The sequence below is a fragment of the Rattus rattus genome, chromosome 2 (assembly GCF_011064425.1).
Source record: "Rattus rattus isolate New Zealand chromosome 2, Rrattus_CSIRO_v1, whole genome shotgun sequence".
NCBI lineage: Eukaryota > Metazoa > Chordata > Mammalia > Rodentia > Muridae > Rattus > Rattus rattus.
The window spans coordinates 199,039,879-199,171,903 of NC_046155.1; the positions used below are offsets into that span (position 1 = coordinate 199,039,879).

General features: G+C 45.7%; 2 protein-coding genes across 3 annotated transcripts; one reads left to right on the forward strand and one right to left on the reverse strand.

Moving 5' to 3' along the window:
* Positions 1 to 5,842: 5,842 nt before the first annotated feature.
* Akap12 (A-kinase anchoring protein 12) lies at positions 5,843 to 95,129 on the forward strand. Its single transcript, XM_032894797.1, is given in 6 exon segments — positions 5,843 to 6,090; positions 6,092 to 6,136; positions 6,139 to 6,159; positions 50,317 to 50,431; positions 87,690 to 92,490; positions 94,129 to 95,129. Coding segments are annotated over 5 exon segments (5,055 nt in total). The 5' UTR covers positions 5,843 to 6,009; the 3' UTR covers positions 92,483 to 92,490; positions 94,129 to 95,129.
* A 7,159-nt stretch (positions 95,130 to 102,288) lies between these two features.
* On the reverse strand, positions 102,289 to 121,291 carry Zbtb2 (zinc finger and BTB domain containing 2). 2 transcript variants are annotated; one of them, XM_032894798.1, is made up of 3 exons: positions 121,221 to 121,291; positions 109,378 to 109,563; positions 102,289 to 105,166 (listed from the first exon to the last, which is right to left on the reverse strand). In XM_032894798.1, exons 2-3 carry the CDS (start codon positions 109,548 to 109,550, stop codon positions 103,795 to 103,797), a joined length of 1,545 nt encoding a protein of 514 aa, XP_032750689.1. In that variant the 5' UTR covers positions 109,551 to 109,563; positions 121,221 to 121,291; the 3' UTR covers positions 102,289 to 103,794. The 2 variants fall into 2 exon arrangements, with proteins under 2 accessions (XP_032750689.1, XP_032750690.1); XM_032894799.1 differs by lacking the exon at positions 121,221 to 121,291 and adding an exon at positions 120,717 to 120,814.
* Positions 121,292 to 132,025: the final 10,734 nt, after the last annotated feature.

The following is a 132,025-nucleotide window of genomic DNA, read 5'->3' on the forward strand; positions in this document are numbered from 1 at the left end:
GAATGCATCTTTATCAGGACACAGATTGGGTGGGAAAGCAAACAGGTAGGACAAAAGGGTCACATGATCTGTTGTTATCCAATGAAAATAATTCTTCATTACTATGGCTGTCAACCTGGCTTGTTTTTCGTTTAATTCATTTTAGTTTGTATCACCTACTATTTGCTGTGTGTGTACCCACCTGTCCACATACATGCCTACATGTGTGTTACAGACAGCTGAGAGTCATGGCTTGGATTCTGGGAACTCAACCCAGTTCTCTGCAAGATCAAGAAGCGCTCTTAACCAGCTGAGCCATCTCTCCGGTTTCTTGTTTCTTTCTTGAGACAGTCTCTCATACTTTCACTCAGGTTAACCTTGCCGCGCTGGTTATATCTGCCTTAGCATTCTAAGTGCTGAGGTTCCAAGCAGAAGTTCCTGCACTCAGTTTACTTAATTCACTTTAGTTTAAACTCTCCTTGGACAAAATAGTTGCAGTTAGACTGAATTAGTTCTCTGTAAATAATTGATCCTATGAAAGATTGGAAACCATCTTGGGTTGGAAAACGTAAGTGTGAAAAATATTGTTTTCAGATATATTTATATATATATATATTCATAATTACACCCCATTTTTATATATTTGTGAAATAGAATGTGATATGTTGATTTATGAATACCTATTCAAGTAACCAACTTGGGATAATCGGCATACACCTCACCTTAAAGTTTTGTCAGTCTGAGCTGAGGAATGCTTTCTACAGTATAGAAACCTCTGGGCTCGATCCCCGCCCCCCCCGTACTGCATAAAACCAGGTATGATAAACCCACCCCCATCACCCACATTTGGGAGGAAGAAGCAGGAAGCTGAGTCATGGCCAGCCTTAGATATACACACAGCAATTTGAAGACCAATGTAGGGTATGTGAGGCACGCTCACTTCCCCCCCTGACTCCCCTCCCCTCCCCTCCCCTCCCCTCCTTCAGCAGTCCTGAGGAATTGAACTCACACTAGGCAATTGCTGTTCTACTGGGCTACAGCCCCGGTTGGGAGACCATATCTAAACACTAAAATGCAGTAAGCCTTATCGTTTCTTCTTGGTGAGTACCTTCACATTCTCTCTAACTATTTTGAGCTATATAATGTATTCTTGTTCACTGCGTTCAGCCTGGCATCCTATTGAATAATGCCACAGCACTGAGTGTTTTAAGTCTTTTCTGCCTATACCTCCTTTAAAATGGCAAGTGTGCACACAAGGTGTTCAGGCGGTATTCAACACTTTCTTTTAAATGTCATGTGACTAGAATTTCTGGAGAAGTAAATTTACACACAAGTTCAGCCTGCTCTACAGGCAATGTGTATTTGTTTTTGAGAAATCTCTAACTGTTTTTGATGGGAGAATTAACCCCCTCGGGGAAACATCTTAGTCTCTTACTGTCCCACGGGAGAGTGTGGGGAGGACACCTGTGCCCTGTGGTGTATCAGAAGATGCCAGGGCTTGCTAGACAGAATCTGTATAACTGACGCTTCTGAGGGAGGGGTGGAAACCAGGGCCAACTGCCTTTCTGTTCCACTACAGAGGACAAGAGAGCAAGTCCTCAGATATTTCCAAAACCCAACAATACAAGACAAGCCCGTAGACTTGCATCTGAGCATCGAGTGGTAAGCACATTAGTAACTGTGTTTCACACAGGATAGGCACTTGAGAAATGTGTGTCTGTCGGGTGATGGGGATGTTGCTCTGTTGTTAAAGTGAGCATGAATGAAGCCCTAAGCTACAAGAGTTTTCTACTTGCTGGGTGGTGGTGGCACATCACTTTTATCCTAGCACTTGGGAGGTAGAGGCAGGCTGATCTCTGTGAATTTGAGAGCAGCCTGGTCTACAGAGTTCCAGTACAGCCAGCACAACACAAAGAAACCCTGTCTCAAAGAACAAAACAAAACAAAAAGAGTATTCTTCTAGCACTGAATAAAAACAAACAAGCAAACAAAAAAAACAACAGCAACAACAAAACCTGAGCACAGTATCCATACATGGAATCCCAGCACTAAACAGGCAAGAGGACCAGAAGTTCTAGGTCATGCCCCATAAAGAGTACCAGGCTAGCCTGAGCTACAGAGGCTGTGGATCAAACAGCAGAATTAAGAGGGAAAAGAAACAAAACAAAGGGTAAAAGCTAACTCTCTAGAGTAGTGGTGCTGTGCACCTTTAATCCCTGCACTCTGCAGGCAGAGGCAAACAGATCTCTAAATAAAAGGTCAGCCTGGTCTACAGAGTTCCAGGGCTACACCGAGAAACCCTACCTTGAAAAAGAAACAACCCACTAACGCTACGGTTTTGTTATGTAGGCCAAGCTAACCCCCTAATTTACTATGTGGCCAGGCTAACCTTGGACTCCTCCTGCATCAGGCTGCCTGGTGCTGTGATTATAGGTATGTGCCACCAAGCCTGGCTGAGCCTCCTGGCTACCAGTATGAAGGGAGAGAGAGGAGAGGGGGTAAGAGAGAGAGAAAGAAAAGCATAAACCTGCTTGGAGTGGGGGAAGCAGCAAGGAGGGGTGAGAGGGGATCTGTGGGAGCAAAATGTTTGGTAATATAGGGAAGAGCCTCTGGGGGAAGGGCAGCACAGCCCCTGGTCTGGGAAGTTCAGGGTTGGGTGCTAGATATACCTGGTAGGGACAGAGGGATGCTGGGAGAGCCTGGAGGCCAGGTCTGCTTTGATATGTAAAATATGCACCTCCATCCCTTGTCCTGGGGTCAGAAACCAAACACCTAGTCCCTTAAAATACAATTTTACTTTTAATTTTTCTGTTTTGTTTTGATGGTTTTTTGTTTTCTTTTTTTTGTTTTTTTTGTTTTTTGTTTTTTGTTTTTTAAAGCCAGGGATTCACTGTGTAGTTTATGCTGGCCTTGAAGTCACAATCTGTCTCAGTCTCACAAATGCTTTGATTACAGGGATGTGCCACCTCACCTAACTGTTTTGTGTTTTCCTTATTTTGTTGAGTGGGGTGTGTGTGTGTGTGTTCCAGGGTGAGTGTGCATGCACACATGGGGTCACTCGGGGCCATGTAGAGCCAGAGGTCTCAGCAGGTACCTTCCTCATTTGCTCTCCAGGTGTTTTGGATGGTTGGTTTGGTTTTGTTTCATTGATTTTTGGGTTTTGGGTGTTTTTGTTTGTTTTGAGACAGAGTCTCACTGTGCAGCTCTGACTGGCCTGGAATAGACTCCCAAAGATCAGCCTGTCTCTGCCTCCCAAGAAGGAGAATCAATAATCCAAACTACAAAAGCTCAGGTTTTTGTTTTTGTTTCAAACATGGTCTCTCCCTGATTTGTCCAGGCTGACCAAGGTTCTCCAGGGATCCTCCAGTTTCTCCTCCATGCTGGGACTACAGGTCACAAGCTCCCCTCACCAGATGTTATATATGTGGGGATCTGAACTCAGGTCCCCGGGATGCTTCCACAGCCTGACTGGCCCATCTCCTCATCCCCTCCATTTTATTTTCAAAAATAAGAAAACAGTTTTTTTTTTTTTTTTTTAACAGCATGGAAAAGAGGCATAAAGGAAGCAGCTTGTGTTCTAAGTAGGCATGTGCAAGGTCTTCCTCAGCACCAGGTTGTATACTGCTAGCTGGAAATCTTTGACCTTGCCATCTTTCTGAACATTTCAAGGCTAGTGGATGTGAAAAGCTTTGTCAAGAATTTCCCAGGAACTTGAATAATACAATCTCACAAAATGGGGGAATGCTGATAATATTTGTATCAAATCCGTAGGACAAACAGTATCTCCTCCTCCATTTTCAAATGTGCTGACTTTATTGTTCTCAAGTTAAGTCCCCTCCCGGCTTTGGCTGAGGGGCTAGAACCCAGAGCGCGTGATCCCGGACTCTGCATCAAAGCCACACCCAGGTTGTTTCAGCAGCATTTTCAAGTTCCTACCATCCCGAGATCAAAATGATTCGCTTTCGCCTACATGCTTGAGAGAAAGGGAGCCCACAAGGAGGAGAGTGCAGTTTGGTGGTTGTGTGTCGACCTTAAAATCACGTGCTCATTGGATGCCTTGCTCACATTCAAGTATGAATCCTTGGGTACATAAACTTTGACCTCTTTGGTTAAATCCTCTTCCTTCCTCTATTGGTAATCTCAAGACGATGATGTGATGCACGTCGTTGGGTAGTTCTAAGCATTACATGCGATGATCTACGTAATTTTTTTTTAATAGTACCTGAGACAAAATGACAAGGCTCACATTTGGGCCAGAGCTACAGTTCAAAGCTAGAGTGTACGCCTCACATGCACAAGGCTCCACGATGTTCCAACCCCCACCCCTCAGCACTCTAAGGGGTGGAGGAGGGGAGATGCTAATGTTCTGCAAACAGTCCAAATTTAAATTGAAGCAGGGCGTGGTCTCACAAGTCTGTACTGCCTTCCCTCCAGGGACTGAGGCTAGAGAGCTTATGGCTAGCCTGGACTAGATTGTGAGAAATTCTGTCTGAACAAACAAAACAAACCGAGGTAGGTAACATACTTACAAATAACCAAAAGCAACTTGAAAGTCTGTTACCAAATGAATAAATCCCAAAGAAATTGTCCTTCGGAAATAAACTGAGAAAACAAATTTTATCTCGAAAAACGAGTGGTTCCCAATATGCATTTATATGACAGCTAATAAGGACTAAATGGTATTAGTTAAATTAATGTCTCCATTGACACTCAAGTAATCTGTAATCAAATCTGGCGACGAAATATTATCTGGCATCTAGGTTCAATGCTCTTACTGGGTTTAAGTCATTAATTCCTTCATTCATCCACAGAGTCTTGCATTGTGGCTCTGATTCATCCAAGCCATGCTGGCCTCAGGCTCAAGCTGGACCCTCCTACCTCGGCCTCTGAAGCACATCAGGCTCACCTGACATCAGTTCATCTTTTCTTCCTAGCCTTTTCATGCTTAGTGACGGGTAATCTAACAAAATTTCAATTTAAGTCAAAGACTTGTTGGCGGCTGTGTTAATACAATGAGTACTTAATCGAGCGGAGGAAGAAAACAGACAGGCTCCTTCTTTGAATACTTTCAAAATCTTCAATGTTTTGATAGTGGCAATGGCGACTAAGCAGACCTAAGCCAACGTGGTGTTTAAGCGTCGGGAGAGACGGGTGGCCTGGATGTATAACCTTCAGCATCAGACTCTCAAAGGACAGGCACATTTCCAGTAACAGCTTCATTTCCCCGCATTCCCCGGGGAAAGAGGGCGGCGAGTTCTGTTGATGGCATCAGCTGACATCACTGGCTGGGATCATGGGGACGCTGGGCCCACCTCAGCGGTGGCCTGACTGCATCAACCTCTGGGTTTCCCAGCTCCTGCCACGTGAGCCGCCCTAATATGGCCAGGCTCAGGAGCAGCCTAGGAGCGCTTCCTTTCTCCCGGCTGAAGGAGAGAAAGCTAGAACAAATGCTTAAAGTCAAACACAACCTGAAGAAAAGCAAATGGGGATTTAGATTCGCACCTGGTCAAATGCAAATCCATGGGCTGCAGAATATCCAACCTTGGGTTATCAATCATTAAATTAAAAAAACAAAGCTTTTGCCTCCGCCCTTTCTTTTGCTGCTCGAGAACCTTCGGCAGCCCCAGGACAGACCCCAAAGCTCTTGTCCCCTTTAGTGACCTGAGAAGCCCTGGGGGCGGGGTGGGTTGCTGGGGGCCTGGTGGCGGAGTCTCTGGTCCTAGCTGCCTAGGGGGAGATGCTGCAAGGCGTGTCTGGGCTGTGCTCATGTGATGAAGGGAGGGAAAAACAAGGAGGGGGGGAGGAGGCTACGAGGGTGGCTTTTTTTTTTTTTTTTTTTTTTCTTTTTAAGGAGTTTGCCACGAGCGCGTCCCCTTCATTCTCAGTCCGGGTACGTTCTCAGCAGGATCGCAGAGAGCCGGAGCTCCTCACCCTTAGTCCCTGTGGTCCTGGGCGCACATCCTTGCCCTTCTGCGTCTCCGCGGTCCTAGGAAGGCAGCTAACCGGCGGGAGTAGAAGAGCCACTGAGCCATGGGCGCAGGCAGTTCCACCGAGCAGCGGAGCCCCGAGCAGCCGGCGGGGAGCGACACGCCGAGCGAGCTGGAGCTCAGTGGCCATGGGCCCGCAGCTGAAGCCTCGGGAGCAGCTGGAGACCCCGCCGACGCGGACCCCGCCACCAAGGTAAGCTACGGCCACCTGCCCGGGTGGGGCGGGATGGAGATGGGGCGTCCTGGCGGTTTCCGCCTGCCACAACTTCCCGGCGGTGCAGCCCATCTGCAAACTCGAGCGCAGCCCTTTGCAGTCTCTGGGGTCTTTTGCACCGGGGCGGGGCTGGCATCTTTGTGGAGGGTTTCTAAGGGCGGCGACCTAGCCAGCCCTTCTGCAGCCATCAAATCTGCCCCTGCCCGCCGTTCTCCAGTCTTTCTTCTCTCTTCCGGTGGGCTTGCAGCCTGCGGGGGTGGGGAGGGATGACCCGTGGGGCATCCATAAGAATTGACCGTGGCCCGGCATCTTAAGTCACTTTATACACCCCCTAGATCCCAGAGAGGGAAAGTCGGGACCTGCTTTGAAGCCGGGCAAACCTAGGTCCTAGGGTCCCCGCCCAGTGTTGGCCTTGATACCAGCCTCCACCCGGGCCACCAGGTTTGGTACCCAGAGTCCTGCGGCAGCGCCTGGGACACCGCCTAGCTGATGCAGAGAGCAGGCGTGTAGCTCTGTTCCAGACTGAGAGAACCGGAGCAGAAGCACCAATGGAGAGATAGGCAAAGCTGGAGTCCTGTCTCCCTTTCTCACAGTTTGCTGTCTGTGGACTCAGTTGGATAAACAAACATAGGAGTTAGAAGTTCTGCACGGATGCAGGCAAAGGCTTAAGTGATCGTTCCTTGCACTCTTTCTGTAGAATTCACTGTAAAGCTCCAGAAATATGGCATTTTATAGGATGCTTGGTTTGAGCCTGGAATATTCGACCCTGCCCACCACCGCCTCCACGTTGTGTCTTGCTCTCGTTATTGTATTTTATTTCTGTCCCCTTTCTCTTGTTATTGTTCAGGGTTGTTAATTAATTTGCTTACTTGTTTTAAGACAGGGCTTCACTCCGTAACCCAGACTGGCTTGGAACTCACTAGCTAGCCCAACTAGTGGCAGTCCTCCTGCCTCAGCCTCTCAAATGACTTTGTAGCCACACCCAGCTGGCAACGTATTTTAGCTATTTCCCTGCACGTGCTTGTGAGCAAGACTTCGCTCGGGTGGATTTATGGTAATCGTACAGAAACATGTGAACAACCAAACAACTTAAACGAAAAAACCAACCAATTGCTGAATTTGGTGATCAAGAGCAGCGAGGACCTTTAGGAACGGGTCAGGAAGTGTAAACATCTTTGTGTGAGGACAAAACATTGAGGTCCAGGTAAATCTCACAGAGACGGGATCTGATAGCTTTGAGTTCTTTAGTTGCCTAAGTAGGCTGAGTGGCCTATCTTTAACTGTTTCTGCCTCCAGTTTTTAACTCATCACCACTTGTAAAATCCAAACAAGGTCCTCCCTGCCTCAGACGCTCAGGTTTTCGGAGAGGCTTCTGACATAGTCTCCATCTTTTGGATGGTTTGGTTACATTTTAATATTTGTCTAACACTCCTTTAAAAGAAAAAATTACTTTTTGAGGAGTACACTTGTGCATGGTTCGCGGGTGCTTGGGGAAGCGGGGGGGTGGGCGGGGGGGGGGGCGGCAATGTGTCATGGTGCGCATGTGCAGAGGTCAGCGCTTGTGCGGAGGTCAGAGGCCCGCTCTGTGGGGTTAGTTCTCTCCCTCCACCTTTATGTGGGTTGTGGGGTCGAACTCATGTTGCCAGCTTTGCACAGCAAGCACTCATTCTCGCTAAACCATGTCACTGCCCCTCACCATGTTTTGCCGACAATCACCTTCAATATAGCTCCAATTTGGAATGTAGTCATTTTAAGATATAATTGCTAAAAATCTGCAGTCCGGAGAATTTTTCTTTTTACTTTGGTTTTTATATGACTTCAGCCTTACCTGTTTTCAGTGAAATATGAACCTTTAACTCCTTCCATGCCCTTCCCGTAACCTACGTCCCCCTTCTCCATCAACCTCAACCACCATCTTGAAACACCCAAGCAGTCTCTTTTAAAAGATGGTTTTAGTGACATTATTAATTTGTTGGCCCGTTTCCCAGTTATCAATTTGGATGTGGATCAATACAGATGCACGTGCTTGTTGGAACATATATGTTATTTCATTTCCACCCACAGGTTACCAGGTTTGAAGACCTAAGACTTTGAATAGGATCTCAGAATTAAGAATGATTCAACACCCCTAACTCTTCCCTTACTCGTCTCCAACTTAAGCTCCAATCTCTGACCTCCAAGGCATAGAGCTTACATCACTCTTGTCTTCTTAGCCTCTTGCCCCCTTCCCAGCAGTTTCTACTTTTGTGGACTTAGGGGCTTTTTAACCAACATGCTTCACAAGGCAAAGCGCTTACCTGGTTTGCTGACAAACTGTCCCCTGTGTGAGGCAAGGTGCCTGACGTGAAGCATAGGGAACTTGGCAAGAGCTAAAGGTGGAAGGAAGGGATGATTTTGGCCTGTGGGTTCTCCTTGCTGAATACCAGCTGTCTTCTTCTCGGGTTTGACTTTTAACCTCATTATGATTAGTTTTATGTATCAGATAGTGACTGAGACCAGTCTGTAGTACTTAGTAGCTTGAGCAAATGATTTAGGAAGAAAATCAGATTCGAAGGCCAGTTTGCTCTTTAGAAAGAAAGAGGCTTGGCTGGGAGTGTGGGCTCACATTTGCAATCCCAGCTTTCTGGAGTCTGAAGCAGGAGGACCACTATGACTTTGAAGTCAGTTTAGTCTGGGCTACGTGAAACCTCTTTCTTTTTCTTTTTCTTTTTTCTTTTTTCTTTTTTTTTTTTTTTGGCTCAGATGAAACATACTGGATTACTTCTGGATTACTTCTGGATTACACATATATGTATATGTAATCTTGATGAATTTGTAGACATTTTGGGGATATAGTTTTTCCCTCTTTGGATAGAATGATCTTTTTTTTTCCTTTTTATAGAATTGATCATTAAAGATTATCAGGGTTTTTTATATATGTCAAATATTTATATCATATGCTACATATTTAATAAATCAGTTGACTTGGGGCTCTTGCTGTTTTCATTTTTTAATACAAAGAATCATTCTTCCTACAACTGGCATAGAACTCACTATGAAGCCGAGGCCCCGAGTTCAAACTTGAACTCTTGGTGATCTTCTGAAGACTGAAATTATAGTTAGGATCCATCATTCTGTTCAGTTTAATTTTATCTGAAAAAAAATATATATATATTTTTTTTTAGGTCAACATAACTTTGGGCAGAATGCTGGGCTACAGTCCCCTATATAGGCCATGGTCCCCTATATAGGCTATAGTCCTATCTCCTTGTTTTAGTGACTTTAGTTATTTCTAAGTGTGCTCAAAGGCATCTCCCTATTTGAACTCTGCCTGAGGTCAGATAAGAGGTAAACATTTTTTTATTAAAATTGTGTATATGTACACTCGAGCATTCACGCACTTGGGTGCCCGTGGAAGCCAAAAGTGGGCTGTATGGAGTAGGTGCTGGGATACCTCTGGTCCTCTGCCAGGAAGTGCTCTTAGCCACTGAGCCATCTCTCTAGCCCTTGGGAATTAAACATGATCATCTTTTTCTTCTTCTTCCTCGTCCTCTTCCTCTTGCCTTGGTTTGAACTCGGGGCCTTGCGGGAACTAAGCCTCAGCCCAAGAGAGTTACACTTTGATTACTCAAGGTTAACATTTAAATGCCCTGTGTCTCCAGTGTTTTATCTATGCTACACTTCAGGAAAATGCAAGAAGTCCTATAGTCAGTCTTCATATGCAAATTCTAACAGGAAATGGCTTGCTTAGTTATTTCCCTGGTTCCTAGTTTACAATGTTTTGGCTTCTCCTGGGGGACAGTAAGATTTGCTTCTCATTTTCTCAGTTGTGTGTCTATAAACTCTGGTCTTTGTGAGTTTATTTTCATTCAGTTGCTGACAATGACTAATAGACTTACATTGCTCTGGTAAATTGGTTTCTGGAGCCAACCTGCTGACCAGTTTGACAAACAGAATGCCTCTGATTTAACTTATTTATTTATTTATTTATTTATTTATTTATTTATTTATTATGTGTGCAGTGCTCTGCCTGCGTATATGCCCACACTCCAGAAGAGGGCATCAGATCTCATTACAGATGGTTGTGAGCCATTCTGTAGGGGCTGGGAATTGAACTCAGGACCTCTGGAAGACCAGCCAGTATTCTTAATTAACTGCTGAGCCACCTCTCCAGTCCCCTAATCTTTGTTTTTATTTTTTTTTCTTTTTTTTTCTTTTTTTCAGAGCTGGGGACCGAACCCAGGGCCTTGCGCTTCCTAGGCAAGCGCTCTACCACTGAGCTAAATCCCCAACCCCTAATCTTTGTTTTTAAATAAACGTTACATATTTGTGTGTGTTTGTGTACGTGTGCATGTGTATACATACGGAGGTCAGAGGACTAGCAATGGGAGTTGGTTGTCTCCTCTTACCTTGTGGGGCGTGAAGATTGAACTCATGTTCTCAGGCTTGGCCACAAATACCTTATATGCTATGTCTTTTTGGCAGCCCTGAATTAACCTTCCTGTATTTTCTCCTGATCAGTGAGTCCAAAGTTGAAAACAGAACAGGGCTCCTGCACCCTGTATGGGTGAGGCCAGTCTCCCCAGGAGGTGGGGAGCTGGAGACCCTTGTGAAGTCCTCAGGCCTTGGTCCCCTTGACTGCTGGATTTATGAGTCACCAACACATAATATGCAGAGCTGAAGAACCCATTGCTTTTCTTTAATTCTGATGTACATAAGAGCAAGTGGTTTGTCCGTATGTATGTCTGCACAGTCACACCTGGTGACCCCAGAGGTCAGAAGAGGGCATCAGATCCCTGGGCACCTGAGTTACAAATGACTGTGAGCCACCAGATGGGTGTTGGGAACTGAACCCAGGTCCTCTGCAAGAGTGACATGTGCCCTTAGTTGCTGAGCCATCTCTCCAGCCCCTTGACCGGTGTTTTAAAGAGTGTGTCTGTATCAAGACAGACATTGGGGGTGCTGTTATTCCATTCCATAATTGACTGCGCTGTGCTACTGTGACTGTCTGAGAAATGGAAGTAGAGTAGTAAAACTGATTTTTAAGAACCAACCCATCTGTCTTTACCCTGAATGGTCTAGAGTAAAAAATTAAAGTAACAGAAAGACTCATCTTTATTAACACATGGGTTTCCTCCACACCTTAGTATATGTGTCATGTACTTTTGGCTGGCCCCAGACTCACTATATAGAGGATACTGTCCTTGAACATGTCATCCTTCCTCTACTCTTGAGTAAATTGGTGGTTTTGCCTGTGTGATTATCTATACGCCAATAGATTGTCCCTATTATAGGAGATGCCGTTCTCTCACTACATCAGAGGCCAAGCCCAGCACCTCCCCTTAGGCTGCTAGGATAAGAGGCTACACCACTAGGTCCCCAGCACCCTCCAACCCCCAGGACTTCATTCCAGCAGTTATAAAATAGAAGGCTTATAAAATGTAAGGGCTCAGCCTTGAGGACTATAGGCTGTTGTACTCTATGTCCCAGGCTAACCCAGAACTCACTGTGTAACCCAGGTTGGTCTTGAACTTGTCCTCTTCTGGACTTGAGCAGATCCACTTTTGAAATATACAAATGAATAACATATCTATTTAGTTTAAGAGCTTAATCAGCCTTCCTGTATATGTGTGAAACACAGTTGTCGCTTTTGCCGGGACTGATCTCCTTCCCAGGGCTGGAGTGGCTCTCCTGTCTCAGCTCCCAGCAACTGGGGTTACAGGGATGCAGGGCTGTGCTCCACTTTCATGGGCCTCTGTCTGCTTCCAGAATCAGGGACCTCTTACAAAATGGAATAGTTGTCTAGATGAGAAGACTAAGGAAACCAGAGACAGTACCGAAAGTTACTCATCTTGTAAAGATTAATGCAGAGGAAACTTACTTACACGGCCAACACTTTTACTCATTTGTTTGTTTTTTTTTAGACAGGGTCTCTCAGTGTAACCCAGGCTCAAAACAGGCAGGCGTCTTACCTCAGCCTCTTGCGCATGTGGGGTGACTCCAGGCATGTACCCTCCTCAAACATAGCTGGTTTTGGCCATTACCTAACTTCATCTTCTGATATCTGAAAGGTCAGATAAACAATTTGGTTCCAGCTTGGTGGCCTGGAACTTTAGCAAGAGTCACCCCACTTTGTCCCAATCTTTGGGCCTGGGGGAGGAGCTCCCTTGTGACCCTGTTTCAACCCTGTGAATGTTAGGACAATCAACACAAAGGAAATAGTATGTTTTGTGTTGGGCTCGGGGTAGCTGAGGACGATAAGCCATTCTTAACAACATGTGGGAAGCCCTGGGTTTCATTCCCACCCACGCAGCATACACTCACAAAGGTGTTTTGTTTTCAACATTATGAACCTGCCTGTTTTCATTGTCTTCTGTGAGTTTTAAAATATATTCAGGGCTTGGGGAACAGAACACCTGTGCAAGGAACGGATTCCGGGAGCTCGTACACATCCATCCTTGACCCGTGCAGCTCTATGAAGGTCATCCTTTGGGATGTGAGAGATTGGAGTTTGTGGCATTTGAGAAAATAGTCAACAGTTGCATCTGTTGTCATCTTTTAACCTAATTCTTAGTTCTCCTAACCCAAACTTTTAAGAATACCACAGTAGAAAGGTAGACAAAGAGATAGGCAAAGGATAAATAATACATTGCGTGTTTGTGTTTGCACTTGTAAGTACAGTAGCATGGGGAGTCTATGAGGCCTAAGCCAGTTCTGTTTCCACCACGACCCGGAGAATGAACTCAGGTGATCAGGCTTAGTAGCAGGTCAATAGCCTATCTTGCTGCTCTACTACAACATTGGTTTTTAAAAATTAATTTTATTCCATATGTGTGTTTGCCTGAAAGTATGGGTACCAAAGGCGTGCCTGGTACCCATGGAGGCCAGAAAAGGGCATCAGTAAAGCTGGTATTGCAGAGGGTTGTGAGCCACTGTGAGGGTGTTGGAAACTGACTGTGGGTCCTGTGAAGAACAGCTCTTACCTGCTGAGCTAGTTTTCTTTCCTACCTTCCTTCCTTCCTTCCCTCTCTCTCTTTTCTAAGATAGGGTTTCCCTTTGTAGCTCTGGCGGTCCTGGAACTCACTCTATAAACCAGGCTGGCCTTGAACTCAGAGATCCACCTGCCTCTGCCTCCCGGGTGCTGGGATTGAAGGTGTGAGCCACCACTGTCCTGCCCCCCTTACTTCTTGAAAAATACATGACTATAAGTATTTGACTCATTGTTTGGATCTTGAGCCATTTTCCTGCTGATCAGAACCTTCTGGAGGATGCAAAGATGGGACTTTTTTGTTTTTTAGACATAGGCTTTTTCCTTAAAGACCAAGATTGTCCTTGAAATCACTGTGTATCCAAGTTTGCCCTTGGTCTCTTGAGCCTTCCTTCTCTAGCTCCTAAGTGCTGGAATAGTAGGCGTGCATAAGCAGGATGTGAGGGAGGTGTGTGTGTGTGTGTGTGTGTGTGTGTGTGTGTGTGTGTGTGTGTGTGTGTGTGTTTGCTTGAGAACGTTGTCTTCCAACACACCAGAAGAGGACATCAGATCTCATTACAGATGGTTGTGAGCCACCATGTGATTGATGGGATTTGAACTCAGGACCTCTGGAAGAACAGTCAGTGCTCTTAACCACTGAGCCATCTCTCAAGCCCATGTATAGCCCAGGCTGTCCTTAAACTGGTAATCCTCCTGCCTCTGCCTCCATCAGCAAATCCTACCGGTGTGCGACATCACAACACAACCAGTCCTCTGGATTCTTGAAAGGCCTCTGTGTATTCTAATATTTCAGTGTGGGCACTGTGGCCTCAGAGGAGGAGAGGCGCTGACACACAGACTCCTCCTCCCCCTGGTGTTTAAGGCTTAGGTGACAACTCAAGAGCTTGCGTGGGTGGAAGGGAAGGTGTAAGAAGATAAAGGCCTTTATTCCCTCTCACAGATCTGGAGAAGAAAATAAAGGAAAATCTACTTAGTATGCTGTAGGAGTGGAGGCTGCTCTGCCCGGAGCGGCTCAGGCAGGGACTGGTATACACGAGCCACATCAGGTGTTGGCGTGTACAAACTATGTCTGGTGGAGGTTCAGGGTCCAAGAAGTGTGCCTACACACACAAAGCCCCAGGGGTTGGTTTGTTTTGCTTTACTTTGAGACATGGCTTCTTTATGTAGCTGTTGCTTGCCTCGGCCTCCCGAGACCTAGGATTATAGGCATATAATTGGTTAAGCCCAGTGCCTCATGCTTCACATGGTAAAGGCAGGGCTCTGCCCCACCCCATTTAGATCCCCTGCACCCCAGATAGGAGTTCTGTATGTACTTCTGCCTACCCTGGAACTTGCTCTATTGACCAGGATCAGAGCTCCACTGGCCCCTGCCTGTTTCTGCCTCTGCCTCTTGAGTGCCGAGATTGAAGGTGTTCCTCCCACTCCCACCCCACCCCAATCCCATTTAGATCCTAATCCATAAGAAAGGCTTATTTTGATGCCTAAGAGGAAAAATCTGATTACTGTCCATATATATATATGTTTCCTATTACCCTAGTGCCATGGGTCACGTAGTCTCTTGTTGAACCTTTCTCTACATATGCATATGCCTGTTTCAATTTTTAAAAAAAATTAGACAACTTTCCTCTGTATTTGTACAATGAATTAAAAACATCTGGTCAATTATAGTACCAAACGCTATGGCCTAAAATATTTTTCATATTGCATATATTCTCTCCTTGCTTCTCAAGGCTGAGGTGATTGTTGAATGTGTGGTTATGTAAGTATAAAAAGGAAGCGGGGATTCCTTTCTAACCTCATGTGTTGTCTTCACATATGATATACATATATATATATATATAATATATGATATATATTATATATTAGAGGTAGCCAAATATGATGCAGAGCTGTCTTTAATGGCTACACAGCGCTTTAGGCTCAGTGCTAGGGAGGCTTTGGGAGACTGAAGCCAGCTTGAGCTAACATAGGGAGGCCTTGTTTCTAAGGGAAAAGGAAAGCGTGTTCATATTTTCTAAGCTTAGAGATAGAGAGCAGCAACAGTGTTTGTCTAGCTGTGCACAGGCCCTGGGTTGGACCTCCAGTATCACAAGTAGATCAAACAGGTAATTCTTAATTGTGGAGTGTTCAAAGGGCAGTGGTTTAGGTATGGTGAGGTTGCGATAGGAAAGCGCATAGCGTTGTTCATCAACCGGGGGCTGGGGAGGCCTCTTCAGACGCAGCATTCAGTGACAGGTTTAGGCAAGCGCAAGAGAGGGTCGGAGACCTGCCATCAGTTAGTCCAGATCCACGCAGAGACTTTTCTAGATAACTACTTTGAAAAGCAAAGAATATTTTGGAAAAGGATTTTAGTCCATTCGTGGGGAGGCCGGAAGAGATGAGACAGGTTAAGGAGATGAATGTTTTTAAGGGAATAACGAAAAAAGGATGGTAAAGTCTCAGTTCATCTAACGGCATTAGAGCCTCGCCCAAGGTGGAGGGCTTCAAAGGTGAACTGAAAGCTTCTCGTGCCAAACACCGCAGATGTAGAAGATCTCTGCCTTCCATCCATCCGCAGAGGGCCATCTAGAGGGACAGTGTGGGCTGGAGACAGGTGGGAAGTGAGGCTGCGAAGGGAGACTGCGAGCATTTTCAAAGGACACTGTTGGCTCAGATCTCTGCCAGGTCAGTGAAATTTGAGCGGGGCACTGGCTTGGCCCCGGGGCAGACAGGAACAACAAGGGGACCAGCAAGATGGCTCAGCAGGTAAAGGCACTTACAAGCCTGACGACTTAAGTTTGATCTACAGAACCCACAACGGAAGGAGAGAATTGTCTTCTAAAACTTGTTCTCTAACCTCCACATACTCGTGTGGTATCTGTGTGCCCAGATTTAACACGAAAACATCATATATCCCCTTCCCTATTAATAATAAAGACCTAAAAGCTAAGACAACAAGCAACCAGATCTCCAAAGTGGAAAATCCCGGTGAGAGTACATGCTTCAACCCCAGCACTGGAGAGGACCGACAACGGAGAATCATGATTTGCTAGTCAGATTAGGTCACGAACCGAGTTAGGTGAAACCCTCTCTCAAAACCAAAACGGGACCGCTGCCTTATCTTCTAGGCTGCTGCTCCAACTCCCAGGTCCAAGAGATGCCTCTGGCTCCGCCTCCCACACATCCGAGAACACATGGCTTCACCTGAAGGATCCTCAGAAGGGAGACTTTTGCTTATTTGTTTTTAAAGACCAGGTTTCTCTGTGTAGCTTTGGCTTCACAGAACTCCTTCTGTAGACCAGGCTGGCCTCAAACTTGCAAGAGACTGCCCCTGGCATTAAAGGTAAGCGCCACCACTGCCCTAGTGAAGGGAGGCATTTTTAACTGTTAACTTGATACAACGTAAAATCTGCTGGAAAGAGAATCAGTGCGGGATTATCTAGAGCAGGTTGGCTGATGGGCCTGTCTGGGAGATTGTCTTGATTGATGGGGAGGCATTCAGCCTAGAGGTGAATGGTACCATTCCCTGGATTGAAGCCCCAAACTCTAAGAATAGGACTAGCTGAGTTGTAATTATGTATGCAGTCATTTCTCCTTATTCTTGACTGTGGATGTGGCTACTTCAAGCTCCCACTGCCTTAACTCCCCGTCAGTGATGGACTGTAACCAGGAACGGAGATCAAATAATCCATTCTCCTCTCATCTCCTTTCTGTCGGGGTGTTTTATCCCAGCAAGAGATATGAAGCTAGGACATCACTCGTAAGCAATAATTTGGGACTCGAGGGTTTTCAGAAGGGTGCACCCTTGAGGATTTGGGTTTAAGGCCAGCTGAGGGTATGTGGCCAGCACCTGTCACAGATATAGAAATATGTAAGCAAAGGCTTCAGTAATGGCCGAGGCATCATACTTAGCTATACATCTCTAACAGTGCTTTTTTCCTGAGAGCACAGACTGGGCGGGGTGTGTCATGGAGGTCATCAGTACAAGGGGATAATGGTGTGGAACCTGAAGGGAGGGGAAGAGCACGGAAGCAGAAGAGAAAACTAAAGGCAGCAAGCTGGGCATCTGCCAGAACAGCACTTACCTCAGCCAGGCTTCTCCACTGGGAAACAAAGGTCCCTGCGGGTTGACCACACCCCTTCTGTTTGCAGCCAGGAGAAAGATGTCTTAGGGATGACTCTTTTGGGTAATGTTTCCGGTCTTTGCTATTTTGTGGGTTCTTTTCCCCACCTTTTATCTCCCCACCCCCCATCATTAGATAGGAGAGAAAGGATAGATGGGGTGTGGGGGGATAGAGGTCCTTGGATCTAATTTCTTCTTGTTTCTCCTTTGCTTGTACTAGTCTTTGCTATTTTGTGAGTTCTTTTTCCCATTTTTTTTTATCCCTCCTGGTTTTACCTCCTACACTAGATAGGAAAGAAAAGAAGGGTAGAAGGGAGAGAGAAATCCTTAAATCTATTTTCTTTTGTCTTGTTTCTTCTTTGAGCGTGGCTAATCACAAACCACAACCAACCCCCTTCAACGACCACCACCACCTATCAGGGCTCTAGCATTTATATATCCTTCAAAAAATTCTCAGAATTCCAAACGTCACACAATCGTAGAAACTATCGGCAGCCGGCAAATCAGAGTCAGCCATTGCGGACAGCCTGAAGTAGCCCGGTGCCCCCCACTCCTGGGATTAAAACAAAAAACTGTATTCTTATACTATTCCTGTGTTTTTTTTTTTTTTTTTTTTTTTGGTTCTTTTTTTCAGAGCTGGGGAGCGAACCCAGGGCCTTGCGCTTCCTAGGCAAGCGCTCTTCCACTGAGCTAAATCCCCAACCCCTATTCCTGTGTTTTTAAAGAAACCCAGACTCCAAAATTGTCACTCCAGTGCATGTAGTGTCCATGTTCGGTGTCTGCTTTTGGGCTGTGCTGAGGACCGGGTGGTTGGTGGTCTGCTCTCTTAGTCGTGTGTCTGAGTGTGTGGTTGCTTATTGGCGCTTGCAGGGCAGGCTCTGCATGCTGGTTGTCACTGCAGTCAATTTGTTATTCCTTTTTAAATGTCCCACTGAGCCAGGTGTGGTGGCAGCAAGCTCCTTTAATCCCCACTCAGGAGGCAGAGGCAGGTAGATCTCTGTGAGTTTAGGGCTAGCCTGGTCTGCAGAGTGAGTTCCAGAGAAAGTCAGGGTTATACAGAGAAACCCTGTCTTGGAAAACAAAAGCAAAGCAAAACAAAGAAGTACCAATTATTATTATTACTACTAATACTATTATTTTTGTGTGTGTGCATATGTGTGTATGTGTGTGTGTGCTATGGTTATGTGTACTCAGGACAACATAGAGTAGTTAGTTCTCTCCTTCCACCACACTTGAGGGTCTGTCTTATCTCTGTTGTGCTGACCACCAGGCCAGCTGGCCCTGAAGCTGTCAAGCAATTCTCCTGCCGCTGCCTCTGCCTCCCGTCTCACAGAGGGTGTTGGGTCACAGATGCAGTTAAGTGTTTTTAGTGTAGGTTACAGAGACCTTGCTCAGGCTTGCCTTACATTAGAGCCATTTTGCAACTCAGGTCACTTTTCCTTTTTCCTTTTTGATTTTAAGCACAGTTTCATTCCATAGTGCAAGTTGTCCTGGAACTTACTATGTAGCCCAGGCTGCCTTTAGCATACGGCAACCTTCCTGATTCAGCCTCTTAAGTATTAGGATTAGAGGTATGTGCCATCATACTGGCTAAATACTCCTTGATACTGGCGGTCTTCACAGCGTACTTTGACGCACACACAGTGGCACACACCTGCAAATGCTGGCGGGGCTGAAGCAGGACAGCAAGTTCAAGGTTAGCCTGGGCTACATAGTAAACCTGTCTCCTAAGTAGACGGATGAGGACAAAAGGAGGGTTGGGGAGATGACTTAGTAATGTGCCTCTCATGCAAGCATGATGGCCTGAGCCATGTTCCCAGCATCCAAGTGAAAAAGCCTGGTATGTACTCATAATCCCATCACTGGGATTACAGAAGTAAGAGGATTGGTTCTTGGGGCTTGCTGGCTAGCTGGTCCAGGCAAATTGGTAAGTTGCAGGTTTTATGAAAGACCATGGTTTGAAAACTCAAACTGGGGGCCAGGCATGGCAGCATGGGCCTCTAATCTGAACAGAAGCAGAGATCTATGTGAGTTTGGTCTATATAGCCAGTTCCAGGCCAGCTAGGGTACACAGTGAGTCATGTCTCAACAAACAAATAACAACAATAGATAGAAGTTCAGGACAGCAAGATTGCTTGATGTGTTACAGCGCGTGCAGCCAAGCCTGGCCTGACTTTGATTCCCAGAACCCACAGGGTAATAGGAGATAACTTACTCCTTCAAGTTGTCCTTTGACCTCGACATGTGCATCATGCCATGGGTGAATGGCATCTTGTACACACAATAAATACACGTAATACAATTTGGTTTTTTGGTTGTTTTTTTTTTTAAAGATTTTGTTTATTTCATATATATAAGTACACTGTAGCTGTCTTCAGACACACCTGAAAAGGGCATCAGATCTCATTACAGATGGTTGTGAGCCACCACGTGGTTGCTGGGATTTGAACTCAGGACCTCTGGAAGAGCAGCCAGTGTTCTTAATTAACTGCTGAGCCATCTCTCCAGCCCATGTAATACAATTTGTAAAAGATGAGCAATTGAGGAAGACCTGGCCTCTATTCAGGCATATGCACCTGTACCCATTCACACACATGCATGAGCACACACATACACACACACACACACACACACACACACACACACACACACACACACACACACACACACACAGTCTTACTATACAGTGCTAGATCTCCGAGAACTCACTATGTAGACCAGTCTGGCTTTGAACTCACAGAAATCTGTCTGCCTCTGTCTCCCAAGTGCTGGGATTAGAGGCATGGGCCACCATTCCTGTTTTAAATAATTTTTTTAGATAGATTTTTTTAAAAAAAGATTTATTTATGCTATATATGTGAGTACACTGTTTCCATCTTCAGACACACCAGAAGAGGGCATCAGATCCCAGTACAGATGGTTGTGAGCCACGATGTGGTTGCTGGGATTTGAACTCGGGACCTCTGGAAGAGCAGTCAGTGCTCTTAACCACTGAACCATCTCTCCAGCTCTTTAGATAGATAGATTCTTGATCTCCCTGCCTTAGCTTCTTCCAGGGTTTACAGGTATATGACCTAATCCTTTGCTTTAACAATTGTTAGATTTCATACATTTGGTTCTTAGCGATCGTTTAAACTAAGTCCTAACAGACTTTTGGGACAATGCCGTTTTTAGAAGCTTTTGTTTGGAATTATTCTTCCCTGGGGCGTGAGCACTAAGTTCTGTAGAAAGTTCAATGCTGTGCCCATCTCTACTCTGAATTTAAAACTGGTTCGAACTGCAGTGTAAATGCAAGTGAGAAGGAAGAAGACGGTCTCTCTCACTAAGAACTGCCACTTTTTTTTCAATTTTTGAACCAAATCTCATTGTATAGCCCAGGCGGGCCCTGAACACAAGGCACTTTCCTTGCCTCAGTCTCCCAAATGATGGGAATCCGTATGGGTACCATTACACTGACTATAATCATCCGCTTTCTGTGATCTGTTTTTGTTGCTTTGGTTTGGTTATTTTGTTCTTTTGTTTTTTTTTTTTTGTTTGTTTGTTTGTTTGTTTTGTTTTGAGACAGGGTTTCTCTGTGTAGCCCTGGCTGTCCTGGAACTTGCTTTGTAGACCAGGCTGGCCTCAGATTCACAGAGCTTCTCCTGCCTTTGCCTCCTGAGGGCTGGGACTAAAGGTGTGCACCACCACCAGCTGGGTTTTGAGAGTGTTTTAATTGCTTCAGAAATAGCATGTATAGCAAATCAGTATTTAATGTTGAGCTCCGACGCCTGTATTGTAACTGTGGACATTTAAATGGAAATTTGTAATCTCTCTGCCCTGTTTTGTATAAGTCACTCCACAGTAGGGAATGTTATAAATTTTGTCAAATCCTTTATTATCACAGTTTCTCCCAGTCTTGGCACAAGATGGTATATTAAAATGAAGCAAAAATTACTGAGCTGTAATGGAAATAAAAACCAGGTTCATTGAGTTTTATACACAAATACTCTTTATTGCAAAACCTCAAGGGCTAAAATTTACTTGAAAGAAATTCAGTAGTCTTAAATAAGTCTTTTGTTTATAATAAACTAAATTTGTTTGCTTTGATCAGTGTGATAACCAGTACTCTTTTAGCAGAAACTGGGGTCTTTAGAATGTTTAAAAGATTGTCTTTTAATTGCTGTTCTATGTGGAGATTTTGTGGTGATAGACTGAGACCCAACAGTGCTATCTGGACTCTTGTAAAAGTGACAGATTTCAAGTCAAGTCCCTTATGACATGGAGGAATGCAAAGAATGCTTCAGTATTCAGGGAAGTAGGTCATGGTTTAAAGTATTCCATTGGCCAGAGAAAGCTTCTCAGGCAGTCTCTCTGAGGCCTGGAACCCAGCTGATTCCTTTCCCAGAATGCTTCTGTCTTAAGCAAATTAAGTGGCAGCCTGAACTTCTGTCTCTGGAGAGCTGGATTCAAAGTTCCAGATTCATTGTTAAAGCTTGTGTGTCTCCAAGAAAACTCACATATTATGTATGTATATATATCTATATGTGTGTGTGTGTGTGTGTGTGTGTGTGTGTGTGTGTGTGTGTGTGTGTTGTGTGTAACTGCATAATCCTGAAATAGATTTTATTTTAAAGACTTATAGGCAGGAGCTTCCCACTTTTTCAAAGGACTTGAGTTCAATTCCCAGTACCCACATCAGGGGCTCAGAACTGCTCATAACATCAGCTCCAGGAGATCTGATGATCCCTTCTGGCCTTGTTGGGAACCCACACACAGGTGACACACACTCTCACAGGTGCATACACACATATTAAAATAAAGTAATGAGACTCATAGGCAACGAGAGGAGTCAGAGAGGAGAACAGAAGTACCCTTAGCAAGAAAAGAAAGGAGAGTCAGTGCTTTTTAAAGAATTGAGGATCTGGGGTGCTGGAATATAGTTCAGTTGATACAATACTTGCCCATTGCACATGGCCCTGGGTTTGATCTGTAGCAAACTCCTGTTGTCTCGGCACCTGGGACAAACAATGCTGTATAGAATAAGAAGCTATCCTGGGCTGCAGGAGATCCTGTTGAGAACATACACATAAATAAAACAAACTGGGGATCCTCTCTGGCGACACTTCAGGGGGACTCAACTTGAGACCCTGTAGAATTACAGTTGGCCTTGGCACCTGCTGTCTATGGAGGACTTATGCTCAGGGAAACTGTACCTTGCCCATCAGTGCTGCACTCTAAAGGCTCAAAGATGGTGGAACACAGACAGTGAGAGGGGCCATGCAGAGGACTAGAATAGGGTGACCTGCAGGAAAATGGACAGAGTGCTGCATTGAAAGAATGGTGATCGATCCATGCTTATCACCCTGTACAAAGTTTAAGTCCAAGTGGATCAAGGACCTCCACATCAAACCAGATACACTCAAACTAATAGAAGAAAAAGTGGGGAAGCATCTCAAACACATGGGCACTGGAGAAAATTTCCTGAACAAAACACCAGTGGCTTATGCTCTAAGATCAAGAATCGACAAATGGGATCTCATAAAACTGCAAAGCTTCTGTAAGGCAAAGGACACTGTGGTTAGGACAAAACAGCAACCAACAGATTGGGAAAAGATCTTTACCAATCCTACAACAGATAGAGGGCTTATATCCAAAATATACAAAGAACTCAAGAAGTTAGACCGCAGGGAGACAAATAACGCTATTAAAAATGGGGTTCAGAGCTAAACAAAGAATTCACAGCTGAGGAATGCCGAATGGCTGAGAAACACCTAAAGTAATGTTCAATATCTTTAGTCATAAGGAAATGCAAATCAAAACAACCCTGAGATTTCACCTCACACCAGTGAGAATGGCTAAGATCAAAAAATCAGGTGACAGCAAATGCTGGCGAGGATGCGGAGAAAGAGGAACACTCCTCCATTGTTGGTGGGGTTGCAGACTGGTACAACCATTCTGGAAATCAGTCTGGAGGTTTCTCAGAAAATTGGACATTGAACTGCCTGAGGACCCAGCTATACCTCTCTTGGGCATATACCCAAAAATGCCCCAACATATAAAAAGACACGTGCTCCACTATGTTCATAGCAGCCTTATTTATAATAGCCAGAAGCTGGAAAGAACCCAGATGCCCTTCAACAGAGGAATGGATACAGAAAATGTGGTACATCTACACAATGGACTATTACTCAGCTATCAAAAGCAATGACTTTATGAAATTCATAGGCAAATGGATGGAACTGGAAAATATCATCCTGAGTGAGGTAACCCAATCACAGAAAAATACACATGGTATGCACTCATTGATAAGTGGCTATTAGCCCAAATGCTTGAATTACCCTAGATGCACAGAACACATGAAACTCAAGAAGGATGACCAAAATTCGAATGCTTCACTCTGTCTTTAAAAGGGGAACAAGAATACCCTTGGGAGGGGATAGGGAGGCAAAGTTTAGAACAGAGGCAGAAGGAACACCCATTCAGAGCCTTCCCCACATGTGGCCCATACATATAAAGCCACCAAACTAGATAAGATGGATGAAACAAAGAAGTGCAGGCTGACAGGAACCGGATGTAGATCTCTCCTGAGAGACACAGCCAGAATACAGCAAATACAGAGGCGAATGCCAGGAGCAAACCACTGAACTGAGAATGGGACCCCTGTTGAAGGAATCAAAGAAAGGACTAAAAGAGCTTGAAGGGGCTTGAGACCCCCATATGAACAACAATGCCAAGCAACCAGAGCTTCCAGGGACTAAGCCACTATCCAAAGACTATACATGGACTGACCCTGGACTCTGACCTCATAGGTAGCAATGAATATCCTAGTAAGAGCACCAGTAGAAGGGGAAGCCCTGGGTCCTGCCAAGACTGAACCCCCAGTGAACGGGAGGGCAGTAATGGGGGGAGGATGGGGAGGGGAGCACCCTTATAGAAGGGGAGGGGAAAGGGCTAGGGGGATGTTGGCCCGGAAACCGGGAAAGGGAATAACAATCGAAATGTAAATAAGAAATACTCAAGTTAATAAAGATGGGGAAAAAAAAGAGAGCGAGAAAGAGAAAAAACAAAGCAAGCAAGGGGACCCGGAGACCAAGAGGCCCTGTGTCCAAAGTGGCAGAGATTATACAGTAAAAGAAGATGAGAGGAAAGAAAGCCCAGCACCTGGGAGGGAGAAGTTTAGGGTAAGGGGGAGGGTAAGGAAGTGCTAGGGGGAGCCACCAGCACCAAGAGATACTGGAAGAAGTGGGAGGAGTCTCAGCCACTGAGTGATGCTGGGAGATCTGGGAGAAGGTGCCGAGATCTGCTGTGATGTTAATAGAGACCTCAGCTCAGCAGTTCCTCCCATGTTTCTTTTGAGACCTAACTAATGAAGTCTGTTCTTTCCTTTTGAATTCATACCTCCAAGCAATTGCAAGCTCTTTAACTGCTCAGTCATCTTGCCCCTCCACCACAATTTTATCTAAGTAATGGATTGAGTTTATTTTTTGTGGAACTGGAGAATCAAATCTATACCCTATGCTGTTTTGAGACCGGCTCTCCCTGCTTCAGCCTCCCAAGTGCTGAGGTTACAAGACAGGAGCCAGCCTGCCCAGCCCTTTTTAAAAATCTTATTTAATTACAGCCAGATGTGGAGATAGTCAACATGCGAGGCTCATGGGAGATAAAGGAGAAAATCGAGGCAACCATAGGGGTGGTTTAGAAAATTGAGTATCCAGAACCCTTTGGGTTGATCTTATTGTTCAGAGAATCCAAATAACTTGCTTCAAATTTCATTCGACTTTCTGACTGCAGTAATAACTGTTTACAGGTTTAATTTCAAGCAAAGCAAATCGTCTGGGCTCAAGCTTCCCATTAAGTCCTCGCACTCCCCCTCATCTCGTTTTCTAGGGCTGGAGACAATTGGACTACTGTAGAGTTTAAAAGCTGGAAATTACTATGTTCCTCAAGCCCTTGCCTACTCCTGCAGGGTGAATGCTGGATTTGTGCCTGTGTGTGAACTTGGAGGAAGAGCAGGGGCAGGTCAGACAGCAAGCTTGAATGGGTTGCAGATTCCTCTGCTGGCAAACTCAAGTGCAGGGAAATGTCACCCGCTTGTTGCTTTTTATGGTCATGAAGAAGGAACCTCTCCAAGGCCTTCGATCCCTTTGCCGGGAGCTGACCAGCTGTTTTATTTCAGCTTCAGATAAAAAGTCAGAGCTTGAGAAGGGTCCTGACTTTACTTTTGCTTTGAGTCTGATCACTGAAAGCTTTATAGTTTAATTACTAAAAAAGAAAAATAACTGTACTTTGGGAATTATAACTTTTTGGTTTTTTGAGACAGGGTTTCTCAGTGTAACCTTAGCCGTCCTTGAACACGCTCTGTAGACCAGGCTGGCCTCAAATTCAAAGATCTACCTGTCTCTGCCTCCCGAGTGCTGCGTGCACCACCACCATCTAGCGTTCTTTCACAACTTGTATCCAGGTTTATTGAGAGGCGTAGCCTCATTAAGGAACGAGAGCAGCTGAGGAAAAGATCTACCGTCAACCTCTAGTGCATGGCATGTGTGACTCTGCAAACATAAACACATGGAAATGGAGAACACAACCGCTGAAATGGTCAGCGGGTTCAGCAAACCTTACGTCCTTTCCCCTCCCCCTGAAACCTACACAATGGAAGGAGAAAACCAATTCCAATGATGCTACAAGCTGTCCTCAGACCTCCACAGACACTACCCTCCCCCACACGGAAATTAAAACTTTAAGGTTTTTTTATAATCAGAATAGTTTTACATATTATATTGAGTTGGGAATTTGAACATTAAATCTGAGAAATCTTACTCAGTGGCATGCTGCCAAGGCAGAAGGACTTACAGGTTAATTTTCCTTTCCATCTGTTCTGGGCCGGGACCACCTGAACATGCGTCATTCATTTCTGTAAATGGATGAGTCCAGGTTGTGCATATTCCTCTCCCATGAGGGTTGCAGAAAGGCTGGTCTTAATTTTTTTTTTAACAACTTTGTGTAGATTAAATCAAGAGAGTTCCTCGTTGTCCTGAAAAATTATTTGTTATTATCTGCTCCTTTTGACTGGTTTCAATTGCTTAGCATTTGTGTGTGAGTCTGCTGGGGTAAGGAATCGTTAGAGCAAGAATAATTATTAATTGGTGACTCCATGTTGATGACATCTAAGTATTCGTTTGCCTGCACCTAATAGTTCTTTTTTTTTTTTCTGTTTTCTTTTTTTTTCTATTTTTCGGAGCTGGGGTAATAGTTCTTGATTAATAAATTGACCAGAGTGAAATTTTATATGTAAGCATGATTTTGCTAGCATTGAGCACAGAGAACCTGAGATATAATTTTCAATGCACAACAATAAATGTTACTTTTACAAATCTTTCCATGGTCTCTCTCTCTCTCTCTCTCTCTCTCTCTCTCTCTCTCTCTCTCTCTGTCTGTCTCACACACACACACACACACACACACACACACACACATTTTTTTTTTGAGTGATGGGGATGGAAAGCAGCTCTTGCTGCTTTTTCAGAGGACCTGGCTTACATTCTCAATACCCATATGTTGTGGCTCATAACTGCCTGTAATTCCAGCTTCCTTTGTTCTGATGTCTCTTTTGCCCTCTTTAGGGGCCGGCACACTCACACACATACAAATATAAAAGCAAAACAAAAGGTTTTTGGCTTTTAATGCCACCACTCAGGAGGCAGAGGCAGGAGATCTCTACGTTCAAGGCTAGCCTGGTCTATATGAGTGAATTCCAGGGCATCATTCCTAACATCAACCTCTAGCCTCTACAGGCACGTGCATGTAAGGACACCTACACATGCACACCACGGCACACATGGAAAAGGAAATCACGGGGACAGAGCTGCTGAAAAACTGAATTTTGAAAAACCAAAACTGGTGATACAGGACTCCACAGAGAAACTCTGTCTTAGAAGGAAAAAGAGGCAAACAAAGCCAAAGCTTGTTGAATGAAAGTTAGATGTAATACAAAATTACAGGAATTAGTTTTTGTGTGTGACAGAGGGCAGTGTTTGCATGTGTGCATGTGCAATGTTTTCATGGGCGCATGTGCATGGGCGCAGTTACCATTCATGTGTGTCTCTGTTGATAGTGAGTGTCCTTGATTGCTCTTTACCTTGGGTTTGGCTTCTTCTAATGTTTTTCATTTGTGTTTGTTTTTGTTTTACATTTATCTTTATTGTGTGTGTGTTTCCCAGTGTGTATGTAGAAGCCAGAAGAAAACTCCTGGGAGTTGATTCTCTCCACCGTGTGGAATTAGGTTGTAGTCTGACCGCAAGCCCCTTCACCTTGAGCCATGCCGTCGACCGCTCCATCTTATTTTTGAGAGCCTCTTCCTGAATCTGGAGCTCACAGCTCAGCTACACTGGCTACCCAGCAACGGGCAGGGATGCTCTTGCTTCCATCCCTCCCTCCTAGTGTTGGAATTGCAGATACACACCACTCAGCTTCTCTGTGATGCTCCCATCTTTGTAGTTAAAAATAAATCCTGGCGTGGGGTTACTACCCACCTCAGTGGTTACCACACACACACACACACACACACACACACACACGCGCACACACACACACACACACACACACACACACACACACACACACACACACACACACAGCCTTCATATTTTAATATGCCTTAAGCAGCTCAATAGCTGAGCAACAGCCTAACTACTGTGCTATTAGAGTTTCCCATCGATAACTGAGTTACTACTTACTAATTTCTTTTTTTTCTTTTCTTTTCTTTTTTTCGGAGCTGGGGACCGCACTTACTAATTTCTATGTTTCACCTTGGCTGCTCTTAACTCCAATTAGTCAGTCCTCTGGGGCCACATTCTCTTGGCCCAAAGCCCAGGGAGCTCTCCTTGCTTCTTTACCTCATGGTGGTTCTCTCTGTCCCCTGCACAGCTAAACCTCTCCCTGTCTCCTCTCCCCAGCTGTCGGCTGCTGGCATCTTAATTCACCAATCGGAATTAACTGAGGGCTGGGTCCCTCGGGGTCTCACTTACGGACTCTCCCCTGCAAACAGTCTTAGGGAACCCAGATTAGCATTAGAATACAAGCAGCATTAGGCCAAACCCACGACAGATTTTCATGATTACACAGCAAGCACATTACCCGTGGAGTCTTCTCTACAGCCTCTAAGGGAACTCTACAGCTCACAGTGCTGGTGCGAATTATCATTGTTGCTGTGTCTTGTGTTTGGACCCAGGGATAAGTTAAAAGTCTTACGATTCTTTCTCTAAGAATTAAGTCATTGTTGCTAACATTTGAGAGCAAGCTTACAGTTGTGTTTAGGGTTTTAGTGGACCGGAGAAAGCCAGCCCCACCCAGTGTAAGGGAGGCAGTTACTCTAGCCCTGGAGGGGTGCAATTCCTCTAGTTTTGGTGCAGGTGTCAGTGAATGCTGCATCCGTTTAAAGGTAGCTGGGGCCTGGGCCTGGGAGACAGCTCACCTAGAAAAGGCACCAAACCTGACACTGACCTGAGTTCAGACCCCAGACACCACAGGGTAGAAGAGGAGGACCAGCTTTTGGTAATTGTTCTCTGACCTTGCCATGACCCATGCGTGCGCACGCGCACACACGCACACACACACACACACACACACACACACAATTAAGATAGGTCCTTTACTACTGGCCTCCAGATACAACAGGGGAGATGTGGAGTTGATGTATGGGGCTGAAGGAAATGGTTGTCACTTACAAATGAGGTTAGGCTGGACTGCTTTAGTAAGCAACACGCATGTTTCTCATCCCGTGTGAAGCTGCAGGGCACTGCTGAGAATCCCAGCACTTAGCAAATGAAAGAAGGAGGCCCACCCCCACGTGGACTATATGAGCTTTTGTTTCAGAAAATTGACCTCTCTCTTCTCTCTCTCTCTCTCTCTCTCTCTCTCTCTCTCTCTCTCTCTCTCTCTCACGACGCACGTGTGCACACACACAAACACACCCCTTATTTAACCTTATTTTTATTTTTCCTGGCTGTATTTCTAATGGGACTTTGCATCCCTTTGGGTTTTTTGTTTGTTTGTTGTTTTGTTTTTGGTTTATTTGTCTTTATGTTTGTCTTAGAGTTACACTGCTATGAAGAGACACCATGACAAGGCAACTCGTATAAGAACAACGTTTTATTGGGATTTAGTTTTGTTGGGGTTTAGTCCATTATCATCAAGGTGAGAACATGGCAGCATCCAGGCAAGCATGAGAGTTCTCAGGAGCTGAGAGTTCTACATCTTCATCTGAAGGCTGCTAGCAGAATACTGGCTTCCAGGCAGCTAGGATGAGGGTCTTAAAGCCCACACCCAACAGGGCCACACCCTCTAATAGTGCCACTCCCTGAGCCAAGCATATACAAACCATCAGAGTGTGTATGAGTGTTTGTTTGTGTGTGGCTCTGTGCACTATATGCATGCATGGTACCCACAGGTCAAAAGAGGACCCAGGGGCTGGAGAGGTGGCTCAGTGGTTAAGAGCGCTGACTGCTCTTCCAGAGGTCCTGAGTTCAATTCCCAGCAACCACATGGTGGCTCACAACCATCTGTAATGGGGATCCAATGACCTCCTCTGGTGTATCTGAAGACAGTGACAGTGTACTCACATACATGAAATAGATAAATAAATCTTTAAAAAAAAATAAAGAGGATCCAGATATAGACAATAGTTACTCATGGTTGTAAACTGGGAACCAAATGCTGGTCCTCTGGAAGAGCAGCCAATGTAAACATTGGGCCATCTCCACCCCCTTTTTGTTTTTTTTTTTGAGACAAGGTCTTTATGTAGGTCAGGTTGCCCTCAAACTCAATCAGACTCTTTCCAGTTTTATGATAAAATTAACAGCATCCTGGCTTGTTGTAAGTGAGATAAAGTTTAATAGGGTAGCCCAGTCTTAATTGGAACCCAAGACCTTCCTACCTCAGCCTCTGAAGGCTGGAATTATAGGTGATAATAAACAAAATAAAGTTTGTAATTACACCATATTCATATTCTCCACGTGGGCATGTGTGTGGGTAGGTACATCCTGGAAGGAAAGACGTTATTTCTCTTTGGTAAAGGGGACAAAATAGAATTTATATTTATCTTCTCTTTGGTGTTTTAAAGTGTCAGAGAGGGAAATGTATCACAAAATTGATCTGAATTTTTTCGTGGCTTAGCTGAGTGGCTGCAGTACACACCTTTAATCCCAGCACTTGGGAGGCAGAGGCAGGTGGATCTCTGAGTTTGAGGCCAACCTGGTCTACAGAGTGAGTTCCAGGACAGCCAGGGCTACACAGAGATACTGTCTCAAAAAACCAAAATTAGGGCTGGAAAGATCGCTCAGTGGTTAAGAGCACTGACTGCTCTTCCAGAGGTCCTGAGTTCAAACCCCAGCAACCACATGGTGGCTCACAACCATCTGTAATGGGATCTGATGCCCTCTTCTGGTGTGTCTGAGGACAGTGACAGTGTACTTACATATATATAAATAAATCTTTAAAAATAAAAACAAACCAAAATTAAAGAAATGTTTCATGGATTTATTTTCATTCTGCTTTTGAGCTCCTTGCTTTTTCAACACGTTAAATACTGGATCAGCCTGCGTTTCTCACTCATTAGTGTATCTTGGACTTCCCTCTGGTTTGGAATGTGGTGTGTGTGTGTGTGTGTGTGTGTGTGTGTGTGTGTGTGTGTGTGTGTGTGTGTGTACACAAGCATCCAGCTCAAAACTTTAATGGCGCCTTGTTTAGTGACATAAATATCCTTTATTAATATATGTGCTGGTTGACATTTAGGGCAATGACCTTGTTTTGCTATTACAGATGTTAAAATGGGCACACAGTACAATAGGAAACCAACTTTTGTATCCAAAATGCAAGTACACCACTCCATAGTTTTTCATACAGTAAACCTCTGCTCAACTCCTTCAGCTTCCAGTATCTCTCAGCACAGACTCTATCTAGAAATGTGGAACACTTTGCAAATTTCAGTGTCATTCCTGCATAGGACCTGTGCTAATCTCAGCATTATTCTGTCTTTAGCAGTCCGATGCCAGAAAATAACGGTAACACCCATGCTTTCTTTATTAGATAATAACCAGCCCCCACCCATTTTGGCAGTCCATTGATAAGCATATGAGATCTCTCCTGGTTGTAATTAACTTGGAAGAGTCTCAATTTGCTTTCATCTCTGGAACACTCATTCCTTATATTTCTGCATAATTTAACAAACACGTTACAGCTAAGTCGTTTTTATTTGCCAGTGAACACACTGGCAGTGGTTTGCCATTCTGCAGGAAATGGCTTTGTCTCCGTTCCTTCCTCCTGAGGTTTCCTTCACCTAAGCTGCTGGGCCTTGCTGCTCAGTGGGAAGAGCCTGGGGAAATAAAGGTGAGGATTGAGTCCTCAGTGACCCACGTCCTAGGGTGTGGCTGGACTTGTGTGTGCCTCGCTGCAGGCTGGATGGTAAGTGCTTAGGGTTCATGAGTAGCAAGCATGCTGGGTTTTACCCTGGTGCATGACTAAGCATTTGATGTTTATTCCAACGGCACGTGTGTTTTGTTTGCCTTGACAGGTGAAGGGTAAGCCTAAGCATTGGCTTGCTTTCAGCATTTCCTTAGGTTATGGAACATATATAAATACAATCCCAGAGGTCGGCCAGTAATTTTAGGTTTGAGCCGTATTTATTGCCCCCTTGGTTCTTGCTACGTCATTATCTACTTCGAAACTGGGTTCAAGCTGCGTATGGCATGGCTGCATGATTGTTATCCCAGCACTTGGGAAGTAAAGGCAGGAGGATTATTTCCAGTTATTTCCAGTTATATAACCAGTTCAAGGCCAGCCTGAGGGGTATGGAGCCCTGTTCAAACCAACCAAGAAAACTCTCATGCTTTACATTTGTTTAATTTTAAAATTGGTTTTAACTGCCAGACAGTGGTGGCACGCACCTTTAATCCCAGCTCAGAAGGCAGAGATAGCATCATGAGTTCAAGGCCATCCTGATCTACAGCGAGTATCCAGGTCAGCCAGGGCTACATAGTGAAGCCTTTGTCTTGAAAACCAAAAGAAAAAAAACCTTTTGTGTGTATATGTATGTATGTGTGCATGTGTGTGTACATGTATGTACATATGTATGTGTATGTGTGCACATGTATGTATATGCACATAAATTCAGATGCGTTTGGGGGACAAAAGATCTCTGTGGAGCTAGAATTATATGAGATTTTGAGTCGCTTGACATGGGTGCTGGCGATAGAACTTAGGTCCTCTGAAAAAGCAATATGTGCAAACATTGAGTGTGTCTTTCTCTTCCCCTATTTGACTGATATCTTTATTCTGTTTGTTTATATGGGGCAGTTAGGGGAAGCGCCTGTGCACACAGCATATTATTGTATCCACATGGAGGTCAGAAGATGACTTGAGGGAGTGAGTTCTCTCCTACCATATGAGTCCTGAGGATTAAACACAGGTCCTCAGGCTTGGCAGCAAACACTTTTACCATCTTGCTGGCCATATGTGTAAATTAAAGAGCACTAATATCCTATACATATTAATTGATGACAGAAATGAATACGGTGGCAATTATTCCTTAACCAGCGAGTTCCCCCAGATAATCACACAGAGACCTTTCACTATTTCAAGGCTTAGGCCTTAGCTTGGCAGACTCAACTAGCTAAGTTAACCCGACTACCTAGCCCCATCCAGCCACATGGCTAGCTATACCTTCCAGGCTCTCAGACACATCCATCTCCTCCCATGTTTCCTGGCAAAAGGCCTTCCCTCTTCCTTCTTCCTGGAGTTCCTTTCTCCCTCCCAGGAAGTCCTGGTATCCATCCCAGCTAATAGATCATCAGATTTATTAAACCAATCAGAGAATGCCTTAGGTGAGGAGGTGAGGTACCACTTCAAGACAGCATATCCCACCATATTTGTACCCATTTGTAAGCAGGCCCTTTATATTGGTTACTTTTCTGTTGCTGGGATAAAATCCCATGACCCACATGACTTAGGGAAGAGAATTAGGGCCTACAGTTCCAGAGTAGAAGACAGTAAAGTCAGGGTAGGCATGATGGCAGGTTGCCAGGGCAGGGAGCTGAGAGATCACATCCTCAGCACAAGCACTTAATGAGAGAGAATGAACTGGGAGTAGGGAAAGAGTACAAGCTCTCAAAGACGGACTGAGTGGACATCTTCCAGCAAGGCTATACCTTCCCACAATCTCCCCAGACAGCACCACCCACTGGACACCAAATGTCCCAATGCATGACCCCACAGTGGGCATTTCTCATTTAAACCAGCACAACCTTGGCTAACAGGTTTGTTTGTCTCCAAAATTTGCTTTCAGTGTGTTGAGGAGCTGAAAACGTCTTCCCATGGACATTCTCGGTGTGTGAGGATTAGCTTCCTACACTAAGCCTTCAAATCCTAACTCAACCCACTGTTACCTTTATTAGTCATGGTTCTGGGGGAGGAATGCTGGGCACTCTACCCAGGATTTGTGTGACCCAACAAAATAATGTTATGGTGTGGGAGGGTGGTCACCACAACATTAGGACATGTATTATAGAGTCCCAGCATTAGGAAGGTTGAGAACCACTGCACCATCTGATACTGAAGGAGTGTAAGCCTTGCCTTGGGGGCCATCTTAAGACTCAGTGTGCTGGGTCCAGGGAGTGGCACTATTAGGGGGTGTGGACCTGTTGGAATAGGGGTGGTCTTGTTGGAGTAGGTGTGTCACTGTGGGTGTGGGCTATAAGACCCTCATCCTAGTGCCTGGAAGTCAGTCTTCCACTAGCAGCCTTCAGATGGAGATGTAGAACTCTCAGCTGCCCCTGCACCATGCATGCTTGGATGCTACCATGCTCCCACCTTGATGACACTGGACTGAACCTCTGAACCTGTAAGCCAGCCCCAATTAAATGTTGCCCTTTGTAAGAGTTGCCTTGGTCATGGTGTCTGTTCACAGCAGTAAAACCCTAACTAAGATACTCAGTTTCTCTCCTAGAACTCCTAAAACCTAATTACCTCCTAGGCTCTACTCCAAAGTTCAGTCTACTTTTAACATGGCTACACTGGGTACCAAGTTTCTAGAATGTGCTCAAGTCTTATCTGTACCATAACAAGAATGGTGCAGAAGAGATCATGGTCCAGGAATCGACAGATCTTATTGGGACCAAGTCAAGCTAGTGTCCACGCATACTTACCTGCTTTCTAATCACAAAACCACTTCCATTATTATGCAGATGGTACTGTGATAGCTTTAGTTGTCAGCTTCTCACAACCTAGAGTCACCTTGGAAGAGAGTCTCAAAAAGATTGTCTACCTTGGGTTGGGCTGTGGGCATGTCTATTGGGGATTATCTTAATAATGTAGGAAGACCCAGCCCACTGTGAATGGTAACACTTCCTAGGTAGGGTTCCTGTAAAAGAGTAACATTGAACACAAGCAATTGAAGTAATTGGGCATACGTACATTTCTCTCTCTTTCCCTCCCCCCCTCTCTCCCATTCCCTCTCTCTCTCCCCCTCTCTCCCTGCACAATACAGGGCTCACTATGTAGCCCAGAGTTCTACCTGCCTCTGCCTCCTGTGTGCTGGGATTAGCATGCCTAGCTCTTGCTCACAACTGGATGTGGTGTGACTCACTCTTTGAAGTTTCTGCCTTGACTTTCCCACAGTGGTGGACTGAGACCTAGCTTTAACTGAAATAAACCCTTTCTCCCCTAGGCTGCTTTTGCCCGGGGTCTTTTATCATGGACAACAGAAATGAAACACAAACAGGCAGTGATGATTTTCTGTCTCGACTGTGATTCCCATCGGAGGGTCTGTCATTTTGTCCTTGCCTGGGCGTACACACCGAGAACTGTTTGATCTCCTGTGTCTTTCTCAAAACACTACTTATCAAACTTAGAATTCTCAAGGGGAAAAGGAGAGTAACAGGCAAATTCAAGGTGAGAAAAATGCATCTTGCATTTGTTTTATTGCAGCTACTGCTCCAGTTGTCTCAGGAAAAATCATTCTTGCCGGGTGTGGTACTCAGAATCTTTCCGAGTTCAAGACCAGCCTGGTATACATGGCGAGACCATGTCGCAACAACAACAACAACAACAAAAGTCAAATGTTTTCAAACAATGAAAGAATGAGGGATTATGTAAAGAAAACAGGATTATTTCCCAAGTATCCTAGTCTATATTATATCATTTGGGTGAGCTGTCTAGAGAAAGACGAGTTGTGTGAACTGTGTGATGAGGAAAACCAAAACTTTCCTAGTTTTTAAAGATAACTTTTATTTCTGTGGGTTTTAAGCAATTTACTTTCTGTAATTCAGTATTTGTCTAGAAAGAGCAAAGGCTCCATGACTCCCATCTACAGTATAGCTATCTTCCGAAGGGGAGGTGTGTGTGTGTGTGTGTGTGTGTGTGTGTATGTGTGTGTGTGTGTGTGTGTGCGCGCGCGTGCGCTCACGCACACGCGCATGTGTGTTGTTTTATTTGGAGACAGGGTTCCTGTGTATCTGGCTGTCCTGAAACCCAGACCAGGCTGACCTTGAACTCATAGATATCCACCTACCTCTGCCTCCCAAGTGTTAGGATTAAAGGTGTAGACCACTACTGCCAGTCCTGGGAATATATTTTTTAAACAGAGCAACACTTTTTAAAATCTCTGTATATGTGTGCTTGTGTGTTTGTAAGATATATGAGCCCCAGTGCCTATTGAAGCCAGAAGAGGGCATAGGACGCCCTGGAGCTGGAGTTACAGGTGGTTGTGAGCCTCAGAGGGTGAATGCTGAGGACCAAACTTGGGTCCTCTGGAAGAGCAGCAAATACTCTTAACTGATGAGCCATCTCTCCAGACTCTATATACTTCTTTAATGGTGCCTCCGGCCAGGCATAGTGTAGCAGGTCTGTAATCTGAGCCCCCTGGCTTGTAGAGCAAAACCAAACAATGGCTGGCATGATGACTTAGTGGCTCCCAGTAGAAGGAGTGAACAGGTGAACAGACTCCTGAGGTTGACTTCCTGTGTCCCATTGCGTACCTCCACTTCCATTCTGTCTTTCCTGCCATCTCTCTCTCTCTCTCTCTCTCTCTCTCTCTCTCTCTCTCACACACACACACACACACACACACACACACACACACACAACACACAAAAAAAATTAACAAAACCACCAAAACCACCAAATCAAATGTTACTTTGTCCTCCTGTTCTGTGCAGTGCTGGTCCCCAACTTCTTAGATTTGTGTGGGTCTATTTTGTAACCTGCTGGCAATCCTTACCCCCCTCAACCCAGCCAGTAAGGCCGCTGCTTCTCCTCTTCTCAGTTACTCCCTATGGGCCCCTTCTGTAAACTTGTCACCTGCATTCTGTTTTGCCTGACCAAGAAAAGCTGTGAGTGATGCTAACAGAGAAGCCGAGAACAGTGTAGGATGATTTATAGAAGGAACCACTGTCAACATCTCTTGAGCGTCAGTTGGTTGACATATAAAAAAAGCCTTTTTTCTCTCCCCCACTGCCCAGTCTAGTAAACTTTGACTCTGCCTAAGGCTGCAAGGCTGGGTACTGGCCACTTTTATTTTGATTTGCAGCGGCCTGGATTAATGTGTCGGTGGATCCAATTCCAATCCATCATTTTAATTTTGCTAATAACCATTGAAGTGTATTCACCAAGATGGCATCCTTCTGGTCCATTATCAGACCTAAATATATAATGACTTCGTTAAAGAATCTATGTGATGGTGTGTAATACATTTCCTTCTTCTTTCCCCACAAAAGGGACCTTTTCTTGAAGTCCTTGGGAATGTTTTAACATGACTTTGTGGCCACCTGGCCACCTGTTCACTCTGTCCACAGCATTCTTTGCTGAGTGCCTTCTAACTTACCCACAGGGTCTCCTACTTAGTAGACTTTGGAAGGAATAAAAGTCAGAGATGCTTAATCAGTTGAGAAGCGGTCTAGGATCCAGCATAGATGCTTTTAGAAATCCTTGCACGGCACTTGGTGAATTAGCAATTTGCTGTTTTCTTTGTACTAGAACTGTTTCAGTGCATCAGATGATGGCACAGCACTTTGTGGGCTCCTGGGAAAATCACTTTCTCCTAGACAGGCGAATGTTTTTGCATTATATGCCATCTGTAGAAAACAAGACAAGCAATTTCGCTTGTTATTTCCTTTTCAACAGAAACATGGCACACGGAAGAGAATTGAAGCGCAAAGGGGTGGCCAGTACGTTCTGAGAGGGTTAAAAGGAAAACACAGCAATCCCCCTGTGAAGAAGTCCCCCTGTGAAGTGTCTCAAAGTCACTGGGTTTTCTTAGGGTGGGCAGGTGGCTTTTATTTTTCTTATATGTTCCCTGTATTGAGCTAATTTGGGAGCAAACTTCTGCTCCCCTTTCTGTATATTGCAACCACCTGCATGAAGAAGAACCTCCAAGAAATGGTGGTGCCTGCTGCCCTAGGCTGCTATGAACTACCGAGCAGCCTTTTGCAGATTCGGGAAGACTTTAATATGGGAGACCCCAGTGTGTTCCTCCCTGCCATCTCTGCCTTCTGTCCTAGATGTAAATGACGATCCTGCAAAGTTTGAACTCTGTGTTTTCCACATTCTCCGTCTCTCCATGGTGAAGTTTTTATCTTTTCAAAACTACAAACATTTTTAGTAGTTCTTTGAACATTCCATCTGTACATACAATGCTGTTTGATCATGTTCACATGGTGAAGTTATTGGTACATGTGTTAGGAATGCCTTACCTCTTCTAGACAGGATCTTATGTAATACCTCATCTGTTCTCAATCTGTGAGTCTCCACCCCTGCACGGAGTGTTGAATGGCCCTTGAACAGAAATGGCCTAAGACCATCGGAAATATCAGATATTTACATTGTGATTCATAATGGCAGGAAAATTATAGTTATGAAGTAGCAATGAAAGCAATGTTATGGTTAGGGGGTCACCACCACATGAGGAACTGTATTAAAGGTCACAGCATTAGGAAGGTTCAGAACCACTGCAATAAATGATGGCCTTCAACACTCCTCTAAGTGCTGGATGACAAGTATGTGGTGCCATCCTTGATTTGGGGACATGCTTTTGATGAGAAACTACATTGACATTTAAAGTTTCATACTTTGGTTGGTCATGGTGGGGACACACCTGTTTTTATTTGTTTGGTTTGGTTTGGTTTTCAAGACAGCATTTCTCTGTGTAGCCCTGGCTGTTCTGGAACTCACTCTGTAGATCAGCCTGGCCTTGAATTTATAGAGACTCCCCTCCCCCACATCTGCTCCCCCAGTACTGGAATTAAAGGCAGGGGCCACCATTGACTGGCTGGTACCCAACTTTGATCCCAGCATTTGAGAGGCAGGTAGATCTTTGTGAGTTCAAAGCCAGCCTGGGTTACATAGTGAGACCTTGTCTCAAAAACTTTTTGTTTTTTTCAAACTTTAAAATTTAAACTTCGGGGTTGGGGATTTAGTTCAGTGGTAGAGCACTTGCCTAGCAAGTGCAAGGCCCTGGGTTCGGTCCCCAGCTCCGGAAAAAAAAAAAAAAATTACACTTCACCATGGATGCCACTGGCTTTGGGTGTATGTGGGGTCTTTTTTGTATTTTTTTTTTCTACTTAAAACTTTTTGTCAACCTATGACTATAGGTCTTCCGTGGCACATGGTGAATTTCAAAACAAGTTTTATAATCAAATTTACTAGGCAGCAGCATAACGTAATTATTTTACTATGAAGTGACAGATTCCTTTGAGAAAAGCCACCAGTGCAATACTTGGATATGATGTGCACGTAGCAGTTAAGTGAGAATTTAGGTCTTTACTCTGACATCTGCTCCAGATAAATCCTGTTAACTCCTGGGTACAGGGCTCAGAAGAAACCTGGAATGCATGCTACCAGAACTGTGTGAAATGTCTCTGCATCCTAATGTGTGTCTTGGGACTATTTGATGCTTACAGCTTGCTTATTTTGTGTGTGTTTTCGGGGTGAGCACACATGCCACAGCATACATTGTTGAGATCAGAGGGCAACTTCTGGGCATTGACTTTCTCCTCCCACATTGTTGGTCTTGGCAACCGAACTTAAGTTATCAGGCTTGGTGTCAGCTAAACTGCCTTGCCACCCGATTTTATATAATTGGTAGAGTCTCATCATATATACCCATACTAGCCACAAATTCACCATACGGTTTGTTTGCTTTGATCTCAACAATCCACCTGCCTCACTGTCCTGGGTGCTCGGATTGTAGGTACATATCCCTGTATTAGCTCAGGGCCGCCATTTTCATTTTTCTGTCCTTTAGAGTAATACTTTGCTGCCATTTTGTTTAGGATGGCCTTGATTTGTCCTGGATAGCTTGTATGTATGTTCAGCAACTCTGAACTCACCTGTGGCACTCGCAGTAGAGGCCATGATAATAGTTCACAAAGCTCAAGCCATGTCTTACTTCCTATTCTGATGCTGTGAAGAGACACCATGGCCGTGGCCACTTACAATAGAAGGCATTTAATTGGGGGATTGATTATGGTTTTAGAGGGTGAGCCCATGACCAACACAATAGGGCAGCAGCCAGGCAGGCATGTCACTAGAGCAGTGTCTGAGAGCTCGCATGCTAATAACCCACAGACAGCAGGGGGACGGAGGGAGAGAGAGAGAGAGAGAGAGAGAGAGAGAGAGAGAGAGAGAGAGAGAGAGAGAGAGAGAGAGAGAGAGAGAGAGTGCTGGTGTAAGCTTTTGAAACCTTGAAGACCATCCCCAGTAACCCACCTCCTCCACAAGACCACACCCCCTAATCCTTTGACCAGCCAAGAACCAGACATTCAAATACATCAGCCTATGGAGGCCATTCTTATTCAAACCACCCCAAGATCTGTAGAATGTGCTCTCTGATTGGATGAAACCCCAGAATTCAAAGTCAATACCAATCCAAGGGGTTTCAGGGATATGGGACTCCTGGGCTCTCCTCTCTCTGGTCACCTCTGCTCCTTGTGGAGTGTTGGCATAACTTTGAAGTCTGTGAGAGTAAACAAAGAGACTGAATTTTCCCTGATCTTCACACAAGAATAAGAATCTTAAACCTTTGGACTGTTTAGTCTCCCCCACCCAACGCAGACACCTGCTTCAGCCCCAGTGCACTCAAATATCAGGCTTCAAGCAAGTCAGAACATATCCAGAGATTAGGAGTTAGGTCCCTGATAGGCAGTAAGACGGGACAGCAAATAGTCTTTAAGCTTCTTCCTCACCCTCCTCATGGGAGACAAATGCCTGGTAGCTCTTTTCTCCCTCCTGTAGGCAGAGGTCCTACCTGAAGAGTTCAACACTGGATTAGGACATATTTACACCAAAGTTGTGTGCCCATCACTGGGGCAGGGACCAAGGATTACAACTCATCTTTGCAGGTCTTGTGTAGTGTCTGATAAGATGAATGTGGTAGGGGTGCCTTTGGTGGGCCCCATGCCAAGATGTACCTCATGCAATTACGCCATGCAACAGATCTGGTACAAGAGGCTTATTGTCAGGGAAGAGGGAAGGGGGAATGGGGACCCAAGGGAGTAAAAGGCCATCGCATGAAGGGGAGACAGAGGCAGGCAGACAGAGAGAATGGGAGAGAGAGACATGAGAGAGAGACAGACAGGTGAAGGCAAAGAGATAGGGCACAGGAGAAGCCTGGGATTTATATCCTCAGCACACCCCTAGCCCCCTTGGAAGTGCAGATGATGATGTCAGCTGCTGCTAGGTCCCTGAGAGCAGGCCTTGTAGGATCGCCTGTATCCTAACCATGTCCACGCAGAGGAAGATGCTAGAAGCATCAGGAATGTGATTCTGGAATCACATTCCTTTCTATGGTTGTGTTCCCTGGGCGTCTGTGTAACACTGACTGAGGTGGTGGGTTTCCAGTCACTACAAGGGAGCTGCTGTAAGGACTGTCTTCTCAGCAGGTTGCTGTTGCTGGTAGATAATAGTTTTTATGTCCCTGGTCTCAAGCAGAGATCTTATGAATTCCTTTGCTTGAAGTCAGTATGGTTGATCTCCTACCTAACCAGATTTAGAACTCTGTGTTTTCTTTTACATACTTTCCCAGAGAACCCAGAAGTTTTAATATTTTTAAAAACATTTAAAAAGTGTGTGTGTGTATATGTGTGTGTGTGTGTGTGTGTGTGTGTGTGTGTGTGGTGGGGATACTTGACTGAACCATGTGGTAACACATATTTGAGTGTGTCTATGGTCTCTTAGTTATGGATGGTGTCACTCACAAGCTGTGACTCACAGGGGGTTCTTTGGACAAATATCTCAGAAAATGCTACAGTGATTTTTTTCTCTACAGAGGCTCAGAATGCACATTAAGGGCCCTTTTAAATTTAAGTAAACAAGCTCAATTCTTTGAAAGCTCGGTTCTCAAGCAGAGTGGAGCACAGAGCTTTTCAGGCGGGTGCCTCTGCGCCCGCTGTGCTGATGTTTTTAGATCCGGGTTTGGAAAAGGGCTGGTTTTTAAGAGGTCTAATTTGTAGACGACACTCCTAATTAAAGGAGTTCACCACGGGGTCTGTTTTCATAAGCAATATTATGTTAATTAGATTCTAAGACATTCAACAGTTGGAATATTTGAATCTTTGGCTGAAGAGAAAGTGTACTGTGCTTGCTAGGAGCAGACCAGTGTTTCAGTGACTGCCTTGCGACACTCATTCCCATAATAAAGACAAAGCCGAGGTCTTCCTCCTGAAATTATGTGAGAGATTTTCACGAATTTTATTGAAAATTACAAGAAAAAGAAGATCGAGCATCCACAGAAGAGTTGGCAAAGATGGTGGCTGTGTCAAGTGGCACTGGCTGACTGCAGCTCGGCTCTGGGCAGATGGCATCCCAGATCCTTCCTCAGATAACAAACATGACACTTGTCAAACGCCGTGGAGAGGTATCTCTCTACTACGAAAATCAGAATTTTCACTTTTTAGATTTATTTGTATTTTACAGTCTTTCGCATATTTTTTTTACTATTTATTTATTTACTGCATTTAAAGATTTGTTTTTTTTTTTTTTTTTTTTTTTAATTGTGTGGTGGTGGTATGTCTACACAGACTGGCGTTCAAAGTGGTTGTGATTTACCCAACTAGGGGCTGGGACTAGACCAGTCCTGAAAAAGCACAGGCAGTCTTAACTGCTGAGCCATCTCTGTAGCTCCCTGAAAATCAGGATTTCATACTGAGATTAAATTTACATCCGCCCAATCTGTTTTTCCTATGCCAATCAAGTGTTTAACCGGCTAAGGGTGATTTGCATATGCTTGTATTCTGGTGGTCGTTTGGGTGATGACACGGACAGCACCACTGGTTCTAAGTGAGATCCTAGGAATGGAGGCTCTGAAATAGGAGGTGTGCCCGGGGTGAGGACAGTGGGGCCCGGATGTTTGCGTTGCTGTACACACAAGGATGGGGCTTTAAGTATCCTATCTTCTGAATTCTTCAAATTAAAGCCAGTTAGTAAGAAGGCTTTCTGTTGCTTCCGGTTTTGGCCACTGTAAGGGAGGGGAAGAAAACAACCTGACTGTATAGAAAATTGGAAGAGTTTGTACTCCCGTGAGTGAGTGTGTGTGCTTGTGTGTGTGGGGAGGAGGGGGGTGTCGCCATGCTCAGGAATGACAGTTTTATCTCAGTGACCTGAGATAAGGACTTCCCAGATAGATGTCTCTGGAGGTCACTAGATTCTCCTGCCGGATTCTTCTCAGTGTCATGTGCTTGGAGACAGCTTTTGGCTCAGCAGCCCCATAATCCTCTGAAACCTAATAAGCAGTCTACCTATTGTCTTTGAAAGATTTTGCCAGTTAGGAGCGCCTTCTCTTTCTGATTGCCTGAAGGTTAGTTTTTCTTTAAATTCAAGGAAGAGAAATAGATGTCTCTTAAGAATTGCACCATAACCAATTTTAATTTTTTTTTTTTTTTTGTATTTTAAATTTTATTCTTGGCTTGCTTAGTGTCAAGTGCCATTGCCATGAGCCACACCACTGTGTGTGCGTGTGCCATTGTTCATTGAGCCACTGTGTGTGCATTTGTCTGTACATGCTCTTTTTGCTTTGTTTGAGGCAGGGTCTCTCTCTGTCTCTCTCGCTCTCTGTCTCCTTGGCATGGAGCTCGGCAGTCAGGTAAGGCTGGCTGCAGAAATCCACCTGCTCTGCCCCCCCAACACCACCAACTCAGCTACCTCCTTAGTTGTTGTTCTGCTCTCTCTCGCTCTCTCGCTCTCTCTCTCTCTCTCTCTCTCTCTCTCTCCTGTTATATCTGTCTTCAGACACACCAGAAGAGGGCATCAGATCTCATTACAGATGGTTGTGAGCCACCATGTGGTTGCTGGGATTTGAACTCAGGACCTCTGGAAGAGCAGTCAGTGCTCTTAACCACTGAGCCATCCCTCCAGCCCCTCTTCTGCTTAAAATAGAAAAAATTGAAAATTAACTGTATGTGTGCGTGTGTGTGTGTGTGTGTGTGTGTGTGTGTTTAATATTTGTGTGTGTGTGTGTGCCCCACACATGTATGAAGCCCATAGCAGCCAGAAGTCAGGTCCCGTAGAACTGGAGATATAGGGGGTGCCCAAAGTAGGTGGTGAGAACTGAATTTGGGTCTTCGGGAAGAATTCCTAACCTGATTCTTTCCAGTCCCCTATATCGACATTTTAGATTTATTTCATTTATTTGAATGTTTTGCTTGTGTGTATGTATGTATAAGTCATGTGCACGCCTGGTGACTGCAGGAGATGAAGGGAATGTCGAATCTTCTGGGACTGGAGTTGTGGATGGTTGTGATGTGAGCTGCTATGTGGGTGCTGGGAATCAAACTCGGTCCTCTGTCCTCTGCAAAAGCAACTTAACCACTAAGCTGTCTTCTCAGCCCCCAAGTTATTATCATTTTTAAAAGAAATTCTTGCTATCATAGCTCAGATGGGCCTCAAACTTTAATCCTCCTGCCTCTGTCTCCCTGGTGTGTCAGGCTTTATTTTGCTGATACTATTTTGTCAATACAAAAGGACAATTCAGAGAGGATGGCCTCAGTGTGCTATAAGCCAGAAAAGACTGACCTGGAACATATGTCTTCATTTGAACAAATGGACCAGGACATAAAGGGTCTCCAGTGTGTGCTTTTATGACTTAGAGAATGTCCCAGATACTATTTGTTAGAATTCCAGACAGTCTAAAAACAGAAAAGTGTATTAGGTCTTGATTTATAATTGGGAAAATGAGCTGAGGTGAGGTTTCACAGCCTAGGGGAATGGGAACTTGACCTCAGAACTTACTTGGAGCTGCTATGCCCCATACTGTCTGATTGAAAACCCCCTGTGGTGGTTTGAATGGGAAATGTCCCCCATTGGTTCAGGCATCTGAATGCTTGGTCTCCAGTTGTTAGCAGTTTGGGTAGGTTTAGGAGATGTGGCCTTGCAGGAAGAAGTGCATCACTAGAAGGAGGCTCTAGAGTAGACAGCCTTCCCCTATTTCCAGTGATCTTTCTCTTAATGCTTGAGGTAAAAGGTGGGAACCCTTAGCTTCTTGCCAGCCGCTTTGAAACCATGTGGAACCATATGGCAATATAAACTCTCTCATCTTCAAGTTGTCTTGGTTATGATATTTTATTAGAGCAACAGACAAGTCATATGTCCCCCTCCCAAAACAACAAAACAAAACAATGGAAACAAAACTTCAGGCCATTTTCCTCCTTAACATCACCCTCTGTAGCTCTCCCTTGCTTCTTTCTTTCCCAGATAAGCAAGAGCTTAGAAAGAGAGAGACTGGTTCCTCCTCATTTGCCAGATTACTCCTTGGGTCCAGAGCATGAACAAGTTCCTAGAGTGTTCACTTCACAGAACACACACTGGACAAGTAATTTTCAGGAGACCCCAGTTGTTGGCAACACTTGACATGAGGAAGATTTTACAGTTTTCTTATTAGGATCTTAACATGTGTCAGGTGGCGATCTAGGGGTGCGTGTGCTGCTGGTGATCAAACATGGCACTGTCCTATAGGTAAGTGGAGCTGTAACCCAGCCCTGGTTGGTATTTTGAATGAGGGCATTATTATGCAAAAGATGCTGACAGACTATCAGGATAGAGGCACTTCAGACTCAACTATAATGGTTAGGATAATTTTTTTTCTGAGTCAAAGTTTCTCTTATATAGCTGATCTGGAATTAACTCACTTTCTGTAGAGCAGGCTGGGTTCCAAATCAGAGATCCACCTGCCTCTGCCTTCTGAACACTGGGATTAAAGTTGCCACCAAGTCCATCCGATCGTATCTCTCCTCCCTCCCCCTCCCTCTGCCCCTGTCCTCCCCTCCCCCCCTATTCTGATTATCCGTACACATGATTTCTGGTATAGGTAGGGCTCGCTGCAGGAGTTGGAGTTGCCTCTTCTACATGTGACAGATGATGCTGGGTCATCCCCAGCTCTCTGGGCCGTTCAGGAAGAATGTAAGCTAGGAAGATGGCTCCTGCAGAGGAGCCTCTCCTCTGCCCTCAGCATCCTGAGAGCTGTCAGGACCTCATGGATTTTGTTCATTGTTTGAAGAAATCCATTAAAGAGCTTGCTACTCCGCACAGACAACTCAGGGCAAGCTCTAGCCGGTTTTGTAAGGAAGGAAGAGAAAAATGCCTGGTCCTTACCTTCGGACATCTTACAACTGTCTTGAATATCCCCGGATGTTCCTAGAGGTAGGCGAGGCTGGTGCTGGAAACATTTGAGAGGTTTGATTATTTTAGTGTTGCTCTGCTGTAATATGGTAATACTTTACTGGGATAAACTCTGGCTGACCCGCCCTGAGGATATGAGCTCGAAAACACTTAGGGTTTTGATTTGGTCAGAGGAGGCGTCGTCGCTTTTTGAATCACAAATCCAGTGGGAAGATTGGGTTTCTGGTACTCATTGTGCTTGTGGGGTGAGGGCCGTGTCTTTCTATTCCAATTTTTGTCTCAAAAGAAATAAGCGTATTCCTAATACTTAGGTCCAAGATGTGTGGATAAATCTGAGTGAGAAAGCTCCAGAGAGAAAAATAGCTGGATTGTCTGACTTCTTTCTCGATGGAAAACCTTGAATTTCAAAATCACCCTTCTTCCTGAACCGGACCCCACTGAACCTCATCTGGGTCCATTCATTCCTTCTCATCCTGCCCTGAGCTGAGTATAAATCCTGTCTTCAGTGGTCCTGGGAGTCTCAGGGAAAGGAGATACTGACTAAAGATGATTGATAGAAAGAATTAGCAAGAAACTCTTCTCCCGTATTCCAAACCGGTGCATATGCTCCAGTTTTGTGGTTGGAAAAATAAAAAGCAGTGCTGGTTCTGGAGCGGTGATTTAGTGGCTAAGAGAATGCACTGCTTTTGCAAAGGAGACAAGTTTGGTTCCAAGTGGCCATGCAGGGGGCTGCTCACAACCACCTGTAGCTCCAGCTTCAGGGGATCGGAAGGAACCCTGCACTCATACCCAGACATGCATACACATGATTTTGAGAAAAGGTTAAGGCACATGCTAATAAATAAATGTATGAGCTAGACATGGCGGTCTATGCCTTTAATCCTAGTACTTGAGCAGGTAGATGAACCTCTTGAGTTTGAGGCCAGCCTGGTCTACATAGAGGGTTTCAGGCCAGCCAGGGCTACATAATAAGACCTTTTTCAAAAACAAACCAACAAATTAAAAGAGGAGGCGGAAGAGTTGTTTGTTTACAGTTTACAATTATCCTACCGTTTACAGCATTAAAACTGGGTTTATTAAGCATGTGTGGGCAGCAGAGCTGGTGGTTTCCTCCTCCAGAGACAATTGGCTAGCTGAATAAGCTAAATGGGTCACCTCTGGGTTTCCTGCAAGGCCTTACCTCAGTAAGGAAACTTCAGAGTATTTGGGGAAGATATGCCTAGCAACTCCAGCCTCAGTGCACTGGTACACATGCATACACACACACACACACACACACACAGAGACAGAGAGAGAGAGAGAGAGAGAGAGAGAGAGAGAGAGAGAGAGAGTTGTATCAGTGCATCCTCCCTGGATCTCTGGGTTTTTTTTTAAAGGTTTATTTATTTTATGTATATGAGTACACCATCACTATCATCAGACACAGCAGAAGAGGGCATCAGATCCCATTACAGATGGTTGTGAGCCACCATGTGGTTGCTGAGAATTGAACTCAGGACCTCTGGAAGAGCAGTCAGTGCTCTTAACCTCTGAGCTATCCCTCCAGCCCCTCTGTTTAATTTCTTTTGGTGCTTGCAGGGTCTCAGGGAGCCCAGGCTGGTTTTGAACCCCTAATTTTCCTGCTTAATCTCCCACTCCCAAGCACCCTAGTTTGCAGGTTTGTATCACCATCCATAACGCATCAAGACAGAACCTAACATTCTTTCAGTTGTCATACACTCACCACAACGTGTGATTCCCCGTTCCCCTACCTGTTCCATACCGCTAATTTAATCCTTTCCAACCTGTGCTCAGTTCCTGTGCTGTCCAGTTTAAATGTGCTGGCATTTTTGCTGATGAGCCCTGTGGAGACGCCACCTCTCCCTTAACTCTATCTTTCATTTAAAATTCCCATCTTTCATATTTTGGTAAGTGAGCCCCTGAAGCGGAACTGTAATCTGATCATCTTGTCTAATAACTTGCCTCAGCATGGGCATTTTGAAGCTGACTGCTCCATCTGCAGTGTCAGTGTGTGGTGTGACTTCCGAGGAAATGCAAGGGGAGAAGGGCTTTGCTAGGAGTAGAGACGAGCACAGTGGAATCAGTGCGGTGCGCCTGAAGACTTCTGGATCTGGAGGCCACAGAACTTTCCAGAATGAGCAGTACCTCTTTGTCCCGTGAGCAGGAACAGCCTGGGGCTAGCTGGGTTTTGTGACTGGTCTTTCCTTCCCTCTTTTTTTTTTTTTTAGTGTGTGTGCATGTGCACATGTGCACAGCAGATATGTGGAGGTCAGGGGACAGCCCCTTGTTCCAGTTCTTAGTCACCCTTCTTCACCTTCTGTCTGAGACCAAGGCCTCTCGTTGTCCTTGGAATGTCACCAAGTGGCCTAGGTTAGCTGGCTCATGAGCTCCAAGGATCTCTATGTCTCCATTCCCCATCTTGCCATCTCTGGGATTACAGACACATGTCATCCCACCTGACTTTTCACATAGGGTTTGGGGATCCAAACAAATTTTGCTCTTTGATTAGAAGACAAGTTCTTTACAGATAGACCACCTCCTTCCCTGTGTTCTCTGTTGCCACACAGCCCTTTCCAGGAGAATTAGCCTTCAGCCTTACCTCCTCGCTAAAACCCTGGACACCCAGAGCACAGCCTGGGATCATCTATTGTTCCCACTTGGTTCTGCACAGTTGCTCCATGGCACTTTCTATAGCTTCCACTTGGTAATTATGTGTTTGATCATCAGTTTCAAAGGATGGAGAGATGTTAAGAGCACTCACTGGCTGTTCTAGCAGAGGACCCAGGTTTGATTCCCAGCACCCATCTCCAGTTCCAGGGGAGCTGATATCCTTTGCTGTTCCTTTTGGGCACTGCATGTGTGTGGTGCACAGACATATGCATATACATATACATAGATTCAGGCAAAATACTCATATGCATACAAATTTGAACATCTGCTTTAACTTGAGGACACCTTACTATTTATAAAGCTCAGTTATTTTTCCTCACCTGTATCTCATCACAAAGAAACATGGTTTTATTTATCTGTTTAGATTTAAATGTTTTTAAAAAGCTGAGTTGGCTCTTACAATTTTTAAAATGAATGTACTTAGTGTGTGAGTGCCTTGCCTGCGTGTATTTATGTGTACCATGTGTGCCTTGTACCCTCCTAGATGAAGAAAGGCATCAGACCCCTGGAACTAGAGTTTTGGATCACTATGAGTCCCCTGTGGTTGCTGGGAAGCAGACACGGGTCCTCTGTAAGAGCAGCCAGTGTTCTTAGCTCTAAGCCATGTCTCCAGCTCCATCACTCCTTCCTTTTAAATTTTAACATTCATTTGCGTGTGCTGGTACACATACATGTGCATGAGTGCTGTGGTGCACATGTGGAGGTCAAACGACAATTCGTGGGGATTGATTCTCCCTCTATCAGAGGTCAAACTCAGGCCATCGGACTTGGCAGCATGTGCTATGTGTTCCACGGAGCCAACTTTCCAGCCCAAGAGGTGGGCCTTACTAAAAGGCATTTTTAACAGACTTAGGAATCGCTGTAGTAGAAAGAGATGCTCAAGGGATATATCCAAGAGTGTGAGTGTGGGGTTTTAAAGAACAGTCACTGAGGTACTATTTTATAGCAACACACAAACACATATACACACACACTCACATTCTCATACACACACTCACATACACACTCACACATAGACACATACACACACACTCACTCTCATTCACACATGCACACACACACACTCTCATTCACAATACACACACACTCTCACACACTCACACTCTCATACACAGACTCACACTCATACACAGACTCACACACACACTCACTCTCATTCACATATACACACACACTCACACACACTCACTCTCATTCATAATACACACACACTCTCACGCACTCACACTCTCATACACACAGACTCACACTCTCATACACACAGACTCACACTCTCATACACACACACACACACACACACACACACACACACACACACTTAGGGCCAGAGATGATAGATTTCTTCCCTAGCATATCAAGGCCCTGGCTTCCCATCATCACAAGAAAATAAAAAGGAAGGGATAAGAAAAGTTTGGCTTCTGTGCTAGTGTGCAAGCTTAGTGTGCTGGGACTCACCCAAACTCTTCACTGTAGCTTCTGAAACAGATCTTAAATAACTAACAGACAAAGGAACGAATGCATGGACTTGTGTACACACTTCATATACAAGGGTCAATCTTTGGTGATAGAACATCATTTATTGCAAGAGGTCACAGAATCTTCTAGAACTCTCATCTTCTCCACCACAGAATCTCCATTTTCTGTATTTCTCCATCTCATAGTTCATACTCTGGAAGTCAAGGCATTGCTTTTGACTTGTACTGGGGGTGGGGGGGGCAGTATGGAACTGAGCTCATGTTCACATGGCTTTGTCTTTCCCCCCCAGCTCCCACAGAAGAATGGCCAGCTGTCTACTGTCAACGGCGTAGCTGAACAAGGAGATGTCCATGTCCAAGAGGAAAACCAGGAGGGGCAGGAGGAAAAAGTCGTTGATGAGGACGGTAAGCTGCCCTTGCAGGCCAGGCTGATTTTCGCAGGACATTGGAGACTGCACTTGCAGTGAACCGTGAACAGGGTTGTCACACACTGTCAACAGAAAACACTATTGTTCTGTAATGCCTCATGGTGCATGAAGCCAACGACACAGTCAGCTGGTCTCAAAAGGAGATGTTTAACACACACTTTGGGTAGCCCCTGAACTCAGGGGTTGACCTCACACTCTCTTTCTTCAACGTTCTTCCCTGGAATTAATGTTTTCTTAAAAAAAAATCCTTGTCCCTCATTCTTGTGTGATGATGTCAGGTGTGGTTTCTTAGTAGAAAGACTAAGATGCTTGCTTTATAAGAGTGAGGGTCCAATACCTGGCCAACCTAAAAATGAAAGTGACAGTTCAGCATCACTCCAGGGGAGCCCGTGTCACAGATTTCCTGCATGTGCATTCATCTCTTTCCCTGAGCTGTGATCAGGGAAATCATGATACTCAGTGGGTACAGGTGACTGCCACTAAGGCTTCTAGTCCGAGTTCAATTCCCAGGACCCGCATGATCAAAGGAGACAAATGGAAAGTTGCTCTCTGACTTACACGCACGCATGCTTGAAACATACATGCATTCATACACACATACGTGTAGTTTTTAAAAGGTATATTCAACGTAGTAATTTGGCTCCTCTATGCCATATTAACAAGACACAGATGAAAGTGCTGGGCATAGCCTCTCTGGATGAGATCCTTTGAACACATGGAACCCGTTTCTCCCCTCCTATGCCCCACAGTGCTGTGTCAAGCCGGGAGCGGCTTTGAAGTTGGTGGGAAGAGCTGATCTTTATATATCACCACAGGCACCATATAAAGTTAGAAATGCATACATAGTCTCACAGTTGAAGCATTTCTCTGACCTCGTGTGAGACTTTCAAATAATACCCACCAGACAGCTGGCGTGAACCCAAATCAAATTCCCAAGGCCAATCCTTTGTCCTCTCCACATTCATTTTTGAGTTGAACCAAACAGCGGCTGGTGCATCTGTGTGTGTAAGTTTGTGTGTATACAGGTACATGTGTGCACAGGTACATGTGTGTATGGGTGGAAGCCAGAGAACAAGCTTAGACATCATTGCTCAGAAGCCATCTACTTCATTTTTTTAAGACAGAATTTCTCAGTGACATGAAGCATTTCAAAGGCTTGGCTAGTTGAGCAGCAATGTACAGGGATCTGCCTCTTCAGCACTGAGAGGACATGGAGGACATGCTCACGCCACAGCAGCCGGGCTGTCAGTGGGTTCTGGGGATCAGACTCCAGAACTTTACTGCCTGAGCCATCTCTGCAGCTCTCCGATGAATTATCATTATTATTATTATTATTATTATTATTATTATTATTATTATTATTATTTACTCCACTGGGTCACTGTGGCTCAGGTACTTCAGGACCATTTATCTGGGTTTTCTACTTCTGATTCTTCTCTACAGGGGACAATAGAAGATTAATTTCAATAAAGCATAAGGCTAAGAAAAGGCTACTTGGTTATTACCTAAGACTTTTGCAAGAGATGGGTGCTGCTCAGAGTTTAGGTGGAGCAACTCCCTGAGGTCAAGGGTAGCACTAACACCTGGGGACAGAAGAGAAAATGAGAGTCAGATATGTCACCATGAGGGCTAGGGGCTGAAGTCCAGTGTTCATTGCACTTGTCCCTAGTGTGCAAGGCCCAGGTTTTATGCACAGCTCTGTAAGGAATGAGTTTTGTGGGGTTGTTGTTGTTGTTGTTGTTGTTGTTGTTGTTATTGGTTTGTTTGTTTTGTTTTGTTTTTGTAGAACCAAGAACATCCAGAGCCAACACTTGATGTTTCCACTTCCTTGTGGTGTTAGGGTTAGAACTCAGGGCTCTGTAGATTCTAGGCAAGTGCCACTGTCTACTATTGCCTTAGTTAGACTTTCCATTGCTGTGAAGAGACATCTTGGCCAAGGCAAAGCTTATAAATGAAAACATTTAAATGGGGCTGGCTTATAGTTTCGGAGGTCTAGTCCATTATAATCATGGCGGGAAGCATGGTGGTGGTATAGGTAGATATGGTGCTGGAGAAGAAACTGAGAGTTCTACATCTTGATTCAAAGGCAAGCAGAAGGAGACTTTGTCTTCCTCAGACAGCCAGGAAGAGGCTCTCTTCTTGCACTGTGTGGAGCTTGAGCATAGTACCTCAAAGCCCATCCCACAGTGATGCACTTCCTCTAACAAGGCCACACCTACTCCAACAAGGCCACACCTCCAGATAGTGCCACTTCCCATGGGCCAAGTGTATTCAAACCACCGCAGCTGCCCTACCTTCGTCCTCCTTGTCAGTAGGCTAGGCACTGTTCCTGGAACTCAAACCTAGGTTATTAGAGCCCTAAACTGACAATTAACCACTGTACTCTCCCGATGCACATATAGAAGCTGCCTGGGAGAGAGTGTAGTTCCAGAAGTTTCTGTGAGCCTCATCTGCTGTCACTTGGGTTGTATGTGGCCCAGGATAACTGAGAATGTGACTCAGCACAAGATCAAGCTTACTTAAAATATCTTAAGATTTTGTTTTTAACTTTTTTCTTTTCTTTCCTTCCTTCCTTCCTTTCTTTCTTTCTTTCTTTCTTTCTTTCTTTCTTTCTTTCTTTCTTTCTTCTTTCTTTCTTTCCTTCTTTTTTGATTTCTCAAATGTGAATTTGTTTAGATGACAACATTGGGTTGTGATGTCAAAGCTCTGGACAGATCTGAATGAAAACCCAGACAGAAAAAACTGGACCTAGATAAGAGGGACCCAAAATCATTGTGGTCTGGGGAGCATTTTATGGGTGTGTGTGGATGTGTACTCACACTCACTTATTTGTGAGTGTGCAGAGGTTTGAGCAGAGGACAACTTGCAGGAATTGGCTCTCTTTCTACCATGTTGGTTCTGGTTATCAGTTATCAGTTATCAGTTATCAGTTAGGTTATCAGTTTTGGTGAGAGGCACGAGGACTGAGCTGCCTTGCCCTGACCCTTCCTTTTAATTATTTAGTGTGTTGACCACACACCACAGTGAACATGTGGAAAGCAGAGTGCACTCACAAGTCAGTTTTCACCTTTTATTGTATGAAACCCAGAGATTGTCTTGAAGCCATCATTTGCAGCAGCAGGATCTTTTCTGTGTGAAGTACTGCAAGCTCAGGAGTGATTTTTATATGTGGCCGAGCTGATATGTAAGCTAGATATTTGGAATCGGGGCCAGGCACACATCCCACGAGATCCTGCGGAGCATGGTATCCCTTGTGGTCTGTGCCTTGTCTCCTGGAGACTTCTTTGCAGTCTTCTTTCCCTCAGATGTGGTTTCTCAGACATCTCAGCACATGGCTAAGCACCACCTTCTATGAAAAGCCATTCAGTGCCCACCTGGGACTGTATTGCGTGGCTTCCCTGAACAGATCAGGCAGTCGGTTAACCATGGCCATCTGGGAAGCCCAGGCACACACTGAATGCTCAGGGCTGGGAGAGTGGAGAGAAACAGACTCTGTCCTTCAGAAGACCCTGAGAAAAGCCCAACTTCTGGGAAGGGTCACCATTCTCTGAGAGGGCAGTAGAGGCCACCATGGGACTCTCTTCCAGGAGAGGCCCATCCTTAGGCAGAAGGGCTTGCTTGCTTTTATTTTTATCTTGTCTGCCTGGCCATCCTCATTCATCCTAATTCTTCAACATAACTTTCCTTTTGGTATTAGTGGTATGCGTGTGTGTGTGTGTGTGTGTGTGTGTGCGTGTGTGTGTGTGTGTGTGTGTGTGTGTGTGTGTGTCTGTGTGTGTGTGTGTGTGTGTCTGTGTGTGTAGAAGTCAGAAGACAACTTGTGGGAGTTGGTTTTACCTTAGGATTTCTAGCGACTAAACGTGGATCATCAGGCTTTATGACAGGGACCTTCTTTACCCCTGAGGTATCTCACTGGCCTGTTAGATGCGTTTAGGAAGCATTGTATGTATGTGCTCGTGCACATGCGTGCATACGGAGGTCAGGGGACGGCGTCTTGCCCCCTCTGCACACTTTGTTCTAAGTGACTGGATCCCTCACAACAGCAGAAGTCCATGGTTTTCACCAACCAGCTTCTCTCTGGAGACAGGAAAATACCAGTTTCCAACCCCCACCTCCAAAGCTGGGGTTGCATTACCTCACAGCTCAGCCTGGCTTTCACATGGGTCTGGGGGGATTCAAATTCACATCCTCTGCCTTCCACTGCAAGTGTTTTTGTTTACCCTCTGATTCCAGGAACATTCTTTCTGAATGGCTACTTTAAAAGGACAGGTGCTATTTACAAGGCTGTGGGTGGAGCTCGGCAATGAAAAGAGCGTCTGTCCAGCATGTTTGAGGCTCAGGGATTTACTCCCAGCACCACCAAAGAGCAGACGTGAAATGACATGTGGGTATGGTAATTTATACCTGTCTATAATCCCAGAATTTGGGAGGCTGAGGCAGAAGGATTGCATCAAAGGTCAAGGCCAGCCTGGGCTACACAGTGATTCCAAGGCCAGCCTGGGCCACAGAGTGAGCCCCAGGGCACTTCTGATATCCATGTTCTGGTTTCTCTCACTGTGGTGCTAACGTAGCTGACGAGAGCAGTCTCAACAGGGTTTCCTGTGGCTCACAGCTCAGAACACAGTCCCTCAGCAGCCAGGTCCTGTCATCAAGAGGTGAGGTGGCTGCTCAGAGCATCTGCGGTTAGGAAGCAGAGAGCAGTGAACACAGCGCTCATCTAGCTTTTCCCTTTCGTGCAGCGCAGAATCCAAGCCCAGAAAGTGGTTCCCACTGTTAGGGTTGGTCATAAGGATGCCTGGAGGAGTCTCCAAGGTAAGGCTAGCCCCTGCCAACCTGACCCTCACAACTCAAGACGTCACTGACATCATTTTTTGACAGACAACAGAAATGTTTCCAGTTATGACTTGCTTATCTTTTCTGAAATTAAGAAATAATGATATTTCAGGAATTTTAGAATCTTTTTTTCTTGGGTGCTTTCAGCCCTCACACCCTACCTCCTGGCTTTGAAACTTTCTTTAAGTGACAGAAGTAAACTGAAAAATCAGATATATACGTGGGGGAAACAGTAAAGGGTTGTGTAATCTCAGAGCAAAATGTTTAAAGTGTTTACTTTGTGTGTGTGTGTGTGCGCGTGTGTGCGCGTGTGTGCGCGCATATTCATAGAGATCAGAAGACAATTTTTTGTGCTAGTTCTTGCCTTCTCCCTTGTTTTGAGGCAGAGTCTTTTGCTTTTGCTGCTCCACTGCATCCTCTGAGCTATCCCCAACCATCTGGGCGCGTCTCCTGCCTCAGCCTCTCCTTACATCTGTAGGAATGCTGGGATTACAGAAGGCCATCACCACATCTGCCTTTCTTTCTCATGGCTTCCAGAGGTAGACCTTAGGTCCTCAAGCTTGCGTGGTGAACTCTTTTACCCACTGAGACACAGTGCCAGTCCCAGGGACAAATTTAAACCATACCTCTTTATGGATAAAGGCAAACATTTACGTATAATGAAAAAAAATCACTGCTATTTCTTTTCTGTTCCAGAGTTAGTCTCTGCACTTGCTTCTGGTGCTTAAGCACCCCAATTTATCTTTTTATTAAAATTGCTTGGCTTTCTCTCTCTGAGCATCTTTTATAACTGTTCCTCAAACAGATAAGGAAATCTTAACATCCTATTTCTGTAGATGCTACTATAACCCGTTGCTAAATGAAATGTCTAAAGAACCTCATACGAGTAATCCAGCCCTGTCTCAGTTCCGAATACATTTGGATGTTTCCTTCACAAGGCAGGGATTTCCAGGTGTTTCTGAGGTTTGCAGAGTCTGTGTAGCACAAATGACATTTCTATCATTCCGGTCACATTTGTGTGAGTAAAAGAACAGTGGTGCTCTGTCCTTGTTTTCATTTATGTTATTCACATAGGTATTACACCGTTGCACACCCAGAGCAGTTGACACCAGCAGCAGCGGCAGTAAGGTTCGTCCTTCCCTGCTTTGTGGTTGGTACTTGTTCCTGTGGTGGTCATCCGCTTTGAAATTATTACCTGGGTGAACCAGTGAGCGTCCTGTTCATCTGAGAACAGTGAAGAGGCTGAATGCAGGGAATGAGTCCCATTACACTGGCTGAGCATGACGCCCATCCCTGAGGGCATTGGTTAAAGCTGAGGTGTCTAGAGAGTCTGGTTCTCAGTTTCGCAGTGACCCACTTTGCTACACCTCGACGCTATCCCTCAGGTATAAGCATAAGTGGAGGACTCGTGACTCAATTATTTAATGGCTGAATTTGCTGCATTGTGGAGAGTACCCTTTGCTAATGGTGCTTCTATTGACACTTGTTTTATTGACTCTGAACCTTCCCATTCCTAATGCTGAGTACCTTTGGGATAGGGAAAGACCAATGATAACCTGGAGAATTACCTTCCTCCCCGTCGAGTCCGTTCCTTTACAGATAACCTACCCTAGAATCGAAAGTAATCCTTCTTCCTTGTTTGGGGTGCATAATAACTTGGTCTGGAGAGTAGGTATTCTAAGACCTGTCCTTGCTCCTAGGAAACAAAGACTCCCATTCCCCACCGCGCACACATACGTGTACGTGCACTCGCGTGCACACACACACACACACACACACACACACACAAACACACACACACTTGCTTTTTCCCTACTCGGCAGAAATATTTTATGATTTTGGCCTCCTTTTCTGTTTTAAGTGTGACCTAATCTTGTGTAGGAAGACCTGCCTGCCATCCCACCATTAGCCTCCATTAGCCTCTGTTCACCTTGGTACCAGTTGTTAACCTCTGGCATCTGATGTCTCTCTCTTACCTCCTCCTTGATAGAGAGTAGAGCCAGGGATGGGGGCCTGGTAAAGGAAGAGTTCATGGCAGCTCCATTCCTGTGGCTCAGTGTCAACCCGTTTTGCTTTAGTTCTGTTGGAGTCTGCCTATATAGCCCGGGATGGCCTCAAACTCATGGTAGTCTTCCTGCCTCTTCCTGGCAATGCTGGTCTTACAGGTGCACGCACCATGCACCAACTGCACGACTTTTATGGGTCTGGCCACGCTTCCTTTTGTTGCATGGGTGGTGACAAAGCTAGATCCCTTTCAGAGCATACAGCTGCCCTCAGGTCTTTACTGCTGGTTGGCATCTGGTATTGCCTGGTAACAAACAATACCATCCTGACCTATCCAGGAATGAACTAAGATTCCTAGAAATGTTCTGTAGACACAGGAGCACCTCCTCCCTACAGCACGCGAAAGCACATCCTCTCTATAGAACACGGAAGCACTTCCTCCTAACAGCACATGCTTTGTGTTTCAGATACAAACGTTGCATGGCATTTTCTCAAGCTCCATCCTGTCTTGTTGATGTTGTGGAAACTGTAGAGCACTAAAGTGAACTAAGCCTTGAACTCAGGGGAAAGTCCTTAGGTGTGCAATCTTTGGAACCCATTTAGATTCACTCCTGCTGGTATTGGAATAGCCCAGGTAATCCTCCTGCCTTCGCTTCCCAAGTGCTGAGATTACAGGTGCATGCCACTGACTCTGCTTCTTTCTCTTAATTACACACATGTACACACACACGCAAGCACATGACCTTCATTTGGATGCATACCCGTGTATCTGTGGAGTCAATTTCTATCTGTAAAACGAGCATCCTCTGAAGCCTGAATCATCGGTATTATAATTGGATAAAAGGTCTGTGAGGGGACATTTTATTCAATACCATCTTGCCTCAGAGTCATCTGGGTATGAAGAACAAGGTTAATAATGGCTTTATAAATGAATGTTGCCACAAAGTGTCATGTGGATCTCTGGTGTGTTAGTTCTGCTGAGTTCCTGGAAGACTGGGACCAAGAAAGAAGAGTGGATGGGAATGATGTGGACAGCAGGCTAATTCTAGAAGTGTCAGCTACGGAATGCTATGGTTTTATTATACGGTTCTGCTCACCACTCCGTTTAGAGCCATGCTCTGTGTGAGGGTGTTGTAGGGAACAGTACAGCAAGTGTCTGGGTGATTTTCTGCCACAGTGAAGGAACATCCAAGGAAGTTAACTGACCAAGAGAAAAAATAAAGCATTTTGGCTTCCTGCTTTATAGACTTCAGTCCAAGGCTGGGCATCCACTGCTTTGGGTCTCGGATAGGTAGGTTTGCCAAATAGTCAGGACCAGAATTCATGAAGGAATGAGATGCTCATCTCCTGGGAAATGAAAGGAACAGGGAGGGGGTTCTCTTAATCCATTCAGGGAGTATGTCCCCAATAGCTTAAGGTCCTCCCGGTACAGTCCTACTCCTAAAGGCCTGTGGCACCTCCCAATAACACCACCCTGGGGAGTGTTCAACATCCCAACCACAGCAGTTAGGCAAAGAAAATGTTTTCTTGTGGCTTAGAATTCAGCCTCTGGGCAGGCAAGATGGTTGAGCAGGTAAAGGCAATTGCCACACGAGCCTGGAAACCTGAGTTTGATTCCCCGGAGCAGACATAGACAGTGAGGGAGAGAACTGACTCTACAACATTGTCTTCCACATTGCAAAGCCACACATGAACATAGGAAACATGCAGACACATACAGTCAATACATGACAATTTAAAATTGTTTTTCAGTTGAGGCCAGCTTGGTGTATGTACACAGTGAGTTTCAAGTCACCCAGGTCTCAGAAACAGACAGACATTTCCCCCCTTTGTGCTTATACTTTTGAGTTTTCCCAGATCGCTATTGATCCTCTAATGTCTGTATAGGGTACATTGTTTGTTATTCATGTGACTGCTGGGATTAAAATTACACCTCTCTCTCTCTCTCTCTCTCTCTCTCTCTCTCTCTCTCTCTCTGTGTGTGTGTGTGTGTGTGTGTGTGTGTGTGTGTGTGTCTTTTGGCTGCTATCTTGCCTTCCAGCTTTAATGTATCTTAACATAGATGTGTGTCATGTTTAGAAAAGCGCCAAGCATGTGGTCATCACCTCACTGTACAAGTGAGTCTGCTGGGGCAGCTGGAACAAAACTCTAGCCCACGTGACATTTATCATTCTCATAGTCTGAGTGGTTTCAATGACTCCTGAGGCCTCTCCTTGGCTCGTAGATGATCGCTTTCTTGCTATCCCTACACTGCCCTTCCTACATTCCTGGATGTCTTTAATTGTCCAAATTTCTTCTCATGAGGATGCCAGATGGCTTGGGTTAGAGCCCACCTTAAGTGACCTCATGTTTCAACTCTTTGTTTAGCTCTTTTTATTTTATATTTTACTTTATTTTATTTTTAAAGACACCCAGAGATGCCCATGCTAACCTTGGACTTGTTCTCTAGCCCAGGACTCTCTAGGCAGGGCTACCATACTGGGCTCAATTGGCTATGTAAAGGCCTTTTCTCTTCAGAGCCTAGGTCTGTGACTCAGTTGTGGTGTTTACCTAGTGCATGGGCCCTCTCCCTAGATCTACATTAAATTGGGTGCAGTGGCACAGGAGATAAAGAAAACGGTGTCAGAAGATCAAGGTCACCCTCAACCACATTAGCCCATTCAGGGCCATCTTACAAGGTGAGAGAGACCTTGTCTCTAAAAACGAAGGGTGGGGAGGAAGGAGCAGCTCTGTCCCACGAGGTGCCAGGTGGCGGGAGGGCAGTTAGCCTAGCACACCATCCCTGTAGATGTTAGATTGGAAAGTCAAATTTGGGACCAAGAAAACTCAGTAGAAGAGAGTTACAGGGCTGGTGTGCTGGTCCCTGCCTGCTGTAGCTGCTGCTTCTGGGGAGTTTTTTTCCATAAAAGGAGGCCTGAAAAATCTGCCTGTCTCCAGGGCTGGCTTCCATGCTCTGCAGAGCAAACTCACCTCCCTTCCCGAGGGCAGTCCTCTAAGTATTTGCAAACATCAATCATCTCCCTCTTTCATCTTCCCTAATATCTCCTGAGAAAAAAAGCTGCCTCGCATTTAAAAAAAAACTGCCAGGACCTATGTATATTTCCAAGAGGAATGTGCTTTGTGGAAGCCTGCCAAAACTAACTGGATCTCACTATTACTGGTTCTCATTTCTAAGTTTATTTTTCACTCTCTTTTAAAATGTAAAAATAAAGCCAGGCATGGGGCTTTGTGTCTGCAACCCCTAGCGCTTCGAGGTAAATTGGGTCAAGGTCCTGATCTGCTATATACTGAGTTCAAGGCTAACCTGGGATACACAAGACCCTATTTGTGGTAGTTTGAATATGCTTGGCCCATGAAGTAGCACTATTAGGAGGGGTGGCCTTGTTGGAGTGGGCGTGGCCTTGTTGGAATGGGTGTGTCACTGTGGGTGTGGACTTTAATATTCTTGGCCGGCTGCCTGGAAGTCAGTCTTCTCCTACTGGCTTTCAGATGAAGATGTAGAACTCTCTACTCTGTCTGTACCATGCCAGCCTGGACTCTGCTGTGCTCCCACCTTGATGTTAATGAACTGAACCTTTGAACCTGAAGGCCAGCCCCAATTAAAGGTTATCTTAGAGTTGCCTAGGTCATGGTGTCTGTTCTCAGCAGAAAAAACCCTAACTAAGACACTATTCAAAAACTAAACAAACAAAAGGACTGGGGAGATAGCTCAGCTGGTAAGCATGCTTGTAAACTTCAGTAAGTAAGTCTCCCAGAACCTATATTTAAAGAGCCAAGTGTGGTATGGAACATGTTTATAATCCTGATGCTGGGGAGGCCAAGGTTATAGGGTCCCTGGGGCTTGTGGCCAGCCAGTCCACCCTTCTTGGTGTGTTCTAGGCCAGTGAGAGACCTTGCCTCTTAAATTTATATATATATATATATATATATATATATATATATATATATATGTATATTTAATTTCAGGTATATGGGTATTTTGCCCACATGTCTGTGTACCATGTGGGTGCTGGGAACTGAACCCAGGTCCTCTGCAAAAGCAGCCAGTGTTCTTAATTGCTGAGCCATCTCTCCAGCCCCAGATATGGCAATTAAAAAAAATGTTATTGTTATTATATTCAGTCTCTCTCTCTCTCTCTCTCTCTCTCTCTCTCTCTCTCTCTCTCTCTCTCTCTCTCTTGTGTGTGTGTGTGTGTTTGTGTGTGTGTGTGTGTTGTCAGAAGGCAATTTACAGCAGTCAGGTCTCTACCAAGTGGGTTAAACAAAATATTCCCCAAATCAGTCAAGAGTCTCCAGCCTCAGTGAAGGAAGGCCCTCACCAGGTCCTTACAATGATACAATGTTAACTCCAGACATCTGGCCTTCAGTGGAGAGAAATGAACCCTCATTGTCTGGGAGCTCTGTGCCAGGGTTCTGATGCTTTCTGTTGTTGCCCGAGCTGACCGAGATACTCAAGCGAGTGAACTTTTAAAGAAGTGTATCATTTCATCGTGATTGTCAAATCTTGGCTCCAAGTGTTCCCTCGCTGAGTTAATTTCCGCCCAGTGTGTTCAGACACACTGGGATTCCGTCAGGGTCAGCATGATGGATACACTGCTGTCCAACCTGTCGTTCTCCAGACCTAATCCCTCGTGTGCTTCCGGGAGACAGCAGCCTCCTGAAGCTCACAGAAAAGAATTTCCAGGATCCATTTCCACTTGATAAGCTGTCAGCTAGAAATCCAGGCAGCTCACCTGGGGGAAGTTCATTTTCCAGTTGTCTCAGTCACTGCTCTGTTGCTGTGCAGAGACAGTATGACCTCTGCAACTCTTATAAAAAAAGAAAGCATTTAACTGGGGGCTCGCTTACAGTGTCAGAGGGTTAGCCAGTTGTAGTCATGGGAGGGGCATGGAGGGGCCGTGGTGGCATTGTAGATCCTGCTGTCATGGAGAATGGGTGAGTGTCATGTATGGAATCACCGTTATTTCTTCTGAGTCTGTAGCTTCCAATTGTCCCTCCTCCCCACTCCTCTTGACTAAGACTTGAGGGAAATGGATAGGGGCTCTGTGAGTCAAGCGCTTGCTATGCATGCAAGCACGAGAAGCACAACTGGGGCCTCCAGCCCCGACATAAAAGCTGGGAACCGTGACTCTTGTCTACAATCCCAGCATGGGAAGGATAGAGGCAGACAGGTCCAGAGATTTTGCTAGCCAGACAGTCCGACTGAAGTGACAGGCTCCTAGGTCCTTGAGAGGCTCTGTCTTAGAGACAGTCAGACTGAAGTGACAGGCTCCTAGGTCCTTGAGAGGCTCTGTCTAAGAATTAAAGGCGAACAGTAAAGACAGCAGACATTCACCTCTGTTCTCCACGTGAACACACATAGATGTGCTCATGCACGGGTAGGTGCACGTACATACACAAACCCATACAGAACACACAATAGCACACCAAACAAATAATTTCTAAAGACACCCAGCATTTGGGTCTCCATCAAAAAATATACCATTTATTTTCCAGTTTTGCTCTGAATAAGTAGGTGTGGGGGTTGGTTTACACCTTTAAGTATTCAGGAGGCAGGGACAAGTGGATCTGTGTGAGCTACAGGTGTTTTGTTGGCTGTCTGATGTAGGAGCTGGCAACAAAGTTCAGGTCCTCTGAAGGAGCAGTAGGCACTCAACTGCTGGTCCATCCTCTAGCCCTCCTTCAAATTGGGCTTTGACTTTTCATTTTCCTCCATGCCTTTTAAGTGTTTTAAAATTTCATGCTCTCTAGATTGTTTATTTGGATTTTTAAAACTTAAATAACCATATCTGTGTTAACATATCCAATGCATCTGGACCATGAAATTCAATTAGCTAGTGTGCTCTTGCCACATAGGGCAGAGCCCTGAATGCACAGAGCCCAGTAGAACCAGCTATCCTGCTGATAACTCGCCGGTATTTTTCAGATATTCAGTATAGCCTTTAATCCTTGCACTCAAGATGCAGAGACAGGCTAATCCCTGAGTTCTAGGTCAGCCTGGTCTACAGAGCAAGTTCCAGGACAGCCAGGGCTACACAGAGAGACCCAGTCTAATATTAGGTATACATAGTGCATCTTCTGGAGTTGCAGATCTAATCAGCCAACCATAGGATCAACTAGCCTTGGATCAAACAATCTGTGTGTGTGTGTGCGTGCCTCTGTGTGGTGTGTGTGTGTGTGTGTGTGTGTGTGTGTGTGTGTGTCGCTCACATGTGTGTACATGCTAGGCTAGGATACTCTGAACATGTAGACATTTTCCCTGCTTTATTGCTAAGCAATACAGGATGGCTACTGGAATTATTTGCATTCTATTGGGTGTTACGAATAATCTAGGAGTGATTTGAAGTTTACTGTTGAGATCCAGGCACGGGGACTCACATATCTGTTATCCCAGCATTGTAGAAGCCAAGACAGGAAAGTTGAGATGTGAGGCTAACCTGAGCTGTACATAGTAAGATCCTGTCTCAAAACCAACCAAACAAAAACATACCAACAGCCAGATAGAGTTGTGCTTGCATGTTAATTCCAGCACTTAGGAGCTAGAGATGGGAAAATAAGGAATTCAAGGTCAGCCTGGGATATATAAGACACTATCTCAGAACAGACAAACAAGAAACCAAGAAAGGTCAGTGTGCATTCATTTGCAATTGTCAATAGGCCTTTGCAGTGTGCATCGTCCAGTGCAAGACCATGCTGCATAAACAGAGTCCAAAGATGCTCGGCCACTGGGCAATATCCCAAAGCATCTTGGGAACCTTTTGCTGCTCCGGAGCAACAGTGTGCCCTAGACCACAGTCAATACGAGCAGGAACTGACTCCCCCCAGGACGAGCTTTCTCAGCAAGTCACAGGCTGATGGGGGTATGTCCATGTCCATCCATGGCCTGCCTCCCCCCCTCACTCTGGTTTTCTGTAGCTGTGCTATGACTGTGTGTCATTTTTCCCCCCATGGTGACAAAGTCTTATTATCTTAGTTCTTTGTGGGATGGGGTTGAGATTTAGTCTTGTTAGACAGCCCTTAAGCTCTGAGCCACCCCTCCAGCCCCCACAAACTGCGTTTTAATCACCACTATTTCCTTATACAGAACCACTGATCTTGTTCAAGCCTGTCAGTTGGTAGGCGCACTAAAGTTGTCTTTAAAGTTGTTTTTAGAGCTGGAGCGATGGCTCAGTGGTTAAGAGCACTGACTGCTCTTCCTGAGGTCCTGAGTTCAATTCCCAGCAACCACATGGTAGCTCACAACCATCTGTAATGGGATCCGATGCCTTATTCTGGCGTGTCTGAAGAGAGCGACAGTGTACTCAGATATATATAAAATAAATAAATCTTTAAAAAAGAGTTGTCTTTTTTTTTTTCTTTTTTTTTCAGAGCTGGGGACCGAACCCAGGGCCTTGCGCTTGCTAGGCAATCACTCTACCACTGAGCTAAATCCCCAACCCTAAGAGTTGTTTTTAAAGATAGAACGGCACCTAACGACACTCCGAGTGGTCCTGTACAGGTTATCCTCTGACTGTGTGTTCCCGTTGCTCTTGGATATGTATCTGTTGCCGGCATCCAGCAGCTGTGTCAGGCTGTGGGGAAAGTCTCAGATACTCTCCACATTAGCAGCAGCTTCTCCATGGTTATTGCTGTCTTGGTGATTACCATCCCGGTGGGTGTGAAGTGGCTTGCATATTTAAATTGGAAAATGATGTTGATCTTTTCATCAAGTTACTGACATTTATCTCGTTTTTTTTTTTAATTCAAACAAACAAACAAACACCACTTTTCTTTTGCTCAGCCTTGCTTTCGTTCAAGCACTTAGGAGGCACAGGCAGTCAGGTCTCTGAGTTGGAGGCCAGACTGGTCTACAGAGCAAGTTCCGAGACAGCCAGGGCTACACAAAGAAGCCCTGTCTCAACAAAACAGAACAAACCAAACAAACGATAAAACCTTTTGAGATTTTCTTTACTTTCATTTTGGGTGTGTGTTTGCCTTAATGTATGTCTGTGGCTGCCTTGCCAGAGAAGGCTTGAAGATGAGTCTGGGGTTACAGATGGTCGTGAGCCACTATCTAGGTTCTGGAATTGGACCTTGGTCCTTCCAACCCCTGAGCCATCTCAACCGACTCTTTTCAAATGATGTGTGTATTAGTGGATATGTGAATATGTGAGTGTGGGGTTTCTCCCAAGTCCAGAGGAGGGCACCAGATCCCTTGGAGTTGGAATTACGGTTGTTATGAGCCACCTAGGAAGGGTGCTGGACCCAACCCCCATCGTGGGTCCGGGTCCGCTGCAAGAGCAGCACCCTCTTTTAAGATTATTGTATGTGGGGTTGGGGATTTAGCTCAGTGGTAGAGCGCTTGCCTAGCAAGCGCAAGGCCCTGGGTTCGGTCCCCAGCTCCGAAAAAAAAAAGAAAAAAAAAAATTGTATGTATTATGTATGTATGTATGTATGTATGTATGTATGTGTGCTGTTGCTATCTTCAGACACACCAGAAGAGAAGAGGGCATCAGATCTCATCACAGATGGTTGTGAGACACCATATGGTTGCTGGGAATTGAACTCAGGACCCCTGGAAGAACCACTGAGCCATCTCCCCAGCCCCCCTTTAAGATCTATTTATTTATTTTATGAATGTGTAGCGCCCTCCTTTAACAGCTCAACTATGATCTCACTAGCCCCCGCATTTTTATCTTTTGTCTGTTTCTTTCTTTGTTTGCTCATTTGAAACATGGTCAGATAGCTTAGCTGCCCGGAGGATAACCTTGAACTCCTGATCTTTCTACCACCTTAGAGCTGCTATTACAGGTGTGTGCTATTGTTCATTCTCTGCATGTCTTCTTTAGCCAAATATCTACTGTACTCAGATCACTTGCCCATTAACTTTATTTTTTATTTTTGAGACAGGGTGTCATGTAACCCAGGCTGCCCTCAAAGTCATTTTGTAGCTGAGGCTAACCTTGAACTATTGATCTGCTTCTGTCCTCAGTGATAGAATTACATGTGTACACCATCCCTGGCTGCCCCTTTCCTTTCTGACACTGTGTTATTACAAAGTTCTTAAGATGTCCTTGGAAATTCGTCCTCATGTGTGATCTCTGTACTCTCATTTCTGGTTAGCTTCTCTGCCTCTCCTTTGCTGTCCTGGGCCTCGGAACATGAACTGTAGGTAACAGTGGGTATAAGGAACCCACCATGATTCCCTGAGTCATGCTTTCCAGACACTGCCCCAGGACGTTGCTTCTCTGTGTTGAACACTGGGGAGTCCCCATTCTTTTCGTAGGCTAGCTCTATCCCCCACCCCTAGTGTGGTTGCCACTCACAACTGAGATCCTAAGGCCATAGTATCTGATTGGCCCCCGGTGGGTTTCAGCACAACAAAACTGAAACATTACCTTGGCAAATGCTTGTTCATTAAATCATGCAGATTTAAGAAAATAAACACACACCCCCCCCCACACACACCCATCTTCCACCAAGTGATGGGCATATATCATCTGGTCATTTTTGCTTTGGGTGGTGATGCCTGGCTCCAAAACTTCTCATTTAATAGGGAGAGATGGCAAAGGAAAGTCGTCTGCATTTGCAGTGACCCTTGTGTCTGACCTTCCCTTCTGCGTTTGTCCTGATTGATGGTTTTCCATTTTAAGGCCAGCCCCAGAGGAACTCGCTGGCAGCCGTGATATATACTCCCTGGCCTTCATCGCTCAGTGAGATAGTGATCCCAGAACTGTGGCTGGGAGAGTCAGCCCCTAGCACAGCATCCATGGCTCTGACTTCGACGTGTTAGTGATGCAGTTAATGTTAACCCGAATCCACAGAGGAGCAGAGTGACAGCTTTCTACAACCGAGCGCTGGGAAGTGATTCTGTATTCTTAGTTCCCTGGGGCTTCAGGGATCCTGGAACACTCTGGGGACCTGTCTAGTTTAACGCGGACTGCTGACGCTGCATCTCGGGGCTTCTTATCCATGATCTACACAGTGGTAATAGATGGTGGGAAGAGACGGCTGTCTGAAATCCCACCCACTGGGATGCAGAGGGCAAATGTCTGCTCCCAGATCTTAACCAATCAGGATAAGACCCATTGCCCGGCTTACCTAGACTCACAGCCAGGTTGGGTGTTGGCTGGAATCTGTGTAAAGCTGGTCTGTGGAACATTGTCTGATTCCCCGGGAGGAGTTGGCCCTTCTTTCTTTCTGGGCCGGAATGTGGTGCGTTGCGCCCTCTGGTGGCAAGATCCAGCAACCATCGTCAATATCTGACCAAAATCTTTGATTCCCCACTCCCCATTTTTATGTTCCCTTGTCTTTGCCCACTCTTTTCCGTACCGATCTCCCCGCTCCAATTCTCTAAGTAGTCATGAACAAGGCCTTTAGATACGAGGAAAAGAGCAACAATAAAACCTTTTATTTTGGGGTGGGGAGAAGTTTTTCTGCTCCAACGGGCTGGTGCCTAATAATGGACCTATCCTAACAGAAGGCTCCGCTCATTTATTATTTGTGTCTTTGTAGAGAAACAACCTCAAGATTAACGGAAAAGAAGTACTGGGCTGCCTGAATTTTTTTTTTTTTTTGATTCTTTTTTTCGGAGCTGGGGACCGAACCCAGGGCCTTGCGCTTCCTAGGCAAGCGCTCTACCACTGAGCTAAATCCCCAACCCCCCTGAATTTTTAATACAGCTGTTTTATTACGTACTTGTACGTTAGAGGCAGGATTATGTTGGTGAAGTTTCGACCAAATGTTCAACTCATTTCTAGCACGCAAAGAGGAGAGACCCAAGTGCCAGATAGTTCTGCTTTTTAAAAAGTTGTCTTGGCTAAATGCTGAAGACAGTTCGCTTTGTGACAACCCTTTGCAAAAGGCCTGGGAAACCGGACCGCAGAGAGTTGTGGGTCTTTACGCTGGCCAGCGTGTAGGAAACGGTTGTTAACATATAGAATACCATGGGCTTTAAAAAGGAAATGCTTGTTTTGCACCTCATCCACCTTTAAACCAACTGAAGGACACAGAACCCGGCGTTAAAAAAATCGAAAAATTTAATATCTGTGCAGTTAATGCCTTTACATAGTTTTAAAAGTTTGCAATGCAGCAGTCAGTGCCAGGAATGAAATCACCGCTTGGATCAAATACTGATGCTCGGGGTCTGCCTCACCCCAGAGACTTAAAGACTTCCTCCTGGGTCGCTACAGACCAGGCACAGAGACCAGCCTTGTAAAATAGGGCACGTGACTGCCCCCGGGTGGTGCAGCCAAGTCCGGACAGAGGTGTGGGCTGGCTAGCTGTGGGTGGGGCCTGGGGCGTGGGCGGGACCCTCCTATAATTAGCTGGAGAAGCGCTTCTCCAGCGCCCAGTGCTGCACCTCTAGGGCTGGAGAGGCTCTTTGATGCTCTGAGGATAGTTAGGACTGCGTTCCTTCTGATCACTTCGATACCTCACTGGGTTAGCAGGGAGGAGACAGAGGAGAAGGAGACTTCCTGCTGTAGGGACCCGAAGACTGTTGTTAAATATGCTGGGGACCATTACCATCACAGGTAAGACTTGGCTCTCCCTTAGTGACTTTTTCTTCCTGCTCATGTGACTCTGGAAGAAGAGTCTCAAGAGGTGAGCCCCGTGGCTGGAATTTTATTGGCTTTTAATGATCTCTCCCTGCACTTTCACCAGAAGAGCATTCCATAGTCCCTCAGGAACCAGTGAACCCCACGTTTTATTTTTAACCAAAATCTTCCTGGAAGCGCTCACCGGACACAGCATCTGGTTAGGAGTCATATCCTTTCCTCTTGGAAAAGCGGGGACTGTGCCGTTGAGGAGTCACAGCAGCTAGCTAAATTGAATCGGTGTCACACTCGCCGTGGGTAACCTGCCCTAGTCTAATTTTAAAAGTTCCTACGTCTGAGAAATTGCAAGTGTTTGGCGCTTCCTAGAGCTCGTTAATAAGAACGTTGAGTGAAGTCGTGTATCAGACTAATATTTTAGTTTAATTCTGGCATACATGGTTGGTATTAGGAAAGCCGTAATTACTAAATCTACAGCAAGAACTGCCATTTAAGTGTTAGTAAAAAAAAAAAAAAAAGGTTTTTCCTATGCTTGTTTTCTAGGAATCTACTTGTGTGAATTGTAATGTAATGCCTACTTCTAGAAAGTGGGTTGCCCACGCCAGGCTTTTAGAATGCATTTGCAAATCCACTAACTTGGTACTTGATAGTCTTGGCTAGTTTTCCCGAGGCTGGGCGGTTTAGGAAACTGTGTGTTTATGTTTGCTTTCCCTTTTGCTCCCTCAGAAAATTAAACTCCACTTGCTAACTTACATTTATAAAAATGGCACAGATTTAAATATTTGAGACTAATGCTGCCAAATCTGTTGTCTCAAAGCGGGGCATAGACTTTCCAGGGCTTCCGTACTTTTTTCTGTATCTGCTGCCCCAAAGCCGAGTCTCCCTGTGGAATTTTAAATGCCTTCAAAAGTTGAACATAGCTAAAAATATCTCTTACTTCCTATAGTTTAGTTTGTTTACACTGAGGGAGCCTTCATATTCTATCCTGTCTGTGACGTTACTGCCAGAGTGGAAATTTATGAAACCTAGAAATTTAAAATGTTAAAAAAAAATGACATTCTTACTCAAGTCATTAGGTATTTTGTTTAAGATTTGTTTGTAATAACACGTATATGTACGTGTCAATCAGTCCAAGTGTGTATATACGCATGTCAGTACAAGTGCCCTCCAAAGCCAGAGACGTTGGAGTCCCCTAGAGCCTCTATTACAGGGTCTTGGATATTGGGGACTGAATCTCTGGCCTCTGGAAGAGTTGTCTATTCTCTTAACTGCTGCGCCCTCTCTCCAGCCCCCAAGTCACGGTGTCCACATGAATGAATAAACAATGCTTGGAATGGGTCCTCCAAGATCTCCCTTTCTTCTGGCTCTGTGTGTGTGTGTGTGTGTGTGTGTGTGTGTGTGTGTGTGTGTGTGTATAAGGTGTTGTAATTCCATATTTTATTAGTTTGTCACAAGCTCAGGTTCCTGTGGAAAGGGGATTAGCAGGTAATCCCAGTGGAGGCACAGGACAGTGTTGCATGATTTTATACTTTTTGCTATTAATCACAAACTGCACAAAGAGACCAGGAGTAGTGCATGGATTTGGTTCCAGCACTCGGGGCAGAGGCTGGCTGCACTCTGTGGGTTCAGGACCAGTCTGGTCTATGATAGAGAGTTCCAGGGAAGCTGGTGTGACATGGAAAAACTCCGTCTCAAAAGAAGGAGGGAAGAATGAAAGAAAGAGAGAGCACAAATCTTTAATGGCAAGGGGTTGGAGATAGAGCTCCGTTGGTAAAATGCTTGCTTAGCATGCCTGAAGCCCTGAGTTTGAGCTAGGCGTGGAATCATGGACCTGCAATCTGACCACTGGGAAGGAGGATCAGGAGTTCAAAGCCTAGCTGGGATTCATGAGATCTCGTCTCCAAAAAGTACAGAGCAAGCGGACTTCTTCAAAGAGAATCTTAGTGTCTTAGTTGTGTTGCTAGGGTTCGGTAAGTCGTTAACTGGTTAAGGAAGATGTATTCTCAGTAGTCTAAGATGTTGGTCAGAGCTGGGTAATGTGACATGAGCACTAAGGAGGCCAAGACAGACAGATCTCTGAGTTTGAGGCCAGCTTGATGTATACAACTAGTTCTATAACTATGTAGCCAAGGCTACACCGAGAAACTCTGACTCAAACAAACAAAGCAATTATTCAGAATCTTAAAAAGCAGTGAAGCCTTCTGAACTGATTGTTTAAATAAGAGGGATGAGATAATTTCTGTAGCATTCTGTAGTGCTTTTGCTTTTTTTTTAATTTTTTAAATATTTATTTTATGTTTATGAGTACACTGTTGCGATTTTCAGACACATCAGAGGAGGGAGTTGGAGTCCATTACAGATGTTTGTGAGTGATGGCTGGGAATTGAACTCAGGACCTCTGGAAGAGCAGTCTGTGCTCTTCACCACTGAGCCATCTCTGCAGCCATGCTTTAGCTTCTTTTTTTTTTTTTTTTCCCGGAGCTGGGGACCGAACCCAGGGCCTTGCGCTTGCTAGGCAAGCGCTCTTCCGCTGAGCTAAATCCCCAACCCGTGCTTTTGCTTCTTAAACATGGGCAAGTTGATGAAGTGTATAGCCACTACTTTGAATTGTGTTTTTATTTCTAAAAGTAAGAGAAACCTTAAAGATGTTTTCGCTTCTCTTCCAGCTCACATGAAGAACAGTCAGTAAGAGCTGAATTAGGATCTCATGGATTGCCCACAGTAACTGGCCCCACCATTCTAGGCTCCCATTAGCGTTAACTAGGCATAGAAACTAGAATATAGTTGTTTGTGACATGATCGTGAGGGAGGGTCCCCTTCCTTGATGAGCAGTGGTGCGGGGACAGCGAAAGATAGGGTCTCATCTAGCCTAAGCTGCTCCAAACTCCCTATGTTGCCAAGAATCTCCCTTTCCATGCCTCCCATTTCTGGTTCTACCAAGTCTCCTTCCCAGTGCTGGGCTTACAGGCCACTGCTACCACACCCAGTTTGTGCAGTGCTGGGGACATCAACCGGGGCTTCCATGCACGCCAGGCAGGGGCACTCCCATCTGTACTAGCCCAGAGCTACTACCAGTATCTTATTAGTAAGTGCATGCCTGAGTGTGCGTTTGCGCGCGCGTGAGCGCGCGCGTGTGTGTGTGTGTGTGTGTGTGTGTGTGTGTGTGTGTGTGTGTGTGTGTACCTGACATGTAGTGACATGTAGACCAGGCTGGTGTTGCATTCACAGAGATCCCTCCTGGTGCTGGGATTAAAGAGTGTGCCACCACTCCCATCCAGAACGACTATTTGAATTAAGAGAAAGGGATTTCAGAGCTGGAGAGATGGCTCAGCTGTTTAAGAGCAGAACCTGAGATATGATCCCAGCACTCTTATCAGATGGCTCACACTGACTTTAACGTTAGCTCCAGGGATTTCGACACTCTGTTCTGGTCCTTGTGGGGCACCAGCATTTGTATGCATGCCTACACACATATGACATCCACATATAACATAATTAAAAATAAATGGTTTTTTTAAGGCGTCTTTGCTATTTTCATTTGTTCACACACACATTTTTTTTTAAGGTTAACTGATAGTATCTCTACTTGGTAAATTAAGGAAAAAACATTGTTCTTTTTATCTCCAAAGTAAATGGGGATGCAAATGTGGGGACGCGCTCCTATAAATCCAGCATGTGGGAAACAGAAGGATTAACTCTGGCTTGAGGCTAGCCTGGGCTACAAAGTGTATCTTTTTTTTTTTTTTTTAAATGGGGGGGGGGGGGAAAAGCTAGTGATGTCCTTAAAGGGAGGGGGCAATGAGATTTAAATTTTTTAATTAAAATAAAAAACTAAACCACAGAAACATTTGTTCATATTGTAGACAACTTATAATGAGCTTTTCTATGCAAAATATTGGTGGGGGAGCAGTAGCCCGCACATAGCTGCTATTATGTGTTGGCTCTGGCCTGTGACAGAACAGTAGTCCAAAGAGTTGGGGTGCTTCACTGGCCTCTGCTGCGTTGATTCTGTATTTTTGGTGATTTATGGTCTCCGCTGTTTATTCCTAACAATTGGGAAGACCTGATTAGCGATCTTCCTCTGGTCACAAAAGGAAGTTGCCCAGGCCTAGCTTCAAAGTACCTCATAATGGGTCTCTTTCTGAAGGCGTACATGATGCTATGGGGTGCCCTGGCATCATGGTGGCCAAAGAGCGTCACAGTAGTGATGTCACCTGGATAGTCCTGAGCTGGGTTTTACATGTCTGTGTTAAGCTGGGTCAAACAGCTTTCTGTGTGGTGGTTTCCTGGCCGATGAGCTCTGGAGAGTTGAGTTGGGCGTGTCTTGATCTAAGGGGTGGGTTCAGAATGCAGAGAATTCCTGGAACGATCCCAGGAGATCGTGGGGGAAAGTTAAACGGTTCCAGATGTCGCACACTGTAAGCTGTGCTGGTGACAGAGAGCGCTGGCTGTTCTGAACCTGAATGTTGAATATCATATAGTTTCTGTGATGTTGCACCTTTTTCGTTGTTTTTTTTTTAAAGAGATGTCACCTAAACTCAACAGCTAATTTTAAATTAAAGTATTAATGTTTTTGTGAATTAAAGGAGGACATTTTAATTTTTTTCTTTTAAGCTTCCAAATTTGTGTGTGTGTGTGTGTGCATGTGCGAGCTCAGTCTCCTTAAGTGTGGTTGTCTCTTGAAATCTGTGGGGAATTCATTCCAAGACCCCCTTAAAATGTGTGCATTAGACAAAAAGTGATTTTATTCAATCAGCCTTTGCCACTTGGCACTTTAAACGCCCCTAGAGTCCTTGCACTCCCCAATACCCTGTAAATAGTTGTTAAACTGTCGTATTGTCCTTTAAGAATGGTGATGGAGAAACGAGGTTTCTGGTACAAGCTCAGTTTGGATGAAGCTTTTCTTGTAATGTTCTTTTGCTCTAAGTCTGGTTGATTGTCCATCCCGTCCTTGGGATGGGAGGAGATGGGTTGCTAGCAGGGGTGGTATGGAGATGCCCATTGCTATGGACTTGGGCCTTTCTAGTGAGCGCCCTCTTCTGGATCCTGGTGGGTCTGAGTTGTCGTTCCCAGCAACCCCAGTATGACAGCATTGTTGGTCCTCCAAGCACTCGAGGTTTGCTTCGTGGACAGCAGTTGTCTTCAGGTGGTGGGTTGCTGAGAGAGCTAGTTATATGGAGGAGTTACTGTACACAGTGAGAGAAGGACCTCTTCTACAACTGCTTCTGTATATTATTGACTTTTAAGGGGTCAAAGAAATGTACCCCCGAGTCCCTGTTACTTCCAGTGACCTTTAAGCTTTTTCCACTTTCTGTCTAGCTGGACAAACCTAAGATGATTCTACAGGAGCTAGAAGCTGTGCACTCAACCCCTTGCACTAACTCCACACGTAGCAAAAGGTTCTAATGTGCCAAAAGTAACAGGAGAGAGTGGGTTTCACAATTCAGCTATAATCTGTGCTTAATCCCTGGAACTCTATAGAGGTTCAAGGAAAGAGCCCACTGCACAGAGCTGTTCTGGGACTGCTCCACATGTGTGGTGGCGCTCACCCATCCATCCACACATCCCCAGATTCAGGGGATCCGGTGTGGTCTTCTGGCTTCTTCAGGCTCTTCCTCTTATGTCTGCATACCCTCTCCAAACCCCACCTACACATAATTAAAGACAAGACATTCTTCTTTTCAAAGTATTGTTATTATTATTATTAAAATATAATCAATTTCTTTATTTCATGTATGTGAGTACAGTCATTGTCTTCAGACACACCAGACGAGGGCACCGGATCCCATTACAGGTGGTTGTGAGCCACCATGTGGTTGCTGGGATTTGAACTCAGGACCTCTGAAAGAGCAGTCAGTGTTCATAACCACTAAGCCATCTCTCCAGCCCCCAAGATTTTATTTTTTTTTAAAGCTCACAGTTAAGGGCATACAGTCCATCATGGTGGGAACCCCAGCCCCTGCCCATAGGGGCTCTACCACTGAGCTATCGTGTGTGTGTGTGTGTGTGTGTGTGTGTGTGTGTGTGTCTGTCTGTCTGCATGTGTGTGGGTGTGTCTGTGTCTGTGTGGGTGTGTCAGTGTGTGTCTGTGTGTGTGAGAGAAACATGGACAGGATCTCACTGTATAGCCCTGGCTGATCTGGAAAGGGCTATGTAGTCCAGGCTGGCCTTAAATTGTCATAGATCCTTCTGCTTCTGGGTATGGGATTAAAGGCCTATGGCACCTTCCCTCCTTTTAGAAACATGGTGGTTTAGGTCTTTCCTTAAACACGCCCGGCCCCATCTTTGGACTTTTTTTCCTCTTTTTATTTTGTTTTAAAGCATTCAACAGCTTCTCAAGCTGGGATGCATGGCAAGAGAATCAGTAGTTCAAGGCTAATCTCAACTATATGAGGAGTTGGACACATGCATCCCTGCCAAAATCAAGCCTCTGTTCATTTACTAAGAGTTGTCTGTGAATGCGTCTTGTCAGAGAGGTTCTAGCAGCCCATGGGTGGATGGGAATCTCTGCTGCCAGCTGGGACTTGGGGAATGTAAATAATTTGAATGTTCCAAGTAGAGATAGGCTAGTGAAAGCTAAAATCAGGGGATGGGTAATAAAGAACGGAGGAAAAACACAAAATGAGGCCACACCAGGCTCACGTGGGTCAAAATGGGTGTGGAACCTGCAGCTTTTGCATGCTACAGAGAAAGGGTAAGAAGAGAGCCAACTCGCTACATAGGCTTTCCTTAATGCTCCGGAAAGGTTTATGTTGGAAATCAATTTGCTTTTGTTTTTTCTTATTTAAAGGCACTTTCAACTTTGCTGAGTTTGCAAGTGCTCCAGACCGCCCTTGTGGGTTCTGGTCTTGCACCTTATTAGTCCGGCTGGGCGACACTGCTCTCTTCTGTTCAAACTCTGTAATGACCCTGTAAGCCCCACAGTGTGACCACAAAAGATAGGACCAATGAACACACATAAACACATGTGTAACCATTGTGTCACAGTTTAGCAGACCATGGACAATTTATCAAAAAAAGCCCATAAATATTAATAGTGATCATCTCTGCCCATTGTCTAATAGGAATCCTTGTTCTATAGATTACCAGTAGATGGCTTTTAGAATTCAGAAAAATGAGCTAAGTCCTTGGGCATGCTGTGTATGCCTGTAGCTCGGACACTTAGGAAGTGGAGGCCGGGGTATTAGAAATCCAAGACCATCTTCAGCTATGTAACTAGTTCATATCAACCTCAAGATATTTGAGACCCTGCTTAAAAAACAAAAACAAAGCCAACACCAAACAAAAAGCACATTTGTTTTTGAAAAACAATACAAAGAGTTTTTAATGAGTATAGCTATCCAGCTTACTAATTAGCTGGCTGTGTATTAATAAATAGCATTTAATCAAAATGTAAAGAAGCCAATCTGAAGACTGTGGATCCGGCTCACTGGAACAATACAGTGGCAGGGGTGTGGAATGGGATAGCATGGCTGTCTAGGACTCTGTTTCTGTGTAGCCCTGGATGTCCTGGAGCTCACCCTGTAGACCAGGCTGGCCTTGAACTCGAGAGATCCCCCTGCCTCTGCCTAGTGCTGTGATTAAAGGTTTGAGCCACCACTGCCTGGCTTCTTTCTCTTTTGGGAGAAGGGAAAACTTTACTTTCCATCTTGCCCTCCCATAAATTCAGCACTCAGGAGCCTCAGGGTGTGTGGTAGGGGTGGGAGAGGTGGGGATTGGGGAAAGAAGGGTTGGGGGAGAGGGATAGAGGGACAGGAACTCAGTAGGTAGATGAGGCTGGCCTAGAACTCTCAGAGATCCCACCTGCCTCTGCCTCCCAAATTCTGGGATTAAAGGCAAGCACCACCACACCTAGCAATTTAAAATGACGTTTATGTGTGTATGAACACATGTGTATGCCACTGTACTTTAATGGAAGTCAGAGGACAGCTTGTGTGAACTGGTTCTCTCCTTCTACCTAGTGGGTCCCCAGGATAAAATTCAGGTCAATAGGATTGGTGACCCAATTTACTCACTGAGGCATCTCACTGGCCCCAAGGAAAGACTTTGTTCTTGGGCAATTTCCTCCATGGATGTGATGCTTTTGTGAAACCTCACCCCCATTCCTACCCCCACCCTTCCCCTTTCTCATGTCCCTCCCATCTGGTCTCTACCAATCCCTCCTTCTCTCATCTCTGCCAGTGCCTTTTCCAGGGCCATGACTTGGTTTCGGGACAGTTCAGCTTCACCACCTAAGTTATATGAGCACTGGATTGGAAGTCTCCACTGATGTCTGGTGGGGTCATCAGTAGGTACATACTGAGGCAATGACTCCCCGTCTCCCTGACTCCTAACAGTTTAGCAGGGAGAGACAGACAGACAGACAGACAGACAGACAGACAGACACACACACACACACACACACACACACACCCCTCCCCCTCCCAAGTCGGCCCTTCATCCTCGCCACCACTTGACCCTGCTCGCCTAGCTGTTCTTTTGCAAACCTAGTGCAGGTACCCACAGCGGCTGTGACTTGTGATTTTAGTGGCTGCATCTTGCGTGAAGGATGGCATTTCGCAGCCCTGGTCTAGGATATTTTTGGTTGCTTTTACTTTATGCTGTCCTTATGCCCCCACTGGTTCAATATTTAGGTAATGTAGCCAGAATGTGACGGGGCGATGATGGAACCTTCTCAGGATCCTGGGCACAGTGACGTTTGTCCCTTACAGGTTGTAGAGCCTCCCCCTTCCCCCACTTCCTCACTGTAATTTGTTGTTTTCTTCTGGTTTCTCAACTTACAAACACATTCTGATTTAGCATTGTAAATACTTCTTGTCCTAGCATTGTCCCCTTGTTTCAACATGATGGCCAGGTGGTCTTTGAAGTCCCTACCAGTGGGATAAGGTGTCTGTGTTCTTTTGTTTGGTTTCAATATTACTGCAAGCATGAATAAACCCCACTTTTCAGACCAAAACAATCATTGTGTGCTTTACACGTACAGTAATTTTACTGTCCAAATGGGGAAGGTGACGTGTCCCAACACTTGTCTTGTGGCACTTAAAGGTTTCATATATTACAAGAACCTAATGGGGAGTAGTGGGTGTTAGTGCTTTGAAAGTACATAGAGTCAAAAAGACAAACTTTATGCTTCTCCATTCACACCTGACTCAAGGCCCACCAAGCCAGCCTTCAGTTATCCCGAAGTACCACACACTTATAATTATATTACCATATATTAGTTTTATTATATAGTATAGTTTTATATATAATATACATCATATTATATATAATATATATTATTTATACACACATATATAAAATATATATTATTTATATTATTATATATTATTATATATTATTATATTATTATATATAATATAATTATATAATTACATTATATAATTATAATTTATAATTATATTATATTATTATATAATATATATTATTTATACATATATATATATATATATATATAATGAGAGAGAGAGAGAGAGAGAGAGAGAGAGAGAGAGAGAGAGAATGTGTTTGGGTTCATAGAAAAGTTAGCCATGATTCAAAGGTTTCCGTGGGTATCCGTTGAGGTATTCAAGGTATCCGTTGAGGTCTTTACTGTCAAAATCCTTTCCCAAAATGGTGCCTTTGTTGTGTAAATATGAAGAAGCCTCAGTGCAAGGCAATAGTCAGAGCGTGGAGCATGTAGGGTCTGCCCTGGTGGTGTACACTTTATGGATTTTAACAAATGTCAACTTTAAATATAGTTACCAGGCAGTATAGTATTCCTACCTAACACCCCTAATTACCTATTCATTCTTACTTCTCCAATCCTGTCAACCCATAATCTCTTTACCCAGCCACCTACTGAATTCCATACTGGCTACTCCCAATTTTGATCAGTTATGAAGCTGAAAATCAGTGCCCAAGTACCAAGTGTGTGTGTGTGTGTGTGTGTGTGTGTGTGTGTGTGTGTGTGTGTGCGTGTGTGTGCGTGTGTGGCGTGTGTGCGCGCGTGTGCGCGCGTGCCCGCGTGCTGTAGCTCTCAACTCATCTTTGTGAGAGTCAAGAATCATATTGCAGTCTCACAGGATAAAAAATGTTTCATATTGTAATAAACTGCCAAATTGTTCCCCCAAGTCGCTGTAGGGGCCTTCTCCTTATGTGCCCATTTTGAAGTTCCTGTGTCTTCTGAACCAGTTGAAGGTTCTGCCTTCAAGCTCTAAGACTGTATATGGCTATAGGAAAGAATTTGGCCCTGGAACATACAACACTGCAGTTGGGTTTTTATCAATTTAAAGTGCTTACACCCAAGCCAAACCCACACAAAGATGTGTCCTGAGAGCCTGTGGCCATTACTTTGAGGGTTAACTAGGTAGTCAGATATAGGTGGTACACCGACTGCTAGAAAGCCTTCATCTATTCCTGAACTAGATCTAGGGGGTGAGGTCCCCACACGTGATCCTAGATCCTTCTGGGCATGGGGGAGGGGCTTGCCTTGGTTACCTGGCCGACAGTGCCCGGCCTCTGTGACGTATGTAGTCGTCCCCAAGGGTACCCCTCTCCAACCCGGTGGCCGGCGCCTGCCCCGCGGCCCGTTGGTGCCCCGCGATGGGGCAGCCGGGAACGGCTGGCCGGGCCTCGCGGGCCGCTGTCCCGGGCCACCAGCCACCATGCCCTGGTGGAGTAACTTATGCTGTGAGTAGCGCGCCCCCTGGGGGCCGTAGCGTGGCAGCGCCTGGGAACTGTGAGCCCTCTAGAGAGGGGTGTGGTTCCCAGCCTTTCAGTCTTCTGCAGGCCAGGACAAAGAGGGCATTGCTTTCCAACCCAGAGCTCTCTGCACTCTTAAATCGACTCAGCCTTGGAGAGCAAGGCCAAGCCTCCATGAAGGTCATGTGCTTGCTACGTGTGCTAAATCCACCTCAATCTAACACGGAGATGAGCGCAATAGAGTCTTTTCCATTTATTTATTGACCTTACATCCCAATCTAAGCAGTCCCCTCTCCTTGGTACCCACCTCAGACAGCCCACTCCTTACGCTTTTCCTCCGAGAAGGGGGAGGATCCCCTGGGTATCCCCTGGCACATCAAGTCTCTGCTGGACTAGGCGCATCCTCTCCTACTGAGGCAAGACAGGGCAGCTCAGTTGGAACAGAATCCACAGGCAGGCAACAGATTCAGGGACAACTCCCTCATCCCCCTCCTGCCCCCGCTCCAGTTGTTGTGGGAAGCATAATAGATTTTAACACAGGGGCAATACACAGGCTAGCCCAAGAATGGATATCACTTCTTACCAGACACATGGCGCAGCCTCCTGAACGTAGCTTGGAAAACGAACAGATGTGGCTGGCGGAAGGGAGCCAGAAAATGATCCAAAACTGGAAAGGTCTTTGTACACCCTCCCCAGTCTGGAGAACAACCTTGGAGCATAGAGGGAGGTGGACCGTGTCTCTCTGTGTGGGCTGACTCCTCACAGTGTGTCTAGCGCGTGGCCAAGAAAAAGAATCCAGGTATCCATTATGGGTTCAAGCGCATGATGCAGGCTTTGCAGTCGCGCGTGTGCGCTGCAGAAGGGCGCGAGGACATTTCTGTATCCTGTTGGAACCTGGTTTAAACGGCCTTGGCCACCAGGCTTTGGTAGTTTCGAAGGCTAAGCTCAAGGCCTGGGCCATCAGATGTTTGATAGCTTGGCTATGCAGTAGAGGCCGAATTTTTGGAAATAAACTTCCCTGTAAGTTCCGTACAGATTGGGGTTGGGGGTTGAGTCAAGAAGAGGCCAATAAAACTGCGAGCGTCTAACCCTATGGGCAAATGGGAAAAAATGCCAGTTCGTAAGCTGGGATTGCATCTGGAAGATTGTTCTTTAATAATAAGTAACAAGAAATTTCCTTACAATTTACTACAGGATACTGTAGGCTAGTAGGGCAGCTAAGACTGCCCAAGCATTTGTTTGTTTGTTTATATTTTGTATGTGCATTGGTGATAGGGTGTCAGAACCATTGTTAGACAGCCGTGAGCTGCCATGTGGGTGTTGAACCTGTGTCCTCTGCAAGAGCAGCCAGTACTCAACTACTGAGCCTTCTCTTCAGCATCCCCCACCCCACCCCAAACATTTTTTAAAAAGTATATAGTCACCTGAGTGTTGTAGCCATCCTTATCTGTAAAGAATCTGTTTTATCCTTCTAGTTGGCTGGTACCTATTTATTTGTTTTGTGTCTTTTAGCTCAACTCTAACCATCCTAGTGTAGAATTTAAAGGGAAAAGGATGGGGCTGGAGAGGTGAAGCCAATGATTAAAAACAGTTGTTCTTGAGGAAGGCGGCCTGTGTTTGGTTCCCCATACCCACCTGGTGGCTCATAAATGTCTGTCCTCCTCCTGACCTCTTGAGAGTGGTGCACATATGTTCATAATATGCAGGCAGAACGTACACGTAAAAATAAAATAGGTTGGGTTTTTGTTTGTTTGTTTGTTTAATTTCTTTTCCACCATGTGGTGATGGTGCACACCTTTAATCTCAATACTCAGAAAGCAGAGACAGGCAGATCTCTGAGTTTAAGAGCAGCCTGGTCTCAAACAATATAAAAAGGTTTATTTGGGAGTCTGGAGATATGTCTCAACAGTTAACAACATTAGTTGCTCTTCTGGGGGACTTGGGTCCAATTCCCAGCACACATGGCAGCTCACAAGTGTCTATATAACTCCCAATTCCAGGGGCTCCAACACCCAGACACAGACATACATGCAGGTAAAACATCGATGCATGCGCACGTAGAAATAAATAAGAGGTCAGATCTCTGGTTGCATTAGAGTATTTTTGAACATTAGACTTGCCTACCTCAGGATTCACTCCTCCCGATTGCATAAACTGGCTTAGCAGTATATTTCTGTAACCTTAGTCAGAAGTTCAAGGTCATCCTCATATCTCCAAAGGGAGGCCAGCCTGGGATATATGAAACTTTGTCTCAGAATAAATCAAACAAGACAAAGAAAAGACAGTTTATAGAAATGTGCATAAGGAAATCTTGAGGTCCAGCCAGGAGCACCCCCGAGTGTTGACTTTTAATAGGACCAGGTGAAAGCTTAAGTCAGTTTCCCGACTTCAGCTACTTTTAAAATCAATGACATCATTTTTAAGTTATTGTTTAGGTTAGCAGACAGCAACCGGTTTCGTCATGCTATTTCCCTGCATGGGTCGGTGCTGTCATTTTCTTTGCTGGTTTCTGCCCTGGCTATTGTGAGCAGCGCAGAAGTAAACACAGCTGTGGAGGTGTCTGCCTGCTGGCCCGACTAGAGTTCCGGGGTCCATACTTAAAAGTGCTGAAGTTGGGTTATGCCCAACTTCCATGTGACTACACAAACTGACATTCCCATCTGCATGTCAGAATTTATTTTCTCTTTGAATATTTGCCTCAGTGCTTAATGCAATGGTCCTTTTGCTTTATAAAAAATGTTCAAGTTCTTTTATCTTTCATTTTTTGGGGGGTGGTGGTGGCAGTGGCGGCAGTAGTTGTTTCTTTGTTTTAAGCCAGAATTCCTCTGTGTAGCCCTGTCTATCCTAGAACTCCCTCCTTGAACCCAGAGATCTACCTGCCTCTGACTCTTGGCTAACCTTAGATCCTAAGTAGAGAAAAAATAATTGTGTGTATTTTCTGGAGTGTAAGTGCTGTTTTCATCAAGGCATATTTTTTTTGTCCCCTTCCTTTTTTCCATGTTTTAAGTGGTAAACAGAAATGGCACATGGTTCTGGAGGCTAAGAAGTCAAAAATCATGGCCCTACGTACAGATTATATCTTCTCTCTTACTCCTCTCTCTTACTCTTCTCTTCCCTGCTCTTCCCCTTGGTCCCTTCTCTTCCCATCCCCCCTTCCCTCCACATGCCCATGGCCCCTCCTTTACTTCTTCCCTCTCCTACTTTTCTCATTAAACCTTTCCACTCAGAAAAAAAGATTACATATTCATTCAAAGTAATTAGCATAGCTATTATGTGACCCTGTTATTTTATTGTAGGGACACCACAAAAAGTTTACTTTAGCGGTTTTGAAATGTGCATGTATTAACTACTGTCCCCTTATACTGAGTGGATCTCTCCAGTTTGTTAGAGATGATAGCATTATAGGAGTTTCTCAGTATCCTCCTTGTTGTGTGTGTACACCAGGCTGGCACTGCCTAATCTACCTACCCTTGCCTGCAACCAAACTTTCTGCTGTTTTGTTTGTTTGTTTGTTAAAGAATCTTCAGACACACCAGAACAGCGCATCAGATCACGTTACAGATGTGAGACACCATGTGGTTGCTGGGAATTGAACTCAGGACCTCTGGTAAAGCAGTTAGTACTCTTAACTGCTGAGCCATCTCTCCAGCCCCGTTTCTGCCAGTTTTAATGGACCTTTTTAATCTATTACATAAAGAAGTACATACTGTGTGTGCTGCTTTGGAAGCACATGAAATTTGGACCCAGACTAGCGAAACAGATTCAAATATATCACATACCCAATCCTTCCCTATGATGATAATTTGTGAAAGAAGGGACAGGATTTAGGCCTAAATGAAGTTATTTGTTGGTCTTTCTAAGCCTGCACTCCCTTATTTTACAGAAATAAACCTCACCTAATCTTAAATTATTCTCACAAACACTCCCTACCAGCAAATATGCTTTCCGTGGTGGTGTTTCCCATGAATGGGAATCATGTGAATCAGGGCCGGAGGAGTGGTCTGGTTATGTCTCTAATTTTCCTAGTTACTGTGATTCCCCTGTGCCCCTTGAGCTTCGTTACACCTAATTAATCATTTTTAAAAAAGATTTATTATTTATTTTACATATGTGACTACACTGTCGCTGTCTTCAGACACATCAGTAGAGGGCACTGGATCCCATTACAGATGGTTGTGAGCCACCATTGTGGTTGCTGGGAATTGAACTCAGGACCTCTGGAAGAGCAGTCTTGACCAATCTGTCCAGCTCCCACCCAATCATTTTTCTAATTTAAATTTATTTTTTTTTAAATACCAACTCAAATGGAAAATCACAAGTATCGATAGCCCACTGTGTTGTTTCTCCCTCCTCTTCAGCCCTGTCAAGTTTCTTGCAAGCGATCCTTCCTACTTGACCTTGGCTTTTTGTGGCATTGACTGGGTGGGCCAGGTTGTTTGATGCTGTGCCTTTGGCCGGTCATTTTCTCAACAACTGGACTCCATGCACTGGGAATCTAACAGACATGCTTTTCGGTGACTCCCACAGGATGTCAGGCCTGGTCACTTGGTTGTGGTGGCACCTGTTGGATGTCCCCATTGTAAAGGGACTTCTTCTGAAATTGTCACCTGTGTGTTGACTGTTGGGGTCCAGGAGTCACCCCACAAACCACAAGAACACTGATCTCAGTCAGAACGCACACCCCAAGACTGATGGATCAGGGCTGTAGCTCAGAATTCAGCTTATAAAGGCTAAAACCACAAAAAACCACCATGAGCGCATGCAGGTGCTGGAAGTGCTGCCCGGTGGTCGGCCCTTCCAAGCCATTTTAGACGTCATATTGACCTTTACTTTGATGGGTCCTAAGTGAAGCTTATGGCTGTGGAATTTCTTAAGATTAACAAACCTTGTAACATACAGTCCATAACAGGGTGTGTGGTCAGTATGACCCTGCAAGTTCTTTTTCTGCATCAGTGACTGGCAGACATGAAACAAAATGGCTACAGCTATGCTAGGGGCAGACTTCGACACTCTGAAACTTTATGCCTCCTGACAGCTTTTCACTCAGCGACTTTAGCAACTTTTTAAAAAAGATTTATTTTATGTATATGAGTACACTGTAGCTGTTTTCAGACACATCAGAAGAGGGCATCAGATCCCATAACATATGGTTGTGAGCCACCATGTGGATGCTGGAATTGAACTCAGGACCTCTGGAAGAGCAGTCAGTGCTCTTAACCGCTGAGCCATCTCCCCAGCCCCATGACTTTAGTAACTTTTGATCCTTGACTATATATACTATTCCTACCACTATTTTTTTTTTAAATTTATTTGAGACAGATTATTTATTTGAGGCATATTATGTCATCCTGGAGCTTAAGAAGTCTACCTCCTGCCTCTCAAATGCTCTAGGATTAAAGACACAGATCACCATGTTTGGCTTTATTTTTATTTTTGAGATGACCACGTTGCCCAGGATGGCCCTCAAGCTTGCAGTCCTTCCTGCCCCAGTTCTCTAAGTAACAAACCTCCTGACTTCCCAGACCTTTTCATTTCGTTTGGAACTCAAATTTAGAGCCTGGAGCATGCTAGGAAATTGTTCTATCACAGAGCTACACCCCCAGCCTAACTTAACCTTGTAATATTTATATATTTTATAATACGTATTTATTCTGTGATTGACTTAGTTGGTGTTTCTAGTGCTTTGATGAAACACCATGACCAAAAAGCAAGTTGGGGAGGAAAGGGTTTATTCTGTTTACACTTCCACATCACTGTTCATCATCAAAGGAAGTCAAGACAGGAATTCACACAGGGCAGGAATGGGGGTTGGGAGGCAGAAGCTGATACAGACACTATGGAGGATTGCTGCTAATTGGCTTTCTCCTCATGGCTTGTTCAACCTGTTTCCTTACAGAACCCAGGACCACTAGCTGAGGGATGGCCCAACCCACAGTGAGCTGGGCCCTCCCCATTAATCAGTAATTAAGAAAATGTCTAGCAGGGCAAGGTGCTACACACGCCTTTAATCCCAGCACTTGGGAGGCAGAGACAGGCAGATCTCTTAGTTTGAAGCCAGCCTGGTCTACCAAGTGAGTCTGGGACAGTCAGGGATATTACAGAGAGAAACCCTGTCAAAGAAAAAAAATTGTCCTACAGCTGGATCTTAAGGAGGCATTTTCTCATTTGAGGTTCCCTTCTCTCAGATGAATATAGATTGTGTCAAGTTGATCGAAAAATTAGCCAGCACAGTGATATACCTCCAAGATTATTTTGTTGTCGTTGTTTGCTTTTTTTTTTTTTTTTTGGTTTTTATGTGAGTGATTTGCCTGCACACACACACACACACACACACACACACACATATGTATATATGTATGTGTGTCAGGAGCCCGAGGCTGTCACAGATGGTTGTGAGCCACCATGTGGGTGCTAGGAACTGAACCTCTCTGCCATCTTTCTAGCCACATTACCTCTGACACATGGTGGCATTTGCTTGCAATCCCAGCACTTGGGAGGTAGAGGCTGGAAGACAGAAGGTCAGTAGTATCATTCTTGGCTATATAGTAAATTTGAGGCTAGCCTGGGCTAAGTGCTGTCTGTCTATGAACTAATTAAATAACTAAGGAAAGTGACTTGGCAGATCACACTAGACATTTTATCTGTTTATTAACTTTTTTTCCTCTGTAAATATTGTTTCTTGGGGCTGGAGAGATGACCCAGTGGTTAGGAGCACTGACTGCTCTTCCAGAGGTCCTGAGTTCAATTCCCAGTAACCACAAGGTGGCTCACAGACATCTGTAATGGCATCTGATGCCCTCTTCTGGTGTGTCTGAAGAGAGTAGCAGTGTACTCACATAAAATAAATAAATCTTTTGAGACAGGGTCTTTTTTTTTCCCCGGACCAAACCCAGGGCCTTGCACTTGCTAGACAAGTGCTCTACCACTGAGCTAAATCCCCAACCCCAATAAATAAATCTTTTAAAAGTTTTATTTCTTGAGGCTGATGTCTAGTGCCAACACAAAGGCCTGAGTTTGACTCCCAACACCCACCACAGAAAAAGACTGGAGAAATAGGAGGAAGAGGGACCCCTGGGATTTGCTGGCCATGTAATATAGCTGAATGGGTTGTCTCCAGCTGGGTTCACTGAGAGGCCATAAGATGGCTCAGCAGACAACGGTGCTTTCTGCCATGCACGAAGAAATGATTCCAAGAACAGCAGGAGCAGAGAACTAGCTCCCCCCAGACTGTGTCTTCTGATCTCCAACAGAAAACCCCCACCCCCAACAGAAAGTAAAGAAATGAATATAAATAAATGAACGACCGGGGTTGGGGATTTAGCTCAGTGGTAGAGCACTTGCCTAGCAAGCGCAAGACCCTGGGTTCGGTCCCCAGCTCCGGAAAAATAAATAAATAAATAAAAAAGAAAAAAAAATAAATGAACGACCGAGGAAGACCTCAATGTCATCCTGCACAGACACACAGACACACAGACATGTACACTACACACACACACACACACACACACACACACACACACACACACACTGTCTCACTGGTTGTATTTTACTTGGAGATGTGTCTCACTGTGTAGCCCCCTAGCTGTCCTGAAATTCAGTCTCCCCGCCAAGCTGGCAGTGAACTCTGGCGGCAGAAGCAACAGATACCTATGAGTATCTAAGTGCTGGGGTTAAAGTCACGTGACTTTAATCCTGATTCTGTTTTTTAACTAGTGTTCCTCATTTACTGGGTTTTGGTTTTGTATCTCTCTGCTCATGTATTCATGAGGGTTTTTTATTTTAAGATTTATTTTTCCTTGTATAAGTTTTGCTTGCAGATATAACTGTGTACCATGTGCGTTCAGTGCCCACAGAAGCCAGAAGAGGATGCTGGATCCAGCCACCATGTAGATGTTTGGAATTGAGTATCCAGGTCCTCCACAGAAACAGCATGTGCTGTTAAACACTGAGCCACCCTCCAGTCCATGTAACTAATTTCTTGATAACCAAGGAAAGGTAAAGGGCCAAGTGTGTAGCACCTTTGACTTGAGGTCTTAGATGGTTCTTTGAAAAGAGTAGCCATGGCCCAATCCATGAAACACTTACAGATACCTATACAGTCAACCTTACCTTACTATTAATGACAGAGACACACTTGCTGAACTCAGTAATTTTTCCCTTCCCCTTTCCCCTTGTTCATAGTTGGACAGCGAGAGTCAGAAGATGTGAGAGAAAAAGACCGAGTTGAAGAAATGGCGGCCAACTCCACAGCTGTTGAAGATATCACAAAGGATGGGCAGGAGGAGACATCAGAAATAATTGAACAGATCCCTGCTTCAGAAAGCAATGTGGAAGAAATGGCACAGTCTGCTGAGTCCCAGGCTAATGATGTTGGCTTCAAGAAAGTATTTAAATTTGTTGGTTTTAAATTCACGGTGAAGAAGGATAAAAATGAAAAGTCAGACACTGTCCAACTACTCACTGTCAAGAAGGATGAAGGCGAAGGGGCAGAAGCCTCTGTCGGAGCTGGAGACCACCAGGAGCCCAGTGTGGAGACTGCCGTCGGAGAGTCAGCATCCAAAGAAAGTGAGCTGAAGCAATCCACAGAGAAGCAAGAAGGCACCCTGAAGCAAGAACAGAGCAGCACAGAAATCCCCCTTCAAGCCGAATCTGGTCAAGCGGCTGAGGAAGAAGCCAAAGACGAAGGAGAAGAAAAACAAGAGAAAGAACCCAAGTCCCCAGAATCCCCGACCAGCCCAGTCAGCAGTGAGACAACATCTTCCTTCAAGAAGTTCTTCACTCACGGTTGGGCCGGCTGGCGCAAGAAGACCAGCTTCAAGAAATCAAAAGAGGATGATCTGGAAACTGCCGAGAAGAGAAAGGAGCAAGAGGCGGAAAAAGTAGACGAGGAAGAAAAGGAAAAGACAGAGCCAGCCCCAGCCTCGGAGGAGCAGGAACCGGCAGAAGACACAGACCAGGCCAGGTTGTCAGCAGACTACGAGAAGGTGGAGTTGCCTTTGGAAGACCAGGCTGGTGACCTGGAGGCATCGTCAGAGGAGAAGTGTGCTCCTTTGGCAACGGAAGTGTTTGATGAGAAGATGGAAGCCCACCAAGAAGTTGTTGCAGAGGTCCACGTGAGCACCGTGGAGAAGACAAAGGAGGAGCAAGGAGGAGGAGAAGAGGTTGAAGGGGGCGTGGTGGTAGAAGGAACAGGAGAATCCTTGCCCCCTGAGAAGCTGGCTGAGCCCCAGGAGGTCCCCCAGGAAGCTGAGCCTGCTGAGGAGCTGATGAAGAGCAAAGAAATGTGTGTGTCTGGAGGAGACCATACTCAACTGACAGACCTAAGTCCTGAAGAGAAGATGCTGCCCAAACACCCAGAAGGCATTGTCAGTGAGGTGGAGATGCTGTCCTCTCAGGAGAGAATCAAGGTACAGGGAAGTCCCTTGAAGAAACTCTTCAGTAGCTCAGGCTTAAAGAAGCTGTCTGGGAAGAAGCAGAAGGGGAAGCGAGGAGGTGGGGGAGACGAAGAGCCTGGAGAGTACCAGCACATTCACACCGAGTCCCCAGAGAGTGCTGACGAGCAGAAGGGAGAGAGCTCTGCGTCTTCCCCTGAGGAGCCCGAGGAGACCACGTGTCTGGAGAAAGGGCCGCTGGAAGCGCCCCAGGATGGGGAAGCCGAGGAGGGAACCGATGGAGAGAAGAAGAGGGAAGGGATCACTCCCTGGGCATCCTTCAAAAAGATGGTGACACCCAAGAAACGGGTCCGAAGACCTTCTGAGAGTGACAAGGAGGAAGAGCTGGAGAAGGTCAAGAGCGCCACCTTGTCCTCCACTGAGAGCACAGTGTCAGAAATGCAAGATGAAGTCAAAGCCGCTGGTGAGGAACAAAAGCCAGAGGAACCAAAGCGCAGGGTGGATACTTCAGTGTCTTGGGAAGCGCTGATTTGTGTCGGATCATCCAAGAAGAGAGCAAGGAAGGCATCCTCTTCCGATGATGAAGGAGGGCCAAGGACACTGGGAGGGGACAGTCACAGAGCAGAGGAGGCCAGCAAAGACAAAGAAGCCGGAACAGACGCTGTTCCTGCCAGCACCCAGGAGCAGGACCAAGCGCAAGGAAGTTCCTCACCGGAGCCAGCGGGAAGCCCTTCCGAAGGGGAAGGTGTCTCCACTTGGGAGTCATTTAAAAGATTAGTCACTCCAAGAAAAAAATCCAAGTCAAAACTGGAAGAGAAAGCCGAAGACTCTAGTGTAGAGCAGTTGTCCACTGAGATCGAACCGAGTAGGGAAGAATCTTGGGTTTCCATTAAGAAATTCATCCCCGGACGGCGGAAGAAAAGGGCAGATGGGAAGCAAGAACAAGCCACTGTGGAGGACTCAGGGCCAGTGGAGATAAATGAGGACGACCCTGATGTCCCAGCCGTCGTGCCTCTGTCTGAGTATGATGCAGTGGAGAGGGAGAAGATGGAAGCCCAGGGGAATGCGGAGCTGCCCCAGCTGGTGGGGGCTGTGTACGTGTCCGAGGAGCTCAGTAAGACTCTGGTCCACACTGTGAGTGTCGCAGTCATTGATGGGACCAGGGCAGTCACCAGTGTGGAAGAGCGGTCTCCTTCGTGGATATCCGCTTCCGTAACAGAACCTCTTGAACACACAGGGGGAGAAGCCATGCCACCTGTTGAAGAGGCCACTGAAAAAGACATCATTGCAGAAGAAACTCCCGTGCTCACCCAGATGTTACCAGAGGGCAAAGATGCCCATGACGACATGGTCACCAGTGAAGTGGATTTCACCTCAGAAGCCGTGACAGCCATAGAGACCTCAGAGGCTCTCCGTACTGAAGAAGTTACCGAAGCATCGGGGGCAGAAGAGACCACAGACATGGTGTCCGCAGTTTCCCAGCTGACTGACTCCCCAGACACCACAGAGGAAGCCACCCCAGTTCAGGAGGTAGAGGGTGGTGTGCTAGATACAGAAGAACAAGAGCGCCAGACGCAGGCCATTCTCCAAGCCGTTGCAGACAAGGTGAAAGAGGAGTCCCAGGTGCCTGCAACCCAGACTGTGCAGAGAACGGGGTCGAAAGCACTGGAGAAGGTTGAGGAGGTAGAGGAGGACTCCGAAGTGCTGGCTGCGGAGAAAGAGAAGGATGTTGTGCCGAAAGGACCCGTGCAGGAAGCTGGAGCTGAGCATCTTGCACAGGGCTCTGAGACTGGACAGGCTGCTCCAGAGAGCCTTGAAGTTCCTGAAGTTACAGCAGATGTAGACCATGTCACCACGTGCCAGGTTATCAAGCTCCAGCAGCTGATGGAACAGGCCGTGGCCCCTGAGTCATCCGAAACCTTGACAGACAGTGAGACAAATGGAAGCACTCCCCTAGCAGATTCAGACACTCCAGATGGGACACAGCAAGATGAAACCATTGACAGCCAGGACAGTAAAGCCACTGCAGCTGTCAGGCAGTCACAGGTCACAGAAGAAGAGGCGGCTACTGCTCAGAAAGAGGAGCCTTCGACACTACCTAATGTTCCAGCCCAGGAAGAACATGGGGAAGAACCAGGAAGAGATGTTCTTGAACCTACACAGCAAGAGCTTGCTGCTGCGGCCGTGCCCGTTCTGGCAAAGACTGAGGTGGGTCAAGAGGGTGAGGTTGACTGGTTGGATGGAGAAAAAGTCAAAGAAGAACAGGAGGTGTTTGTACACTCTGGACCCAACAGTCAAAAGGCTGCTGATGTGACATATGACAGTGAAGTGATGGGAGTGGCCGGATGTCAGGAAAAGGAGAGTACTGAAGTGCAGAGTCTTAGCCTGGAGGAGGGAGAGATGGAAACTGACGTTGAAAAGGAGAAAAGGGAGACAAAGCCAGAGCAAGTGAGTGAAGAACGTGAGCAGGAAACAGCCACTCCTGAGCATGAAGGAACCTACGGGAAGCCAGTCCTGACATTTGACATGCCCAACTCAGAGAGGGGAAAGGCACTGGGAAGCCTTGGAGGAAGCCCTTCTCTCCCAGACCAAGACAAAGCAAGTTGCATAGAGGTTCAAGTTCAAAGCCCGGACACAACAGTCACTCAAACAGCAGAAGCTGTGGAAAAGGTCGTAGAAACGGTTGTGATGTCAGAGACAGGTGAAAGTCCAGAGTGTGTAGGTGCACACTTATTACCAGCTGAGAAGTCCTCTGCAACAGGTGGCCACTGGACTCTTCAGCATGGAGAGGACACAGTGCCCCTGGGGCCTGAGTCTCAGGCAGAATCCATCCCAATCATAGTAACTCCTGCTCCTGAAAGCACCCTACATCCTGACCTACAAGGAGAAATAAGTGCATCCCAGACAGAGCGATCAGAGGAAGAGGACAAGCCAGATGCTGGTCCTGATGCTGACGGCAAGGAGAGTACAGCAATCGAGAAAGTCCTCAAGGCTGAACCTGAGATCCTGGAACTTGAGAGTAAGAGCAACAAGATTGTGCTGAACGTCATTCAGACAGCCGTTGACCAGTTCGCACGTACAGAAACAGCCCCCGAAACTCGCGCTTATGATTCACAGACCCAGGTCCCTGCAATGCAGGCTGACAGCCAGGGAGCCCAACAGATGCTGAACAAAAATGAAAGCCGCCAAGATGAAACACCCAGTGCCGCAGCCCAGAGAGGACTTGCAAGTCCTGACCGTTCTGGAGGCATGGGCTCGGCCTCGGAAATGCTTGCCGCGCTTGCAGTTGAAAGCGCCGGTGTCAAAGTAAGCATTGAGAAGCTGCCTCCTCAACCCAAAGATCAAAAGGAGCATGCTGCTGATGGCCCTCAGCTCCAAAGCTTAGCCCAGGCAGAGGCCGGTGCCTCTGGAAACCTAACCAAAGAATCCCCAGACACCAACGGACCAAAGCTAACCGAGGAGGGCGATGCCCCGAAAGTTGAGGTCCAGGAAGAAGAAATGTCTACCAAGTCAGTCAAAGAGAACAAGGCCCAGGCAGAAGAGGACCTGCAGGAGCCAAAGGGAGACCTGGCAGAATCCTAAGATGTTAGGTAGGTAAGCTTCCTTCTGCATGGTCGCCTCCTCCACTCCTGTCCCCTGCCCCATCTATACGATTACATGGCAGATAATTGATTTTATAGGGAACCGGCCTCCAGTTGGAAATAATTACGTAGAGTCGGAGCTAGGGTGGATGTTTGGATTTTGTTTTTCTCATCAGAATACCTAGTCTTGCTGATGTAATGAAAACAATGGCTTAATTTTTGCTGCTGCTGCTGCTGCTGCTGCTGCTGCTGTTTTGAGACAGGGTCTCACTATAGTGCTAGCTGTCCTGGAGCTCACCCATGAGACCAGGCTGACCTCTGCATCTCCTCCCCTCCCCGGGATTCAAGGCCATTCCCCTAGCTCAGCCAAAACGCTGAACAATTTAGTTTAGGGCCTGGAGAGGTGAGTTAGTGGTTAAGAATGTACTGCCCTTTTAGGGGGAAGTGTTCGATTCCCTATACCCAAGTTGGGCAGCTTACAACTGCCCGTAACTCCCGCTCTAGGGGCTCCAACAATCTTGCGGCCTCCCAGCTCCTCTGTTAATGTGCATGCTCACATACACGGAATAGACGGTTTTTGTTTTTTTTTCAAAACTAGCTTATAGCTATGGGTGGGGAGGGCATGGACCCCCTGCTCCTGGCAGCATTAATAAGCATTTTTTAACTTTGTACCTGAACCTGGGAGAGGGTGGCACTATGGGGCTAAGCTGGGCTTAGTCTTGCAGCAGTGTAGTACAATATGGAACATGCTGTCTTTTTTTTGTTATAGCTCAGGCTGGCTTTGAGCTTGCTTTATTTAGCCCAGGCTGGCCTTGAGCTTGCTTTGTTTAGCCCAGGCTAGTTTTGAGCTTGCTTTGTAGCTAAGGAGAATGAGAATGGTCTATCATTTCTCAAGTTCTGGGATTACAGATGTATATATCCTGCCATGCCTGCCTTTTCCCGTTTGATTTTTAGAGGCAGGGTTGCACGGTGTGGCCCAGGCTGGATTTGAACACCTGATAATGCTCCTACCTTCAGCCTGCCCTGTCAGTAGATTATAGTCTTGAGCCACCATGTCTGGCTCTGAGAAGATGCATTCCTCTTCTGTGTGTGGTGCTGAGGTTGGAATTCAGGGCACATTCTAGGCCATCACTAAGACTTAGTTATCAGCCTATGAGGACCCCCACTACCACCACCACCTCCCCACCATGTGTGTGCACACACGTGTGTTAAGTTTGGAGGATCCACTACATCATCTTTTCAGCTCTTAAAAAAAGGTTGTCTTGGGGTTGGGGATTTAGCTCAGTGGTAGAGCACTTGCCTAGCAAGCGCAAGGCTCTGGGTTCGGTCCCCAGCTCCGGAAAAAAAAAAAAAAAAAAAAAGGTTGTCTTGTATGTGTTCATCATGCATGATGTGGGTTGGGTGGGGTGCCGATGCGTGATATGTATTGGGGTGAGAGTGTCAAAGAACAGCTTTTGGGGGAATCGAAATGAGGTCTCCAGGCTTGTGCATGCTGAGCTGTCTAGCCAACCCCCTTCCTCCTTCTAATGCAGTTAGATCCCAGTGTCCCATAGCTCCCCATTCCTGTGCTCTTGGCCAGTTATTCTATTGTCCTTAAAATGAGAGAGGAAAGGGAATTTTTATGTCTTCTCTCTCTTCCTTCTGCAGTTGCTCATTGTACATCTGTAAGACCAGAATGTGAAAACAAGTCACAGAACAAGATGCTGCTGTTGGGACCTTGAGACCAAGATTTCAGAGCCCATGAGATCCAGAGAGGAGGGCCGTCCAATGATTTCCACCCAGTAGAGCACCCCGACAATCCTGAGGCTTCATCGGGAGCTAGAGCCAGCTAACATTTCCTCGTTTCAAGACTGCCTTTGATTTGCCCCTCAATGCCGTCCGTGTATTTCGGATTTAAGGTCCTGCGTTCTCAACCTGGAACCAATGTCTGCCATACCTAGTTCCACTTCTCAAACTGGAGCATCCTCCTTTATGTATTTATATGTATGTTTTATGTAGTCCTCCTCCTGTACCTATTGTATATTTTTTTCTAACGTTTAAGCACATGCCTTTTGTATTATGCAATATATAACGGGTGTGCAGCCATAGCGACGCTTTGAAAAGCTCCAAGCCTTGACTGTAACCTGCAGCAAACAGATAACATTCCTGGCAAGAAGAGACAAGTCTTTTTTAAAGTTTACTGATGCTTAGATCTGTGGGCTTCTAGTCCTCTGAAAGTGGCTGTTTTCCTATGCACAGCGAGCTCAGAAATAAAAACCCCATTTTGAAACATCCAGGATGTCCCAATATTACCATGACTTTTTTCCCCCTTTTTGCTAATCCAGTCCAGGTTGGAAAGAAGCCTCCTCAGTGTCAGATTAAGCCCTGTCTCTTAATGATATGGACAAATGAGTGTGCCTAAGGCCATGAGATGTTTCCTAATGCAGAAGGAATCTGTTGTACGTTTTTTTGATTGTACTCTTCTATGCTGGACCGAATTCATATGCAGATCGAAGTGAGTCCTGTTCTTTACAGATGGTATTTTGATAGATACTGGAGTTTGTCTGTGTTATATCTGTGCCCCTTCTTTAAGAACAATGTTGCATTATGTTCCTTTGGATAAATTGTGATTTGACAACTGATTTAAATAAAAATATTTGCCTCACTTATATCCACTGGTTTTTATTAAATGCCAAGGGGCCTAGGTCTCATACTTATTGTAAGATACTGGCAAGGAGGGGTTGGGGATTTAGCTCAGTGGTAGAGCACTTGCCTAGCAAGCGCAAGGCCCTGGGTTCGGTCCCCAGCTCTGAAAAAAAGAAAAAAGAAAAGAAAAAAGATACTGGCAAGGAGAAGGCAGAGAGAAACTGGAAATTTCTTAACTAGTCACCCCACGAAGACTGTACTGGTTTGTACTGGTTTGCTACAGAATTAAAAGAAGCCATGACAGGGATGGGTTTTGTTGAAGAAACCAATGTAACTGGGTGTTGGGGCACATAATTTCAGCCCTTGGAAGGCAGAGGCAGAGAATTGCTAGAAGTTTCAGGCTAGTGAAGGATGACTGGGACTTTATTTTAAAAAGCAAAAAGACCAAAACCTGCTGGGCATGGCAGTGTATCCCTTTAATCCCAGTATTCAGTGTGTGTGTGTGGGGGGGGGCAGGGGTTGGGCAGGAGGACCTCTGAGTTAGAGGCCAACTTAGTCTACAAAGAGAGCTCCAGGACAGCCAGAGCTGTCACATAGAGAAATTCTGTCTCAAAAAGCCTTAAAAACAACTAAATAATAACTTTCAAAAAAATGAAAAAGTTGCGGGCTTTTTTTTTTCCCCAAATGAAATAAGGATTAGCAAATGGCTCAAATAGTAAAGGCACTTGGCAATTCTGATGAATGGAGTTCTAGCTATAGAATGCATGTAAATACAGTTTCACATAGTTTCTGGAGAGTCAATATGGACTTCCCCTAACATACCAACTGTGATGTTTGGAATGAGAATGGCCCATAGGCTCCGATGTTTGAATGCTTGGTCCCTGGTTGGAGGAACTGTTGAGGAAGGATAAGGAGGTGTGTCACTAAGTGGGTGGACTTTGGCTTTCAGAAACCCACGCCATATTCCTAACTCAACTCTCAGCCTTGTGGTTTTTTGTCTCAAGATGTAAAGCTCTCATATATGGCTCCAGCACTATGCCGACCTGCCTGCTGCCATGTTCCCCACCGTATGGTCATGTGAAACTTAAGCACCAATAAATCCTTCTATAAGTTGCCTTGCTGGTGGTGTCTCTTCACAGTAATAGAAAAGGAAAACACCAGCTAATCACCAGGAAAGAATTAGAACCCTTTTCTTCAATTCTCCAAGAAAGGACCCCATAGGGTATGACTCTGATCCAAGCTTTCTGGAAGCAGGGACTGGAATAATACTTGTAGGGTAGGTTGTGATACACAGCTAATCTAGACATTTTTCCTGAGCCTCATCTGGGATCCTGGAAATTTCATGCATGTATTTTAATAATGTCTACCCACCATTCCCCCATCTATAACCAGCACACCCCTCTCCCAACTTTGCTATCTACTCTTCCCTTTCTCTTCTGCTCTGTTCAATTCTGCCCCTCCCTTAAAGTTTATTTATTTATGTATGTATTTAAGAGTAGGAGTCACACCAGAAGATCCCTTCATAGATGGTCATAAGCCACCTCCAGTCCTATTCCCTTTTTGTAACTCAATAATTCCAGTCCGTACAGCCAGTGTGCATGGGTGTGGGGCTGTCCACTGGAACTTGAGCAATATATCAGTGGCCATACTTCCAAAGAAAAATGACTCTTTAAGATCTCTTCCAGGGCTGGAGAGATGTCTCAGTGGTTAAGAGAACTTCTTGTTCTCAGATTACTTGGGTTTGCTTCCCAGCATCCACACTGGACAATTCAAACACTTCAAAACTCCAGTTACAAAAGATCAAATGTTCTTTTCTTATCAAACATATGGCATGCAAATGGTACACAGATCGACATATAGGTGAACATCTGTATACATAAAAACTCTTAAAATATATCAAAAGGAGAGTCAGAAGATGGAGAGGTGGCTCAGCCCTTAAAAGCTCTTTCTACGGGGTTGGGGATTTAGCTCAGTAGTAGAGCCCTTGCCTAGCAAGCACAAGGCCCTGGGTTCGGTCCCCAACTCCGAAAAAAAGAAAAAGAAAAGAAAAAAGCTCTTTCTACTCTTCAGTTTCCTTTACTCCCATTGGGTGACAATCATCTGTAACTCCAACTTCAAGGTATCTAATACTACCTTCTGGCATCCACAGGTACTTGCACACAGATATAACACGTGCTCATAAATAATTTTATTTATTGTTTTAGAGAACCAACAAAGTACTGGTCGTGTTATGGGAATTGAAGGGCCTTGTGGATGTGGAGTGGGAAGCAGTGATTTGGGAAAGGCCCAATTTGAGATGCCCAGGAGATTTTCTGAATTAGTTGTCTCATGACTAAGAGCAGATACATGACACCAAGAAACTTAAGGGAGAAAAGTTGGTTTTCACTTACAGTTGAAGAGCGGGGTCTGTCCTGGGGGTGGGGCAGGACAGCTAGTTACACTGTGGCCCTAGGAAATCAGTGGATGGCAGCTGGTTACACTGTGGCATCGGAAACTAGCTAGTGCTTAGCTAGCTTCTCTTTCTGAATTATTCAGGCTACAGTCCCAAACCATGAGATGATACTTCCGACACTCAGGGTTGGTCATCCATTTTCTATCAAGCCTGGAAACTCCCTCAACTATAAACCTAAGGCTGTGTGTCCAAGGTAATTCCAGATCCAATCAAACTGCCAGTATCCATCATTACAATATCCAAAGGTAAAACAAAAGTAGAAGCCAGCAGCAGAATGTATAGGTCTCATAAACTGAAGAAGATTTGGAATAGAGTAACATTAAGAGTTCTGTTGTTAGAGAAAATAGCTTTTGAAGGGAAAGGTAAGGGTTACTTGGAATTAGCTAAATTCAAGGACTTATACATGCTACACAAATACTGTACCACTGAGATAGTAACTATGGTCCCAGCTCATTTTAATGTTATCTTTATTTTGAACAGCTGAGATTCAGCGGTGTGGGCCACTATACACCTGGCTCCTTACAAAATTTCTTTAAGCTTATCATAGAAACTTTGGCTTGATGCCACCCCATCCCTTCTCATTCTTTCTGGTCCCTTCTTTTGCTTCCTTGTGAAACTGTAGCTGGTTTTGTGTAGCAATTTCCTCAGAAGAAACAGTCTACCCTGGAAGCTCAGGAAGTAAACAACTCAGGAGTTTCAGGATGTTCCTGAAACTGATCACATTCAACAGGCCCCCTTCTTCCCCAAGCTTATTTAAACACTAACAGCTGCTGGGTGACTCTCAGAGTAGCCAAACTTCCTGGAAGAAGCTCAAACCAACTGTACTACATCGAAGAGACACTCTGGGACCCGTGAAGCTGCCTGCAAGTCATGACTTAAGTTCCAGGGTTTACCCATGCTGGGGAAAGCTTCAGTGATGGAGCTGTCTTTGAAACCTTTCTGCTCCTGTAAATAACCCATCACACCATACTCCTGTAACTAACCTTAATTTGATCTGTTGTTGCTTACTTATCTGGAGTAAGTAGATGCTCACATTTCCCCAGGAATAGTGTCAAATAACAGCTGGCTTTAAAGTCAAGATCTCTATGCCCTAGTATGGATGGGGGGGTGCGGGGGGGGGGGGTGGGGGGGTCTGGTGTCATACAGGAATATACCATCCAACTGAGGCAAGACAAGTCATACTTAGAACTTACTTGTGCTGTTTTGCAAAGAGTGACTGGAGAGATGGCTCAGCATTAAGAGCTCTTCCAGGGGAATGGAATTCAGTTCCCAGCACCCATGTGTGAGGGGGAAGAGAGACTTTATAACCACTTGTAACTCCAGCTCCAGGGGATGGAATGTCTCTCTGGCCTCCACAGGTTGTGCTGTCTGTCTGTCTGTCTGTTGGTCTGCCTCTCTCTCTCTCTCTCTCTCTCTCTCTCTCTCTCTCTCTCTCTCTCTCACACACACACACACACACACAGACAGACACACACAGAGAAGAAATGTAAAGATAGAATGTACTAATATATCACAGTATTTTGTTATGAAAGTAAGAAAAACACCAGAAACATTGTGTGATGGAGGTCATTTGAGCCACAGTGACCTGAGTGGTTTGATAGTTTTGGAACAATGGCTTTGACCTTACTTATTATTTGATATGCTTCATTTTCAGACATGTTTCTCTGAGAGGTTAAACCCTTTCTGTAGCACCTGAATTGTTTTTTCTTCCTTACCCTGTATTTGTTTTTTGTTTTTCTCTTTTGGTTTGTTTTTCACCAGGAGGCCCATGTGGGTAGGAGACTGCTGAACTTCAGGGTTCTCTGATCAGTTTCCTCACTGTTACTCGGGCTTTGGCTCTCTCAGCCACTGTCTCTGTCTGTCTGTCTGTCTGTCTCTGTGTCTGTCTGTCTCCATACCTCTGTCTGTTGTGGGCATCTCTGTTTAACTGAAAAGAGAAACATTTTTAACCCATTCTTTTAAATATTCTAGAAAAGCGGTAAAGTTTGAAGGATGGGGAAACCTTCCACCCCAGTGATGGTGAGGTGAACTTTGGGCAGAGCCTCTGATGCTATGCTTTGTCTGTTTTTACACAGGGCTTGCTGTGCATACCAGGCTGTCCTCAAACTCCAAGAGTCACCTGGTTCTGCCTTGGGAGTGCTGGCATGTGCTCTCGTGCTATTTCATCCTCCCCCCACCCCCAGACCCTTGGGAGGGATAGACCAGGCTAGGCTGCTACTTGGAAAATTTAGTGTATCAGTTACTTTGCTTTCTCTCTTCTTCCTTCTACCCCATTTTCCTCCCCTTAAGTAAGGTCTCAGTTTACTCCAGGCTAGCCCTGAACTCACCTTGTAGCCCAGGGACTATTGGAATGATCCTCCTACCCCTCCTCCCAGGTGTCTGGCTTTTGTTTCTTTCTGTTTTCTGATGGTTTTACTAGTAAGTCTGCCTGGCCTGTATGTAACTCATGATCATTCTTCTGCCTCTGCTTTCCTAGGCATGTGCCACCATCCCCACCTCTTGAACCACATTCTAATTAAGTGCTCAAAGATTATAAGTTTATCTAGACTGAGGACAGAAAGTTTCAAACAAGCCCCAGAGTCTTCAATCTCCTACAATTCTGAGATCCTAATGGACATTAAGAAAGGACGGTTATTCTACAGCAAAGATGACCAGGAAACCTGTGCTGTTCATAGTATGGTCACCAGCATCAGCACCATCTGGGAACTTCTGAGCAGTGATTGGGTTCCAGGCTGAGGTGTCATCCAGCTAGTAGGACATTTGCCCAGCATTTAGGTTCTATCTCTAGCACCATTGTGAGCCAGGTATGGTGGCATGTGCCTGAAATTCCAGCACTCAGTAGGGGTAGGCTGGAGGAATCTGGAGTTCAAGGTCATCCTGAGCTACTTACGGAGTTTGAGGCCAGCCTAGGTTAAGTGAGATGTCCCCTCCACCCCTACCATCAACAAAAGAAGAAACAGAAACTTAAGGGTTCTACCCTCTACAGACTGACCCTATCCTTTCAGGAGTAGTCTTTTTGCTTAAGCCTTTCAGAGAGTTCTGTGGCATGGAAAGTTGAGGGCCTTTGTGCTATTGTAAGACTAAAACACATTGAGGCGAAGGGCATGGTGGAGCTAGCTGCATGCCTTTAATCCCAAGACAATCTCTGTGAATTCCAGGCCAGCCTGGTCTGTGAAGTGAGCTCCAGCATAGCCAGGGCTATGTATAAAAAAAACCTGTCTCAAAAAAAAAAAAAAAAAAAAAAGTTTTGAAGAGAATTGCTTTAGTTGCATGCTAAGTAGGTTAACAATTTAAATAATCTATTAGGAATGAATTTTATAAGGAGAGAGAATATTACCACACTGCAGCCCTGACTGGGCCATGAGGTGGGAAGGCATTAAAAAGGGACAGTCCAGGGGCTGGAGAGATGGCTCATGGGTTAAGGGCACTGGTTGCTCTTCCACAGGTCCTGAGTTCAATTCCCAGCAACCATCTGTAATGATTCTGGCACTCAGGTGTACATACAGATGCAACATCCATATACATTAAATAATAACTTTTTAAAAGGGATAGTCCGTTAAATGAGAAACATGAACGGGCCCTTAAAGGGAACGGAAGGATCCAATGTGCAACCCAGAGAGATGCTTCGTTAAGAGAGAAAGCTTAAAGAATGAGAGAGCTGTCACAGGCGGGGTGACAGAAGAGGACTTTCAGAGTAGCTCTCAACCTGTGGGTCTCAACCCCTTTGACAAAGCCCTGTCTTCAAAAACATTTTTTTTTAAAGATTTATTATTTTTTTCTTATATGTGTGAGTACACTGTCACTCTCTTGAGACACACCAGAAGAGGGCATCAGATCCCATTACAGATGGTTGTGAGCCACCATATGGTTGCTGGGAATTGAACTCAGGACCTCTGGAAGAGCAGTCAGTTGAGCCAGCTCTCCAGCCCCCTCCAAAAACATTTACATCACGATTCATAACAGTAGTACAATTGCAGTTAGGAAATAGCAATGGAAATAAGATTATGGTTGGGGATCACCACAACAAGAGGGACCATAATAAAGGGTCACAGCATTAGGAAGGTTGAGGACCACAGTGCATTAGAGAAATGTATCCATCTTTTATCCTTCAGGGGGAGGGTAGCACGAAGTTGGACACCAAGCAATTAAGTTTAGTATGACCTATGTGACAAGGAGCATGGAGGCGGTAAATAAATAGGTGTAAAAATTCCAGAGCACAGCGTAGCTTTTTTTTTTTTTTTTTCCGGGGCTGGGGACTGAACCCAGGACCTTGCGCTTCCTAGGTAAGCGCTCAACCACTGAGCCAAATCCCCAACCCCACAGCGTAGCTTTTTAACTCACTTCCCCAAGTGTGTATTTACATAAACATTTGAGTATAAAACGATGAGCCGGACTCCTTCATGGTTATAATCTCGGCTCACATTAGGACTTGTGTTATTGTTTGGCGGCACCCCGTGTCTCTGTAGGGACAGTTGCTCGGAGGGCATCTACATGGTCTTGTCAGTCTGTTCTAATGTCTCTGGGACCTGGAGTTCCAGAGTCTCACAATTTCATGACCCAGTGAAATTATAACCCCCCCCTCTTCATCCGAGTGGACAACAGCACTGTCTGGGGGAAGCTGCCCGAGGTCTATCTGACAGGCATATATCCAGCTAGAATGACTCTTGATGCAAGGCTTCCACATCCTGGGGTTCTTTAGGTAGACAGAGAAGCAAGAAAATGATCACAGGCCCATTTAATTAAATGTTTATTCAATGAAAGGATGTATAAAAACTTACAAATCTGAGAACTCAACTATACATATAAGAGGATGGTGGGATATTCAGTTTCTAACACACACGTACGACATAGCTACGCACTACCTCACCCTGCCCCTTAGTCCTCACTTCTGGCTCCTGTTGCATCCTGGGAGACCGGTTTCCTATTGGCCCAGGGGAAGATGAATGGACAACTTTTCATGCTGTTGGGACAGTGGGGAAATTTCAGTTGTTAACAAAAACTGGAGGATAAACAATAAAATCAATTGTGTTTTTCCTTCCAAAAAGAAATTATATTTTTCATTTTGTGTCCTGATTTGTTATTTTTGATGCTTTGGTAGATGTCACCAGTGAACTATGGGCATTGCGGGATTTTTTGTTTTGTTTTTTGGACAAGGTCTCTGTGTAGCCCAGGCTGGCCTCAGACTCCCAATTCTCCTGCTTCTACCCCTCTGGTGCCCTCTCCTAGTGCCGGGGTAATAAGGTGGGTGTCACCGTGCCAGGCAGCACCAACTTTCACCCTCATTAAAGTTACACTTTCAGCTCACCACTTGCCTTGTATGGTACGTAATTCTGTAGTCCTTTCCCTGCAGCACACACGCCTGATTTCACAGGTTGGCTAGCTCAGACATGAGCTCACCATTGGCCATTGCTGTTCAGAAAGACATTCTACAGATTCGCGTTTTCAAATCTGATTTAAGCACAAGTGTGTCAGGGACTGAAACACAGCATCTACTTGTTCACCTTGGAAAGAGGCCAGCCATCGGTAAGGCGTGCGTACCAACTCCCCTGCCTGTACCAAGTATCCATAGACTTGTTCACTCACATACAAATTCACAGCCCGTCAGGTTTTATCCACAAATGAAGATTGCCATCACATTATTACTCTTTGCACTTGTTAAAGTCGTTCTCTTAACTAGTGATTTTCCTTAACTGGACATAATCTCAAAGGATACATTCTGAAATCAGACACCTAGAGGACAAACATTAAAAACATTCTCTTGGGTTTAAAGTTTCCCCACACCTTCTAGATTTGCATAGTAGAGCCCAGCTTTATCTCTAAGAAGCATGCTGTATTTTCTGACTTGTTTCTTTGAGAAGGAAGACTTATTACCCAGGGACAGTCATAATTTTAGCTTACCAAATTATATTCTAGTTGTTTTATTATATACTCTTAATTAATTCCAAGTAGGTTTTTAAAATAATCTAAAACTTCTCAAAACCTATTTCTTTATAAGTACTACTGACCATTATCCTTCCAGGATCCCCTGAATTAAAGTGAATATAGTCCAGCTTTACAGTGTACAAAGCCCTACAGAGACGGGGCCGGGAGAAGGGGGTGGGAAGAGGTGGGGCCCGTTTGTATCATGCCATGGAGAAACTGTCCCGAATAGGGGAGAAGATTCTTTGTAAAAATGAGTCTTTAAGGGAAGGGGAAAAATAGAAAAAAAACTAGTCTTTAAAAAGACAAGAAACATATCAGTCTAGTAACACAGTCTCCTGTTCCTTTTTGATGGCCGCTAACACCGGGTGGTCAGGGTCAGTCACTTCTGAGTCCCCACTGCCCAGAAGGACTGACCGCCCCTCATCCAGGGCAAACACATCTGAGTTCTGGTTCTGGCAGGAGTGTTTGACCACCTCATTGGGTGTGGAGAACGTCTTGTCACACAGGTTGCACTTGTAGGGCTTGTTGGCCTGCACCAGCATATTGTCCATCTGGCTGCCCTCCTCAAACGTGCAGAGCTCTAGAGTCTGCTTGTCCACCATGGTGTAGGTGTCGATGCTCTGGTTGAGGCACACGTGGCGTGCGGCCTGGTTGGCCCTGCAGAAGCTCTTGTCGCAGGTGCTGCACTTGAAGGGTTTGCCTGTGTGAATGTACATGTGCTCACGCCAGTGGCTTTTCTGGATGAACTTGCGGCCGCAGATCGTGCACTCGTACTTGCGCCTCTTCACTTCCCTCTCTTGGTCTGCCTGCTCCAGGTTGTCGATGTCCGCAATGTCTGAGGGCGGTGGTGTCTCCGACTGTTGCTGCCCATCAATGATGGGGGAATCGGAGATGTGCTGCAGCTCACTGTCGCTGATCATCCCCGCCTCCGGTACTTCCAGAGCATCCTTGCCCAGGTCGGCTGCATTGCTGCAGAGCGACAGGGGCCCTCGGCCTTCCCCAGGCGGGCCTGCTGTGAAGGGTACCCCGGTGTGGATCTGCAGGTGCTCCCGCAGGCTGCTGCGCAGTGTGAAGCGACGGCCGCACAGGTGGCAGGCATAGTACTTGGGGAAGCTTCCATTCCTCTTCATGATGCTTGGCTTTACGTGGGCAATCGTAAGGGATGATGGCTGCTCGTCCGAGGAAGAGGCCTCCAGGTTAGTCTCCTCCCCAGGAGGAGGGGGAGGAACAGGTGTGGAGACAAGTTCAGGTGACAGCGAGGTCTGCAGGGGGTCGGCGGGAGTCATGTTTGTCCGATTCACCTGGGCCAGGTTTGAAGTCAGCTGGGACAGCTGCGAGGTCTCTGGCACAGGCTCCTGGTTCATCCTGGATGCCTGTGGCCTAGGCTCCCGTCCAAGTTTCTCAGGCCCCAAATTCATCTTGGTGGCTTGTCTCAGCTGGTGGTCTGCAATTTGAATGCCGTACAAGGATGAGGCCAGCGGGAAGACTTGCTCAGGATGGGAAAAGGTGCCTTGGCTGGCAAGGCTGGCTTCCTGGATGAGGGGGTATGCGTGCAGGAATTTGATCCCTTGCTCCAAGCGCACAGGGTCGATGAGCTGTGGGGCCATCTTCCCGGTGTACATCAGGTGGAGCAGATAGCTGAATATGTCAGGCTGTATGTCAGTGGGCTTCAGGCGGACACATTCACTGAAAGAAAGTAGAGAGCCATGAGGAAGCACCAGCCTCCGATTTCATGGAAACAAAGCCTGAAGAACAGCTTAGACACTCCAACCCAAATGACCTCGATGGCTGACTGAGCTTCGTCACAGACCCAATGAAGAGCTCAGCAGAACAAGTACGGTAAGTAAAAGAATGTAATCTGATTAGAAAGACTTTAAGGCTGTAAGGTGACACAAGAGGGTTTGACAGTCCAACAATGTTTACGAGCAGGACCTCTCTGAGTTAGGAGGCTTTCCCAGCCACCTTCCCAGTGTTGCACGGGAAGCAGCCTGGGGCTTTACCACCTTTCTAGTGACTGCCTGTAATCCTTACTTTACAGGTGGTGAGACTCATGGTGCACCTAACAGTTGGTGAGTGGCAGGGCCAGGCCTACATAATTCCAGAGCCACATGGAGGTCCTCCAGAGCAGCTGCAGGCCACGTGGTAAAGCACCTGCAGGCATGGTGGTCAGCTGCTTGTCTACCTTTTAGACTGACGTCACTTCAGAAACAGTGTCCCCTAAAGGATGCTTCAGAGCTTAGAGTGAAGGAAGAAGTGGGGACTCTCCTCAGACCATCACTACTGAGAGAACTTCTAACATCTCCCGAGGCCAATGAGATACACATCTCTGAAGTGCAGGAGGCATACAAGATCATCCATGATTTTTAAAGATATTTTTGGCAGGTTTAGCAATTATGTTCACCATTTAAATCATCTTTCTCCATACTAAAATATTAATAGCATACCCCATCTTCTAAACTTACACAGAGGGATGAGGCAGGAGGATTGTCCGAACTTCAAGGCCAGCCTAGCTACAGTGCAAGACAAAGGAAAAAGGAAAAAGAAAAAAGAAAAAAGAAAAAAGGCTAACATGATTTTAAGGTTGATTTCTAGACTTCTGACCAGACATATGGACCTGGATGGCTATCAAGGTGTATATTTCATGAAGACTTAGACTCCATACACTTAACTACAAAATACCAGAGTCAAGCATAAAACCCAGCACCCAGTGCCAGTATGACAGTTCCTATGTTTACTTAGTCTTTTCTTTCTTACTCTGTCTGAGACAAGGTTTCCTTTATAGGTCAGGCTGGCCTGGAGCTCAGAGATCCACCTCCTGCTTCCCAGTGTTGGAACTAAAGGGGCGTGGAGCCACTGCCATCATCAGGCAGAGGCTCAGAACTCAGAGACCTAGGCCCCCAGAGATGTGTATTTCTCCAGGAGATGGATGGATGTGGTGCTCAAGGGAGGGGGGAAGTACAGTCGGGGCTTCCTTCCAGCATTTCCAGTCCTACCCAGCTGAGCCCCTTTCCAGAGGGCTTTGTAGTTGCTCGCTGTGGTTGGACAGCCCATTCTATTGATTGCTTGGAAGTCGTTGCTGACAGTAAGCCTCTACAATTTTAAACAAGTGTGTGTAATTCCTGACGGTGCAAGGACAGAACCAGGAGGCCAGTAAGTACTACATACACTTCAGCCAGGCTGAGGAGTGAGCGCTGGGCTGCTGGCTCAGCAGCACTGATGGAACACTACAGGTAGGAAGCTGGGAGTCCCTGTGGTAGCCCAGCAAGCACATGTGTACACACACACACACACACACACACACACACACACACACACACACACACACACGTAGTTTCTTCTGTGACTTTCAGCTACTGCAATCCTGTGCTCCTTTTCCTCGGGGCTGGTTGGACTGCTCCTTCTTCCTATCCACTTAATGTGACAGGGGCGCGACCGTCACTTCTTTTCTACAATACACACAAGCAGTCCCACCTAAGCTCCGAGGTGCACACAGCTGCCAGGCAGGAGAATGGCAAAGGGTGGGTTAGCACAGTCACAAACAGTGATTCCAAGGTCAGTTTCTCCTTCACTAGAATTCTAGGGTGAGAGTTTTAAATAATGTTAAACATTTTTTTAAAAATGGAGACAGGGTTTCAATATGAAGACCAGGCCAGTCTTGACCTCACAGTGATCCACCTGCCGCTGCCTCTGGAGTACTAGATTAAAGAAAGGCACGGCCACCACAGTCAGCAGTTATTCTTAGCAAGTTTTACTCTTCAGTGCTTAGTCTACAGAGAAAAGATAGAGAGAGACACCTAGTGGTGACTGAAGGACAGAAACTTCTCATCTTCGCCTAGAGGTAGGTCAGGCGCCTGAGGCTGCAGGAGGAGCTGCTTAAGCACTGCTCTCTGCTGTCTGTGACCGTGAACCTGAAGTCTGCACACAGCTGTGTACTGGGGTGTGCTCAGATACAAAGACACCCCTGTTAGAAAGATCTTTGTTCACTGCCCTATATGTAAAGAAAGGACATGTCTTGCACCTAATTAAAAACCCATTACATCGTTTTTTACATTTCCAAATTGCAGACATTTCTTTTCCAAGATCAGTTAGTTCACTTGTTGAGATTAGTTGCTGCCAAACCCACCTTTAGCATATCGATGTTAAAGGACGGGGAGTCTACGTATGAATTTGCTTTGAGATGGGGTCTTGGCTAGTCTGGACCTGACAACTCTGCTGCCTCAGCCTCCCGCGAGCTAGGATCACAGGAATACATCTCGCATGCCCTGCTCAGAGGAATCATTCCCAGCCCTCTAAGATGACAACTCACTGCTAAGGCCCCTGCTCCTGGCCTTCCTGCTCCTACAGATGTTTTCCAGGTGGCTCTTTGATGCCTTGCCACCCTCAGTGGTGTGTGCCCTGTGGTGTCTCAGATCTGTAAATCTCACTGCTTGGCCACTGTAGGAGAGGGAAGGAGGGAGTCTCCAGGTGGCACTCACAAGGGAGCGGAGGGTGAGTGCGCAGAGCACAACTTAGAGTGAGCACTGCGCTCCTGAAGGGCACAACAGTCATCCTGGACTGATGACCAGGATGAGGGCAGGGAAAGGTGGGGAGTGGGCAGTGGGTAGTGCTCCACTGTGGGAAGTTGTGGACAATGGGTGGTTACAAAATGGGAGTGAGCACGTGAGGCCAGGGCAATGGGACATGTGCTGAAGAGCCATGGCCTAGGATAGATGGGATATGATCGGAAATGGATCTGAAGCCTGGCCTACTTGAAGATGAAAACAGGCAAGCCAGGAGTCTTTGGAGAGACCCTTTCAGTTCAGTTTTAGTCCCGCCCAATGAGAGAAACAGAGTGAGCACAGTCAGGTCTAAAGGACCAGCAGGCAGCCAGGGTGGAGTTCTGTAACTAGAAATAGAATGATGGAGGCCAGAGCTGAAACTAACAAGCTTCCACCTGCCAAGGAAAGGGAGATGACCTGCTCCACACAGACAATGTGCAAAGACAGCAAGGGCTCAGGAGGCCCCAGGCTGGAGGCCCTGGTGCCCCGTGAAGAACAAAAGACATTTGGTACAGTGAGGGCTGAGGAGGACAGGAGGATGGCCTGCAAGAGGGCAGTGTTCTGGTGGAGAGATGTCCTTTGGAACATGACTGCAGTAGAGAGAGGAAACCACAGCACAGTGGACTGGAAGAGTATGGGATGAGCAGAGCTGTCAAAGGCACAGGTGCCCTTTCAAGAAGAACAGAGAACTGGGCAGGATTCCCTGGCTGGCCAGGTCAAGGGCAGTCTTCTGCCCAGAGTAGGCAGGGGGTGGGGTGGGGTGAGGGTCAGGATGGTGAAGAGTAGAGTAAGATGGAGAGATTGGAGGAAGGGAGAAGGAGAGAGGAGATAGGGAGAGGAGAGGGGGGGGGGGAAGGGGAGAGGGGAGAGGGGAGGGGGGGGGGGGGAGGGGAGAGGGGAGAGGGGAGAGGGGAGATTGTTTTCCTCACATACCCAGAGATTCCTTTCCCTAAAATATTTAGGAGAAATCAGAAGAAAAGAAATCAGCAAAGACAGAGTTTTGCATTACAAAAGAGGGAACAGGAAATCTGAGCCCTCCAGCTTTTCACTTAAAACTAAGTATTCAAAGGGGAATCAGGGGATTGGGCTTGGAGGAGCAGGAGGTGAGACTCAGGCAGGAAGGCAGTTTGGAGGAGGGGCTGGGTGGGGCCAGACTAGGTAGGTGATTCTCGAGTGCTAATGAAAGCATTGGTAACCGAGAAAGGCAGAGGCTAGGCTGGTGGGGTAACTAGGGAGTGGGGTGGGTGCCTAGATCCTGGGAGAGGCAGAGAGATCCATGGTCTGAAGGAAGGCAAAGTGGGAAGAGGAGCCCAGCGTCAGGAGGTCTACAGCCCTTAGATTATCAACCGCTTTAGTTACCTGGTCTGATGGACAAACAACATCTTAAAGTAATTGGAGAATGAAGCGAGAACGGATTTGTGTGCCTTGAAGTACACATCGCCGATTGCAACCGTGCAGTCACACAGGAACCCAAACTCCCGCTGAGCGTTTAACTGCTGCAGTAGAATAAGTCCATGGTTGGTCAAATCCATTTTTTTAAAAAATCTGCAAAGTAAACAATTTCATTTTTAAGAAAAGGTGTTCCACAAATAAGAATGTGTCCTAATGTTCCCAGCTAACATGTCACCAAGGCTAACATGTCAAGTCCGTTAAACATGGAACATATACCAATTCACTGTATTGCTCAACAGTCCCTGGAACAGGACCTATTTTCAGATGTGTCCTCTAGGGCAACTCAGGAGGTGTAACCTGCCCAGGCTGGAAATAAACCCAGGCAGTGTCCCTCCAAGAATCAGCCCTTTAAGGGTCCCCAAACACTAAAGATTCCTGAGAATCTGCCCAGTCTTTCACCAAGACTCTTCCTCAACTACCGGCAGTCCACAAAGGCTTGCATAACCATTAGCAATGAAGCTGGGCCTCCCTTCTGCGGAGGAGAAAAGAGATTTTGAGACTTGCAGGTAAGTTGCCCCAGGCCTTCAGGGAAAGCAGAGGAGTTCACATTTAAATTTGAATGCGCCTACTTCAAATTCGGAGATTTACATTACTCCGTCCCCTACCAAGTCCAGGGGGCCATCTGTTTACTGTAAGAAGCTGCCTGAGCCTGCTAGGCTCCTGAATCCCTAGATGGCTCTCTTTCCTCAAGCACACCAGGAAAGCACACTGCAGGGAGCAGCATGGCTTTCCCCAAGAGCCAGAGCCAGGCTACGAAGTGCAGTCCTCTCCAGCAGCGCCCAGAAAACAGCAGCATCAGGTGGAAAACAAGACAGAAATAGAAGTCTGCAGCCAGAAAGAGAAGAAGCAAACTGATAATGTACAGAATCCAAGGAATTTATACAGAAGCCTCCATAAGTAATAAAGTCTGGTAAGGTATAAGAAGCATCAAGAAACAGAACTCCCAAACCCTAATGTAATTTCACCCACTAGCGCTGAACATGGAAACGAGAAACAACACCATCACAATGAAACAATAGGACACACAAGTAAACATACCAAGGCGTGCGGAGTTAGATGGAAAAATATAAAATGCTAAATCTCAAATCTACACAGACAAATTTGCATGAAAACATGTGGATAGGCAAACAAAGAAAGTACAATGTCTTCAGCTAAGAACCAACAGGTGGGGAGTCAGGCCTCTGCACGCACCCCAAGATGTGGTGGCAGCACAGAGCTCCAGGAAGAGATGGGCTGTACTTCAACAGAACCTGGGGAGGGGGCTGGCCCACAGAAGGATGCAGGAGGGATGTTTGACACAGACAGCATACATTACTCCCAGACGGTGCTGGACCAGCTGAACCTCAGAAGGCAAGACAGAAAGACCCTTGAGTAAGTCTCATGCTCTCTTACGAACACACTAAAAATGACTCCTGGCCTTAAGCAGAAGGCACACACAACAAAAGGAGTTTAGAAAAAAACAAAACCTTAGGGATCTGCAGAAGGGGAAGAGGTAAGTCAGACTTGGTGAAATTTCAAGTGTGGGCTCTGGGAAGTGCTCTGCTAAGGATGGACAGGTAGCTAAGGACTAGGAGAACACATCTGGAACTTCGCAACTCCTCAGAGTGTCAGTACTTGGAAAGTAAAGAAAAAAACCCTGAAATATACAAAACAAACTGGGAAGCATGATGGGCTTTCAGAGGTCACCACAAGGGAAAGAAGTGGTAAGAGGCCAGACAGTGTTCAGTACTGCTGTCCCCAGGGAAACAATGTCAGCATGGTCACATCTCACATCACTTGACTCATGCTGCTGTGTGTGTGTGTGGGGGATGGTACAGCTGGCCTGGAGACTACAGACAGCTCAATGGCTACTCTGATACGTTTATTCCATGAAACAAAAATGTACTTTTACACAAAATTGTACACTGATGTCTGTAGTGACTTTACCAGAAACAACCCAGCTGTCCTTCAGTTGCTGGATAGTTAGGCTGTGGAACGAACCACTTAGTCATCGGAAGAGACGAACCACAGCTGGCCGTGGTGGCCAACACACTAATCCCAGCATTCAGAAGGCTGAGGACTGGGAGTGTGAGGTCAGCCTGGGCTACATTGAGACTCTGTCTCCAGAACAAAACCAAAACAAAACAAATCAACCATTGCAAACAAAAGCTAGAAGAGTGAATGACGCTCACCGAAATACGGCAAAGAACAAACTCACTGATGCATTCTTTAATAGACTAGGCATGGAATTTAGAGAAATGGAGAACAGACATGTCATGGTGAAGAGAAACAGGTGGGTATTGCTACAAAGGGAATGAGGACACCTGTGGTGACAGAGATGTCTCACAGATGCCATGTGGCAAGGTCAGTATTTTAGTGGGCATATGGTACAGCCCAGCCCATACAGTGTCTCCTAACTGAACGTGAAGGGCAACAGCAGCGTTTCTCAGAGCAGCAGCTAGGAGGCGTGACATTAGCCGTGGTAGATTTGAAGTGTTGCACACCAGGGCTTCACTGCAGCCATGGTTGGGATTCATAGCAGGAGTGCTTCCTGTAGCAAAGGTAAGGCCTAAAGCGCCTCAGCTCAGATGTATGGCCACTCCATGATATAAACTGCAGTGTCTGCTTTTACAGAAACGTGCGGTTTAATCAGGAAACATGATTTAGTGTTTTCTGCCAGGGCCTCAGCATCTAAGTAACAGGTTACTGTATCTCTAGATTGTCAGTACACTTTAGAATGCAAGACTGTAAAACAAAAACACTCGGTTTGTGTGCAAAACAAAAACCAAACAAACAAAACCTCATAAGTTTACCCTGAGATTATGACAGAACTTCCTATAGTTTCTAAAATGGCTCTAAGTATACTTCGCTATTTCTCACTTGGGGAAGTGGCACTCACAGTACTGACAATTATAAAGTCAAAATACTGACAAACTCAGAAAAACATCGAGGCTGTTCTTCCTCCTTCAGTACCAAAGGTTAGAGCAGCCGGCTCCCTCTCGTCTGTGATAGTGGCTGTTGTGCTATTAGCACCTCTCATACACTGCATTTTATTTCACATTAGCAAGGCATCTGAGGTATGGCTCCCACACCTTAAATCAAGGAAATGGCAAGAGAAGTTAGGTAGCTTGCTCGGACCTCAAAACAGTAAGTTAGGGAGTAGGGTCAACCTGATCTCCTTGCTTTCTGTTTGCTTTTTGAAAAAAACTCTTAGTGTTGTATGGCTCAAGTTTGCCTTGAAATTGTGTTCCTCTTGCCTCAGTCTTTTTTTTTTTTTTTTTTTTTTTTTTTTTTTGGGCTGGGGGCCGAACCCAGGGCCTTAAGCGCTCTACCACTGAGCTAAATCCCCAACCCCCTGACATTGCTATTTGGTTTAAATAAAGAGGTAGTATTTTTAAGAGTGATTTTAAGTGTGTACACTTGTTATAATAGTATGCAATAGTAAGACGGTATGACACATGAAGGTGCATGCTGCCCCTGCACATGTATCAGCACACTCATTTTCTGTCTCTGCCTTTCTCTCAGTTCTGGGGAGAAAACTAGGACTTGGCACATGTAGTAGGTGAGTACTCTACTACTGAGCCACACTACCCAAGATCTACACTACTACTTTTTGAGGAATCCCTGCTAATATTTGCTAATTTTACTTCCTGTGATATGAATGACATTTAATAACATGACACATATATTAACTCTCTGTTTTTCATGAACTTTATCCATTTGATTCCTATAAAAAAATGTAGACCAAGTTGGCCTTGAACTGACAGAGCTCTCCTGCTGCGTGCCTCTGCTTCTCAAGAGTTGAGTTTAAAGGTATGAGCCCTCATGCCTTCTATTTCCTTCTGATTTTATTTAGTGTGTGTGTGCCTGTGTGCACACCACAGCACTGTGTGCAGGGAACAGGACAACTTTGGAGAGTAAGTCCTCTCCATGTGGGGTTTGGAGGATTCAACTCAGGTCACCTGCCTTGGTAGCAAGTGCCTCTCTCTGCCCACTGAGCCATCTTGCGCCCCTTAGGACACACACTACATCAGGAAGGTTAAGAACTAGATGGGAAAGACTAGATGGGAAATGAGCTTTCTCTTTTCTTTTCTTTCTTTCTCTTTTGAGATAGGGTCTAGTGTAGCCTACACTAGCCTTGAGTTCTGGACTGCTCAGCCCCTCTTTAAATGCTTGGATTGTAGGTGTGCAGCACCATGCCTGGCTATGAAAAGCAGAGCAAATAATACACTTTCATGACATTAAATAGCTACCCAGCTCTCACGTGTGATTTATTTCTCAGACAGGTTCTTGTGCCAGTCACACTAGATATAAGACTGACAGCATAGTAATCTTTACAATGTGTCTAGCTTATTCTAAAATCCAGGCATTATCAAAAATTCTGTCCCATACACCTGTTACCCTCACATTTGGAATGCTGAGTTAGGAACATTTTGTCATCAAGGACCAATTAGACAGAAAACCATTTGGTTTCACCTAAGGATGCTGCTCAGTGAGACAAGATGTTCATTTGGAAACTTGTGGATGAGTTGCTGAGGAATGGATGAGTCTTTCCCTAGGTCTTTGGTGCTGGGGTCATTACAGGCTCTTGAGGGAACACAGGGCTCCCTGCCATGGCCTTTATTATAAGCTCCACACTGGGCTGCCTCGTGTCTAGTCATCAAGGTGAGAAGGGCTGTTCAGAGAGGATGTCCACTGACATGTGTACTCAATTCAAACTCACATGCTCACACCATGGGCCCTGACTCAAGATCTGCTGGTTCTGAGCCCTCAGGATACTTGCTGAGAGCAGAGTCTACCACTGCTAGGTGCCTAGAAGGTTGTCTAGCATAGTGTTTACCATTTGCTAAACTAAAACTACTAACTAGGTATTCAGAGAAAGGAAGAGCATTCAGCCCTTAGCCACAGTTCTCTCTGACCTAGCCCAGTGGATTAGGAGAAAAGTGCAGCTTTTTAAAATAAATAAATAAAAAAAAAATTCCCATCAAATTTAGTGTGTGCCATAATTTGGAAGCTTTTCTCAATTTATAAATGTTAGGTGATGTTTCCCTACACATTAAGCTGTGGCCAATGCCACAGAGTTTACTAAGAGCCTAGGAATGATAGCGGGAGAGACAAGATGCAAGTGGATTAGGCAGCAAGCTGAGGTGTGGAAAGGACTTCAGCTCTTATCCTGCAAGAGTGGGGAAGGGTCACAATGGGAAAGACCAAGGTAGTCCTTCCTGGCTCTGGACAAGAGCGTGGGGGCTGAGGGTGGGGACCCAGAGAGAGAGGGGGTGGGGACAGATTAGAAAGACATCTGGAAGATTCAAGTCTGCATCATTGCCTAGGGGAGGAGGGTGGCAAAGTCGAAGCAAACTGAGGCTTTTTACTGGAATAGCTGGATAGGTTTTAGGCAGGAGATAAGGTCCAAAGCTTTGGTGGGAAAGAACATGTTGCATTTGCAAGACCTCTGGGTTCTCTAGGATGAGGTGGATGGGATGTAGAGCTCTGGCCATCCTGGTCTGGGGCTAGAAGTCTGATAATAGATGTCTGAGGGTCTTCAGAGAAGCCAGAGTACTTGATTCAAGGGCTGTAACCCTTAAATAACAGGCTCAGTGTCAGCGTGGAGTCACGGCACTGTATGGGCGTGGTTCAAAGGGGTCAAGAGTGAGTCAGGACTGAAGCTTGTAACCTTCCGGGTGTATGTTTTTTGGTCTGTGTGCAGTCCTGCCTTGCTCTACAGGACATTTCTGGAAGGTTTTTACCAAGGCTAGTCACAAAGCCAGCACTGAGATCGCACACTTAGACCTCTATAGAGAATCCTTTAGCAGCCTTGGGTTAGCACTCAGTTGGCAGAGTTCATGCCTAGAATGCACAAAGCTTTGGGTTTGATCCCCATATAAACCTTGTGTAGGCAGTACATGTCTGTATTTTAGCACTAGGTGGGTAAAGGAGGCCACGTCATTCTCTGACAGGGGATGAAGCCCTGCAAACAAAACCCCCAACCACTTAACCCAACAAAGTAGAACTTAAAAAAAGAAGAAAGGCTGTTTAAGAAGAGTCATGTGGGGGCCGCTGAGCGGTCTCAGTGTTGTGAGTGCTGCAGCACTTGCAAAAGAACTGGGTATGGCTCTCAAGGCAGCTCAAAGTCACTGAACTACAGTTCCTGGGGAATCTAATACCTCTTTCTGGGCTCTGCAGGCACTGGTGTACATGTGGTACACATGAAATTATGTAGTTGCATGTACATGGAAAAATAAAAAAGTAGTGTGTCTTTCCTGAATGTGAATAGTGAATAGTAAGGAACTTAAGACAAAGAGCATATCTCTTCCTCCCTCCCTCCCTCCCTCCCTCCCTCCCTCCCTCCTCCCCCCTTCCTTCCTTCCTTCCGAGACAGGGTCTATGGAGCGCTTTCTGGTCTCAAATTCACTGTGTTGACCAGGTCGCTCTCCAACTCAGATCCACCGTCTCTACCCTCCTCCTTGGTGGTTGCTGGGATTAAAGGTGTGCACGTCACATTTGGAGGAGAGAGCATTTCTTAAGAAGGCGTTTATAGAATGTCTTCTTTATGTACTTTGTATGTGTACAATGTTTTCTTCTTAAGTGAATCCAGAGATCATGTCAAAAGTAAAAATACAAACATTTTCCAGAGCCAGTTACAATGATTATTCAGACTACTTAATGGTTTAGTTTTTTATCTCTCTCCTACTTTGACACACTGAATACCCAGTTGTCAAGTGCTCTCAGAGTCCCCAGACAACTCTGTCTTTGGAGGGACACATGAGCAGACTGCATAATCATGGTCTGTTTTGTCAACCTAGGTTCCTCTTTCAGTTTCAGTACAGAAACTGAGGAACAACAGCGTTTGGGAACAGACAATTCCCTCTTGGAAGATACTAACTCTTAGCACACACTAACCACCACTTACACTTGGTTTCAAGGGCACTGAAAGGGTTTTATTTACACCAAGAATAGTGGGCATGGTAATGCATGGGGTGCATTAAGAGCTGAAGAGGTGCTATTCTGAATACAATGGGCTCTGTCAAGTAGTTTAGGCCCCTTACCAGGATACAAACTGTCTTTTCAATTAGTACTAATAAAAATTAATGCAGGAGAGTGAGTGGGGAACTGAACCCCAGTGATGTTGGTCATCTGAATTTCAATATATTTGAGAACTTCAGTTCAGAGGTAGGAAATACATCGAGTTTTCTTTACTAACTCCTCTTCCATAACAATTACAGAAGGAAAGGTACTAACGATGTAGTAGCACTTATTGGATTACTGGAAAATGCTACGTTCAGAGAGGTCAAGCAGTAAGACAGTAGTGACAATTATAGAAGCTCTGCCATGATCAACTGAAAGGAAACCAACAAAGGATTACACCAGCAAAGGGACGACCTAACTAACGTCCCTTTTCACACTTCACACCACCTCCAGGTCTGGCCAGGTTGAATTGCTGGTGTGTGGTGTTGAATTCCTGTACTTTAACTGTAATGGATTTCTAAAGACTAATGGGTTCCAGGACATTTTCACCACTATGTCACCCACCACTGTGTGCTAATGTTTGCTCCTTTACAGCCTTCATCCCTCCTCCCACCTCGATGGTTCTTTATCATCTTAAATAGTTTGCCTTCTGCTTTTAATTCACATGCCCTGTGTGTGTGACAGCATGTTTGCCTGCCTGTGTCTTTGTATCTGGAGGTCAGATGGCAGTGTGGGTCTCTCCCCCACCATGTGGGCTCTAGGGATGGGATTGTCCTGTCAGACTTGGCAGCTCACTCTCTACCTGTTAAGCCCTGTACTTTTACTCATGCTTTTTAAAAAAAAAAAAAAAAATCATTATCCAGCAGTCACTTGGAAAATAATGGCTCAATGAATTACGAGAGTTCCCCGATTCTAACACACTGGAAAAACAAGATCAGTAGCATTAGTAAAAATTGTTCTAACCATATGGAAGCCTGACAGACCCATGTTGCAGATTCAAGACTAGCCTGGGCTAACTAGCAAGACCTCTCCCAGATATAACAGGAAGAAAAGACGTTTACTGTACAGTTAGGAATTTTTGAAGCATTTCATTATATCCCTCTAGGGGATATAATATCCACAAGGACTCAGAGATACTTATATGCACATTTTGGGGATTGAGAAATCAAAACCACCAGCTAGTCTGGCCCAGCATACTCACACATTTTAAAATTATTTTGAGATGACTCTACACTTTTCCTGCTGCAGGACCTACAATGTGACATAATTTAAAGGAACAGGACATAACATGTTTGCTTTGTGTTTGCCTTTTGAGACGAGGTCTCTCTACACAGCCTTAGCTTTCCTGGAACTCACTGCTAGACTGTGCCTCGACTCCTGACTGAGTGCTATGATTAAATGTGTGCACCACCACATTTGTCAAATGTTTTGTAAAAATAAATTAGTTTGCAAGCACTTAGAGGGATAATCTCACCTGTCAACTTGGGCTGCTGCTTCCTAGTGAGGGTCCTATGGCTGATACTTATTTGCTCTCCTCCTCCCTAGACCCCTTTTTGTCTCTCTCCCTCGACTTCCTCCCCCACTTCTGTCTCTCCCCCCCTTTTGGGGGAGTCTCAAATTCTCTGTCACTGATGATTGGCAGCCTTGAAATCCTGACTCTCAAGCCTCCAATTTGGGAGTGTTGGGATTTCAGAAATGTGCCACCATGCCTAGCTATCTTCCACATCTTTATGACCATCTTACCATTGAAAAATATGGAATCTTATTTAGTATCCATCTGAAACCTCCTGATGGGGTCTCAGTGTCCTGCTGAGACCCGAGGGGCATACATAAGGAGAGAGGAAAAGTGATAGGGGCAGGTTTGCCACAGGCCGGCAACTCTTCAGTTCTCCTTTCCTACTACATCCCGCACCACACGTCCATGCGTCTACATGGAAAGGGCATCTTGTAAGGCATGAAATACTCAGGCACACTAAAAAGGGAGAGTCCCCACTCTAAAGCTGATCCCAGCTGTCTCCTTCACTGCCTACCTGTTCTTGTCAGGCAGGAAAACACCCCCTCCTCCACAGGTGGGGCACAAGCCAGTAGATACTTCAAATCATGGGTGACAAGGCACAGTTCATGAGGGGGTGTTGGGATAAAGTGTTTTGTAGGGTTGTTTTAGTCCCTGTTCTGTTGCTGTGAAGAGACACCGTGACCAAGGCAACTCTAATAAAGGAAAGCATTTAATCATGGGCTTGCTTACTGTTTCAGAGGTTTAGTCCATTAAGGACGGCCAATGTGGTACTAGAGGAGCAGAGAGCTACATCCTGATCTGCAGGCAGAGCCATCCTGGGCCTGGCCTGAGCCTTTGAAACCTCAAAGCCCATCTTCAGTGACAGGTTAACTCCAAGGCCACGCCTCTCAATCCTTTTAATTCTCTAGAATAGTGTCACTCCCTGGTGATTAAGTGTTCAAACAGACGAGTCTATCAAGACCATTCTTATTCAAGACACCGCAAAGGTCTCAAGAAATAAAAAATTTGGAAGTCATTGTACAGTTTATATAATTTAACATAAAAAAAAAAACAAAACTCTACCAGACTTTGTTCTGTGATTAAGACATGTCTAACATTATTAACTTTGCTGGAGTATTTTAGTGGGAGTTTTGCACCCATTTATAGATACATTCTTTGAAGAAGAAGCTTAAAAGTGGACAAGCAGGAACATGGAGACAAAGGTCTCTACCACCCACCAGTGCTTCATTCTGTTCCACCTTCCACTTTTTTTTAAAAATATGTTTTTAAGAGGCCAGTTCCTTAGCTAGGGAAAATAAACACAAAATCTCAAGTTTACTAATGAGAAACAATGTCATGTTAGGGATACATTTACATTCTTAAAAACTATCAAGATCTTAAATATCCTGAGCAAACTAAAGCTGTTACTATGAATGTCCCCACGCCCAAGTTTGATTTTTCTGTTTGTAAGAAACCATAGTAATGAGGATTAAAAGGTCCTAGGTTTTGTGTTTTGAGACAGGGTTTGTAGTCCTGGAACTCATTCTGTAGACCAAGCTGGCTTTGAACTCAGAGACTTGCCTGCTTCTAGAACTAACACACTGGCAAAATGTATTAGCTCTAATCTCATGCCTCTCAGAGTAAAATGTTGGTTGTACACGTGCTTTGGCCTGGTGGTTGGGGATATATATATATAGTGTCAACCACGAAGGACACACAGCCCATTTAGACATGATCAGAACATCCCTTATGCGAGCCTCAAATCCATATGCCAAATTTTACTAAAACAATACACCGTGAAAATGAATAGAATCTAGGCTCTCACGCTAAGTGGGCCAAGGGTATTGTATGATGATGGTGGGAAGGAACAATGCAGACTGGGAGAGAGGAGACTCCCCGAGGTATAATTAAGTCGTTCGAGAAGTTGGGTGGAAGTTCTTGCAGCAAATGGCCTGTCAGGCACAAGATTTTCGCTCTTGCTGCTCGGCTGCGCGATCTAACTTGCGGAAGAGTCTTCATAATCCATTACCAGCTAAGCAACAGAAAACCTGCACCCTACACAGGTTTTCCTACCCTTCCTAATTGTAATGCATTCTGGGCTGGGAAAGAACAGTCTGGGAGCTTGTGCTTAACCCCGCAACAGCTCAAAGCGCGGCTCAGACGCTCCTAGCACGGCCCGGCAGGCAGAGGAGGGCGCGGCCACTCCGGCTGCAGCCCTAGGCGGCGAAGATCCGCCCAGAAGGCTTTGGCCCCGCCCCTCGAGGGAGGGGGCGGAGCGGGAGGACCGGCACTCCGGTCCCGCCCCAGGAGCCGAGGGGAGGGAGAGCAACGCGCTCAGGTCGCGCCGCTCGCCCGCTCGCCCCTCCCTTAGGTCCCGCGCGCGCGCGCGCGCCCCGAGTCCCGCGGCGCCGAACACAATGCCGACGCCTACGCGGCGCGCGCGCGCACGGCCCCGGCCGGCGCCACGGCCCCGGCGCCAGGGGCGTGGTGGATGGGCGGAGGGGGGGGGGGAAAGGGGAGCAGCGCGCGCGAGAGCCGCAGACAGCGCGAGACCCGAGGCCGGAAGCGCGCGTGCGCGCCCCCGCCCGCGAGCAGGAGGCGGAGCCGTAGCAGTAGCGACAGCAGCTGTAGGAGCCGCTGCAGCTGGGAGACGCGCCAGAGAGGCCGGGCCTGCTCCGGTCCGACCGGATCCCTCCCCTCCCCCTCCCTGCTCCCTCCCCTCCCCCAAACCCACTTCCGCAGCTCGCGGCCTGGCCGCCGAGGCGGCGAAGACGACCACAGCAGGAGGCGACGGCGGAGTACGCACCTGATGGGCCCACCTGGCGGGGCTCCGGCGCGGAACCGCTCACCGGCAGCCGCCCGCTCCGGACGCCCTTGGCTGCGGCGGGCAGCAGGGACCGGCGACTAGGACCGGAACGCGGAGCGCCCCCTCCCCTTGCGCCCGCCCTCTCGGCTTCCGTCCCCTCCCCCTCCCGCGAAGCCCCGGATGGAGCGGCTGCGACTCGCCGCCGCCTGGCTGCCGGGATGGTTTTGTCAGGCGGCCAGAGCCCCGGCGCCAGGCGCAGTCGCCGCCCCCGCCCCGCGGGCCGCCCCCGCCCCGGCCTCCCCACCCCGGCGCCCCGCGCGCTCGGGCCCGCCGCCTGCCTTCGCCCGGAGCCCCGGGACGGGAGTCATTCGTCGCCTTTGTTGCCACGGCCGCTGCCGGAACCGTTTGCGAGCTCCGGCGGCTCCCGCCCCTCCCTGCTGCTTCCCGGAGCCCGGGCCGGGGGCGGCACGTGGGCCCCGGGACGCGGTGGCGGTGCGCGCTTACCTGTCGCCGGTGCGGCCGCGGCGGGGCGTGAGGGGGAGGCAGAGCCCGGCGGCCTGGCCTAACTGTCCCCGCCGCCGCCTCTGCCCCGCGTTGCTGCTGCTTGCTGCTTGCTGCTGCCGCCGCGGTCGGTGTCTCCGGCACGGCGGCGGGCGGCGGCGGCGGGGCTTTTCCTGTCCGGTTACGTTAAGGTCACATGACCGAGAGAGCGGAGCGACTAGTGCAAAGAGGCTGAGAGCGGCTCCCGCCGGGGGGGAGAGGCGGCGAGAGAGCAGTGGCGGCAAGAGCCCCTCCGCCCCCCCAGCCGCTCCCCTCCCCCCGCCCGCCTCCGCCTCCTGCTACTCTGCCGCCGCCGCCGCCGCCGTCGCCGCCTGCAGCTCGGCGCTGCAGCTCCCACCCAGCTTGGGCTCGTGGCCCCAGCCAAAGTTCTGCAAGCCATGTGCAGCCTAGGCGAGGAAACTTCGCAGCGGTCGGGCCCGGAGGCTGGCGGCCCGGCCCCCTTGTTTACAGAGTGTTTAGGTAGGACCAGTCCTGCAGCGGCAGAAGGTCTTTTCGGGGTGCAGAGGGAGATGCATGCCCGTCCTCCTGTCAAGAGATGCCTGACACCTCTTGGCTCACTGCTTTTGTCCCCGGACTGCTCCGTGTTAGCTTTTCGTCTTAAGATGTGGAGTTGAGCTGTAGTCGATCACTGATGGCGTTGCAACCGGTGCTGGCTCGAAGTCATTCAGAAGTAGCTGTCGCTGCGTGTCCTGTGTTGCGAGGTCGAGGTGCTTGCTGTGTTCCATAGACGACTTCTAGGATAAGATGTTTCTTTTGAGTGGGATGCTTCCTAGTGTTGAGCTTTACTTACGGTGCTTTGCGGTGTGTGTGGCATTTGAACAAGACACTGCTCTCTGGTTTTGGCCTCTTGAGGATCTGGTGGAGTGGATTCAGAGTTGCCATCCTGTGAGGTGTGTAACGGAGATCATGAAAGATGGTAACATGACTGGGGAGTTGGAATACCTGACTGAGCATTAAGGTTTACTTTTTATGTTGTCATTTTGTAGAAGTGTTTCAGAAAGTAGTTTTACCCCTTTTACGTACTTGAGTCAATGGTTTATTTTACATAGCTTAGATTTTAAGCTTGTTCATAAATAAGTAGAGGCAGCGGTTTCCAGGTTACTCCTGGCTTTCAAGCACAGAAGTCTGTAAGGACCTTTATGCCAAACCCATTCTGTTTGGAAAGTCAGACTCCTAGCACAATGCCTCTTCACTGACTCTTCATTCTAGAAATCTGGAGTGTGAGTTAGCAGCAATCCCGTTGTATGTACAACTACTGATGACTAATTTCTTTGAGGATGTAAACATCTGTGTAACTGTAGTGTTGCCTAGTGTGAGTAACAGATCAGTGAGTACCTGCCTTGAACTTTCCTAGACTTTGATCCAGCTAGATGAATGACTTGTGGAGTGCTTCAATGTCTGCGTTCACAAACGAGTGAGTCCTGACCCTGACCTACGAGCTCTAGGGCATTATCAGCAAAGCAGCAGTGTTGGCCTTCACATTGGCATGCCCGCCTCCTGTGGCTGCTCTGTTTCTTTTAGAAAGAGACCATAATGAATGTGATTTGTGTAGAGAGAATCATGATTATAGTTTTAAGTTCTTCTTTCAAGTTGTGCTTGTGGAGTTCTCTGTGAAACTGGATTGGTGGAAGAAACATTTTTGTGTTTTCTGAGATAGAATCTCAAAAGCTATGCAGCTCTTGGTTGGTTTGGAGCTTGTCACAATTCTATTTACTTTGGGTGCTGGGATTATAGGGGTGCACCACATACCACTTCTCTGAGTTTTAGGAATAATCTGTCAGTACTTTGTAACAGTTTCACAGAAACAAGAGGTGGTAGGCTCTTAACTCTGTTCCTAAAGACTTGTGCTAAGAGCCTGCATTCCTGTTCCCCCAGGAGCTGCTGGAGTAAATAGGTTGTCTTGGTCTCCTTAGGAGCTGCGGCTCAGATTGGGCCTGGGCTGTTTTGCTGCTAGTTCTCAAGGAATAGGCCAGCCCGCTTGACTTTCGCCAGTGTGCAGGGTATTTTGTTTTTAGTACCCATTGTGGCTTAATGGGGGCTGTATGGGCTGTGTGCTTTCTCCCAGCTAATCTAAGTGGGGAAGGCTTGGGAAAAGAACAGCCCTTGCAGGGCTAGTTAGTGCAACTCAGGGTACTCCTTACCTCTCTAGTAAGTCTGCTTGACAGAGGAGCCACGCCTGCCCCAAGTTGGATAGTAAGTTGTCAGTTTATTACTGATTTGGTATTTTGGAAATAAATCTCGTAAATTGGGAGCTCAAACTAGTTTTATTTAAAACAATACTAACCATCTGAGTGGATTCATCAGAAAAAAAGTTGTGAATATTCTGTGAAGTCTTGTGCAGATGAAAGATTCGGTTTGTGTTGTGCAGAGATACTGCAGGCATTCGTTTGCATGGTTTGAAGTCAATAGTTCCAGTGTGACACAGTTAGTGGACAAAAAATTAGTAGTTTGGTACTTATTCTTTATTTTTTAGATTTATTTTATTTATATGAGTACCCTGTAGCTGTCTTCAGACACACCAGAAGAGGGCATCAGATCCCATTACAGATAGTTGTAGCCACCATGTGGTTGCTGGGAATTGAACTCAGGACCTCTGGAAGAGCAGTCTGTGCTCTTAACTACTGAGCCATCTCTCCAGCCCTGGTACTTAATCTTTAACCCCATGGTATTGTGAGTTGTGTGTGCTAAGGTTGGAGGTGGAATTTCCTTTAAACATTGGTAAGAAAAGTTAACAGAAAGAGCTTGGTTACACAGGTGATAGGAAACCAATGCTTCCTTTCACTAGATTTTATGTAGGTGTCCTGTTGAGTAGCCTCTTAAATTAGGACAATGGCATGCTTTTACAGGTTGGACTCCAGAGTGTATGTGGCATGCCATGCCCTCTAGTGCTCTGAGACAGGGTCTTTCTTTATGGTCCTGAGTGGCCTGGAATGCAATAATGTAGACCTTTATTTTTTTTTTTAAATCATTTTATTTATTTAAGTACACTGTAGCTGTCTTCAGATACACCAGAAGAGGCCATCAGATCTCAGTACAGATGGTTGTGAGCCACCATATGGTTGCTGGAATTTGAACTCGGGACCTCTGGAAGATCAGTTGGTCCTCTTAACCACTGCAACTCAGGGTACTCCTTACCTCTCTAGTAAGTCTGCTTGACAGAGGAGCCACGCCTGCCCCAAGTTGGATATTAAGTTGTCAGTTTATTACTGATTTGGTATTTTGAAAATAAATCTAGTAAATTGGGAGCTCAAACTAGCTCAGTTAGTCCTCTTAACCACTGAACCATCTCTCCAGCCCTAATGTAGACCTTTTGGACTCAAGAGATCACCTGCCTCTGCCTCCTGAGTTCTGGTGATCAAAAGGCTGTGCTAGCATGCCTGCCTCATGCCCTCTGATATATAATAAACTTAACATATAAGTCAGGAAAGATACATTTTAGCCATATGTGGTACATGCCTGTAGTCAGCTGTCAGGAGGTTGAGGCAGGATTGCTGTTAGTTTGAGGCCAGTCAGGGTTACAGAACAAGATTGATTCTTAAAACAAAAACCAACCAACCTCACAAATAAAGCAGACGAAAAACCAATTAATTTGAAGACTGTTATATTTATTTCCCTGGCTGTATCACAGAAGTGTTAGGACTACCAGTTAGTGGTTGGTTGTTAGTTACCTCACTGTCCCTCAAGAGGAGTTCCCTATGCTTCAGAGAGCCACTGGGGTTAAGGGCATGCAAATCTGGAAGAACTCACTAACTGTAATGCTAAGGAATGGTGCCTTTTAAAAATACTGTGTGGATATGCATGTGGATGTGGTGTAGCACGTGTGTGGAAAGCAGAGGATTGCTTTGGGTCCATCCCCCTTTAGGGTTCTGTACGGTTGTGAGGATCAAACTCAGGCCATTAGGCTTGCACAGGTGACTCTGACCCGCTGAGCCACATTCTCTTGTGTTTGCTTTTGTGTGCTCTCTGAAGTCCGAAGTGGCAATCTCTGGAGCTGAAGTTAGGGAATAGTTAGCTACTTGCTGTGGGTGCTGGAACTGAGTTGTCCTTTGCAAGAGGAGTCTGCACTCCTAACCTGAGCATCTTTCCATCTCTTAGTATGTTTTGAGAAGGGTCTCATGTAGCCCAGGTGGCCCTGGGACTTGCCATGCTCTCTGGTTGAATCCCCTGTGCCAGAATAGAAGATGCATGCTATCTGTAAAGTTGATGGGGCTATCTTGAATTTGCTTCATAATCCCAAATGACATAGGAATCTCAGTCTGAGGAAACATTAATTTTTGCTGCTGTAAACCAGCCCATCATTAAGATGACAGTAAGGCATGTGTATCTCACATAGTTTTTGTGGGTCAGGTATCAGAGAGTAGTGAGAGGCTCCGTGACAGGGTCTTTCAGTCAGGTTACTGTGGCTGCTGAGTCTACTTCCAAGTTGGGTTGGTTGGCAGGCCCCAGTTCTTCATTGGATTGCTAAGTGTCCTGGGGTGGTGTCGCGTCTGGTGTACCCTTCTCTTCCCCCCAGCAAGACTTTGAAGCCCCAGTGAAGAAGCAGCCATGTACAGGTAGGGGCTGTTAGTGCTGTCTAGTAGCAGTGCAAAGAAAAACCTAGCCTGACAGTAGGCTGGAAATAAGCTTCTCAGTGGTAGGGTAGTTTAGTTTAATAGGTGGCTCAGTTCTAGGTTTTCCCAGTTCCTAGATGAATTAGGATGGGATCAGAAACCTAGCTGGAGTCAATCGCTGAGTAATCAGTTAAGTCAGTTGTTCTTTTCCTTTAAGGGCATCTAGTTTCTCTTCTTAACCTTAACTGTAAAAGGAGATTCAAAGAAGCTGATTATCTTGCCTAAGGTCTGATTCAGTCTTTGAAAACTAGACCTTTATCTGTTTGAGATGGGGAAATTGGCTGGCAATTTATTAAACAAGGTACAGTGAAGATCCCTCATCTAGTCTCCCTTTGCAGGTTTCTGGTGTTTAGCTTTGAGTGTGTGTGTGTTTATAGAATATAAATATATATAATTTAACATATTCAAAGGACTTCTACATAATCCTTTTTTATTTATGTGTGTTTGCATGAGTTATGTGCTTGGGCATCTGGTGCCTCTGTAATCCAGAAGAGGGCTTAGGTTCCTTGAACTTTGTACCACTGAACCCATCTCTGGTCCCTATGGATTTTAAAGAAGGATTTATTTTAATTATGCGTGTGTGTGTGTCAATTAACTTTTCCTGTTGCTGTGATAAGATACCACGACCAGAACCAACTAAAGGAAGGAAATTTATTTTGACTTAGCGGTCCAGAGGGAGAGTTTACAATCCAGAGGGAGAGTACGGCAGTAGTCATGGTGGCTAAATGTCAGACAGGAAGTTGACAGATCACTTCTCAGACACAGAAAGCAGAGAAAGCAAACTGGAGGTGAGGGGGAAACTGCTTGCCCCCAGCCACATGCTTCGTCCATGTGAATACCCAGAAGGATTCAAAACTTTCCCAAACAGCACCACCAGTGTGACCACTGTTGGAATACATGAGCCTGTGGGGACACCACCAAAGTGTGTGTTTGGGTGTGAACATGTGTAAGTGCAGGTGCTGTCAGAGTTCAGAGGGTGAAGGACAAAGAAAACGGTGGTAATCTACACTGTGAAATGATTGGGACTAAGACTGAACATAGGGCCTTGCGAGTACTAGGCAGGTGTGTATTGCTGAGATCCCTGTTTTACTTTTTATTTTGACATGGGGGCTAAATTTCTCCCAGTCTCAGTTAGCTGCCATTACATGATTTAGATTACCAACCCAGCTTTATGTGGTATGAAATTTTCATAGAAATGTTTTATTTGTTAATTCATTCATTGACAAATTCTCATTATGTATCTCTGGCTGTCTCTGCCTCCCAAGTGCCTGGATTAAAGAAGTGGACCACCATTCTTGTTGTAAACTTTTACCTAGACTTCTTTCTAGGACTGATTTTTGCTTACTGGTATGAAAAAAGGAAGAGAGACTGGAGAGATAGCTGCTCTTCCAGAGGTCCTGAGTTAAACTCCCAGCAACCACATGGCGGCTAATAGCCATCTATAATTAATCTGGTGTACTCTTCTGGCCTGCAGGGCACACATGCAGGCAGAACAGTATATTCACGATAAATATATATATATACATATATATATATATATATATATATATATATATATATATATATATATATATATAAAATAGGAAGAGACTCTCAGACTTTTCTAAGTAATACATGGGACACCATAGATTATTTTGTACTTGGTTGTTTTTGATTTTTCTGTGTAATAGCCCTGACTGTCTTAGAACTTGTTGTGTAGACCAGGCTGGCCTTGAACTCAAAGGGATCTGCCTGCCTCTGTTTCCCAAGTGCTGAGATTAAAGATGTGTGTCAGCAACACTTGCTTATTTGCATTATTACATGACAGGTTCTTTGCCACTGTGAACCTTGTTTTTCTTGTTTTTCTTTGTTTTTGTTTTTTGCATGTACCACTGTGCCCAGTACGTATTTTAAAAAAAATTGTGAGATGGTTTCTCAGTAGCCTAGGCTGGTCTGGGACTTGTATGGGCCTGTCCTTGCTCAGGAGTGTTGGGACCACTGTTATGGACTGCCACACTGTGTAAACTTTGGTGGCCTGAACAGGCTTTGAAACTGTTGCCTAAAATGACCTTGAACTTTGAACTTGAACTCTGAAACTTCCAATCTTCCTTCCACCAACCAGGTGCTTGACTTACCATCACCCCCAGTTTATAGGGTGCCAGACACCCAGGGTGTCCTCCCCTGCTAGACAGATACCCTGCCTACCTGGAGATAAGTCTACCCCTAAATGTTGGCTACGTTGTTTTGTATTCTTTATTTTGTAACCCTTACCTCCTCTGTAAGCTTGAGTAGTGAGCATTTGTGAACTGCTGATACTTTAAAGGCTTACAGCTTACAGTGGATTTGTAGTTGAAGGGTTAAGGCTGGGGGACCTAAGATGATTCTTGTCACTAGAGCTGAATGGAAAAGTGATTGTGGTAGAAAGCATCTAGGTATAGTTTGTAGGTTGTGTGTGTGTCTATGAGCATATGTGCTTGCTTGCATGTGAATGTGCACACATTTGTGTACACACATATTTAGCCTTGTTCTTAAAGATGCACTGGGGAGAGACCATGAGAGAGTGTAGTGCATAGTTGTATCTAGTCTGTAGTACACTAGATAAAGCTGCTATGGACACTGACTTGACTCCTAAAGAGGTGGTGTGCAAATGGAGTTTTAGTTGGGTGACATCTACCTTGTGTTGTTTTCTTTTATTGGTGGTAAGTTGCCATCATAAGCTACTTGGTCCTCTGGAATGTGTTTCCAGATGTGATTTCTCTAGATCTGTGTGGTCCAGCCCAGTGGCCAAGTCACATAAGTACAAGTGGCAGGAAAGATACCACAGAGCATTTCTACCACAGCAATACCCCTTGAATGGAGCTGCTGTGAAGCCATATTTGGCTTACCTGTATTTCAGAATTCTCTGTGTTGAGTTAAGAATAGAACAAAGGAGCTGTTCTGGGAGGAGTAGTGGTTGGTATTTATGAACAGTGGAGCCAGTATTTTATATGTAGTTAAGGCTTTGTGGGCTGGGGAGATGACTCAGTGGGTAAAGTGTTTGCTGTGCGAGCATGAGGGACTTTGTAGATCTGCAATACCCACCTAAAAGTTGTATGCTGCACTGTTGCTATTTCACTGGCTAGTTGCTCTAGCTTAAATAAAGTGACCATTTCAGGAAACAGGGTGAAGTTCTGGTTAGGTGGCTCATCGTGTAAAAGAGCTTGCTGAGCAAGCCTGGATCCCATGTGGGATGGTCTGTATATGCTTGGCCCAAGGAGTGGCACTATTAGGTGGCCTTGTTGGAGTAGTTGTGTCACTGTGGGTGTGGGCTTAAGACCCTCTTCTAGCTGCCTGGAAGTCAGTCTTCTAGCAGCCTTCAGATGAAGATGTAGAACTCTCAGCTCCTCCTGCACCATGCCTGCCTGGACACCACCATGCTCCCTCCTTGATGACAATGGACTGAACCTCTGAACCTGTAAGCCAGCCCCAATTAAATGTTGTCCTTTATAAGGAGTTGCCTTGGTCATGATGTCTGTTCACAGTAAACCCTAACTGAGACACCATGTAAAGGTGGAAGGAAATAACTGACCCTACATAGTTGTCCTCTAACCTCCACATGTATGTTGTGATGCACAAGCACTAGGCATAGGAAAACAAGAAGGAAAAGACTGCATCTGCATCTGGTCTGGAATTGTGCTACATCTTATACATTGTTTAATCTCTTCAACCTTCATTTTTACTTCCAACAGGGATAAATTTATCAGGATTGTGTGAAGTAAGTCAGTACAATATAGTGGGTGCTTATCTAACATAATACCTCAATAAATGTTAGTGTTCATTAATGCACATCTGAAGTAGATGCCTTTCTGTATACAATAAAGTTGATTTTTCTTTCCATGTACAGTCTTGTTAATTTCAACTGTGTGTGTGTGTGTGTGTGTGTGTGTGAGTGTGAGATAGAGTGACAGTTCAGCTAAATAGGATGAGATACACATCCAAGTTAGAACTAAATTTTGTGGGTAGTCTCATGTACCTTAGGCTAGTCTCAAACTTAACCATACACCCCAGTTTGGTATATAGTAAAACAAAGATATATTTTTAGTCTATACGAGTGTTCTCTTACAGGTATTTGTGTATACCCCTTATGGACTTGATGCCCAGAGGCCAGAAGAGGGTGTCATATCCTCTGGAACTGGAGTTGGAGGTGATTGTGAGCTGCGGTGTGGGTGCTGGGAACTGAGTCTGGTTACCCTCTTCCACTTGCCAGCATTGGGATTTCAGGCTCGTAGAGCCATTGCCTGGCACATACTCAGTAATTCAAAGTTGGTTTTCTTTTCTTCTTGTGCTGGAGATTGAACCTGGGCCTTGTGGGAGCGTGCTGTATCACTAAGCTACACCCTAGACCATAAGAATTTTAAGAAACGAAATTCTTAGATTAAAAATGTATAGGTTTCTTAGGTATGTGCACCTAAGGACTGTAAACTACGTATGTGCACCACGTGCGCCTGTGCTCTCTGGGCAGAAGGGCATTGGGTTCTGAATTTGGGTTCTCTGCAAGAGCAACAAGTGCTTTTAACTCTGGGCCTATACATTTTTCTGTAGCCCTATAGATTTTTAAGTTGTATGTATATGAGGGCATTGGCTGCATGTTTGTACATGTACCACATATATGCCTTGTGCTCCAGGTCAGTCTTGAAATGCGCTGGTGCTGGAGTTACGGATGGTTGTGAGTATTTTAGGTACTCTTAGCTGCTGAGCCATCTTTGTCCCCTGAATGCCCTCCCCACCCTGGGGAGGGTCTAGTAGCCCAGGCTGTCCCAAAGTTTACTTTGTAGTCTAGGATACTGTTGAACTCTCCTTCTACCGCCACTTCCCAAGTGCTTGGATCACAGACATGAATCCCAGTGCCCTGTTGAAGTGCTACTGTAGTTATTTAACCACACACCTGTTTTTTACTTAATTCAATTTTATTTTAATTTTGAGACAGGGTCTTACTGCATAGCTTTGGCTGTTCCAGAACTCACTGTATAGATCAGCCTGGCCTCAAACTCACAGATCCACCTGCCTCTGCCTCCAGAGGATCAAAGGTGTGTGCCACTAAGCTCTGGCTAAGACTTGAGTTTTTAAATGATGAAATTCAGAAGTAACACTGGTATATATTTTCAAACACCTCCCCCCACCCCTATCTCCCCAAGTTTCCTGTAGCTCCAGCTGGTCTTGAACTCACTTATGTAGGCAGGAATGACTTGAGCTGCTGCTTCTGCCCCCATCAAAGTGCTGAAATTAATAGGCATTGCCACCAGGGTTGTTTGATGTGGTACTGAGTGAAGGCCGAGCTTGCATGTACTAGGCAAGCACTCTGCACTGGCGTATCCTTAGCCCCACAATCAAGAATGTTTTGGCTTAGGGGTTGGGGATTTAGCTCAGCGGTTCGGTCCCCAGCTCCGGGGGGGGGGGGATGTTTTGGCTTGAGGGTGCAGGTGCGCTCTAGTCTGATTCTCTGGAGTGAGGTGCAGCTCCCTGGTGGTGATCCCAGCTGGTAACTGGCATACTGTTGGTGTTTGGCAGTTAGGAAAGGTAAGTGCATTTCATTTATATTTTCCACCTGTGGTTTTCTTTTGGGGGAGTCTAGGGGAGTGTGAGATCCCCACAGTAAATTGAGATGTATCTACGTCCTCTAATATTTTTGTTTGTGACAACATCCATTAGTTGGTAGAAGAGTATAGAGGTTTTATGGGGAGGTTTCTGCTCTCTTCTAGCCCATATAGCTACTGATTAAAATACAAAAACCTGGTATTTTTATTAACGAGCCATAAGCCTAAATGGGCAGGTTCCTGGGGTATTCTAACCTATAGCCCACCTATAGGCCTTATGTTCCATTCCAAGAGTCTTGCTATGTTTGCCCTGTCTTCCCCTCCCTTTTTTCTTGTAGTGATTCCTGAGACCCCCCCTACTCCCATTTTAAGTCCCGCCTTCCTCCTGCCCACTCACAGGCTCTAGCCTTTTATTATCCAGTCAGAGATTATCAGGGAGCATTCTTTATACAGCACATTGGCCAATGCAGTGCCTATGTCTAGATTGCAACCTAAACTTGAACACAGAACTCAGCATCTGGGTTCACAGCACACAAGACCAGCTCTAATAGCGGCATCATGGTTGTGCCTCTAGCATTGCACCAGG

Excerpts from the sequence above, each read along its gene's own strand:
- Zbtb2 (XM_032894798.1), bottom strand. The coding sequence starts at position 109,550 with ATGGATTTGACCAACCATGGACTTATTCTACTGCAGCAGTTAAACGCT. Across the intron at positions 105,167-109,377 it reads TTGTTTGTCCATCAGACCAG|TGAATGTGTCCGCCTGAAGC; the intron begins GTAACTAAAGCG and ends ACTTTCTTTCAG.